This window comes from Populus nigra, chromosome 12 (assembly GCF_951802175.1).
Source record: "Populus nigra chromosome 12, ddPopNigr1.1, whole genome shotgun sequence".
NCBI lineage: Eukaryota > Viridiplantae > Streptophyta > Magnoliopsida > Malpighiales > Salicaceae > Populus > Populus nigra.
The window spans coordinates 2,794,350-2,923,733 of NC_084863.1; the positions used below are offsets into that span (position 1 = coordinate 2,794,350).

Sequence of the window (129,384 nt, forward strand, 5' to 3'; positions counted from 1 at the left end):
ATTGCCACGGTCCACAACCATGGCTCTTACATGCCACGTGGCTATGAAGAGTTGGGTGCTGCTTTAGAATCATTTTACCAAGTGTCGGTGTGCTGCTTTGTACTATCACTTAGTAAAATGATCCTAAAGCAGCACACCAACACTACAGCAAGAGCATGGGTACAAAATTATCCTAAAGCGCTTTAGGATCATTTTGATCAAGGATCAATCCAAGAGTGATCAAGGATCAATCCAAGAGTGATCCTTGATCAAGGATCCTTGGTTGTGGACCGTGGCAATTTTTAGAAAATATAGTCTTAATGCTGCCGCCTCTTCACTTCCTCCGTACATCGTGTTGGTGCAGGTGGCAAGTGGATAGGACTTCTCCTTCTTTCCGCGCCGTTAACGTCAAACTTTATTGACAAGCAGTGGTAGGATCACATGGTTGCTGTTCTCTTTATGTTAAAAAAGTTTGATGTTTCCTGGTCCCAATTTATCATGGGGTATACAACAGGACTAACATTTCATATATTAATTTATTACTTTATTTTATCCAATAATTATGTTGATATTACTGGGAACTTTCTCCTTTAATCATAAAAATCTTTTGTTCATTGTCTTTTAGTCGAGTATTACCTTTTTTAACACTTGTTTACAATTTTAGACCAATTTTGTCCACCAATTATGTTAGTATTCATCGATGGCGCAGGAGTTGAAGTCCCCTACAAAGCTGTTGCTTGCTAACATGGTATTTCCTGGTCCCAATTCTACCGACCATCATTCTAAAACCCCATGTTATTGATAGTACTAACTTGATAAGCTGACACTTGATATAACTGGGGATAGAATTCAGAAAAAAGGCTTGTAACTGACTCAAATATCATTCTAAAACCGAACTTTATTACACATCCCTACGTTAAATATGAAGTTACCTTTCAAAATAAAATAAGATTGACCACTAGAGTGAATAATAGAGAAAATATGACCATATAATAATAGATAGATGCTTTGAAAACAAATATATGTCATTTTAGACATGTGTTTTGTATTTGTTGTTGATGAACTCTTCCTAACCTTCTTGGTTTCCTGACCATAATTATCAAAGCCATTTAGACAGATGGACTTTGTTTTTTAGAGTAATCAATCTTATTCTGACCCTACGTATGTAAAAGATGTTTAACAAGCATATTAACTTTAATTTTAATAGTGAAACCATTTAAGAGAATAAAACCAAATTAGATAAAGTTATAGAGGTGATTTTGTATATGCCTCACATGTGTTTAAAAACAATTCTAGAATTGATGGGGTTAAAGTTCATCCTAGACTTTAGATATGTGAAGTAAATATCCTAAAGTTCTCATAGTGAAGAAATCATCACACATTTTATTGATAAGGATATAAAAGATACATAGGTGCTTGGTCCTTATAGTGTTATATAAGTCTTTGGTTGAGTCAGAGTTTGAGAACGCTGCTGCAAGAGTTGCCACATATGGTTTTCAACATAACGTTAAAAATGAATTCGTTAATGGGGAGGATGGGCATGTTATTACCAGTTATGATGTTTCTAATGAAAAGGTTGAGCACATAAAAGGTTGAAAGCTTTTGATTGGATAATCACGAGATTAGGATGAAAAATTTGAACTCGATGATGAGTTCTTTTCAACCTGAAAACTGATATAGGAGAGTTTTTCCCCCTAACTTATAGCTTTTTGTTAACAAATACCACTTTTGATTTGATCATTAAAAGGAGCTGAAATTTTGTTAAGAAATTTTAGAAATCTTGTTTATAACTTAAGGTTAAAATTTTGTATCTATAAGAGGTCAAAAGAGCCTTCAAATAAGCTCCATAAGTTATTGATTTGGATTTACCATATTTTTCCAGTTAATTTAGGATTCTTTTTTCAATTTAGTTTAAAACTCTTTTTTTTTTCAGATTTTTTTATGATTTTTTTTTCTACTATAAATAAGTTTGTTTAGCTTGTATTTCAGTATACTATTTGAAGAAAAACATCTAGTGATAAAATCTTGAATTAGAGTTTTTGTATGATGACCCTATTCGATATAATTCTATATTGTTTATGTTTGTTATCTTTTTTTATATTGTTTTTGTTTGCATTAGTATATGATTAGAATTTGATATTTTGATAGAACTTAAAAACTATACTAACATAAATATATATCATCTAGTAGTTAAAAACAATGATCAACCCTATATATGCAATTTATTTCTTTTCTTTAATTTTTTTCCCTAGTGATTGCTTTTAGTTACAACTTTATTTATCTTTTTTTCTTTCAATTGTGGATCTTCTCTATTTATTTTTATTCTTGAATGATGTTGTTTGTGATAGATATATATTTTCTAAGGTTTTAAATTTTGGAATTCTTAATTTTGCAAAGTTTTACTTGTCTATGCTCACGATTTAGTTTTTGGTTATAATTTTTTTCCATTGAAAAAAAAGAAAATATCATGTAGCATAATTATAAAAAATATTGACTATTAATCAGTTGATTAATCAAAGATTTATCGCACAATTACTTGTGAGATCAACACAATATGTTTTCTTCTGTCTGTCTCCTCTTGCCTGCTTGGAGCTTTACTCGTTATTGGGTCAAGTTTAATTACAAATTTTGACATAATAAAAGGGTCCTGGACTTCCCTCCACAGCACGTGATAGAACACAATCTATCATATAAAAATTTACTGATGTATTCAAAACTTTTTTTTGTTCGCCCTTCTGTTCCACAGATGTGATTATTATTATTGTCAAAATGATGAATTCACTTGTAAAATCTTATAATTTTATGAGTTAATTTTTATTTAATATGTAAAATTAAATTAAAAAATTAGAAATTAGTAAAATTAAATTTGATTCGAGTAAAATTAATGATTATAAGAAACATAAACGCGATGTAAAATAAATAATTCTATTGATTTAATATGAATAATTGCTAAACTGAGATAGAAGAGGTTGAACGATAGAAGGAAGTTAAACTGCGAATCAACTGTGGATACAAGCTAGTTGGCTGGGAATATTAATATATAATTAGTTTACAGATTGTAGCTTGCACATACCTACCGATCTGGCTGTTAATTTGTCACATTTCAAACCGAGGAAAAAGTTGACTATTTGTTTTGAATTTCCCCCAATTACGAAGCTTCCTGCTGACTGAACTCAAGTCTCTGTTTCTCTTCTTATAAGCAAATTATAACACCATTGGGGTTCATCTTTCTAAACATTTATGACGCTTCCTTCAGAAACAAAAACCCTAAAGACTGTTTACAAACACTTCTCCATTTCAATCTGTTGTTAATTTTTCTTTATTCAAACTTTCCTAAGTAGCCATCGATATCATGGCTATGAGCTCTCGAAAAACAGGAGACAAAATCATTCTTGATCAAGAAAATCTGTTACCAGAGCCAAAACGCATTCAGAGAAGGTGGAAGATGGCTTACACGGTCATCTATTTCATAAGGCTTCTTGTTTCTTTCTCCAAGAAAGATCTTGACAGCCAGACCGAGATCCCGGGCTCCACATCCTATGCTGTTATTGATGTTCATGATGATACGTCCCCATGTGAGAATAAAACTGTTTCTTTGATTAATTCCGATCAGAGAAAAATCATCGATATGGTAAGAAAAAAGAGCCTTGAAATCTTGAATCAATTGGGAGGAGTTTTGCAAGTTGCTATCATTCTTGAAACTGATGTTAAGGCTGGTGTAGGGGAAGTTGATGTTGCTCATAGAAGGGATGTTTTCGGTGAAAATAGCTATAAGAAGTCTCCTTCTAAAAGATTTCTAAGCTATGTTCTTGAAGAATGCAAGGACCCGACCATCATCATTCTTTTGTTCTGTGCTATTATGTCCTTGGGATTCGCTATCAAGCTGCATGGGCTGAGAGATGGGTGGTACGATGGTGGCAGTATTATTCTCTCAACTGTTCATCTTGTTGCTGTCTCTGCTATTAGCAAATTCATGAAATCCAATAAGTTTGAGAAACTATTTCGTGTGAGAAATGATATAAAGGTACAAGTAGTGAGAGACAGGAGGCGACTTGACATTTCTATTTTTGAAGTGGTGGTGGGCGACGTGGTGTATTTGAATAAAGGAGACCAAATACCAGCTGATGGGTTGCTCTTGAATGATTCTTCTTTGAAGGTGGATGAATCAAGCATGAGTAGTGAAATGGACCATGTTGAGGTGAAAGGAAGGGAAAACCCTTTCTTGCTTTCTGGCTCAAAGGTGGCTGATGGCAATGGCTTCATGCTTGTTACGTCTGTTGGAATGAATACGGCATGGGGTGAGATGATGAGTTCTAGATGCCATGATCTGGATGAACAAACTCCATTACGATCTCACCTCGATAAGGTCATTTCTTACATGAGGAAGGTTGGATGGACAGTTGCTTTATTGGTGCTTGTAGTGATGCTGATGAGGTACTTCACACGGAACACTAGAGATGATAGTGGTTATTATGAATACAATGGGAGCAAGACAAAGATTAATGATGTGCTGGATCCAGTTGTGCACATTATTGTTGCAGCTGTGACTATTGTGGTGGTGGCAACTCCTGAAGGTCTCTCTTTGGCTGTAACTCTGACTTATCTATACTTCATGAAGAGAATGATGAAAGAGAGAGTCATGGTTCGTGAACTCTCTTCTTGTGAAAAAATGGGTTCAGCGACAACAATCATCATAGATAAGAAAGACATTCTTACTTTGAATCAGATGGAGGTTGTGGAATTCTTCATTGGAGAAGATATAATCAAAGCTAAACCTTCAAATGGTGAAATAGAATCGAAGGTCCTTGAGTTACTACAAGAAGGGTGTACTTCAATTCTTGAAATTTCTGGTAGTCCAACTGAAAAAGCAATACTTTCCTGGGCTATGTCGCATTTGGGCATAAATATTGGCGAGGAAAAGAAAAAAGTTGAAATAAAACATGTAGGGAACTTCGATCCTGAGAAGAACGGAAGCGGGGTACTATTGGTGAGGAGAAACAATGAGAAGGTAGTTCGTCACAGGAAGGGAGATGCCGAGGTGATACTAGCCATGTGTTCAAACTATTATGTTAGAAATGGGGAGATTAGAGACGTGGATGAGGATGCAAGAAAGCAGTTGAAGGAGATAATTCGGAGAATGGCAGTCAAAAGCCTCTGCTGTATGGCGTTTGCCTGTAAAGAAGTTGAAGACAGTGGACAGGCCTCTGACGAGCTTGAAGCAGCTGGATTCACTTTGCTGGGGCTCGTGGGGCTGAAGGACCGATGCAGAATAGAGATTAGAACGGCGGTAGAATCATGTAAGAAAGCAGTAGAATCATGTAAGAATGCAGGAGTGAAAGTTATATTGGTCACCGGTGACGATGTTCGTACAGCAAGAGCTACAGCCATTGAATGTGGAGTTTTCAGTTGTGATCAAGAGGATGTGGAAAGCGATGCTATAGTCGAAGGAGTCCAATTCAGTAACTACTCGCGGGAGCAGAGAATGGAAAGGATTGGGAAAATCCTTGTGATGGGAAGTTCATCCCCATCTGACAAGCTTGAAATGATACGATGTTTAAAGGAGGAAGGGCATGTGGTAGCAGTAACTGGTGGTGGGACCAACGATGCCCTAGCTTTGAAGGAAGCAGATATTGAGCTCTCCATGGGAATACGAGGGACTGAGGTGGCGAAAGAGGGCTCAAAAATTATCATATTGGATGATAACTTCATTTCCGTGGTGACTATGTTGAGCTGGGGAAGGTGCGTCTACAACAATATTCAGAAGTTCATTCAATTTCATCTTACAATGAACGTTGCAGCCCTTGTCATCAACCTTATCTCAGCTTGTTCTTCTGGTGTATTATCATTGTCAGCATTCCAGATACTCTGGGAAAAGGTTATCATTGATACCCTGGGCCTACTAGCAGTGATCAGTCATGAACAGCCCACCAAAGATCTCATGAGAAAGCCTCCTGTATTTTGGTCCAAGCGACCTATCAACGAAAGCATCTTCAACAACATCCTCATCCAGGTCTTTTATCAGGCAGTTACTCTATCAGCTCTACAATTCAATGTGGGTAAGTCAATTCTGGGTTTGGCGATTAATAACACACTTGTTTTCAATACCTCAGTCATCTGCCAAGTTTTCAATATATTTACTGCGAGGCTGCCTGTGGAGAAGAAGAGCATGTTCATGTGGATTCGCAAGAACAAGCGTTTCTTAGCGGCTGTGCTTGTTGTCACAGTTGCTCAAGGAGTGATAGTGGAGTTATCGAGCAAGGTGACTAACAGCAATGAGAAACTGGATCGGAAGCAGTGGTGTGTGTCCTTAACCATTGCTGCTTCATCTTGGTTGTTTGATCTGCTTGTAAGGCGTATGATTCTTCCTAAAATCAGCTTTCTTGGATCTTGAAAAGTTCCACTTAGGGTTTTCTTTTTTTTTATATATATATATATATATATATATATATATATATATATATATATATATATATATATATATATATATATATATATTCTACTACTGGTCCCTTTAAGCTGTTTTGGCTGTTACTTACTGTACGAAAACGCGGTATGTCTGTCAGAAGACATTATGTTGTAACATCTATTAGATGTAAGACATTCACACTTGGTTAATGTATTATAAGATCTTGTCCGTTAAAAACATAGCAAAAGGGGGAGAGAATCTCATCAACCAAACCATCAAATCTATCAGTGGCTGATCTTTAATAAAATAGCATCCTGATCGAATAAACTCACATCAGCCAATTAATTCACCACTATCGCGGAAAGGTAGGTTAGGAAGCGTAGGATTTCTTAGGAATTGTTTGAGGTGTCAGGAAATCGAGGAAGATAATTTTGTCTCTATAACCTAATTTTTCAACAATTTTTATACAAAAATACATAAAATATCACGGAGACACGAATAAATTCATTTGTTGTCTTATTTTTATTTTATTTTTTACATTTACTTTTTTTTAATTTAACCTTTAAATTCAAAAAAAGTGGTATAATTTATTTTTTATTTTTATTTTCACCATCATTTTATTAATTAAATCTTCTTATATAATTAATTATTTATTATCAATTTCATTCTTTAGCTTATAAATAGTTAAATTATATTGTTCTAAATAATTGTTTAAAAAAAATAAAAAGATTTTTTTATTTAGAATTTGACCAGATTTTATCACAAATTAACTAGAATACAAGTAGATTCAAGTTTTTAAATCGTGTCAATCGTTTTTATATTTTTTAAAAATTCAACCAGTCACAAGTCCTCAATTGATCAATTAAACCCTAATTGATCAATGAAGTTTCAAAGATTGAGCTTAAGTATTCCACATGTTCTTTCCCTATACTTATAATTTAATTATTTCTTTGCTACTTTCCGGCCATAATTGACAGCTTACAGAGCCCACGATTTCAATTATTCCCAACCCAAGTCAGCAAAAGAAATTGATCAACTCTAAGCTAGATATGTACAAACATAAAATATTCTAATTTTCAGCTATATACCCACATAAATTCAAACTAAACACCATTATCACTTTAAACTAACCTTCTTTGATTATTCTGAAGTTCATATTTTATGTCTTTGTTCGCAATAAAATATGAAAATAGTGGACTATGAGCATGTTCATTTTTTATAATGCACGAAGGGTTTAAATTTTATTTAGGATTTATACCCTCTCATGTTCATAATGGTTATATATATATATATATGTCTTACTCTCTCGAGAGCTCGACGTCGAGGCGACCCTTTCTGGTAGCAGGGATTGATGTTAGGGTTTTTGTTTTGTGAAAAAGGGAGTCGCCACCTAGTATTATGGTCACTAGAAAACCTAACTGGTCTTTCAGAGATTCTAAGGCAAGGGACTGGTTGTGTAAATGGAAGGTTTTAGCACCCCTGGTACGCCCTACCTAAAGTAAGCTGCTTGGTGTTTGGTTTGCCTATAATTCCTATGATGTTGATGTTCTCTAATTCTGTCAGTTTCCTAGGATAAGTCTGCTATGATGAACGAACTTGGGTTCAAAGTCTAAGGGAAAGAACCATTGGTCAATATGGATCATACCTTTAGATATGTCTATAGAGTGCCGAAGAGAAACGGTGCAAATATCTTGAAGTCTATGCTTGATTTGAAATAAATTCAGAATTTATGAATTTAGAGACAACTAAAATAGAAATCTAAGGAGATTCAATGTGCTTAATAGCTCATTTTTCCCTTAGTATTTCAAGTGTTCGCGACTCTTAAATCGCAAGGAAGAGAAAAAAAAACTAAGTTAGAAATCTAAGGAAATTCAAGGTGCTTTAAAAGCTCATTTTTTTCTTAGTATTTCATATTTTCAGGACTCATAAACTGTGGAATTAAAATTTAAAATGTCCTCAATTATAATTAAGGCTTCTTTCAAGGATGTGTAATTAAATTCTTCTAAATAAAATTTTAGGCATAAATCTGCCCTTATGTTAAAAATAAACAAGTTGTATTTCTATTGACAATATTTTGAACATTTACCTTTTATAGGTTTATTTACCCTTATATTATTAAGGGATAATGACTTGTTATTCCTAGAAATATATTTTGATATTTACCACTCGGGGTTTCTTTATCCAAATATTTACAGTGAACAAAGACAAATTATTCCCAATAATATTTTGAATATTAACCCCTTTGAAGTTTCTTTATCCGAACATTACTAATGAATAATAATAAATTATTCCTAATAATATTTTAGATATTTACCCCTTTGAGATTTTTTTTATCCAAATATTAATAGTGAATAAAGACGAATTTCCAAAAATAAGATTTTTATATTTTTGGAATATTGGCCAACACCCTTTGAAATTTACAAACATGTTGTAAAATCTAGAAATGCAAGAAAATAATTTTCAAAAATCCATGCGAAAACACCCTTTGAAAATATTTACCTCTTTTATTATGTTTAAAAAATCCGTGCGAAAACACATTTTCGAAACTTCAATTTTTTTTAAATAAAAAAAATTAAAAACATATTAGGGTATTGGCCGTATGCAACACACAAAAACATATTTTTATATTTTTGTTGTCAAAACACAAGCATCACAAAAAAGAAAAAAACAAGCCATACACATTCATTCCAAAATTTGCAAAAGGCCCAAAACACTGATATATATAAAAAATAAATTTCCCAAAGCCAAACTTTACTCACAGAAGATTCAGTCCGTCCATTTAAACCCAAATCCTATAACTAAAAAAATAACAAGTCTGTATGCACAAAAAGACCACAATTCTGAAAACCAAAACCTATAACAGTAACCATGACTCAACACCCATCCTTTTTTCGATCTTTAATACTGCCACACTCGTTAGTCTCATGCAAAAGAAAACGACTTGAGCAACGCCTTTATACTGAAGCAACTACAAAACTACAAACACAAACCAACAACCAGTTAGCTCTTTTTTTCAGAAAAAAACAATCAAAATGAAAACGTGAACCAAAAATCTGCTAAAAGACGCCTTGACTGTAAAGGGACTTCCCTCATGTTTCACTTTCTAGATAGAGCTTTATTTAGGATGCAAACTCAAACTAATGCAATATCCTAAGGCAAAGAGACACTCGGACAAAGAAAGGGAAAGATAATGAAAGCCTTTAAAGCTCACGGTTCCTCACGGCAGGAGAATAAGAAAAGAAACGTAACCTTAACATGAACAAAAAAATCTACACTCCAAGCCATGCATGAACCGTGGGCAAGCATGTGTCCTTTTGTCCAACCAGAAACGAATATCCAGAGCAAAAAGAAGGAACAGGTTTGGAACAGAAAAAACAACAGATGCCAAGTTTGAATATAGCAAGGAAGAAAAAAACTGGAACACTAACCTGCAGATCTTTCTTGTCTAAATGCAGAAGATGAAGTTCAGATAGATGGAAAAGTCTTTGCCTTTCGGCCTCTAAAAACCAAAGAAAGCCTTCCTCTTTTTTCTGTTAGGAGTTTTAAAAGACCCTTAGATTTTGTGAACTCCTGTTTTGCAATGTAAGATAGATGGAGATAGTCTTCCCTCTCATTCTCACCGTTTTTTTTCTGTGTCTCTCACCTCAGCCTTATGCAGGTTCTCTCGGTTTTTTCTTCACTCTTTCTTTACGTCTCTCTCTGCTTTCTCCTCCCTCTGTTTTTGGTCTCTTCTCTCTGTTTTTCTTTTTGTGTTTACTCTCTCCGTCTCCCTCTACTCTCTCTGTTTTTGGCCTCCCTCCCCTGTCTCTTCCTTTTCTCTTTGTCTTTAAACTCTCTCTGTCTCCCTCCACTTTTCTGTTCGTTCTCCCTCTGCGTCCTCCTTTCTTCTTCTTTTTTCCTCCTTTTTCCGCCTTCCTTTCTTTTTTTGCTGCTGCAAAGCCCCTTGGTTTATATAGCCAAACCAAGCTTGAAGACCACCTTAAAATCCTCTTATCCCAGCCGTCTGTGTTTAGGAAAGCAATCCCAGCCCTTAGATGTTGTGAGGCTCCTCTCCCTTTGTCTTCTTTCACAGCTAGCATCGTGGACGTACAAAACCGTTTCCTCGTGATGTGCAGCTGAAAACCGGGCGCAAGTATGAGAGAATAAAAGGCCAACGGAAAGAGCTGGAGAGGAAGGCAGGAAAATCCAGACGGGGTACAGTTGCATCCTAATTAATTCAAAATGGGGCTGTTTTAAAACGGCGCCGTATTGTTTCTTCAGCTGAAGAGAGGAAAAACAATGGGCATTAATGTGTAAATGAATGACGACGTCGTTTGTTGCTGAAAAGAAATAAGGCAGCAGCAGCCACGTAATTCATGGTGGGCCGGTGGCAGATTTTTATTTTCTATTCAACCCCCCGTTTCTTCATACCCTTACGAGAGCAGGTCAAGGCGAAAACATGATATTCAAACGAGAGCAGGATGGCCAATTTCTTCTAATTTCATCTTAAATCCACTCCCTTATTTCAGTCTTTTTTTTCAATTCTGTCCTGCAAACTTAGGGGGCAAAATCCTTCTTGCGGCAGAATTTTTGCGGCAGAATTTTCGCTTTCTCATTAGATATTCAAACGTGAATATCTTGAGCTTCTTATATCAAAATCAAGCGACTCAAAAACCCAAATTCATCTATACATGTAGGACTACAACTTTTATGAAGGATTCAAGATGAGATAAAATCATTTTACAGAACAGAATCAGGCCGCAATCTGGTTAGTAAAAAAAATGATCTCCTGATCTGATTCAAAAACTGACGAATGTTGAGTATCCTGATATGACTAAGAGTATAACCTAAGAATAAAAACCAGCAAAATTGTGATGGAAGCAGAGTTTTTAGTGCAACTCTGGTCAGAATCTTGCTCACGGCAGAATTCTCGTTAGATATTCAAACAAGAATATCTTGAGCTCCTGATATCGAAATCAAGCGATTCGAAAGCCCAAATTCATCTATACGTCCAGGAATACAACTTTGATGAAGGATTCGAAGTGAGATAAAATTATTTTAAAGAACATGAACTGACAGCAATCTGGTTGGTAAAAAGGGGTCTCCTGATCTGATTCAGAAAACTGACAACGCCAAGCATCCCAATTCGATTGAGAGTCTGCCATAAGAATAGTGAGCTCTAGGACCCAATAAGGGTGTAGGTCAATTCTTCAACATGGCATGTGTTGTTACCCATTTTTGGGTTCACATAAAAATGAGAAAATACAAAAAAAATATATCAAAAGAAATCCAAAAATAATAAGAGCAAGAAAAGGATTGCTGGAATGCCGAAAAAATGCCAAAATCGGTTGAGGAGATTCAAAAATGTAAAAGGTTGAAATTTGACAGTGAGAAACCTGTTGATGAGGAAAATTCAAGTTGAGGAAGAAAAGTCCAAAATCAGATGTTTATGGACTCAATTAAATTTTATCAAAGGTTTAATTGAATTTATAGAGGGTTTGATTGCAAGAAAATTGATTTTGTAAGTCAATTTAGTCTTTTATCGGAAGAAATTAAAGTTATGGGGTCCAATTATAATTTTAAAGAGTTGATTTGATCAAATCAGGGGCTTAATTGCATAATTATTGAAGTTTGATGGCCAATTAGGGACTTAATTGAAACAATTCGAGACCAAGGATCAAACCAGAAAAGACGCTAACATTAAGGGATCCAATTACAATTTTGTGGGGTTTTTTATTATAAAACAGCGAAAACTTCAAGGGCCAAATTAGAAGAACCCAAGCGGCGCCGTTTTCACCATTAATGGTCTGACGAGACGTTAGCAGCGATTATGGAAAATATTCTCGATTCAATGGGGCGGGTATCGCGGCTGACATCCCTCGTCACCGTGATGGGCGCGGGCTTACCAAAATTGCTTGCGTCCTCTGGCTATAAAAGCCAGAGGAAGAGCTGCACCAGAAAGGAAGGTAGAGAGAAGAGAGGCTACAGTGAAGAGAAAAAAAAAAAGGGGAGTGAAACAGCTTATGAGAACGTAAGAAAAGTGAGAGAGTGGAGAAATAGTGAGCAAGCATAAGGGAGAGAAGAGGAAGGAGAGAAAGAAGCAAACCGAACGGAAACAGAGGACACGGTGAAGCAGAGAACACAACACCACCATCGTCTTCGTCTTCCCAAAATCAATACTGGTTTGTATTTTTATACTGTAAAGATACAAATCCGGTATTAAAATACCTGGTTTTCGTCAAGACGTAAAAAAAATTTTAAAAAAATAAAAAAAATAAATTTTTTTTGTTTTCATGCATACGGCCAAGTCTCTCAAAAATAAAATAAAAATTTGTATCTTCATACATCAAAAAAAAATATTCAAAAATATGTATTAGCATGCATTTTGGCTTTAATAACCAGTTTATTAAAGTCACGAGAACTAGGCCAATATTTCAAAAATTCAAAAAAATTATTTTGTTTTTTTTAATATCTAGGGTTATGATCTTATACGTAAGACGTATCCCGGATATTAAATTCTTTTGTTGACGTTAGAACGGTTAGGTTTTACCTGATAAGATAAGGATCGCTTTACCGAAGAGGACTTTTCTTAAACCATAGATGGACCAATAACTAGAAAACACGACAAGATCTTAGATTTTATCAGACAATAAAACAATGCAGCTTACCTTAGGTAGGGTGTATTTGGGGTGCTAATACCTTCCCTTTATGCAACCAGTCCTCGTACCCGATCTCTGAGACCAATTAGGGTTTCTAGTGACCAAAATACTAGGTAGCGACTCCCATTTCATTTTTTCACTAATAAAGGACAAGAATTCCTTGTCTCCCCACATTTGCCACATTAGATAAAATTCGAGGGTGGATGTTTTCGCCGTGACGCCGCACACGTGCGACAGCATGAGTGACAAAATATAGCTGTGATGGTCAGATATTGCACGAAACCAAGTCAGAATCAGGGCCTAAGTTGGAACAAAAAAATTACGGCAGCAACAGAACCGGGTTTTCTTAGTGCCACTTCTGAAGGATTTATTCAACCTTAAAGACCATATAAAAAGGAATGAATTTAGCATTTTAAAGACTCCTAATTAGCCTAAGAATCCTGACAATTTCGACAGCAAAGGGGAAGGATAAGGAGAGCAGATGTCAGCTGAAACATGGTCCGAAAAACATTTCTTTCTCCTTTGTTTTTGTCAATCTCCCAGCAACCTTAAACTAAACTCCTGCCTTCAATTTAAAGGGGATATACACCATCTCCATTAGCACGTATGGCTCAAAAAAATGAGTAACAACAATATATATATATATATATATATATATTAAAATTCATAAATGTCTTGTTAATTGTTGATATCATTTTAGCATTTTTATTTTTTATATTTACATTAAAAAAAAGCAAAAATATTTGTTATATCACATGTATCTATTATGGGGTTTTAATGATTTATTTATAAAATTCATATCGAGGTTTGACCCACATTAAAATGATCATTGAAAGGCCAACATTTCAAAACCCTAAAAAACAAATTCTCTTTTAAAATTGCTTTTAAAATATATTCATAATTAGCTATTATCTTAAATATTAATAATTAGTAATATCTCTTAATATCCTTGGTTTTTGAAACATGTCTTCCTATTAAACCTTTAGATATAATATTCATCAATGATACTGTAATGGCAATCATGAGTATTAATTTCTCATTTAGCTTAATATTCATGAATGATATCTAAGTGTCAATTAAGAGTATTAATTTCTTATAAAATTTTGAATGTCTATGCCACTAAATCTCACCTTCAAGTAAATCAACTCAAAATAGTTATTGCTTCGATATCTAAAGAGTGAGGTACAAAAAGTCTCATTAAGCAAAATTTACTATTGTAAGAAAAATGAATCTAAATAGCTTATTATTCATGGATCATTGAACTATAAGCATATGTTTAGCAACAATTTTTTTTAGAATTTGGATTTGGGTTCCATGAGCCCAATAAAAACCCACTTATTTATTTATTAATATAATTTAATAAACTATTAATAGTGATATGTAATGATAAGAAGTAAATAAACAAAGAAATATAGAAGTAAATAAACAAAGAAGTATTAATTCACCAAATAAATTGGAAGTAACAAAAATTAAAAACAGTAAATTAAAAACTTTAAAATGTCAAAACCTATTTTGAACTTAACTCATTGTAGTGAATCTTTGTGAGTAAATCATTGATAGATTAGTCATTACAGACTATTAAAATAAAATGCAATTAGCAAATACAGTTTATCTAATATAGTATAATGTTCTTATATAGATATATGTTTTAACGTGATTGTATATATATATATTTTTTTAGCATACCCAATCCATCATTTTAGATCTTCAAATATTAATTAGAATTTCTGGGGACTATAATCATATGATGAGTTTTTTTACCGTACACATTTTATTTTGACGATAGTGAATCCATGGCACTGAAAATCAGAGGACTCCAAATACTAAGGCAATAAAATAAGCCGGAAACCAAAAGTGGATAAAATCAAAATAATGCAAGAGCGGAAAATCCTTGTAATCTTCCAAATAATACATCAAATCCTCATATTAAGGACCTCAGCATAGAAAAAAAAATCAAACGAAAAATAAACAACAAAAAGACCGATATTATAACTCATTTAAATTATATGGAATCTGCAATGTTTATAAATTTTAGCTTTTGGTTACGTTATTGAGGGCCACTTCAGATTTTAGAGTCTGGGGCACAGAGAGCACAGAGAGTATGTCAGAAGCTCTCTGCTTGTACTCTTTCTCCAAAGCTGCTGTTGCCAAAGATTGCAAGTCTGGACTGCAGGTTGATAACTCATTTAAAGAAGCAGGATGATACAGTGGCATAGGCTTAAATGATCAAGTGGAACTGCAGGTTGAGATAATATAGCTGAAATAAAGAAGGTCCTCACATCAGCACACGCCAAATGATACAGTGGGACTGTAGGTTGAGATAATATCAGCTCTTCATAGCAGAACGCTGCTTGCTTGTACCTAATTCATTAAGGCATGAACTGGTTTAAGCTACTGATAAAGAATAAAACAGCAACACACAAATAATTTGATAGACAGTAGCTTTCCCAACATATAAAGGAAAATTCCTCACATTTGCAAGGAGATGTATATTTCAGCAAGCTCTATCCAGGCATCATGATCAGCCATAAATATAAGGAAGGCAAAGAGGAAAAATAACACAAGACCAAATTAATTCAGTCCTGTGTTAATTAATATAACCAAAACTGGGAAAAAGTAGGGTTTCAAGAACTGCCTCACGTTTCAAGATGCTTATTGAGCAAGTCAATTGCCCCTGTCAAATTGCCTTGTGCCTTTGCCAAAGCTACCCTTCTCCTGTGTACTACCTACGTAAGAAAAATGGCATTGGCCTGATTTGAATATAAGTTCTTCTTCATTAACACCAATAATACTTCACGATTGAGAAAGACAGCACAATGAGGCTTTATAAGGAACTACATTTCAAAAAAAATTGGTTACAAAAGTTTACATGATCAAAAGGATTGTCCTCTGCAAGGCTTGAGTAAGCTTTTTCTGCCTCACTTTATATATAATTTTTTTGTATTTAGGTTAACTTAAGCATTTATAATAAACATATTATTAAAAATTTTAGTTTTTTTTTATGTTTGATTTGAATTACTTTAACATTATATACTTCATGAAGAGAATGATGAAAGAGAAAGTCATGGTTCGTGAACTCTCTGCTTGTGAAAAAATGGGTTCAGCGACAACGATCATCATAGATAAGAAAGACATTCTTACTTTGAATCAGATGGAGGTTGTGGAATTCTTCATTGGAGAAGATATAATCACAGCTAAACCTTCAAATGGTGAAATAGGATCGAAGGTCCTTGAGTTACTACAAGAAGGGGCTGCTTTGAATACAACCGGTACTGTTTACAAACCTCGGTCTACTTCAATTCTTGTAATTTCTGGTAGTCCAACTGAAAACGCAATACTTTCCTGGGCTATGTCGCATTTGGGCATAAATATTGGCGAGGAAAAGAAAAAAGTTGAAATAAAACATGTAGGGAACTTCGATCCTGAGAAGAACGGAAGCGGGGTACTATTGGTGAGGAGAAACAATGTGAAGGTAGTTCATCACTGGAAGGGAGATGCAGAGGTGATACTAGCCATGTGTTCAAACTATTATGTTAGAAATGGGGAGATTAGAGACGTGGATGAGGACGCAAGAAAGCAGTTGAAGGAGATAATTCGTAGTGTGGCAGTCAAAAGCCTTTGCTGCATTGCGTTTGCCTGTAAAGAAGTTGAAGACAGTGGACAGGCCTCTGACGAGCTTGAAGCAGCTGGACTCACTTTGTTGGGGCTCGTGGGGCTGAAGGACCCATGCAGAATAGAGGTTAAAACGGCGGTAGAATCATGTAAGAATGCAGGAGTGAAAGTTATATTGGTCACTGGTGACGATGTTCGTACAGCAAGAGCTACAGCCATTGAATGTGGAGTTTTCAGTTGTGATCAAGAGGATGTGGAAAGCGATGCTAGCTATAGTCGAAGGAGTCCAATTCAGTAACTACTCGCGGGAGCTGAGAATGGAAAGGATTGGGAAAATCCTTGTGATGGGAAGTTCATCCCCATCTGACAAGCTTGAAATGATACGATGTTTAAAGGAGGAAGGGCATGTGGTAGCAGTAACTGGTGGTGGTACCAACGATGCCCTAGCTTTGAAGGAAGCAGATATTGTGCTCTCCATGGGAATACGAGGGACTGAGGTGGCGAAAGAGAGCTCAAAAATTGTCATATTGGATGATAACTTCATTTCCGTGGTGACTATGTTGAGCTGGGGAAGGTGCGTCTACAACAATATTCAGAAGTTCATTCAATTTCAGCTTACAATGAACGTTGCAGCCCTTGTCATCAACCTTATCTCAGCTTGTTCTTCTGGTGTATTATCATTGTCAGCATTCCAGATACTCTGGGAAAAGGTTATCATTGATACCCTGGGCCTACTAGCAGCGATCAGTCATGACCAGCCCACCAAAGATCTCATGAGAAAGCCTCCTGTATGTTGGTCCAAGCGACCTATCAACGAAAGCATCTTCAACAACATCCTCATCCAGGTCTTTTATCAGGCAGTTACTCTATCAGCTCTACAATTCAATGTGGGTAAGTCAATTCTGGGTTTGGCGATTAATAACACACTTGTTTTCAATACCTCAGTCATCTGCCAAGTTTTCAATAAATTTACTGCGAGGCTGCCTGTGGAGAAGAAGAGCTCAGTCATCTGCCAAGTTTTCAATAAATTTACTGCGAGGCTGCCTGTGGAGAAGAAGAGCATGTTCATGTGGATACGCAAGAACAAGCGTTTCTTAGCGGCTGTGCTTGTTGTCACAGTTGCTCAAGGAGTGATAGTGGAGTTATCGAGCAAGGTGACTCACAGCATTGAGAAACTGGATCGGAAGCAGTGGTGTGTGTCCTTAACCATCGCTGCTTCATCTTGGTTGTTTGATCAGCTTGTAAGGCGTATGATTCTTCCTAAAATCAGCTTTCTTGGATCTTGAAAAGTTCCACTTAGGGTTTTCTTTTTATATATATATTTTACTACTGGTCCTTGAAGCTGTTTTGGCTGTTACTTATTGTACGAAAACATGGTTTGTCTGTCTAACATCTATTAGATGTAAGACATTCACACTTGGTTAATGTATTATAAGATCTTGTCCGTTCAAAAAAAGGGAGAGACAATCTAATCAACCATCCATCAAAACTATCAGTGGCTGATCTTTTATAAAATAGCATCCTGATCTTCTCACATCAGCCAATTAATTCACCACTGTCGTGGAAAGGTAGGTTAGTGAAGCGTTGGATTTCTTAGGAAAATGCCACGTGCAGGCTATTTGTGGTCCTGAGTTGTCTTCATCGGCGGCTATTTTTTACTTAACTTGCTTTTCCTTAGAATTGCTATTGTTTGAGGTGTCAGGAAATCGAGGAAGATAATTGCAACCGTTCTTTCGCTGAAATGTAATTGTTTTTGAAAAGTGATTTTTGAATTTCTGTGAACAGAGTCATTTTTTTTTATGGCTGTTAATATTATAAAAAATAAATTAAAAAAAAAGTTTAGTGTTTAGTTATGTTATGAAAAATAAGATAAAAAATAATTTGTTAATATTTTTTGTCAAGTTTATTAAAATAAAAATGAATGAATTTTACAAATTTAAAAGTTGAGTGACAGTGAAAATTTTTTAAAAAACTAATTTTATAAATTATCTCAAATAAAATAAATAAAAATTAAAATAATAGAGATCAAATCTAACAGATAAAAAAGTTGAAAGGTGATAAAATTAAAATAATTATAATTATAATTTCATAAATTATTTCAAATAAAATAAATAACAATCAAAAGAATGAGGACCAAATTTAATAGATAAAAATTTTTAATTAAAAAATGATAAGAAAAAAGCAAATAAAAATCATAAAAACGAGGACCGGAGTTGATATAAAAATCAAATTAAATTAAATTATAAGGGTGAAATTAAAAAAAAAATATAATAATCAAAAGTTTTATGATCAAATTTGATATATTAAGCAAATAAATGATATTTTTATTTTTTTTATTATAAAATGTTTTTTACTAACCAACTTTTCTATTAACAAATAAATATAGAAAAGTTTAAAAAAGTAATTTTCAAAAAATTATTTTTCATTAAACAAACAGAGATCTTAATCCTTGCAACCTATTTTTTCAACAATTTTTATACAAAAACATATAAAATATTACAGATACACGAATAAACTCATTTGTTGCCTTATTTTTATTTTATTTTTGTAATTTACTTTTCTTTTTAATTTAACTTTTAAATTCAATAAATTTGGTATAATTTTTTTTTATTTTTGTTTTCACCCTTATTTTTTTTAATTATATATATATATATATATTATTTTTTTTATAATTAATTATTTGTTATCAATTTCATGGAAAATAGCTAAATAACGTTGTTTCAACAAAATTTCTTAAAAAAAGCCAAAGGGTTTTTTACTTGTGATTTGACCGGATTTTATCATAAATTGACCAGAATACTATATTAGATTCATGAAATTCCAAAGAGTGACCATAAATTTAGATCACTAAGCAAAAACATATTTGATCATGAAGTTCCAAAGATTGAGCTAAGTATTCATCCACTAAGCACATGTTCTTTAATTCCCTGTACTTGTAAACAATTTAATCATTTATTTGCTACTTTCCGGCCATAATTGACACCTGACTACGGAGCCCGCGATTTCAACTATTCCCAACCCAAGTCAGCAAGAGAAATTGATCAACTCTAAGCTATATATATATATATATATATATATACAAACATAAAATTAGTATTCTAATTTTCAGCTATAAACCCACATAATTAATACAAACTAAACACCACTATCACTTTAAACCAACCTTCTTTGATTATTCTGGAGCTCATATTTTATGTCCTTGTTTGCAATAAAATGTGAAAATAGTGTCCTATATATGAGCATGTTCTTAATTTTTTATAATGCTCGAAGTTAGAAATCCTTTCACTCTAGGGTTTAAATTTTATTTAGGATTTCCCCTCTCATATGTTCATAATGGTTAGCTCTCTCTATATATATATATATATCCTTGCATCTATTTTAAAATTCATAAATGTCTTTTACTTATTAATATCATTTTAGCATTTTTATTTTTTATGTTTGCATTTTTTTTTTTTAAAAGCAAAAATATTTGTTATATCACATGCATCTATTTTAGGGTTTTATATTTATTTGTAAAATTCATCACCCACATTAAAAGACCATTGAAAGGCCAACATTCCAAAACCAAATTCTCTCTTCTAAAATTGCTTTGGAAATATAGTTATTTCCAAAACCAAATGATACAGTGGGACTGTAGGTTGAGATAATATCAGCTCTTCATAGCAGAACGCTGCTTGCTTGTACCTAATTCATTAAGGCATGAACTGGTTTAAGCTACTGATAAAGAATAAAACAGCAACACACAAATAATTTGATAGACAGTAGCTTTCCCAACATATAAAGAAAAATTCCTCACATTTGCAAGGAGATGTATATTTCAGCAAGCTCTCTCCAGGCATCATGATCAGCCATAAATCTAAGGAAGGCAAAGAGGAAAAATAACATAAGACCAAATTCAGTCCTGTGTTAATTAATATCACCAAAACTGGGAAAAAGTAGGGTTTCAAGAACTGCCTCACGTTTCAAGATGCTTATTGAGCAAGTCAATTGCCCCTGTCAAATTGCCTCGTGCCTTTGCCAAAGCTACCCTTCTCTTGTGTACTACCTACGTAAGAAAAATGGCATTGGCCTGATTTGAATATAAGTTCTTCTTAATTAACACCAATAATACTTCACGATTGAGAAAGACAGCACAATGAGGCTTTATAAGGAACTACATTTCAAAAAAAAATTGGTTACAAAAATTTACCTGATCAAAAGGATTGTCCTCTAAAAGGCTTGAGTAAGCCTTTTCTGCCTCTCCCCAAGATCCCTTTGCTTCAAGTAACATTGCCTCCAGTCTGCCTGTGATTTATGTGAAAAAAGGAAAAAACCATTCCATCACATGTTAAGATCAAAACAAAAATTTTCCTTGTACTTCCTACAGGGACTCAAACTACAGCTGAAAAATTAAACTGTAGAGAAAACACCTAAAGCCACATGAACGAATGTGTATGGTCATAGTATTAACATTTCGATGTTCCTATTTGAAGTCCAATGACTTGGTATCCTCACTGACGCTAAAGAAAAAACAAACTGCCACCTCACCTTGTAGAACAATTTAAAAAATGAGCAAACTGTGATCTAAGAATTTCTTAATGCAGGAGAGCTATTAAATGATAGGGAACTTGGCCACGTAAGATTATGCATCACATGCAATTGAAAGATCGTTATTAGTTCCCACTTGTAACCACAACAAAGCACACTTGTAACTTGTAAGCCATATGTTATTTTTAACTTACCAACTCTTTTACTCTCTGGAAATTTCTTCTGCAACGCATTTACACAGTCCTGCAAAAGATTGCAGATTACTTATTGCATCAACTCCAAAACAAAGAATCTCTTACCACCCAACTACAGTAACCAGAAAAAGCATACGAGTAAAGTCAAATGAGCTCGAATACAAAACCTATGAATGCAAGACTCAAGTATATAGCACTCATGTTGAAAGGCAATGCAAAAGTGATGAAAGAAGAAAAAAAAGAGAGATATGAATGAAGTTTCAAGGATAAATTGTCCAAAAATCTTTATTCACTCAATTTACATTACACCCAACATTCTAAAATGTTCAGGAGATTACAGTTTTTCATTATAAAGTTTTGGTTCGATCAGAAAAAATAGCATGCCTCACAGTTATGCCTTAAAAATAAACAGTTGAGGAATAGTGAGCACCTAAAATAAAGGCCAAGGAACAAGAAAATTTAATGAATAAGGTGGACTTTCTAAGCACATCCTTGTTATGGGCCAAGGGCTAAGAAAGAATAGAAGCAAAAAATAAAATAAGAAACAAGACAGTGATCCTGGAGCCAAATAAGTACCCACTGCCTACCAACCCTCAGAAAATCAACCATCACCAAAACCTAAAGCTAACACCCGTTTGAAATATCAATTAACTCACAGAAGAACCATAATTTTTGCAAAATATTGCTTCACCAACAATCAGAATGTAGGGATTTGTGCTATATTTAACATCAGAAGAACTGAGAAGTATGGTGGAACATTGATATGAGCTTGATTTCTTTGAACTAATGAAATCTCGAGGCATTAGGACATATCATAGAAATGCACAACCAGCGTCTTTTACAATAGCTCCTACTGTGTGCCTAAGCGAGATTATTAACTATAGAACAATAAAAGGAGTGAGACAAGTTCGATATGAAAAAATCCAAGAACAATGAATATATTAACTATTCTCAATCTACAGAAATTAGTTCGTTAATGATCAGTAGAAACACCTGCTAAAGCACCTAGAGTGAAATTGATTTGAAACTAAAATAAAATATATAAAAAAAACACTAAGCTGAAAATGAAACAATTGATACCTTTGCAACCTCAAGAGATTGGCAGTCCATGGCTGCAACTGCAACCTGTTCATATAGAGTCCATTCTACATCAACAACGAAGTACTAATAAATCAGTATACATTCAACAGCTTAGTGGCTTCAATTCGTAAAACAAGGAGCTTTAAACCATTGAAACAACCAGCATAACGTGTGTGTTTGCAATCCATAACCAGTCAACATCAAGTTTCAAAACCTCAAATCTCAATTATTCAACAAAAAATTTCATAACTCACTAACCAAATTACACAGTCACGGTAATTCTTACTCAAACCCAATTCAAATCAAGCTCCAAACTTTCAAACCCAGAAACAAAACTGAATCCAAAAAGACTCCAAATTTCCAATAATTGAGCAGAACCCAGAGGAGCAAATCAATAAAGAACCCATCAAAAGAGAGAAAGTACACCTTCAGGACCAAGACTGGATCTTTTCTTGGAGTCATTCAAGATCAATAAACCATGCTTTAACACCTTGACAGAACGCCTAACTTTGAGCTTTCTAACCATGCAAAGATACTCCCATGCCCCTCCTCCTCCATTGTCCACTTGACTCTCCAATCTATTCAATTGCGTCTCTTCTGTTTTGGTCACCATATTTACTCTGCTTCTCTCTCCTTCTCTTTGTGCGTTTCTCTGTCAGAGTGTCTGTGGACTCTGTTACAGATATGCTATTTTGAAGAGCATTATATGAATTTTTGAATAATATAAATATAACTTTTTTAATTTACATTCTAAATATAAAAAAAAGTTAATTATAACAGCTAATTGTGGGAAAATTCTTAATTAATTTAATATTAAAATATATAATTAAAAAAATTAATTAAAATTTTACTCAACCCGAATGAGCTTGTGAAATTCATCACAAGAATCATAATTTTATAAAAAATAAAATAAAAATATATATATTTAAAAAAAATTAAAAATATATTATTACAATAAATAGTATTTATAGTATTTTAGCATTGAAGAAATGATATTTTTTTAAAAAATAAAATTTTATTTAACATTTTTTTAAAATATATATTAAAAAATTAAAATAATATTTTTATTTTTATCTCTTTCGTTTACCATGTCCATTGAAGATGCTCTAAACTATGTTTCTTAGACCGGTTTTTTTCTTCTTTTTTTTCTCCTTATTGTTGACCTCTTGGAACGTCATAACTGATGAATAATAAATACTTATATGACAAAAAAAAAAAACCCAAATTAGTCCCCGTTAATGCATGTTTAGTCCCTATACTGTTTAGGTATCGACACATGAAACCTTCTACTACCAAGTTTGTTCAATCAAATTTTCGCACTTCTAAATTTTGGACAGATGTGTTCGTATTCCTTGTAGCTTGATCTGTTTGATTACACTGTTAAGATTTTGTCCAGGATATATGAATAATAAATGACTATCTTAATAGCGGTTGCCTTTTGTTTTATTTTGGACAGAGTTCTTTTCAATTGGCATTGAACAACTCCTGAAAGATACAGTGATCAATACAAATTTCATTCATGGTTATATTCACTACTGTCCAATCCCTCCTGATTTGAGCTCACAGCTTTTACACATTTCCTTAGAGGAATCAATGCAGATTCTGAAGACATCATCAAGGCATCTGCAAATTCCTTAGGAAGGCATGGTTGCATTAACTATTTTGGTTTACAGGTACTTCCTTGATAACCCCTTTGGAAGCCTGCTGAGTTTTAGGCTGACAGTAGTTGCTGATCTTCAACAATTGCTTTACTTGGTTTCCAATGATTTGACTTGTATTGTATTCTTTTCAGCATTTTGGAAGTGGTTCAGTGTCAACGCATTTCCTTGGAGCTGCATTGCTCGGAGGAGAGTGGGAAAGTACTGCAGGAAGCAAGATCCTTGATCCAAGAAAAGGAGATATCCTTTCATTATTTCTATGTTCAGACCATTAACTTTGTGGCTTGTTTCAAAAGACTGTAAAAACATTATTGGGATGATTTAATTTTAGCTATTATTTTTCTTGACTCGGAGCTTTAAATACGTACAAAGAGATGTGATGAGGAAGGCTCCGGAATATTATGAGGAAAGTAATGATACTGAGGGGACCCTAAGGCAACTCCCTCGCCATCTGGTGGCTGAAGGGGCCATAGTAAGTTGCCGGCTGTCGCTGATCCACAGTAAATTTCTTTATCTGACATCCTGATAGTATCAGTGCTTCCATGAAAAGCATTTTTAGTAAATTTTTAATCTTAGACTTGTGATTCTTTCCCCTCTTTGTTTGTATCATCTATTTTCTAGCTATGCAGTCCTCGTATCAGTCATAAGATTTGTACTAAGCATGATTACTTAATTACTTTTCTCACATGCCATTGATGAACATTAATTGTACTTCCTTTTAATATCATGCAGCTTCAATGTTCAAAGAATGTCCTGGGGACTCCTTGCAGGCCCTGAAAGCTATACCTAGGACTATGAGAATGATGCAAGTGATTATTCAACCAGTATTAGAACATAATTTCCTCATTATAACATATAGTAAAACTTATATACAATCACTATAGCTTTTCTTTCCGACTCAATTTTTTTTTTACAATTGAATCCTTTTAAGCTCAAATTGATTATCAATTTGTTAAATTTTATTAAAGATTGGAAAAATTCAACAATAGAGAACCAAAATGAAAAACACGAAAAAATATAATGGCCAATATGATATTAATTATGAGGTGAAGTTTATTTTGGCTTAAAATTTCATTTTTTTAATTTTTGGTTTTTTACGTTATTTTTTTATGTCAATACATGCTTTTCTAGCCTAATTGCATGGAATAAGACATGAAATTATAGTAAAATTATCAAACTAAAAGTTTGAGGATAAGAAAGCAAATGCAATTCCCGTAATTAAAATGATCAAGTTTTGTGTCAAAATATTTTATTTAAAGATGAAAGTTTGGTGTTGATGGTTTTATGTTCTACAAGTGCTAAAAACTAGGTAAGGAAATGAAGTGTCATTTGCTGAAACAAATGATTTGTTCTCTATTTATTTTTTACAAAAGCAATAAAAAATTATCATTGACCACCTTAATAAAACAAAAAAAAAATATTAGGTGTTTGGGCTTGGTCTTCTCCTTGAGTAGGCCCATGGCTTAGATTTTTTTTCTTACTTAAAAAATATTATTAATTCTTTTACTCTTTAATTTGTTTTGATATAATTTTTTAATATTATTATAAATTTTTAGTTGAATTTTAAAATTTTATTTTTTAAATTTATCATGTTTGACAATAATAAATTGTTAATGAAAATTCGATTAAAATTATTTTTTTTATCACAGGTTTGTTTTTGGTCATTTGATTATTATTTTTTAAATCAAAACCAAATTGTCACTGATGATCCGTATTTCTTTTGAATCCAAAAAAAAATAAAATTGATTTGATGCGCTGGAAAAGCATCAAGTTTAATCTAGTTTTCTTCTAAATGGACTGCTCTCTGGGAATAATTAGCAGAAACAGCATATTTTTTATTCTTATGGAAGTACTTTCTGAAGCATCTTGGGCACATCACTCATGGGTGCCTCCATCATCACATCCGATAAACTCATGGATCAATTTACGTCTACACAATCTTTTTAACGACATAAGTGCAACCATTACATGGAAATTATTTCAATAGTTGATGCAGTGTCGCCTCAAAACACATTACCTCTAGTATACAGAAAGACTTCAAGCTGCCTTCAGTTCTCAGCAAATAGGCAGCACACCGCAAGGCCTCTCATTACAAGCAGACTCCTGAATATATCACTGTTTGTTGCTCCAAGTTCGAGGGCGCTGTTTCTTTTAATAGTTGTCTTATTTGTTTTGATCAGGATGGTATCAATTTGACTGAAAGCGTCCATTGTGTCTAGTACGTTACGCAATCCTCTCTCTCTCTCTCTCTCTCTCTCTCTCTACATGCATGCTTACTTTATTCTGATTTGAGTTATGTGTGTTGGTGTTCTTTGCAGGGAATTTTCCATAACCAGTATGGAAGTTATAGGCGTGTTTTTCAGAAGCTACTGGAATTTGAATGGAATGCCCTTTTTTAAAATTAATAAAAAAAGGGCATTCCATTGCTAATCATTCATCGACTGTAGTTCTTTTCCTTTCAGGGAATTCCTTACATATAATGACAGTAATAAACCATTGGCAGACACAGATCTGGATAAAATTTCCGAGGCTAGATCAATGAACAAAATCAAACAAGATGAACAACTCAAGGGAGACGAGGATGAAAATTCATCTGATTGCACAAAACAACCAGTGAACTCTCAAAATGGTACAGGTCTATCAACAGACACTAATGAGGTGGAGGGTGAGAGATCAGAACAAGTCTCTGATTCTAATTCACGGGAAACCCAGATGGTTCTCAAGTTAATCCTCACACTCCCAGCTTAATGTCATGCAACAATGGCCATAAGAGAGCTGCTGAAAACGTCAACATCAGTATGTATTCCTTCGAAAGTCTTCTTTTGACAAAACAAAAATAGTTGGATATATATGTTTTATCCAACCAATTTTATTATGTTTCTAGCTGTCAAACTTTCCTTCTGTTTTTCTACTCGCAGGTATTTCCATGTCATCTAACTAATTATTCGTTATCTTTGCAGTTTGCATACGACAAAACATTGAACCAGTGAGTATGTCTCAAAAGATATGTAGTGTTGAGGATAGATTGTGCTTTCTACGGAGCAGAATTTACCACTTTATGAGAGCACACAAGTTTCGGATGGGATTTCAAATTGTTCTTGGAACAGCACTGGTTTAGTGACCAAACAACCACCTATCTTGCTGTTATGCCTATTGTAAAGTCACCGTGAAGTACTTGAAGATTTTGTCTATGGATTCAATGCTCACACGGGTTAGTTAGCAGACAGTGAAACGACCAAACTCATTGCTAGGAATGTTTATTGTCCTCTGGAAAAAAGGCTGTATTTCTCTGTTGAAATTATATATATATGTATTGTTTTTCCTTGTAAGAAAAAACTAAGTCAATTAAATAATTCTCTCTGTCAAGTTTTCATGGCAGAGCCAAAAAGCTCCTGTAGATGTTGAATGCACAGATTTACAACAATGGACGCTTTTGCTATGATAGCATGATAGCAACTAGCTTGTCTCATGATTCCAAAAATTATTTAGCTGGTATCATGGGCCATCGGATGAACTTTTAGTAGATATTCAGATGGGGCTGCAATCAGAAGAATAGAGGACATAAGAGAACCAAAAAAAATTAGGAAGAGAAGTAAATATTGAAATGAAATTTGACTGCTAACTCACCTCATATGTGACAAGAACTTTGCTGTAGTTGGACTCTTGAGTGCTAGTTGTGATGTTGGCATCATAATAACTGTCCTTTGACCTTGTTGGTCTATAGAGTTTTATAAACCATGGATCTTGGTTTTCATGAACCATGCGTTTTGAGTGTGAAGATGAGCATTGTGGCTGAGCATCTTGGAGGCCATTCAGTCCATCCATCCAAGTAGTTTGCTTGTTTTTAGCTCTGGTGCTTTCTTTAGGTCTCTGCTTCGGTTCGCTTTGTGACCTGACTTTAGCCTTGGAAGATTCTGTGTCGGCCATGTAGCTTGGTAGGGATGAAAATTGATTAGAAAGAGTGTCGACATAGTCTGGCCGTCCGTAAGTGAAGGAAGCTCTTCCCCAGGTTGTTTTGGAAGGGGGCGAACCAGTTGTGGGACTGTTTTGTGCTGTGAAGGAAAACTCCTTGTATTGATGTTCTTGCCTAGAGATTTTTAGTTCCCCAGAGTAGAATCTGGGAATCTCTCTCTCTACTCTGTCTATTAATGAATGATTCATGTAGCCACTTCTGTTCTTCGAAACTCCTCGGATTTCATGAAGATTAACATCAACTGCCTCCTGTGTATGAACACAAGTTAGCATCACAAATCAGATTTTGAAGGATTAGATTGCATGTTTTTCGTTAACCCTGATGGTACAGCAAAGTTATCATATATATTATGCTATGTTGACAGATTTTGGGGTGATGGACATTATCTCATTTCCAAATTAGCTGCATCCTTTAGCTCATCCTAGAAGATACTGTGATTTGGAAGGTACTGCAGACAAAAGTGGGGCTACTTACTCTGTGTCTCGATGATTTTCTTTTCATGGCAAGTTGTTGTGATTCTCCGGCCATCTGAACTCTATGACAACAAGCTCTTGCTTGTATTGTCATGAGTGTATGCATTCGTCGAAGAGTTGCAGTTGTTTGTTTCCTCACCTGGCGACCCCTTACTAATGCTTGTAACTTGACTAATCCCCTCAACGCACACAAAGCTTTCCTGGCCTGTAAAATGAAGCAATTGATACACATATCTCATCCATGAAGAAAGGTTAAAAATCAAGTAGAAAGGAAGTTTGTATGAATACCAGATAAGAACGAAAGACAGCTTGAATCCTGGTGGCAGCTGCATCTTCCACTGCCTTTCTTATTCTATCTGCCGCATGTGTTTGTGCGACAACTTTTTTAATAGCTTCAGCGGTTGGCAAAGCAAATGATGATCTCTGTGCTAAATATGGGGTAGTGATGATCGAGTCAAGAGATCTACGACCCCTGTAAACTCTCTCTTTCTTTGCAGATTTGCCAAAGCTCCATCTCCTCTTATAAGCTGGAGTTGCAGTTGGTGTTGTCTCCTTCTCTGCATGGAAGGAGATGTCGTTCTTCTTTGTTTTCTCCTCCTTTTTTCCTAGCAAGAAGTTTATCATCCACCTGCTTGCCTTTCCCATTGTTCTGCATCACCCCATCGAAGATCCTACTTCAAACCATATTTAACACTGAAAGGAGAAAATGATGAGCAACTACTGAACCTGTCTGTATTTCCAATTGCTTGAGCACGAAGACGGAGGCCATCTTATTTATACCCAATCATAAGGAAGATGATCTTTGCTGACTCATGCATGCATGTTGTATAGAAGTATACATCTTCTTCTTCCTAACCCCGGTCAAGCCGACTTGTGTCATAGTCGATAGGCTAATTGAGGCCTGCAGAAGGTTTTGTGATCAAGCCATTTGCCACGCTCCTAAAGGTTGATGGTAAAGATTCTTCTCCCTTGACGAGGCCTTCGCACCTGTTCAAACTTCTGTCTTTTCTAGGGCAAGTTTTTTCCTCTAAAAACAAGCTTTTTTATTTTTATTTTTTGGTTTTGTTTCTAAATTTACGCAAGTCTACTACATAGTGTTGTGGATGTAAAATACCTTAGTTGACCGAGTCTTTGGTGCTGCTCTAACTTCTCTGGTATAGAGTTTAGCTCCACGCAAAATGGGAATGGTTAAGGTGGTGGGGTTACGACTAATTACTACTTGGAACACGTTTATTAATACATTTTAAAAATATTTAAAAAAATTAAAAATTTACCTTTTTCCTTTCAAATTATTTTTATATTTTATCAATAATTTTGATGTGTTAATGTTAAAAATAAATTTATAAAAATAATAATATTATTTTAATATATTTTCAAGTAAAAAATACTTTAAAAAATAATTATTATTGCAATACCAAACATGTTTAATATTGTAGTAGTTTTTATTGATATTAACTTTAAAAAAAAATAAAAATTTATATTTTTCTTAGACCTAAATTTTTATTACAATTGGAGATGGAATTGTCATCGGAATTAAAGTCAGAGTAAAAGCATCTTTAAGCGCAAGACAAATAGAACAAGAATAGTCCTTTTCTCGACAAAGAAAGTTGAAAATATAAACAACGATAATAAACAAACATCCTTCAACTTTTATTTATTAATACAACTTTTTTTTTTAGCTTTTGTTTTTCAAAAAAATCATTAAACTTAATTGAATAATTTTAATGTAATGATGTTAAAAATTAAAAAAATATTTTAATATATTTTTAATTAAAAAATACTCTACACCACGTGACCACCATATTATCGAATACATAACCTCAACCCCGGACCTCAGCTGAACAAGACTCAACATTATGGATTTAACCAGATATATGAGAACCTTATAATCTTTGATGCACGGAGAGGTGATAAGTGTGTTTGGTCGTTTGTCAAGATTTTTTTAACACCAAGTGACTGTTTGGGTGTATATTTGTTAATACTAAAAACATGGTTCAAATGAGGAAAAAAACTGATAAATTAATTAAACCGAAAAAATTTAAATAAAAAAAAACCAAACTTTAAAAAAAAATCGATTAAAATATTTTAAAAAAAAATTTCAATTCAATTTTATTTAATAAGCGTGAAATAAAAAAAACTTCAACCGAAACGAAACTAAAACTCATTACAAAATCTAAAAAAACCTAAAAAACAATATAATTTTTTATTTTTAATATAAAATAACTGAACTAAACCTGAATCAAAACCAAACTGAAACTGGCCGATTTGGTTTGGTTTGATTTTTTATATAAAATAACTGAACCAAAACCAATTAGTTAGAACTGGTTTTGGTTATATTTTAATTTTATTTTTTTAATATTTTATAATATTTTAATTTATTTATTTTTATAAATGAAACCAAATCGAATAAAAAATAATAACATAGGACTTATATTTTCTAGTCGGTTTTTCTTTTTTGCTTTTGACAAGACCAGGTTAACGGCCCATCCGATCAAATGGAAATTTAAAAGAGCGCAAGTATGAAGTGATTAAGTTAAACACATCTAGTTTACCACAGTTCAGCCATGGAAGTATAGCATACTGAATACAGAGAGGGACACGGCCTTGTTACATCTGTTCATTTGCATAAATAACATATAGTAATGGGGCATCTCAATTGGCTTAAAAATTTTATAACCTATAAAGTTGTCTGCCTAAATATCTATCGTCTCCCCCATAAATCGTTGGCAAAAAGCCAATAGACCTTCTGACTCTAAAGATAGTTGCAGTTACAAAATATAGTACACACGGAAACGGTCGCTGTCAATCTTCTGGTTTGGCAGTATTTTCCTTGAAGCTCTTTGTCAGCCATATGGCAGTTTCCCTGGGGGAGACCTTACCGGGTCCAAATGGCTTTAGCAGCACCCCAAGCTCATCGTACCTTGCTGCTTGCAGCAATCTTGCACTGAACTCTAACAAACCTTCCAGAGCTTCAGCGCGCTGCTGGAGTGATGAGGTGTCAAACCTGCGCTGCCTCGTGTCTGATGAGGTGCGGCTTGATGCCCCAGCAGTGGCATTTTGATTGGAGGAATTGCTTCCGTTCTCTTCATCTACCTGAAACATACCAAGTTCAATTCCTTGCCAGGCCTCAGTGAGATTGGGCCTTGCAGAGGTTCTGTCGCTGAGCTGAACTGTGCATTTATCCTTTGTGATTGAGCAGTCACCATGACGCAAGGAGTTGGATGACCCTCGTGCTGAGGTTGATGACGTTTTCCGGATAGGGAGGAATGGTTCATCATATGAAGCCAGCGGGAATTCAGCCATCCTATCAATTCGAGGAGCATTGACAGAAACATCCGGAGATTTTATCTGGCTAAGGATGCTAATATTAGTCCCACTAGGGGAATTTTGTATCCTGCCTTTTGATGGCAATGGAAAAGATGCTCTGCGAGCTGATGGGTTGGATTTTTCAGTCGGTGTTTTTCGAGTGACAGGAAGCTGAAAAGTTAGTAAAAGGACGTGTGAGATCCAAATTGTAAAACTATCAGAAGTTGTTCATAATTTCTGCATTTGTGTATGTGCGTGCACGTGAGAGAGAGGGGGGGGGGGGGAGAAAGAGATTCACGTGCTTACAGATTCACATTTTCTTGCAGACTCTGTCCGTCTCTTAATAGTGACAGAGGCTTTGGTCGGTGTGAGTTTTGGAGTCTTGGCACTGTTTGAAGGTTTTGAAGCAATTGATCTGCAAATGACTGTTCCTTGGCTGCACTCGATGGATGAATCTGATAACCTTCGATTCAAATAAATCGGTGTATCATGTATCCCTTCAGTAGAACACACAGAATCTTGCTCTGCTACAGAAATACTTGGATTTAATGCCCTATCATTACCAAGTGAATACCTCTTGTCCCTGTGAACTTTGCGAGGATTATCTTCTGGCACTAAAAATCTTGTTTTCTTCATGTAATGGGGTTCAGGCCATTGGAAAGGTAATGTATTCTGTCTAGGGCTACTCATCTTAAGATGAATCTTAAGGACGTAAGGCTGAAGCTGCGGATGCCTGAGCAGCTCTGCAGCCTGTGACAGTGAATATTTTGAGTGAGAACAGAACACATTAACATGCCACATAAATGCAAATGCTCAAATTTCCTTCTATTGCAGTGGTTGACCTATAGGCAACTGTAACACAAAATGCATGGCTGTCATGTACAAACTGGCAAACCTTTTGCTGGCTCCATTTCTACATGCTTTCTGAAAAGTATTTGAGAGTAGCAATCAAGAAAACTTATTCACTCTGATTTACTGCACAATGCAAGGGTAAAACATATTCATAAAGTCCCAGTAATATTATTTTCCTTGTTAGAAAGAAAGAAAGAACCTCCCCCTCTATGTTAGCGTTTGTTGAGTAACCAAACAAGTACATGTAATGCACGAGGGGATCAATGATTACAGCTGCCCTTATGCAGCTTAGGTGAGGGTGAAATGTTGCTGCAAACTTATGGTAAATGTGGTGGGCATTGTGGCATAGCAACCATCCAATCAACAAAGCATACTGCAGCTTGCATGGTGCCTTTGTGGTGTTGTAGATAAGGGTTTAGGAGAAACTAATTATTTTTCCACTTGCCTGGAGATAACACTTCGGTGCACTTTAAAAATTTTCACAGTAATTTATTTTCAGTTCTCTGGCAACATTTGCCTTTAGTAGTTTAGGATGAATCTTGTTATTGGAAGCAAACAAAATGGCACAACAAATCTCACTTCCACAGCAGACCTTGAAACAGTTTCCAACTCTTGGAGATTGTTTCTACGTGCAAAGTAAATTCAAAGAAAGAAAAAAAATGCAGTGAATTTTATGAATCATCTTTATGTTGGCCTATAGTCATGCAGTGTACTGGATTCACATATAATGTAAGATGCAGATTAAAAGAGATCACACGTACACCGGGTCTGAGCTCTGGATTCTTTCGCAGCATGCTTTTAACAAGTCCTCGGCTAAAAACATAAACAGGAACATGATTAGATGATTATAGGAACAGCAATAAAATCTAGCATCTTAAATACAAACAGCGACAACATTGGGAAAACAAATGATGAAGACTTACAAGGCACCAGAATATTTAGTTGGAAGTGGAGCCACAATTGACTTATTTATTTTGTTAATCAGTGCTTGCATATCCTGATCAAAAGATGGAAAATAAAATCCATACAGAGAAATGAACAAAAAATTAGAGCAGAAAATGCAGGAGAAAGCTCAAACAGAAATGGATGGGATGAGAGCCTTCTAATGTTGATCATACTGATCAAACTGCAGACCAAAATGGCTAGTGAACGTGGGACTTATATGGTCTCCAAATGACATAATTGTCATGTTTAGCCGGCCACTATAATGGTGCATAGTTCTTTCTTTCTTTCTCATCTTTTTTTTTTTTTCTTTTTGGTGGGAAGACCAGGGCAGGGGGGAGGGGGCGGGGAGGTAAATCCTCTACCAAAAAGTCTTGGTGAAACTCAAACCAGAGTATAAAATAATCCAAAATGATTGTTTTTCAGCTTTGACAGAAAACATAATATATGCAGCAAACCTTGGGACTGTAATATAAGAACATATACATGATTTTGGGCAGGAAAATAACATATTGATGATGCTAGGTATCACTTGGAGTCCTAGTGCAATGTAAATGCATGAAAGCATGACTTGTTCATCTTTGAAATTCTGCCAAGTATAGAAACAGGATAAAAAAAACTTACAAATGCTTTAAATGCAGGCCTAAGAGAGGTCATTTCATATATACAGCAACCTGGGAGACAAATTTTGAGAAGCACAGGTAGTTGTGAGTAACTGAAAGAGCAATCAAGAACGTGTAAATTCTGCATACACATCAGTACACTGAGCAACTTACCTAAAGACCAGATATCTGACTTAGAACCATAAGGTATGTCAGCAAGAAGCTCAGGACACATATAGCTGGGTGTTCCCACGACCTGAACACATATGAGCAAGTCCCACCAGTGATAAATCACATTCAAGGAAACTGAGATAAAATTGGAAGATTAGCACAGCTTAAGGGCTGCATTACTTACAGAGGAAGCAAGGTCATCTGAAGTTAATATTTTGGCAAGTCCAAAATCACCTGTACCAGGATGGGTTGTCGATTATTCAGAAAAAAGTACACTCCCTTTCATTAAAATCAGAAGGTATCAATCAGATCACTTACCAAGACGAATGTCTTGCTGTTTTGTCAAGAAGATATTGGAGCACTGAACAAATCATGAGGCCTTGTCAGTAAAATGCAGTTTCAATTATTTCCACTGTTTTGAATCTGAGTACACAAAACACATGCCACTAACCTTGACATCACGGTGAAGAATGTGGTTCATATGCAAGTAGTCAAGTGCCATGAGAAGCTGAACAAGCCACTTACAGAGCTTCTGAAACATTCAATAACTAAGAATCAGTTATTCAGTTGCAAAAAGATCCTCCAAATTGAAAAATTGAATTCATAAAAAAATTATATGTTGAGTTTGTAAATGAAAACTACATTTCTGAAAAAGAGAAGGGCCTCCCCCAAGCAAAAAACAAAAGAAAAGAAACAAAGAGAGATAGAAATTTTTTAAAAAAAAAAACCTCTTCAGAGAACAGCATGCCATTAGCTTTCTTTATAGCTTCTGCCCTGTAATAATAAGGAAAAGAAGAAAGAATGCCAAGCATGGCCAAGGTTATTCTAGGCTTCAAGTAAAAGCATGTTAACACCAGTTCCAGCAAGAGTGAAAACTTACATGTCTCCTCCTTCGCAATAACCTATAATAATGCACACATAGCAACCCTGACTCCAAAGCATAAAAAAGAACCAATATTAGCCTATTTATAAAAAAAAATAAAAAAATCAACTACTTGTGTTTTTAGCTCAATCCCTAGATAACTAAAATATTTTTTCCCAACCTAACAGAATGATTCAGAAACCCTATCTCAACTCAACTAAACATCACCTTATCCCAAATAACAAGGAAAAAGCTTTGAATACTAAGTAGAAAAAAACAATATTACGCAAAAGTAGTACACCTTTTGCACGTTGTTGAAAAAATGAAGCTTTTGCTAGATTAAATAAAGCATATTGGAGTTCAGAAATATAAAATGTAAATTTATATGGAGAGTTGACTAAAAAAGGGGTAAGAAATAATGCCAAGTTTCAGGTAATGTCTGTCAATGTCATTCATTAATGATATAACGCAACCATGAAGTTAAATTTCATGTGTTTAACATTATCGTTAAGGATAGCTACTAGATGATGGGAAAAAATAGTTTGCATGCAACAAGTTTAAGGCACGTCCCTGAACGATTTAGTAAAGACTAATAGGACATCAGTCTACGATATCTGATTGCAAAAGCAGCAATCTATAGGAGTTGAGTTAGGAAGAGGATTTTAAAACCTTACAGAAAATATGGAACATTAAACACCAAGATTCTCTAAATCAAAAAATGAACATCTAACCATGTAAAACCATTAGAGATCAGGACAAAATGAAGAAGAGGCAAAGACATTTACTCATAAATAAGTAATAACAACAGGAACAGCATACCTTTTCTACCCAGGAATCTTTGTACTCTACGATAAATGGACTTCGGATCCTAGAAATGAGCTCTTTCTGTATAAAACAGAAAAGGGGTTAGACCTGCAGATCCAGTATAATCTATCAACGGTGAAAGTTAGCTCAACCAGCTCTGCATGCATAGTTGATTACTCCCGGCTATATTACAAAATTGTTCTTTCAGCATTTCTGATGTACAGGTTCAAGCATCCTAATTTTAAAGGGTATTAGCATGTAAAGCTAGTTAATTCAGGGCCTTGATTAACAGTATGATATAAGTATCTTTACATATGCAACAAAGACAGTAGAAACATTTGTTTTTCTCCTCTTTTTTTTCTCTCGAACAACTTTATTAGCAAGTTTTAATTGCACGAACCATGTCAAAGCATAACAGAACATCAGTTAAACAGAAACATAGGAGGATTACAAACATAAACAGAGACAATGTCAGATTTGGTGCTAGATGATGGAGATGAGTCATTCTGCCAAAGTCTTAAAAAAAAAATAGAAAAGAAACATTGACCTCTTGATGTGCAGATCGACGTGACCTGTCAGTCTGCCTGGCAAGCCTGATCTTTTTCAACACATACCTTAAATTGACATAACAATAGAATCAGAGTTGAAATGAAACCAATCACCTGAGTCTATGATATTGCTCACAATTTATCATTGTAATGGTGGGATTTTACAGCAAGTGAAGAAATGCAGGAAGAGCAGAGTGTAAGTTTCATTCTCACTTCTTTTTTTCATGTTTATGCCTCACAAGAAGAGCTGAACCAAAAGAACCCTTCCCTATTTGCTCTAATATTTCATACTGCTCCATCTGAGAGATTGAAATGACTTGCTTCTCTGGATGTAGACAAAAAGAAATCTTCAACGCCATAAAGAGAATGCAATAAGGTAATAACAAGAAAAAGCTACACTGTCTGTAAAGTTACTCCATAAATGCATATACTATAAGCTACCAAAAACTTCTTTACTAACAAAGAAAGGAACTGCGCGAAATTGACCAAAAATAAAATAAAATAAAATAACTGGGAAGGCCCTTGAAAGCTAAGAAATACAAGAATTATGAGAGCATTTTAGGTAAACATGAATAATAAAATCATCCAATACTCTCACAAATGGGGGAAAAAATTTAATTGTATGTTTATTAGCCAAAAAAAGAAGAGGAAATCAAGGGAAATGAAATGAATATTTGTGGGTTTTGTTTTTAGTGGCAAAATGCTTAATTTTTCTATGAACAGATCAAGTAAACTATTTTAATTGTATAAAGCTCAACTATTCATGAAACTATCAATTTCTTACCAGCCCCTAATTGTTGCATAGTTAAGCATCCTAAAGACCATATTTCCTGCCTTTTACCTCATTTTCTGAGTAACCAAACACTCTCATTACCAAAAAAAAAAAAGCAGACAGGGAGAGGGAGGGGGGGGGAGAGAGAGAGACTGTACAAAAAAAATATCTACCTAAAGTACCACATACAAAGACCACAAATTCATCAACTTATCTCCCTGCATTACAAATTAAGAACTTCAAAACTTATCAAGTTAAACAACTAAGATCCCAAGGGAACTTGAGAAGACAAATGCAGCTCCAGGAAATGCAAAGTAGACTAAAAACAGAAGCAGTTTTTACATTGACAAAAAGAAAGTGAATCAAATCTACAGATTCCACAAAGAAAAAGATAAGAAAAGATAGGGAAGGGAGGTACCTGAGTGATGTAAACAGGTAGTAGATCAAAAGAGAAAGAGAGATCACAATGTGAACGAAAGAGAGGGAAACAAGAATGTGGGGTTAGACATTTTCATGGAAAGAAAGAAACTAGGGGGTTCAGATGACAGAAGTACAAGAAGAAGGAGAAGCTGGAGTTGAAGAGGAAGTTGCAGCATTAGCAGCAACAGTGCTTCTTGAGACATTGATGTGTGTGCCTGTGTTTTTTGGAGTGAGAGAGAATGACAAATTTTGATGTGTATATATATATGTATAAAAAAAAGAAAAGAGAAAATAAAGAAAGCAAGAAAAATGTTATTGGACCCCAAGTCCCATGGATTCATAGACTATTTGACATTAAAATGGAGAAAGACATTAGGAAGGAGATTAGGAGTGCTAATTGTTGTATTATATTACTATTTTTTTTCTCTCGCAGAAAGCAACAAAAGTAGAGAGTCTAGGCAACGAAAGCCTAGCCCTAAAGAAAGAAACAAAGCATAGGCTCAGAGAGTTGATGCATCTTTTTGTAGGTGAGGAAGAGACAAAGTAGAGTCACAAATCACATGAAACTCGAAGAAAGCTAACGCTAATTGCTTTAGCTTGAAGCACTAATGGAAGTTTTTTAGAGGGAGCTTAGCATGGGACCCTATCATAAACATGTTAATCAAATCAAATTATCATTGATTCATATTTGACAAATATTCCATGTCAATTTACAAATGTTGGAATTGGATTCTCTCCTTGTGTCCAAATCATAAATTTAGAGCAAACAAAAATAGAAAACTAGGCAATATACTAGATTATCAACTATGTATTAGATAGAGTTGGGAATATTAATTAAGAGATTCTAATTAATCAGAATTATAGAGGGTGAGGAATGACAAGTCAAGATTGATGGGTTATTTTCTTGCTTTCTAGAGGAGTTAGTGTCATGAAAAGGAGTGAAGGAAGGAGGGAGAAGGGGTCATGGGCTAAAACATAATGAGTCAAAAAGACTGAAAAGAAATGAGACTCAAGGTGAGGGACTGTCAGTTAATTTGTCAGCTTTCTTGGGCTCTTTTCATAATTACAAGATTTTCATTTTTTTATATATAATTACAATACAGTGTGGCGTCGTGCTTAGTTTAGATTTTGGTGGTAACTGCTTGAGATTGATTCGTGAAGGGAAGAAGACCAACCGGAGGAAACAGGAGTGGATCCCACAGCCCTATCTCCAATCACGAGGCTAATTATCCGGCGCTTTTTATTCTTCTTAAATGACCAAAATACCCTTCTTCTTCTTTTAAATTCCACCTTCTGCCCACTGGTTCAGTACACCGCCTGTCATGGTCAAGATTACTGTACGTCAGGAATCTGGTTGGTGAGACGATAAGATAAAAGTTATTTTTTAAATTATTTTTATTTTAAAATATATCGTGTAAAGCTTAGAAAATTCAAGGCTTTTTAAAAAAATACTATTGAATTGTAATAGGATATTATTATACTAGATTGTGATTTGAAAAATAAATTTTAAAAAAATAATATTTGTTTGTTTAATATTATGCTAGTTTCTAAAAGGGTTTTTAAATTATTTTTAATTTTAAAAAGTATCAAATTAAAATTATTTATATGTTTTTTATATAGTTTTGATATATTAATATTAAAAATATCATTTTCAATTAAAAAATATTTTTCATCATATTACCAAACATAATTTATAAATTATAGTGTTATAGTAATTAATTTTCAATCGAGAGTTTTTAGGTGGATCGTGCAAAACTATAATTTTTTAATTAACCAAATATTTTTAAAGTTATAATTAAAATATAATACCGTTTTAATTACATCTAGCTATATTATTAAATAAACTCTATTTCTATTTGGTTCAATATCCAAATTACATGTTAATTATATTAACTTGGGACAATTTAAAATAATATAGTTTTAAAATAAAAAAAACAAAAAAAAAACTAAACTTATTTTGGCCGGATCAACTATTGATCTATAAGGATATACCGGTTTAAAAACATTGGTGATGGATGAAGGTATTAATTACTGTGGAAATTGATAGTTTCCTTTCTTCAACGAGGGCAAAAAGATTCTCGAAGTCACAAACTTCTTGGAGAATAAGCTGTTTGAGAATAACTTGATGCAATTTTATTATTTTAAATTTTTTAATAATTCACCTGCTCTTTTACGGTTTGTGTATTTGATCTTGTTGAGGTTACAATGAATCTAATGAGCTGGAAGGCTAATTTTTAATTAAGGTGGTTAATAGATAATATCTAAGACATCTTCTATGAATTTAAAGACCAATATTTAAATAAATATTATTTTAAAAAAATTACACTAATATTTTAGAAAATAATTCTAATACAATAAAAAGCAGAAAAATATTATAGTTTTTTTTATAGCTCCACAAGGCTTATCTCTTCCTGAAAAGATAAGTTAAAATGTAAGTAAAATAACTTTAATTTATCAGAATAAAATATATTTAACTTGTATAGGTATAAAATATTTTTAACTCGTGGTCTAATCATGAAACTTAAGATTCTTTAAAATGAAAAAGAACATGTGTTTGGAGATGATGGATCTGACAGTTTACTAAATTTATATATATTTGAGCTCGGTACTTAGCAAAGCATAAAAATAATAAGTTTGACAGTTTATCAGATCCTTACATGTCAGGGCTCGACTTTGAGCTGAACCTAGAGATTATGAGTTTGATAACTCGCTAAATCTTTATATATTAATATTTAACTGAACCCGAGAGATACGAGGTATTACCTTTTATTTGGTTACTATTTTGAAAGAAAGAAGGTAAAAACTAAAAAAAGTTGTTTCGATCTTAGATGAGATTCTTGGAAAGAATATTTTTTTTATATAAATCTACTAGGCCAAATATCAACAATCTCAAAAGAATAAATGAAACCTGATTAAAAAATCTGTAGAAAATGAAAATTGCAGAGGAAACATGAATAAGTAGACACGCACATTCTTGTAATAATCTGCAGAAAATGAGATTGCCTGTATATAGAAAAGTTTCTCTTTTATATAAAATAAAACAAAATGAGAGGCATAACTTAATTAATAATAAGAATAAATTCTATTAATCATTATCCAAAAAAAATAAATTATATTAATCTGTTAATAGAATAGCAAATAGGAAATAGCAGATGCATGGAGTCCCTCCCCAGTTCAATGCCGACGTGAAAGAAGAGGCCTTCTTTACTCTTCTTCTTCTTCAAGTGGATGGTTGCACCGAAATCTAACCAATGTGCCCACCTTTTTAACTCTGGATCACATGCAATACCATGGTCCCCGGAAGCAAATGCTGCTGGCTTCCACCCCACCTTCATGTCTACCACATTTGACTCTTCCCCATCAAACCAAGTGCATGTTTCATTATGTGTCGGTTCAGCATTCGGCCCAGTGAGTTACAGAAAGATTTCCAAAAAGATCAAATACTTGATGATTTCATCAAACATGATTGAGTTGTGAAAATTTATGGACAGGTATTTTACATCTCCTTTTAAAATTATTTTCTATTTAAAATATATATTAAATTGATATTTTTAAAATATTTCTTTTTAGTTTTGATGTATTGATATCAATAATTAAATATATATATATATAAAAATCATTTTAATATATTTTTAATTGATAAATACTTTTAAAAAATATTATATTCTAAGCATAAAACTCACACTAAGTGGTTTAAACTGCATTTCACTTATGATGCTTTTCATGTGTTTGAAATATAGTTTCGCCCATATTGTTAAACTGAGTTTAAGAACCTAATTGCATTTACTAACCTCATGTTTTAATACAAAAATTTATCTTTTTTATAATTTAAAGGGAATTTAATATTGAAATTTGAGATTTTCTAACCAAATAATTTAGATTCACAAATACTAAGATGGGGAGTAATTAAAAAAATATAAAAAGAAAAAAAATGTGTCCATTTATGGAAGTTTATATATTAAGCAATTCAATATGAACCCTTTAATAAGTTAGAAAAAAATGTGATCGCGTCCTACCAAGCAACTACATTTGTGACTATAATCATCAAACATATATTAGCTGTGTAGTTGACACAGATTAATATTAATAGAAATCTTCCACTTGTGTGCTATAAATTAATCAATTAATTGTACTGTCATTTATAGATTGATCAATTCAATAAGCACTCACAGCTATCTTCATATACAGTAGTGAAGGACCAAGAGTTGATCGAGAGATTTCTTAAAGATATGAAGGGAAAAACCCAATTACCCATTAATGCATAATGGTGCAATTAAATCCAAACTTTTTTAAATTTCGGTGACTTATTTCGTCTCTAATTTCCCCTCTATCCACAGGTAAAGTATCTTCAATGCTGGTTGCTTGCCTGTGTTTCTAAGAATCGACAAAACCTACTAATACTTGATAAAGAAATGGAGCTACATTTGTGGCAGGTACTTTGATCTCACATTAAGCTCACTGGGGCTTGACCTTTTCCCTTTATGGTTGAAGATATAACTACTAGCTAGAGAAAAGTTGAAGAACACACCAAAATATGACCTTTCTCATCATTGTTCCATGCCATGTAAAGGGAACCCGCCCATTGATTGGGATGCGTGGCTCCCCTGAGTAACTACACAAAAGGGTGTCACATCTTCATCTACAACAAAAGAAAATGTTCAGGCTCAACCAACTAACATAAAAGATGATGGATCATCACCCATGAAGTGTGATAAAAATTAATCCAACCTTTATGTGATCTTACTCAATGGAGTGTTATCTCCACAAACTAACCATGGTGATGATCATTGCACACACGCCTCCTTTGACTTTGAGGCAATCCAAAAGGTAAACCACGTCTAAATTAGAACAATAAAGAATTGAAGCTTTGGATGCTTGAAGGGAAGCATGAAATAGAATGGCTGGAAGAGTCGTGTTCTTAACTAAAGGAAGGATAATGGTGGCTTTTCAATGTATTGGCAAGCACGATTATGGTTTAGGGCATGCTCTAGCACCGTGGGTTGGGCACACGTCGATTGTGGATTTCATTTTCTTCTACTAAAATTGAGTCCAATTATAGAAGAGTGTTAAAAGGTGAGATGTCAGGATTACATTTTCAAACGTGTGCAAATTGGTTTTGATGATAGCATGGTTTTTTTTTTCCATTCACAAAGTTGAGTTATACAATTGAAAAAAACAAAACCCTCTCGATAACCTTTGTAATGATAAAAGAGGACCAAAAATACAAAGAAAAAATTCTGACAGAGGAAGTCTTTGTGTAAATATTTTCTCTCTTTTTGTTTTTTCCTTAAGGGGATTTGGGGGGTAACGAAGGTTTTTTGGTGAGATACTGCAGGAGAACATGGTGAAATGGTACGGAAAATGTCTAAAATCAGATAAAGATATAAATATAAGAGGGATATGGAAGATTCAGAGGGTGCCACCCTCAACAAAAGTCCAAACTCACATGACTCGGTCCTTAAACACCACTCAAGTTGTCAAGTTGATGTTCTTACTATAGCAGATGGCTCATAGAATCAAAGGGTCAAACTGTGGTTGGAAGAGAGGAAAAAAGACCTGCATAATTGAAAGGTGAAACGTCGAAGACTTTTGGCAGAAATTGATTTTGATAGGTTTCACCTCGAACCTACATGGCATCGAATGAACAGTAATGTTAGCTTCGAATCCTAACCTAAATACAGTGGTAGCCACAACGGACACTACGATGCAGAATGTTTTTCTATTAAAAAGATATTTTTTCATAATTTCTTTTAATTTGATGTTTTTCATTCAAATACCGGATTGTCACTGTAAAGGAAATTTTGGATAAGAACAATATCAAAAGAAAATCTACCAAATTAATGTTCTACTCATAAAGTAAACATGTGCGCCTTTCAATTGTCAAAAGAAAAAAAAATGGAAATTCTCTGTATAGAATAGCACACAGAACAACTTTATTTCCATTAGTGGATGGGATCAAATATTTTTGTGCCTGTCAAAACTTAAATTCTTGAAGGCATGCACATCATATACATGACTCACACGTTAAATACATCATAAGGGGCAAATCAGATGTGTAGCGGGACTTTGATGCATATGGCTGGCATGTTGGGCAAATTCTTGATGGCAGCTCAATGCAGAAAAAAAAAAATTATGGTAATTATTCTTTCTCCAATCCAACTATATAAAAATCACCCTGCCAATATATATTGGATAAATAAACCTCTAGAACCAAAGTTTTTGGTGATCATAATTAACTGGATGCAGTTGTCATGGTTGTTGCAACGACAGTATGTATATATCTTTGATCTACGCAAGCTGTGATTAATGTGCATGAACACTGAAGGTGCAGAGACTCTTTCTGATTACAATGAATGAACCCAGAGTAGAAACAGAAAAAGGAGCTTGAAAAGTTGAATACTTGGGAGTTTTTAGTATTTTCAACATAGCCAGGCATTGAAGCAATGGGACCTTGCATAACGACATGAAATAGATGGTCACAGAGTATAAAGATCAATTAGTCAGATAGAAAAAATTCAGGAAGGTTTGTAAATTGTAAGCGTCAATAAACCATGATCATAAATTTTGATCTCAACATCTGATTAGCACTCATAAATTCAATTCGAAAAACTAACACACAGCTATCCACCAGTCTAGAGATATTGCAAAGTCTGCAGAGAAACCTCAAGATCCATTTTGAAGATGTGTATTTGGACTCTTTTGTGATTCAATCAATCAATCCATTTCAAGATCCATATTTGTTTCAAGTTCCCAACTTTATTTATGTTAGTTGACGATGTTATAGGATTGTAGTACTTTTCTTGATTTTGTCCTAATTCCAAACTGGGTTTTTCTTGAACACGTTAGACCGAAAGTCTGGAAAGGCAAATTATCTTTGTAGGAAAAAGAATAGATTCTGTTGCAGATTTGCGGTGCTTCGCTTTCATGGCGTCACAGAGACAATTCAATTACAAACAAGAAACCTAAAAGTACAGACTTCATGTGAAAACCTGACTTGGATACGTATCTAAAACGGTGCAGATTTCAGAAATAATAAATATATTCCCAAAGCTATATATTTTCACAGATTGGATCCTTTAGTTAACTTGAAAAAGCTGGTTCCTTGTGGCAATATTATATTTTCAGTGAAAATATGTGAAACCCCATTACCTAACAGGAGGATATACGTACATGCCTCTCCTTCTCCTCTACAAGTTGTATTATATGGTCATCTTGAAAAAGGGTAGTTCGTTTGATGATTAGAATGTCACAAGTAGTTCGAGACATATCATGGAGAATCTTGCAAGACTAAAATTTGAGAAATTAAAATGAGTTCAATATTATTAAACCGGTCTAGCATGTCAACTTGATGATATGTCATATAATTCCGAATTTAGGTTAAGTTTTAAATTAAATTAGATGATAATTAACCTAGTTGATCAACTAATAGGTTAATTATTGATTTTATTAAAATTTAGTTTGATTTTTATTTTATTTTTTAAAAATAATATTATTTTTAACTTTTAAAAAAAAATAAAAAAAATATTATTTTAAATTCACATCTAACCAGTGAACCATATTCCTAAGAAATTATGAATGTAGCCGTATTTAATAACTTTGTTTCACCTTAACCCACGCATGTACAAACTCAAATAGCATGGATTAAACTTCACCCCCAAAGTTTGTCTATAGCCCATCCATGAAGCATAAAAATTACTAGACAGTCCCTTTGTGCTATACCAAGAGTTATTATTTTTTATCCACACACAAAACTAAATATCTAGACATTATTAACTTGTTATTAAAAAGCATTTAATCATGAATTCAAAATATAATGCATGCTAATTTTTTAAAAAAAATATTAAAATGATAATATATTGAAATAATTTCTTTTAAAATATTGAAAGGACAACATAATCGATCAATTTTGGTTAACTTGGATTAACCAGTCAAACTCGCCACCTGTTTCATGAAACCACAATAACCCCAAAATCAAATTAAAATAAATTATGAAATTTAATTATCAATCAAGTCAATATTAAATGATGAAATTGATAAAGGATATATTTAATTAAAAATAAAACAAAAAACTTGAATGAACTAGTATTAATCTAACAAATCTACAATCTAGATTATGCATCGCACTAGATTTAATAAGTTTGTATCAATGAAATCATATTTCATTTAATTATATGATAATTATGCCTATGAGACCTTTTTTATATCAAATAATAATTTTTTTATGAAAAAATAAAAAAAAAATAGGTTAGGCATGTTGTACTGAAATAATAAAGGCATGCTTAAATTTTCTTAAGTTCAATAACAAGATTCAATTTTTATTTAAAGTCACGTATAAAAAAAGACTTTTAAATAAAAAAAAAGAAAGTTTTTTTAAAAAAATCCAAGGAGAAAATGCATTAAATACAAATAAAAAAGCCATATGTTTAGGCCTCCTAGCCAAGGCCTAAAATAAAAGGCTTAAGTATATGGGTCATTCAGTTTAGGCTTGTGTATCTTAGCTTAATTGTTTTTTTTAGTAAATTAGGTAAATAACATGTTATTTACCTAATATTTTTTTAAAAAAAAAAACCGTAAACGACGCGTTGTTTACAACTCAAAGTCTAGCAACAAGGAGATCGCTAGAAAATAAAGCTAAGGCTGTTTTACAACAACAAAAAAGCCTAGTTGTCAACTATTTCTTGATCCAAAAACCCTTAAAAAAAACCCAAAGACCTATGGAACCCATTTATGCCCTTAATCAATTTAGAAACCGATTGGTCCAAAAATAAAAATTAAATTGAAACCTAAAAATTTTCAATCTCATATCTACTCTTAGATAATTTTAAGGTGAAAAAACAACTCAATGAAATTCATCTCATTTAATGGGACATGTTATTATTAAAATCGATTATTTTAATGGTCGAAATTAGTGTCAACTAATATTTTTTCTCTCTACCACAAAAATCTGGTGACATATTCTCTCCTCTCTCAATTTAGAAACTAAAAAATAATAAAAATGAACTTTTGAACCAAGATTGAATTTTTAAAAATAATAAGGTCCAAAATTCTATCAATAGGAAAGTAGGAGGACCAAGGATAACTTTTTACACCAATTTTGAGAAAGTCACCTCGTTTCTTTGCTTTTTTATTTTATTTTAATCCTCTAACTTCCAATCATGCCTTCATCAACAAATCAGAAATTATTAGCCTTCATTTTAGTCATAAAAGGGAAAATCGTTGAAAATAATAGTTTTATAATGAAAAACAAAAAATAAATCAGTGTGTGAATTCATAGTTAAATGTGAAGGGGCACGATACATTTAGCCTAGTAGAACCCTCTTAGACAGCTTAGTATTTTTGTTAATTATGTCAAATATACATGGACATTTTTATATCAGACCTCTTGGTTTTCTAAATTTGATTTCGATAATTATAAAGAAAACCAAGTTTGATGTCTAACAAAATAATAATATGCTATTTTTTTAATTATATAAGATTTAATTTTATGAATCTCTTAATTTTGAAATTTGACATAAACAACTTACTTTTGTCTAAACTAAATAGATTAACATAGTTTTTTTTTGGAAATTTTCTTTTTTACCTACACCAAGCTAGGCTACGGTCTCAGACTCTAAAATGGTTTTTCTCCTTTTGATGAGATGAACTTTTATGGTTTGGCTCAAATATTCAGCTTTCAATACAATGCTCTCTCAAGGCCTACAAACATCAACCATTGTTTTTTTTCCTTATCTTTATATTAGAGGCAAATTATTATTATTATTATTAAAATTACTTATTTGTTGAGTCACTTTAAAATTAATCAAGTTTTATTATTCATTTCTCAGGATTTCAATACCATTACTTTGTCTAGGTACATGTCTAAATAAGGTTCAACAAATCTAGAAAATAATACGAAATTATTTATCTACAATGACTAAATCTAAGTTCTTTATTAGGAGGAGATTCTAAGAGGAAATGAGGTTTTAAATCCAGAAAAGAAATTCTGGAAAATTAGATGAAGAAAAGTATCAAATTTTATCAAAGTAATACAAAATTAATCAACCCCCAACACTCTTTTTCAACCCCATTTTATAAATAATTTTATGAACTAAAAATTGATGAGCTTCCCCACTAATAGTTTTGATTATCCACGATAAACCAGAATTAATCATGAAGGATTTAGGAATTAAATCATATGACTTTTAAACTAAAAAATTTATATATGTATTGTTGAAAGAGTTATGAAAAAGTTGATAAGATTCTTCCTTCCATGACCTAGACAAACCAACTTGCTGGGATAAATAATTATTTATGGACCAAGCTAAAGTTTAATTTTCTGTTGGTAAAAAAATAATTTTTTATAAAGTAAAATATTATTTTACAATAAATCTAGACGAGATCCAAGTAGATCCATGCTAAGCCAACATGCCCATGGGTTTAAGCTCGAAGTCCATTTTGTATCTCTATTTCTATGATTGCTTACTTAAATAAAAAATTATTTTAGTAAATAAATTTAGCAAACATAACTTGGTGAATGCCTTATCTTTTAAAATTAAATATTTTGATCTACATTTTTCTTTTGATTTTTCAAGTTTTATTTTTAGTTATTATTAATGTTTTATTTATTTATTTATTCGCATATATAGTTTTTAATTTATTTAATTACATGTATGTATAATATTTTTAATTTAAATTTAGATTTTTAAACTATAAAAATACATTAAAAAAACTATATATATAGTTTTTTTATAAAAAAATAAAAATACTTGACCTGTTTAAATCTATATAAATACGATAAAAATCCAAACAAATATTTGTTATCATCTCAATGCGTGCCCTGAAGTGAAAGCACCCAATAGTGGGCAAGTCAAAACCTTCTTTAACAAGAAGAAGACAAAAGTCAAATCTTTAATATCACTCTCCGAGTTACCCAGCTTAAAAGGTGCACACACACCCACCCAAGTCAACCAGATGAGATCACTTGATCGTGTTGACTTGAACAATCCAGGTCAGCCATTATGAACCGTCCGATCTAGCAGGGACCCATAAAATGATTCACTGGTAAACGGGTCCAAACTCAGTGATTTGTCTGTATATCAGAACAGCTCAAGCTCTGTCCCTGCATTTTCATGGCTGGCGAAACAGTACATGCCTGCAGCGACACCACCATCTTCACATGTGACGCGCTGCAGGTAAATCCACGAACACAACATATAATAAAAAATTTCTCACATCAAAACAATAAAAAAACATTAAAAAAATTAATTTATTTAAAAAAAACCAAGATTTTTGGAAGCACAGCAGGCCAACCGCGTTCCCCTGCTACAGAGAGAACCCACGAGTGGGCTTGGTGTTAACGGAGACAGAGGAAAGAAGATGATTATTATTATTATTATTATTTATTTTTATTTTTTTCAAAGTTTTTGGAGACATTCACCATAGACATCCACATCTCTGCAAATGTCATATCTGATAAGGTGGTCATGTGGTAGGTCCCATTACACAAACTGAATCATTGTGTCCTGTTTCTGTGTTGTCGCTGTAAGTTTTTTTGGAGTTTAGTAGCAGCTGTGTCTGCATCATAAATTGCATTTCAAAAAAAAACAAATATCATATTACAGCACGGTCATTTATAATTTTTGTGTTTTAAAAATATTTTTAAAAAATTAATTTTTTTTATTTTAAATTAATTTTTTGTATTTTTAAATGATTTTAATATGCTTGTATTAAAAATAGATTTTAAAAAATAAAAAAACATTTTTAAAATATTTTTAAATAAAAACACTTTAAAAAATACAAGTTAATAAACTTTTAATCAGAAAAACATTCTGTTACAAACTTTTGTCAGGATCTTAATTAATGTTTAGGATACACTTGTGCTCCATCAAATCTTGAAATCCTAACCAAGATTCCAAAAATTAAATAATGTTATTAATTAATTCATAGTTCTAAGAATGATTTTTATATTATTTATTAATAAAATTTCTTTCAAATACATGCAAACATATATAAAAGATGCAATGCTCTCCAATTGGATCCTAATCACGTTGGATTTTAAGGATATAAAAAATACTCTATATATAGTGGTCAATTTAATGATGTTCATAATTATTTAATTGCATATTAAAAAAATAAATAATTATTTTAAAGCCTGGGAATATATAGTTCAGATTTAATAGCTTTTCACCACAATGAACTTGATTAAACGTCAGCAATTATATGTTGCTATCCACACGCAATTAATTAATTGGACATTCTAATTATTTTTTTCAAGTGAAAATAGAAATTATAAACACAATATCCATGCATATATCTTTGAATATTCCAGTTGGGTTCGAAAAAGTAATGATTCGCGCTTTCCTTTTCGACTGACTAAAGCTTTGCAAATTGTTTTGGTTTATTTGGCAAGAATATCGAAAAGGCCAGGACAAATGCCATATAAGGAAAACAAACTTCTAAAACTTAAAATTTAGTGCAGAAATTAAATTGAAAATTATTTATATATATATATAGAACAATTATTTTATATCTGAAGAAACAAGAAATTCAGTCCTCAAATTTTTTTTTTCCCTCTCAAATTGTCGGTGCCCACTAAAATACAAATATTCATACATGTCTCTCCTCCAAAATACATCGAAACAATGTCAAATACAAGATACTATCTATTGTTTACAAAATTTAAAACATATCCACTTAAATATTATTATAGTCCTATGTGTTATTACTGCCATTACCACGTAGAGAAGCACAATTAGAATTCAAAATCCAAAGGTGGTACCTGAACCATATTTTTCTCACCATCACCAACATGCAATGTTGAATTACTAGTCCCATTTTGAGATGAACTGCTATCCCTGGTTTCTGGTAAGCTTGACCGGTTTTCCGGGGAAGCCGAGCGGTTGTCCGGTGCTACGAGTGTTCCCTGGTTGTACAAGGTGCTTAATTGGTGAAAGTAAGGACATGTCCTTGAATCGATGGACCTCTTCTTGTTAACATCCTTGGTTTTTCTGAAGTACTTGTTTATGTTCTCCCATTTTTCCTTGCATCTCTTTGCACTCCTCTTGTAACCCGATTCCAACATCCCTTGTGAGATTCTTTCCCATAGTGGAGCCCTTGCTGATCCTTCTTTGTCTTCATTGTTGTTGTAGAGACTGCACCTTAGGTTTATCAAAGCTAACACCTCATCTCTTGGCCATCTCTTGCCAATGTCATCTTTATATGTAGACTTTGCTTGCACTTTATTATGACTTGGCAACGTGTTTGGTGGTCCTAATGTGCTGCTGTGAGAATTGAGAAAATTAGGGTTTTGGGGGGCTGCAGGTACTGCTAGTGTAGATGAATTCGTCGGCACTTGTGGAATGTTTGGGGCAAGAGTTGAGGTAGGGTTTTGCGGTTCTTGATTTTCTGTCCATGAAGTATTGGTTTTGGCTAGAATGGAGGTGGACTTTTGATGGTCTAAAGCTGTAGCGGATGATGTAGCTGTTTTCAGTTGGCTTTCGTTACTGGTCTGACTAACTGGATTAGGGTTTTGTGCCAGCACCAAGGAAGATGAACTGGAAGCATTTGAAGAGTTTGGTACATTAACAGGATCAGGGGCAGTTTTCTCTCCAAGAATTTCAACAGAAGAGTCACTTGATGTGAATTTTTTCAAGAACCTGATTAACGTAGCTTGTCTATCATTTGCAAGAGCTTGTTCATGTGCCCTAAGCTCAAGTTCCTTGTTGATCCTATCCATTTCTAGCTTCTTCCGTGCTTCTTCTTTTGCAACCTTCTCTTCATCTCTCTTAACCATATCTTCAAGAAGTTTATTATGCATCTCTTCTTGTTGAGCCATCATGGTGTTCACAATATCTTCACAAAGACGCTTGAACATCTCAAACTTCTTCTCCCTTTTTCTTTTATTGCTCTTTGATTTTTCAACCAGTGCTAATTTCCCATTATTATCTTGATCAGTTTGGTTTCCTACCGTTTGATCAATTCTCGTTTCTTCTTCCAGGTTCTGTCTCATCTTGTCTTGTTCTTCATCTTCAGTACCTGGCTTGTCTATCTTTTTGTTCTTTTCTCCAGCTGTAACTTCTTGGTGAGGGTTTTGATCTCCATGATAAATCTCTTCTAACTCACTAAAGCTAGCCCTGTAATTCTTGTTGTAACTAATGTTGCTATTGAAGTATCTGCTCTCTTCTTCAAATTTCTCCTTGCACTTCTCAGCACTCCTTTTGAAACCAGTCTCTGCAAGCTTCCTGTACCCATCATAAACGTGTAAAACCAAAACAACCTGTATATCATTAGCATTTATTTTCTTCTTTCCATTAATTATTATTCCCAATTGTATAATATACAAACAAGTTCTTCTTTAAATACTGTACACCTTTCTCTCCTTCTCTCAATAATTAAGTGTGTGGGTGTGTGTGTGTAATGAGATTCGAAATCCCCACACAAGATATATACTGATCATATACTTGAAGAAAGAACTTATCTATAGCATAGCTTCGATTGATCATGATCACATCTTCAAGTACTCTTGGTAAAGATTCACTTAATTCGACCAAATATCTAACTAGCTAGTTAACTTCAATAACAAAATGCTTGTACTAAAACCACGCCAAGTGTTTAATTTGTGACTCAAAGAAAAGAGAGAAAATAGAAGAAACATAAGCAAAAACATCAAAATCTTGATGTATATATATGTATTGTCTTTACCTGGATACATGTTCCCAGGTGAATTCAGGAAACCAGGTCTCCATGCTAGATCTGATCCTCAACAGTGCAAGCACTTCATCATTAGACCACGGATTGACCAATTCCGGCATTGATCTTTCTCTTTCAAACTGTTCCATATTCATAGCCACCAAGTTATTCTCTTGTTTCTCACCATCTTTGTTAGTGGGTGCACCTTGGTGCAATATTGGGTGCAGAAGGTTTGGCTGTAGCGGTACTTGTTGAGAAGAGGTAGTGTAAGGATAAAAACTAGGGAAGTTGGTAGTATTAGAGGATCCCTGGAGAAGAGGAAAAGAGAGACCAGGTGGGGGGAGTGATGTTGTTCTTGAAGCTATGAATTGATGGAATTGTTCTGGGACTCCTTCAAACATTTTTGTGCTTTGTGCTTGTGTTCTCTCTACCCTTCTTTACTCAACTCTATCGCTGTAAATTGGAAAAATTGAAAATGGTATTCACAACACTACAAAAACTAGTTTTCTCTCTCTCATTTATCAAGGACTTTGTCATATCATGGAAGGCTATAGATAGCCCACCACACCCTTTAGGAGGAAAGTGAACTCGCTATCCTACGAGAGAAAATGGCACATTGTGTTTGGAGTAGGAAAGTGCAATACATAGCCATAGCTGAGAATGGGGGTGGTAGGCGAGACAACGATACTTATTATTGTATCTTTAGGTCTTTCAGAATCCTATGCAGTAGCTGATGCTCATGATGGTGTAATTAGCGGCAAGGGGATGGCAGGACACGTGAAAACATGCAGAGACTGGGACCAAATTATTTAAGGAAGGAAGCCATGGGGTATTTTCACATGGTACTGAAGGCTACAGCAGCATTTGCACAGCTTTAGTGAGGCCAGCCCTTCTATTTTTGGGATAAATTGGTGTATTCATGGGGGTATTCACAGTTTGAAGACTGCTCTGTAATTCCATGAATTATTGAAGAGTTTCATCAAGTTTTGAATCAATGAGTGAGGTAATAGAAAATCTTTCGAGAGATATTGACCAGATTCTTCCCTGCCGGGTTTTAAATTTTCTTTTAATGGAGATTTTATAGTGTTAAAACATGGACATTTCTATCTTGTGAGGCCGAGTTGTTTTAATAATTTGTCTTCTCATCACATTCATGCTCCTGAAAACAATAAAAAGCAAGAAGTCCCTTCAGAATAAAGGCTGCTGAGGTCTTAGAAATCTTCCATGTCCAGAAATAAAAGCTGTAGGGCAGCAGCCAGCTCGCTTGATTTCAGTCTTTGGGTCCAGAGCGCAAACCGTGTCCATACTCCACCTGTCCTTGTCCTCAACTGGGCTTTCTTTGCTTTTTACTGTTGAAAGAATCAAATGCTGGGCTTCTGCTTCGTTTCCATCCAACTCACTTGATTCCTGAATCATTATTGTATAGATGAAGATGTTTTTATTTTTATTTTATTTATTTTAGTAAATTATGAGTTTTATTTTTTATTTTTTTGTGTTTTTTTAAGATAAATCTAAAAAATAACTAATAAGATGATACTAATTATTCTCTGACACCATAAAATTTTCTCAACTTCATGGGGAATTCTTTTCTAGAAAATTAAAAATTATAATTCTGCTATAAATGAAAGAATATCCGGTGCTCAGAATTAAATACCCATCACTCCAAGCTTTATTTATTTAAATTAAGATACAGGTATTGATTATCGGTATGTTTTATATAATATAAAAAAATGAAATGAAAATCACATCAATTTTAATATATGAATCATCAATCAACATACTTCATTTTAATTAAATTAAATGAAGTATGAAATGATGGGTGCTTCGGATATTTCTACCATAATTAATAATGTCAATTTATTTCCTTCATTTTCCAAAAGAGAATGCTTTGGCTAGAACTGTGCATCACTGGCGTTTTGAAAGTGCAAGAAAGACTAATGGGTTTTGAGTTTGACTTTTCTCTTTTCCTCTGCTTTTGAATTATTGTATTTGCATGGCTCCCCAAGCATTGGGCTATGCAGTCGCAGTCTTTGCTTTGGCTTTAAAACAATATCAATTTTAGTACTCAACCAAACATAGTCTAACATGCCATTTTTAACTTATTTTTTATGCACTTTAATTATCTTTTAAAAATTTATATTATATTTAATGTGATTTTTATAAATTAATTTAGTTATTTTCTAATATTTAACTCAAGAAATAGTTACAAGTATGTTTGGTTTAAAATTGAGTAAAAAATTTAATTTTTAATAGGTAGATTTAAACTTATATTAAATTTATTTTTAAAAACTTAATTACTTTGAGTCAATTTTATCAAACATGATTTTAATTCAAGGTCATGTTAACTCAATGTTATCATAAATTATTGATGAAAAACAACTTTTAAATAACGATTTAAAATTAAAAATCATAATTTAAAAGTTACACTAAACAAATTCTTAATGTATTTATTGGCTTCATCAAGATTAAAGCACAAATTATTTTATTAAATTAACAAGTCCATCTACAATATTATGGATTGGAAACAAGGATGACGGGCGGCCACGACAAACTTTCACCAAGTAAAATCCAAAATTAAGAATGATGTGAACTGTGAAGAATAGGATTCTTTGATCCTGTGGGCATACATGAGTTGTCTCAAACGTCCACGTGTAATTTATCTATCGGTTTGGAAATGATATAACAGGAAAGCTAAAAAAACACTTACTAGTCACTATAGTCGTAGATCTATAATATATTCTACTTGAAGTGTAATTATCATTTTATCATTCTCATAAAATTAAATGCCTTTGTGCTGGGTTTTTTTTTTAAATTTTCATTGGTCATTAAAAGATTCACAGGGAATATAAGTGCTTTTTTTCCAATTTTTAAGCACAATAAAAAAAATTATGTATTTTATTTTTTAAAGATAATAAAATGACAAGTTTACCTTTTAAATAATAAAAAAAACTATGCATCTTTTGGTCTTTTCCCTCAACCTTTTTTTATTTTCAAGTTTTTTAAGGGCAATTTAATCTTAAACAACAATTAACTGTTATTTAAATAAAAAGGTTGTGGAAGGTATGCTCGACGCCTGAGAGTTTGGACTGCACGTGTTGGCAGCGGTGGAGTGGTTTGTTGCTGGTGTGGTTTTGTTTTCCTCTATTTCTCTCTTTTCTCCCAGGAATTACATCTTGGTTTTTTTTTTGTTAGTATTTTAATTTCAAATCTTATCCTTTTGATTTTTATTTTTTGTTCTTGTTCTTTTTAAAAAAGTTTAATTTATTTTTTGTTCTTGTTTTTTAAATATAATAAAATGATAAGTTTATCTTTTAAATAAAAAAAACTACGCATCTTTTGGACTTTTTGCTGAGTTTTTTTTATTATCAAGTTTTTCAAAGACAATTTAATCTTTTAACAATAATTAATTGTTATTTAAATGAAAAAATTGTGGGTGATATGCCCAACTTTTGGGAGGTACTTGTGCATTTCAGACTGTACATGTTGGTAACGATGGAGTGGTTTGTTGCTGGTGTGATTTTGTTTTTTTTCTATTTCTCTCTCTTCTTCTAAGAATTACACCTTGGTCCTATTTGTTGTAAGTATTTCAACTTCAAATCTTATCCTTTTGATTTTAATTTTTTGTTTTTGTCCTTTTTAAAAATGTTTAATTTATTTTTAATTTCATCATTTAATCTCAATTTGTCATATATTATTTTTTTCAATTCAGTACTTATTCTTTTTATTTTTATTTTTTCTTTGCCTTTTTATAAAGTTTTATTAATTTTTAATTTTATCATTCAATTTAAATTTATGATATATTATATTTTTCAATCTAGTCCCCATTCTTTTGATTTGTTTTTGTCCTTTTTGTTAAAGTTAATTTTCTTTTCAATTTCACTCTCCAATAAAAAAAACTATAGTTGTCCTCTAATTTATTTTTTATTTTAATTTTTATTCTCGTTATTTTTATTACTTTTTTTTCCTGATTTCATCATTTAATGTTTGATTTGTTGGGGATTGGGCTTCATGATTTTTCCATGTATAATGCTTCTGATCTAATAACCCGGGTCACAAATTTGAAAAGCTAAGAGGGATTGACATCCTATTTTTTTGCTTATTTTATTTTTTGATTTCATCGCTCAATATTAGGATTTAAAAAAAAATAGTTTTGTGATTTTCTTTTATTTCTTTTCTATCATATTATCTTGACTTCATGACTTGAAACACGAGTTTAGAGAGTTAAACCAGGCTAGCTCACCCTTTATTATTAAGGTTAAATGTCTATCATGTTAATTTAAGTTGACTCATATTGTTTTTTTTAATTATTTTTTTCTCAATTTTATCTTTTCATATTTAATTGACTAAAAACTAAACAACATCGCTTTCCTGCTTTTGAAAAAGAGTTTTTTTTCAAGTTATGGTGGTTGCTTAAAAAAAATATAATTTTGTATATTTACTATCGTTGCTTATTTTTTTCATCTGATTAAAGTAAAACTAGTTTAGTTGACCATTCGATGTTATAACTTGAATCGTAAAGTTTTCTTTTTTCTTTAAAACACATCAGCAACACTTACTCATCATTTTTTATATAATAAAATTCATGTGGACTCACGGCATAGCGCATGCGCACGTTTAGTTCGCTTGTAAAGATACATTGTGCAAGAATATTTAACTTATAAAACCTATCTATCAAGCACCTGATGATGCCATTGCCCCACGTCGGCTAGGAGACGATGACCTTAGTCACTTATATAGTATAAGGATCACCTCTTCCCCTAAAAGATGTTTTTTCAAGGACAAAACTCATTATATGGCTCTACAGGGACAACACATCTTAAGGGCCTACCACATGCGGGTGTAGGCATATATCATAATTGACATCGTCTATGGAAATGCCAACCATGTTGCGCTACCCAAGCCTCTCGCCCAAGAGGCTATGATGAGGTAACCATCCCACGTCGGCTAGGAAACGATGGTCTTAATTGCTTATATGGCGCAATGGTCACCTTTCTCCCCCAAAGACATCTTTTTAAGGACAAAACTCACTATATGACTCTAGTGAGACTTATCCTGTGCGAGTGTGGGCTCACATCATCATTGACGTTGTCTATGAGAATGCTAGCCATGTTGTGCTACCCAAGCTCCTAGTTTGGGGGGTTATAATGATGTCACTACCCCCATCAGCTAGGAGATGAGAGTTTTAGTAACTTATATAACAGAAGAATCATCTCTCTTTTCAAGAGATGTTTTTTCAAGAACAAAACCTGTTATGTAGCTTTTGATGGGACAATACCTCTTAGAGGCCTATCATATGTGGGTGTGTGAATACATCATCATTAAGGAGATGAAGATCTTAGTCACTTATAAAGCATAAAAGTGACCTTTCTCCCTAAAAGATGTCTTTTCAATGACAAAACTTACTATATGGCTCCGATGAAACAATATCTCTTTGGAGAGTTGCCATGTACGGGTGTGGTCATATATCATTAGCATCTTTAGAGAATTTCTATATATACAAAAATAAAAATAAATAAAAATATCATGATCTAGATAGACACGAAGTAGATTAATGAGAGCAAGCTATCACTTTTTTTCAATTTAATTATACCTTAGTCAAGAATTAATCTATCACATATCTAGGATTTCAAGATCTTCACTTGATAAGTAAAAAAAACAAGGAATTTGGATGGAAGTTTGGTTGAGAATTTAGTTAATATGTTATTGGGAAAATAGTAACAATACAAGGAACCGAAGAAGTGTACTTCTCCCTTTATATTTGTAGAAATAATTAAATTATGTAAAAATAAAATGATATATTTTTCATGTTTGATAAAAAGAGAATTAGAACAAAATATTGTAACAAAAAGAACAAATAAAAACAAAATTAAAAAAAAATCAATAAAATTGAATTCTTATTTGTTAACCAATCAGACTCAAGCCTTGAACAAAGTCATGAACCATCCTGAGTCTTTTAAGTATGCTTATATTTTTTTTCTAAGTACATAACATGTAATTCATGATGAATGACCCATCACTTATGATGGATGGATGATATACAAATTACTCTTAAAGATAATAGATAACATGTTATTTATGAATCAATTTAATATTAAATTATTAATTTTAATCATTTTAAATTGAGTCAAACTAGTTCCATTATACTCAAAGATCTAATTAAAAAATTATATTGATTTATTAATTTATTAATAAAATCCATGAATTTGGTTTGGTTTTGGTAACATTTTCCTTAACCATGTGATTTAAGTGATTATTATGCTGAGTATGAATACAATGACTTTAGTAGAAAGTAACTTGGATAAATTAGAATTATTGATAATCGAAAGATGATACCAAAACTAATTTTAACTGAAACGCAACCTTCTATCTTGTTGCAATTGTATTTTATCATGTATAGTTTGGACAGCATAAAAGCTTATAAAAATTCTTTTAACAATTAATTAATTTTTAAATTTTTATCTTGTTCGAAGATAAATTCACATATATAAATGCACATAAATTTGGTCAATATTATAGATTAATTAATATATCAATAAAAAAAACTCTCAAATAAAACATAAAGAAATGGCCATATAAGTTGGATCGCACAAATCAGTAATATACCATTAGAATCTGAATTTCAATACCCAAAAAAAGAAAAATAAATAAATAAAATCATGGAATTTACAAAATTGCTAGAAATCTCTCCACCGCACCCTAAACCCTTTTTTTTAAGCTGGCCAAGTCAGCCCAAAAATCCTAGAAAACCCTTCTTCCTCGTTAAACCCTAGAAGACTCGAAAAAAATCACCTCCTCCTTCCTTCCTCCAGACCATTCCTTTGACCAAAAAGGAAAGTAAACACAAATCAACAATAACCCTAGACCCTTCTTTCCTCAACCAACTAAAATCCCTCTCCCTCTCGGAAAACCCACGAGAACCCATAAAAGTTCAATCTTTATCTCTCAAGAAAAGCTATAAAGATCCAATCTTTCTCACAAAAACTCCGTAAAAACCCCATCTTTTTTCGAAAAGATCAAAACTTTGATCGCAAAATGAATGACCCAAATGATCACAAGTACAGAAAATACCACCCATATCAAGACCTCTACAATGTTCCAGCTCAAAACCTCTACAACCTTCCAACATCCCCTGAATTTCTCTTCCATGAAGAATCTTTAAACCAACGCCGTTCTTGGAGTGAAAATCTCCAATACTACACAGGCACAGGTTACTTATCTGGAGCTATATTAGGCGGTGCTAAAGGTTCTAGTGAAGGAATCCGTGCCGCGGAGCCCGGAGAGTCATTAAAGTTGAGGGTTAATCGTGTTTTGAATTCTGGTGGTCATGCGGGTAGAAAATTTGGAAACAATTTGGGTGTTTTGGGACTCATGTTTGCGGGGATTGAGAGTGGTTTGATTCATTGGAGAGATACTGATGATTTGGTTAATACTGTGCTTGCTGGTCTTAGTACTGGTGCTATTTATCGTGCTGCAAAAGGGCCTAGGTCTGCTGCTATTGCTGGTGCTATCGGCGGGATTGCTGCGGCTGGTGCAGTTGCTGCGAAGCAGGCTGTTAAGAGATATGTGCCTATTTGAAAATTTTGAAATTTATGGGTTTAGGCATTTATGGGGGATAAATGGTTTTGTGGGGGTTTGGTTGTTTGGTGATATACGGATTAGTTTAATGGATTGGCGCTAATAATTTGTATGACCGTATTTTATAATTCTATTTGTCGACTTGGCATGTGTTCCTGAGCTCGTTCCTGTTTATAGGAAGTTTTGGGCTTCTAACTTGAACTTTTATTGTAAAAAGTTTGTTTTGGTTATTTATTGGCTAGAAATTGAATTCTGTTGCTGTTTTGATGGGGATTAGTAGAGTGTATAATTGAATTATTTTTGGTGAGCGTTGTTGTTTTCCCGTGATCAAGCCTGTTAGTTTGCCTTTACTTTGCTAACATAATCCTGTTTGATGGATTATTTGAACCTGTGAATCTGTGTGTGGTTGTTCAGGTTTTTGGCCTATGTAATGATTTCTCTGTGTGATGCTATTTTATCTTTTTAGGTTTATTCTGTTTGATAATTTCCTGACATAATTTATGATGTAATGTTGTAGTTTTCATTGTTGCACCTTGATCATGGATTGCTTGCCTGTTAGGGCATCGGCTTCCTATATAATGCTAGTTTTCCATGTAAACGTGCTATTTTCCATACTTGTATTCTTTATAGGTTTATTCTGGTGTCCTCTATGGTTGGGATCTGCTGGTGTTTTCAGTGGGAATTGGATGAAAATCTAGGAATTAGCGGGAAGAAAAGATTTGGGAGTAGTGGATAATGTTTCTCCTAAGTTTGAGGTATACTGATCAGTTAGTTCATAACAGCGTTCTCTATACAATATTGTTTAGCAACACATAACTGGGAAATCTCTCTTTGGCTCCAAACTTTTTCTGGAGTTTAAGCTTAAAGATTGTCGATCATTTGGTGGTCAAAAAACTCTTTAGAATCTCTTAGCAATGTATTCAATCTTCTCTTCAGCCTTTTATTATACAGGACTAAAATGGATAATAGCAGATCATGGCCTCTTTTCCTTTTGCATCTAAAGCAAAATTAAATGAGATTTTTATTCCTTTAAGATCAGGGCCTTTTCTCCTTGCATGATATGCCCCTAACTCCTATGCCTTGACCTTTTTTGGGAAAGAGGATGGTGTGGGGTCTAGAATTCCGATGTTGCATTCTGTATCCAGAGAAATATAGTTGCAAATGGTATTCATAGATATCACACTGCCTTTGATGGTTGTAGATTGTCGTTTTTTTTTGAGAATTTTGACTTCAGAAGCACTCTCTTCCTGAAATTGATCAACACGTGTAGAATGGTTAGATGTGTAGCAAAACTAGTGGCTAGTTGCTTATATCTATTATCCAGAGAATCCCATAGTGCAACTTCTTTAAAGCTTCTTTCTCCAAACATGTCTTGAGAATTGAATTATCTGGCTTGCTAAATTCTTAACTCCCAAATCATGTGTTTTTGCTTGTAATTAAATGGCTGCTTTCTCTGTTTTTTTCTTCTTCTGATCTCAGTTCTGTCCTCTTCTTTCAACTCCCATTTTAAATCCTACTTTTTTTTTTAACATAGGGACTTTCTTCCTCGGTTGTGATTATGTGGTAAATTCTTCAATGCATGATTAAGTTCCTTCAAATCTATTTCTCTGACTTCTTTTTTTTTGTTTCATCTTCCTGAGTATCATGTCGTTTCCAGATGTCTGCGGGTAGTGGAGTATGTGGCAACTTTTTTCAATTTTCCTCTGCTTAATTTGTAGTCTTTTCATGTACGCAATTTTGCATCTATGGTGCTGCTTATGTTTCTTATGTTTATTATTGACCTTTTTTTTTTCTAGTCTTGGGTGGTTAGATAGGGGAGTTTAAAGTAAGAAATCTGTTGCATGCATGCACTTAGCTTTTGGACCTTGTCAAGTCTTTTTTATGATATCATGGATTTTGCTGTCAAAATTTGTTTGGAAGATGAAACAGAATTATTTCTGTGAAAGATAGAATGCTAGGAGATGTTCATTTTTTTAAAATCTGTCTTATCAAAGCTAAATCAAGTAAATTTTAGTGTGCTGAGGCAGGGAATAGGATCGAAGATCATGGATTTTGCTTTACACGTTATTTAGCTGAGGTTTCATTATGGAATAGGATCGAAGATCGTGGATTTTGCTTTACACGTTATTTAGCTGAGGCTTCATTATGATATTTACAGATTTTCTGTTGTAAAATTGTGTTACGACTTACGAGGGATGGAAGGTAAGGAGCTGATAAGAGAAAAATATTTTAACGTTGTTGTAACTGCAACAAGTTCACTGATGACATGGGTGATCGTCTGAGTGTCATGTTATTCTGGAATCGAAACAATCTATTTGGGTTCTTGTCATTTGTGCCCCCCTTGACACCTCCTTTCTAACATGCTGATATCTCTATGGGCCTTATGGCGGCAGGTCAGGTTAGGAGGCTCTTGGAGTTTGTGGTTGGTGAAGTTTTCATTTCGAGGATCCGTAGGGAAAACATGGAAAGGGACATACATGGTTTTCTGACAATTTCCTTTCAAGCACCATAGTTTAGGGCAGCTCTCACATTACTTGTTCTCTCTCTTATGATCCTTCAAATATTAACCATTTCTTGTATTCTGACCTGCCTCACTGCGGCTTATAAACACTGCTTTCCAGGGAAAATTTGCCAAGTGAGCCAGAAGAGTCTTACTCTGACATCACGTTGTCAGCCTTGTTGTGCAGCTAGTTCCACGACGTGGGTTTGGCACCCTCTGCTAAACTGGCCTGCAGAGAGATCCTACCAGTGTAGGGATAACTTGGAATGACTCTACCTTGAGTTTCGAGTGTGAGATCTATGCCAGTCACCCTGCAATATCGAGAGAGTTGGTGAACTTCTGTGGCTTCCAAATTCTGACAAAAAAAAAAAGTCCAAAACGTGATGCATGCAGGAAACGTATAAAATTGAAAATAAATTTCTTTTTCAACCCAAGAAGTTGAATTGGGAATAACTCGTTCTAACTCCTAGCTCTTGTTGCTAAAATATTTTAAAAGAAGAAATTCATGGATTTATAATAACTCTATGATTACAAAGCCCTTGACTTCAATGATAATTAAATAAAATTAATTATAAATAATATAGATGAAAGAAATTCACGGATTTATAATAAAACATGCGAGTATATAACTCTATGATTACAAAGCCCTAGACTTCAATGATAAATAAGATTAATAATAAATTATATACTTGTGTAAATCAAGGTCATCTTATTAATAATTTAATTATATATTTGAGAAAAAAAAAGGTAGAGAACAATCGACCACCGTCCAACGTGTGAAACATAAATATATTATATTAACTAAATATTGCTCATGTTAACTTGAAATTAGATAAAAAAATTTAGCAAAATTCCACCAGGAGGACTTTTTGAGTCTTTGACAATGGAGGCTTGGGTTTCTTTTTCTCATGTGTGGCCGAATGTCAAAGCTCATCAAATGCATCAAATTGACTGCAAATACAAGGCACTCGTTTTTTTTAATATATAGTTGATTAGAGCAGAGAACGATTCCAACGCATGCAACAAATCTTTCAAATTAAGGCTTGATATCTGTGTTAATTTAATCCTTGACATGTTCTTTAACCATCAAGAAACCACTTCGAAATTAATTGTAATTTGATTATTTATTATTCGGAGGCATCAATTCTCTGGTTCTAGCATCTCCACTACTTGTTAAGTTTTCACTCGGAGATACATGGCTGTGTCCATGTATCTCCTTTTGATTTTGAAATTATTTTCCAAGAATTACTGAGTGCTAGGATTCTCTTTTGCCGTCATTAAATATCATTTAATTATTATCTTGAAATTAAAAAAAATCATAAAATAACAAGGATAGAAAAAACATGTCTATCTGTATCTTTTATTTTGTAAGGATAAAAACTTATTATAAAATTATTTCAAAGATATATTTATTTTAATCTTTTTAACCAAACATGTTTCAGGGTTTTTTATCTTGAAATATTAATCGAAGACAAAAATATAGAACAAAAATTTGAAAAATAGGCCTAGAACAGTGTAGAGTTAGTTGTCAAGTAACCTCTATTTCTCCAAACCAAATGTTGCCAAAGTCATTTGAATGTGTAGACTAGCAATAAAATGTTTGAGCCTGTGAATGACCCTTTATTTTGGCTGTTTAAGAAATCTGATTATGATCATTCTTTTAATGCATTATTCGTGTTCTTGTTTAAATCTTGTTCTTCATGCATCTCCTCTACCCATTACCAAAGAAAATCAATATTCCGTGTTGGACCCACATTCCATATTCTAGATGTTTTGATTTTAGGTTTTATCAAGAAGGTTGAATGATTATGCAGAATATAATAATAATTGATTTTTAAAGTGTTTTTGGCTTAGGAATATATTAAACTAATATTTTTTATTTATTTTTTTAAAAATTATTTTTGATATATTTAAAAATGTAAAAAACATTAAATTTCTATGAAATGTTGTCCGGAATGATGTTCGGAAGAAATCCAAACTGCTCGGTAGACTATGATTTCTCTCTTTTGATTTTTTTGTCCGCTCGACAGCCTAACCTGCCCTTGCTTTATTTAAGAATGGCCAAACCTAAGCTTGGTTGAGGATAATGTCGTCGTAGAATAGAAAGAAGAAGTAGCAAATTTGAGACCTGTTCAATTTATAATACACTGAACCTTCTGTTACATGACAATCTAGAAGGAAGACAATAAGATTTAATGTTTCTACATTGTTTGATTTATTCAACTATAATAAAAAGACTGACCATAGACAGAAAATAAAATTCAAAGAGAAGAAAAAATCTGAAGAATTGATAAATCTGCAGAATTGATCCTTTCTGCCTACACAGACGCTTCTATCAAGTTAACTTTCTTGTTCTATTGAATAGAGAAAAAAACAAGAAATAACCATCAAAATCTGAAGTGTCTTTATCTTAATTCTATCTGTTTGGATTCCAAGAAAACTTCCAAGTCTTTGTGATCTCTTATAAATACACACCTCATTAAGTACATATAGCACCTCCTTCAGCCTCCACTGCAAATCACTTGTTCTCTCAGAGTTACAAATGGCTTTCTCTAAAGCTCTTCCTTTTGTAACCATGCTTCTTGTGGTGCTACCTATGGTCGCTATGGCAGATATTGATGGCAACCTGACTGCTTTCTATGGTACACAACACTCTCTATCCTGCACTTTCATGCACACACAAGCACGGGTAAAATCTTGGATGTATGATTTGCTCTTTGTGAATTGCAGACAGGTTGTGTAAAGAAGTGGATTGCGGAAAAGGAACATGCGTAGGAGACAAATCATACCCATTGAGCTACAAGTGTGAATGTCAAGCTGGATGGAAGCAAACCCAATACGATGACGATGATGTTGATGATGAACACAAGTTCCTCCCTTGCGTGATTCCAAACTGTAACCTCCTTTTCTTTTTGGCTTTCTTTTCTGAACTTCATTCAGGGACATGATACATGCAAGTAGCAGAACAAGACATGTTCTGATGAATGAAAAAGACAGATTTTGTACGTAATTTTACACATTCAAGTAATCTTGGTTCATTTTCTTGTTTTTTTGCAGGTACTCTGAACTATGGCAGCTGCCAGCCAGCCCCACCTCCAGTTCCACAAAAAGAAGCTCCCCACAACAGCTCCTTCTTCGATCGTAATCACCAAAACCAAAGACCTTTATTCACATAATAAGATTCTAAAAATACTGCAGTCCTGCCTAATATCCTCTCTCTCTCTCTCTTTTCGCCACTAATTCTCTGTCCTGTTGATCATGTAGCTTGCTATTGGATGTACTGTGGAGAAGGTCAATGCACAAAAAATGGAACATATAGACACACGTGTACATGCAAGCCTGGTTTCGATAATCTTCTCAACATCTCTTACTACCCTTGCTACAGTGCATGTAAGAACTTTTACATGAAGTTTTAGCAGTGAATACTGACGGTAGATCAAAGCAACGAACTTTAAAAACTGATCTGTGCTATGGTTTTGGTTGTCAAGGTACTCTCGGATCTGATTGTGCTGACATTATTAATGTCGCAAACTCAACTGGAACTGGATCTGGAACTGGAACCGGTGGAAATCCTGGTGAGAATACAAACCAAATATATCACCCAGTCCTCGTAACATAAAAGATGTTATTTCAGATCTTGATGGCTTCCCATCTATTTTTGTTATCCAGCTAGCACCATTCTTCCAGCAAAGTTCCAGTGGATGATTATTTTGCTCGTCTCTATGCTTATGGCTCTGATGTAGGATGAGAATTGAAGGAGGATCCTGGCTAACCAGCTTTTCAGTTTCGTGATACTTGATTATACTCACTAGTAAATTTCATTTGGTGCATCTTTCGTTTGATCATTCACCAGATTCTTATGTAGAAATTCAGTTTGTATGCGAATGAAAGTCGGAACACAGACCTAGATGGAGGATGAGTGTTGTCTATATAACACTACATGATCCATTTGGTTTTTATGTAGTTGTATTGATTATTTATTTATAAATAACTGAGCTTGTGAAAAATATTTATCTATTCTTCTCTTTGGATTCAAGCTATCCACATAGATATAAAGCAACAAGATCCAAGTAGCTTCTGGGACGAATCCTATTTGTTAAATCGCCATCTAGTTTGATGATTGATAATTCAAATAACATGGCAATAACAAGAACGATGTAGTCTACATAATTTGGCCACAAAACTAAACACCGAGTACAAGTAACAAGCTACACAGTTGCCTTCTGCCAAGTGTGATTTTTCCTATCCGTTTCTGCACAAGACAGGCTTCTGTATTAGGTGCAATAGCAGCACATACCAGTCACTGAAGCATAACCAGCACAATGAGCTGTGTTATAGTCACTGTACTATCTACCTGGGAAAACACGTGGAACTCAATGTGTATTACATTGCATGCAGGAGACTCCAACAAGACATAGGATATTCACTTCATTGTGCCCTGGCTTCCTCTCTAAAGATTCTGAAAGCAGGAATATATAGATAGAATCATATTCAAACTTCTGTAAACCAGCATCATGATTGGACTATAGAGACCTCTCAAATATTATTTATGCGCTTCTGTGAAACCATAACCATCTCGGCATCATTCCCTAATCCCTCTATACAACTATTAGAAGTTAGGGTTTCAAATGTACCCAGTTAGCCTTTTCAGCTTTGTCTCCCGAAATCTTTTCACTCAAGCATCTAGAAGTCCTCCTTTCCATACTCTTCAGGCTTTGAACTAATTGATAGAACTAGACCTGTGCTGTTTGCCAATTTGATGCACCATCAATCCATTACTGTTTTTGAGACTAGAATGCAAAGTATAAATAGTCACTTGAAAGCCAAAACACATCCCCTGTTCCCCTGGAAACTGCTTTTACTAGAGAAACTAAATAAACCTATTGTATCACCTGAGAAACATGTTTATAGTAGACAGACATGCCACTGCTCATGCAGTTGAGACGCCAATTAACCTAGTGGATTCCTTTTCAGCATGGTAGATTAGCATCATTAACAAAGTAAAAGAAAAGATGGAAACCGTCTACGATGTTGCTTGAGCACTTTCCTTTAAAAAACAAAAAACTTCACTGCAGAACAACAAGAGAGAGCAACCCATAAACTAATACTTGGGCACTTTTACTCCAGTTGTCCGCACCAATGCACTTGCTATTGCCAAATTGCCAGTAGAACAGTACAGACCTTCAGATTTCAATGGAGTTGAGTTTCCCATCTTCTCACTCATAGACAACACAGTAAAAGGGGGGGGGGGGGAAGGCATTGATGATTTTTTACATACAAGGGAATGCATTTGCACAAATTAAACCCTGTTGATTATAAATAACAAGACGCGAAGAAACACTATTACAGGTCATCCATTTATTCATCCCAAAATCAAAACAAGGTGGCAATAACCATGAAACCACTTCATTCATTTTGATCATTTCCCATTATTTCACATTTCCATTCCTAAACTAATGAGAAAAGTAACAAGAATATCCAACTAGAGTCCCAACAGCTCAAATTCACGGCAACAAATATAATGAACAACAACAGTGTCAATATAACAAAACCATCATATAACACAAGATTCGAAATTCTCACTTGCTTTTAACCTCAACTCCTGTCTTCCCAGCAATAATAACCGCAGTCGCCATATCCAAAAACAACCCATGTTCCACAACACCTTCAAGCCCCGAAATCTCCTTTCCGGCAGCATATCCATCTTTAATCGGATTCTCAAAATACAAATCAACAATATAATTAAAATTATCGGTCACATAGGGCTTCCCATCTTCACCAACTCTCAATTTAGCCTCAACCCCTTCATCTTTAAACAACTCTTGTAACCTCACCAAATTAAATTTCCAACAAAATTGCACTACTTCAACTGGCATTGCCAGTTTACTTCCACCAAGACCATCAACAAGCTTAGTCTCATCAGCAACAACAACAAACTCATCTGATGCTGCTTCAACCATTTTCTCTCTTAAAAGGGCTCCGCCGCGACCCTTCACTAAATTAAGTAGTGGGTCCACCTCATCAGCCCCGTCAATGGCAAGATCAATGTGAGGGTGGTCATCAAGTATTGAAAGAGGGATGTTAAGGGAACGAGCTTGTTCTTCTGTGCGTTTTGAAGTTGGGACTCCAATGATATTTGTCAGTTCACCGGTTTTTAAGAGCTCGCCGAGCTTGGCTACCACGAAGGCTGCAGTAGAGCCGGTTCCAAGGCCGAGGACCATGCCGGATTTGACATACTCGACGGCTTTGTCGGCTGCGATCTTTTTAAGCTCGTCTTGGGTGAGGACTGGGGCGGATTGGGCTTTAAGGGAGAAGATTTTGGTTGGTGCGCGGAGGTTAAGGGATGGTGTGCGTAAGAAGAGGCGGGAGGAGGAAGGGGCGGTGTTGTGGAGGGAGGAAAGAGAGGAGGAGGAAGGAGGGGAGAGGAAGGATAAGGAGGCCATGGTAGGTGGTGGTGGTAGAGGGATTGGGAAACGAGAGGTTTTTTTTTTTTTTTTATGGGTTTGTTCAATCTTAGTTCAAAGTGGTGTGGTTGTTACAAGTTTGTAGTTTGTTCGTACTCGTGGAAAGAAACGAGGAAAAGACAAAAGACTTATAGCTGTTTTTTTTCTAAGTTGTTGGATGAGATTGTTGGTGAAAAGAAATTTTATTTTTTTTTCTTTCTTTTTTGGTTTTATATAGTTTAATATAGGTATCCGGACTATTTTATACGCATCTCGACTAATTCTACGAACCTTAAAATTAACGACCATGTAAGTCTCCAGGGGTCATCATATGAGCAACCACAAGACTCGAATCTGAAACCACAGAGCGAACAAACCTTTTGATCCCAAGTTTTTAATATTAGACCACCACCTAAATGATTTTTCTTTCTTTTTGTTTTAGTGGTGAGGTGGTTGCTAGCAATAATTTTATGCTATCAAGGGTGTGTTTGATGCTTTGTTGGTTTTGTTGATGTTTTATAAAATTTTGATTTTTTTTAAATTAATATATGTTTAGTATTTTTTATCGTTTTAATATGCTGATATTAAAAAAAATTAATATAAAAATATATTATTTTAATGTATTTTCAAATAAAAAAATACTTGAAAAATAATATCTACTGCTGTTTTAAACACCATAAATTCATAAATTCATGAGAATCAAATTTGATTTTTTTTCTTTCATGAACCTGTATATTTTAGAAATAAATCCAAAAAAATAGCTGACAAGATTGATTAGTTGTTCCCCCACACACAATGGGATTTCCCCTTGCTATTACTTCTTTCTATCTTTACCTTTTGGTTGATGAAGTTCTAAGATTAAATTAGCTATTTTCTATAATTTAATTGTTTTTCTTTTCAACTTTCAGATGTTTATAGGTGAAATTAATTATATTTTTGGAGATGCCATCAAAACAGATGGAGCTATAGCAAAATAGGGGAAGCGAAGGTAGAAGAAAGCATAATACCGTGATAGGTCTAAAAAGAATATATGATGGATCACTACTAGTAACATTGCTTGATAGAGCATGTTCTCTCGTCCGGGTCGGTCTAATTTTTTTCCAACATTAAAAAAATGATACTAAGATAATGTGAGTGTTGCTAAAAAAGCAAAAATAATTTGAAATCTGAATTATTCACTTGATTAATTTTAATAAATTTGGCTAGTCTAAATAACATGGATAAAAAATGCAATGAAAATAATAAAAAAATTGACGAAACAAATTAATCATGTAAAAAAATCATTATTTGAAGAGTGACGATAGCTTTCATATATTGATGCGTGTCACGCATGGTCCAATAGTTTTTTTTAATATTATTTAATATTTTTTGAAATATCAAATTGCATCTATATCTACTTGTTAACTGCCAAAAAAAAACTAGAAGAAAATGATAAGAAAATCCTTGAATGCAAATCTAAGAAGATTTAAATTTAAGAGTAATTTAGTAATTTTATTTTTCAAATTAAATTGAGATTCTGGAAAAAAAAACCCTAGTGGTAAGTGAATTGAATTTTGTTTTTAAGGACCATTTATTAGTTTTACTGTGCAATAAGAATAATATCAGTAAAGAAGAGAGATTTTGGTCTGGTTTGCATGTTAACATTGAATATAAAAATCGCTGTGCTTTTGAAGCCTTCGAGGGAAAGACAGATTTGTTTGGGGAAAGGTAATAATAATATCTAAACCATTCTGAGGTCAACTTGTGGTAAAAGATTGAAATTAAAAAATTTATATTTATATTTTAATTTAAGTTTGAGTTTCATGTTTATTAATATAATAGTTATTAAAAAAGTTTATATAATTATTAATTTTAGAATTTATAAAATTAATTAAAATATAAATAAACTGACTCGAACATCATTTTAATAAATAATAATAATAAAAAGTCCCCTGTGAGTTGAGACACAAGAAAAAAGTGCCCTTTTTTCCTTTGTTAAAGGACAACACGGCACAGTTTGGATCTTTTAAGTAGAGTTTTTAAACCGGCTTATTGGTTCATTTAGTACCGGGTTATTTATATGTTTTAAAAATATTTAAAAATATTTAATTTTTTTTTACTTTTTTATTTTAAATTAATATTTTTTAATATTTTTATATTATTTTAATGTGTTGTTGTTAAAAATATTTTTTTAAAAATAAAAAAAATATTATTTTAATATATTTATAAATAAAAAATACTTTTTAAAAAAACCGCAATTATATTTTTAAATTCACTGACAAATTTTGATAAAATTACTAGATTTTGATTGATAATCAAGTTCACTTTAATTTTTTTTACATAAACAAAACAATTTTTTTATTAAAAAAATAAATAATCAATAAATTACAATTGAATTTTATTAGATCAATAAAATCAATTAACTTGAATTTTTAAATGGATCATTCAAATTTTTTCTTCCCTTTATTTTTTTAAATTCAGTTTAATTTCTACCCTGGATGACCTATAAACCGATCCGGGTTTTGAAACTACTTTTAAAATGTCCTTAAGCTTAAGAGCCCAGACAGACCTAAAGACGCACCAAACAGTGTCGTTTTATTCCGTCAAAACAAATCTATCTTCCTCTGGCAAATATAAATCACTGTCCTAAAGAACAGAGAAAAAGAAACTATTCTTTGTGTTTATTCTGTAAGCAATCCCTCCTTCTTGTCTGCCAAATACCCAAGCAGTACCAAAAAAGAAAAAGAAAAAATGGCTGCAGAGTCAGCTACTGCAATTCCAAGAGGCCAAGTAAGTATTTTTTTTGTTCTCTTTGTTTGATTTTCGAGAAAATTCATGGCATTTCTTGGAATCTGGGAACTGGGTTTATTGAGATTCGCTGATATGGGAATTAAAGTTTGAATCTTTTTGTGAATGAATCAGGTTGATTTATTGGACTTTATTGATTTTTCTGGAGTTGAATGTCTTAACCAAAGCCCAAGCCACTCCCTTTCCAATGCGATCAAGCAGGTAATTTTACCTTTTTGTTTCTTCTTTTAAACAAAATTTGAATGCAACTTCTTTAATTATTTTATTAATTATTATGCCATGATAGAATTAACCTTTTATGTTCTTAGAGTCTTGGTATTGCATGCAAGCATTTAGGGATTGTGTAGTTAGTAACCATCCTCTTCTTGTATGCTAATTTAGTTGAAGTAATGTAAAGAGAATTAGATTTGAATTTAAAAAGAAAAATTATTGGAAACCCATACGGTAGCTCTATGAAGTTTTCTTGAGTGCTCCTTTTGTCTTTAAGTGTTTGGGTTTCATGCAATCAAAGTTTGGGGTCTAATAAGTGTTGTTATGTTAGGCTTTGCTAAAAAAGAATTTCTTGTTACGAAAAACTGGCCCTTTTGTTTCTTTCAACATGAAGTTGATTGAATTATAATTTTTGTACTTTTTTGAATTTTAGGGTTATAGAGAAGATGATGGTTTGAATCTAGAGAGCGATGCGGATGAGCAGTTATTGATCTATGTACCTTTCAATCAAGTTGTTAAACTGCATTCTATTGCCATCAAAGGACCTGAAGAAGAAGGTATTTGTTGTTCTAATCTAAACTTTTCTTCTGAAGTGCATTTCTCTAATGCTTCACCTGCAATCTATGTTTTGCACTGCATTAAAACAGTCCCTATGAAACGGATTGGATGTGCTTGTCTATCATTCTAATGTGAAGGTTTGTTCCTCCAGGTCCAAAGACGGTAAAACTTTTCTCAAACAAGGAGCATATGGGATTTAGGTATTGTTAGTAACGATTAACTGATTTAAGTTTTGAAAGAAATTGCAATATTTCTTATCTTACAATTATTGCATGGTTTGATTATGGCAGTAATGTTAATGACTACCCTCCAAGTGACACTATAGTTTTATCGCCAGATACTCTCAAGGTGGAAATTATTTTCTTGTCCTGCTACTACGAAGTTGATGTTCACGATAAGGAAATAATTGCTGAGAAATATGTTGATATAATCTCTTACATTACCATTATGCTTGGTTTATGCTTTTGCAGGGAAAACCTGTGGTCTTAAAATATGTAAAGTTTCAGAATGTTCGCAGGTATGCTAAAAGTTTTTGCATTTACACACTTGTTTTCTTTCTTGTCATGAAATGTTGCAGCAGTAAATCTTACTTATAAATTTTGATCAGCTTGACAATATTTATCGAGGATAATCAATCAGATTCTGAGATCACGAAAGTTCAAAAGATTGCTTTGTTTGGAACAACGTAAGTTTCTATCTCTACATCTGTGATGTACCTCAGTCAGCAACTAACTTAATCTCTTATCTAGTGAATTAGGCATTACCATATTCTTTGCCTTGTATCTTGGATACATCAGAAGCACCATTCTTACACTGATTGTTGACTGCACAGCATACACCTCTGACTATCTTACATTTTGTGAAACCATGACGTTAATATAATCTAGTGGGCTAGAAGAACTGCCAAAATAGTGAAATTTGGAATTAAAATGTTATGCTCAAATAACACGATTTATCTTTATGTGTTTCTTTTAATTTGATTCAATTGATAGGCTGTGGATTCATATTTTCTAGATGTTTGGTGAAGTTTTGTTTTGCATTATACCTTATGCACTTCAAACACACTTAGAGAACAGAGGGTCATGTCATTTTCTCCTGCTTGATATTTTCTGCTCAGTAGAATGATTTTTTATGAACTGAGAGTTACTTAGAGTTTAGATGACCATTATCATCTTAGTTATTTCTTCTTAATTTGGAGCTACTTCTGAGTATATTGTCTGGGTGTTAAGTTGTTCAAATGCTATCGGTCACGTGCACTGGACATGCTATTCCTTTTGCTTTCATAGCTAGGTCTTGACTGTCAAACAAGCAAATGAGAAGGGTGCATGTCTTCTTTCACCAGCTATTTCTTATGAAATGCCTCATGCCATGGAATGATGTGCTTAGCAATGAAGGAAAGAAACACTTTGGTTGTTTACTTGTGAATAATTTTCCAGATCTCTAGAAACATGTTCTAAGAAACAGCAAAACTAGAGAGAACATATTTACTAATCATTGTTTTATAGGAACACGTGCTCCGTATTTTTTTCAATTTTATAAAAAACTGGAATAACAAAAAATCTTCCTTTTCAAATTCTCTACTTGAGACAACAAGAACCCTTGTTTGGTTTTGTTTTTATTTAATCTCAATCAAATTTTAAAAATCGATCCCAACAATCCCCTTTTAAGTATTGGTTAGTAAACATCTTGTTGGATGAATAATTTTAGAATAAAGATGAAAAGTGATAAGAAGATTTAAAACTCTTTCTAAGTAAACGCAACCTTTAAATTTCACTTTATTCAGCATTGATCCATCCAACCCCAGATGTTTCCCCCTGTTTCAAATGTTACATGCTATAGTCTCCTGCATAAATTTTGTGAGCCTTGTTTTTGTAACAGGGTGGAAACAACAGACATGAAAAGCCTGAAGAAGATTGAGGATCACTAATCCCAGATGTGAGGGAAAAGGAATGAAGTTGCTCTGAAGTATTGCTATTATCTCTGAACTTTCTCTATTTTCCCATTGTTTATCCCATTGACAATTCAAGAATTATCTGCAAGAATGCATCAAATGTTATGTTCCGGAAAGGGCCATGTTGAATCAACGTTGTGATACTCGTCTTTTTAAGCTGTTTCTCTCTAGCCTTTTCCTGCGTTAGTAAAGCATCTCCTTTGATTCTGGATATGTTTGCCGAGTGATTTCTACTTGTTGATAATTTTGTCGCCATCATTTCGAGGCGAGCATTGTTATGAACTTGCAATTACATCCCGTATGCTGGTCGACTAGTGCTTCCTTGTGCCAAGCAAGCATTGCCTAGTTGCTGGGCACACCAGTATCGAGGATCCATGGGAACTTCCATTGATTCAATGCAACTAGACGTTCCTAAGAGTTACTCGCAAGTAATAGGATTAAATTGCAGCTTGGCTCGTGGGTACAAGAACTGGCCTAGCCTGGCATGTTTCCCTGCGGTCATATTTTGATAAATGCAGTTACGGCAGCCATACTGTAGAAATACACACAAACGAGTCATGTGGCTCGCTCATCAGGTCCAATCTCTCCTCCCACTGGAGTGGTGGAAAAAAGCACATGGCACCGCACCCTTTTTTATATTGATAATAAATTGTACACGAACATCCTACATATTTAAACATCGCCTGATTCCGTATGTCTGGGCAAGACAGAAATTTGCTGAAATTGAACCACCAACACTGCCCAGAAATTGGGCGATTATGAATACAGATTGACTAAATACGGTGTACCCATATGGCAAAGCATTGTGTGATTGCTTGCCTCCATGGACAAATATTTACTACCAAGTAGTTATAGAATAGCATCAAAGTCTGGAACAGTGCGTCAGCAACCAATGTGTGGTTGACCATTCCTCTCTTATAAAACTTAATTGCTGCTTGCATACAGATCTATGCTACCCAATTGTAGGCGTGAATTTGATTGACCGTCTCTGGCAGCCAGAAATTGGAATCTGTCATGTTATAACTTGTTAGATCAACGATCATGAGGGACTAAAATGTGGAGTGCATGTAAATTGGTTTGGATCAACAGGATTTACCTGAAAGTGTTGCATGGGACACTATCTGAATTAATCTTAAATGATTTACGCTGAAAACGATCTTTGAACATCTGAGAAGTTTGTTTATCCAGAATACGCCAGCTAGAACCACCATCATCACTACCCTCGACAACCCTGTTAAGAAAACAACCAGAAATCATGGAGCGAATAACATAAATTTGCGACAAACATGTAGTTGTGAGAACTATAAAATAAATGCAGAGAGAAATCGTTCACATGGCGCCAGATGGTTGTTAATAGAATATTACCAGTCCATAGGGTCTCTCTCTGGGGCATCATTAGCTGACATTATATCATATGCCACTAGTTTGTGCATCTGGTTGTCTGATAGTTTATAAACAATCCAGCAACCTACGAGAGGCATTGTTAAAATACATGAGTTATGTTCAACAGGATCATCAACATTAATCCAACATTTGTTTCATGCCAAGTACAAAGAAACAACTGAGAAATGCAAGAAAATTTAACTTAGGCATCTATATTCCAAGCTTGATTTTTCAGATGTGTTCAACAGACCAAATCTGCAATCATGGTTACTCTTGCTTAAAGTCTATGATTGCCAACAAAACACTTGCCATTTTCATATTTTTTCAATTCAACAAGACAACACCAAGCACAGTACATTGAGAGCACAGAATGGAAGGATCTGCATCAAACATTAATAGTTCAACATCACAAGTTTTTCTAATATGATGTATATTACCTCTCGCTCCATCTGGTTCTTCCCATTTAGACGTGTGAAGTCCATCAAATGCTGATGTGGCCTGAAATTGTGTTAAAAGTGGAATGATAAAGGAACTTTTGGGAGATTTCCCACATATGAGCAAAAAAGTAAACTTATGTATGACAATTAGAGAAACCGGATACTACTCACAATTCCAAAAGGAAGTTCCTCGCCACTTGCAAGAACAGAACCTGAATGGATCCTATTCAACTTTATTAGTGGCCAGGAAAGAGAAACTTTGCTTATGTTGTCAAAGTTGTTAAGAACATTGATCAAATCATCCAATGCATCCAACACAACAGGCAGTCCTAAAGAGGTGGTGACAGGGTCAGCAGCCAAACAGATGTCCACTTTTCCATCAGTGTCAATCTCGCTCTTCAATGACAGAGCATTTATTAACTCGTCAAAATATGGCAGCAAATGAAGTATAAAAGGGTTTATGGAAGTTCGCCTGGTTTTATAGGATGAATTCCCTAGTTCCACCAAAATTCCTTTGAATATCTTCAGTATTTCAACAATTCTTGATTTGGGAAGAGAGTGGTCAACACAACGAGAAAGGAGAGGGGAAAATGCATTGTAAGTCTTTGTCACATGCTCATCTACGCATACACGAATGGGACATGAAGTATGACTCAAAGAACAATTATCATGAAAACCAATTTCTGATCTTGCAATGCGCCATTCCTTGTTCCCACTTTGTCTACCAGGCAATGAGACTGAAGAATCATCAGTGGAACATAAATATCTCTCAAGCTCTTCTGATTCAATCTTATCACGGTCTTCAAGTACAGAAAGAATTTCAGTTGTAAAGCTTCTTCTGCATTCTCGAGTCATGCTATGGAGAGTAGCCAACAAATCAGGCTCTCTGGTAATGTTTCGTCGGGATAGAACCTGCAAATTTAGAAATTCTTTTGGTCAAGAACTCAACATAAGAGAACATAACATTGTGCATGAAGAAATGGAAAAACCTCCATGAAAGAATGGCATTTCAATAGTTAAAATTACCTCAACCCACTTCCTTGTGTAACGCTTAGTGACGTCATAAACTCCATCTTTTGCAATAGCAATGACATAGTTCAATTTCTTATTCCACCTACAAGAAAAGAATGAAATCAGATTTATACAAAGTATGTTCAGAGCCAAAATAGACTATTGACGATCCTGAAGCAGGGCAGAAGAAAAATCATTCAGTAGGCACCCATGTGCATATATGTAGATCACATAGATTAAGTAAAAAATTACCCCTTCTCATATAGTAATGGTCTGTCAAACACTCCTTCACAAGGGTCAAGATGCATCCATCTGTATAATAACATCACAGAGTACATGTAAATGACGGTTACCATGACAAAGAGCATGGTTTAGCTTAATTATTACTCTACTGGAATGCTTCTGAAGAAAATAGAAGACATCATTTTTTTTTAATGAAGCTTACCTGCCTAGTAATTCAGAAAAGCACTCGGTCCAAACATGATCAGTGAAATCCAGGATCTGATCAAACACAATATGGGAAAAGGTCATATACTGACTTTCATCATGGCCAAGTTCTTTCATAAAACAAAATTTGAAGCCCCCTCAAATTCTTCCACGTTATTACAGTGCATGAACACAAGCATGCCCATTTGAGGACTTCCAGAAAACAAGAGATTCCTCGATAAAGGGGAACACCTTTTCAAAGTATTTCATTTTAGTTCACATTTCACAAGGTATTGTACGGGAAGCCATGATTTTGAGCCCAAATACATTCCAAGACACAAAAAGTAGTTTAGCTATCTTATAGTCCATTGAAAATGGATCAAGTTTTCACAGAATTTCTTTACTACATTCAGAACACCTTGAAAACAGACAAAGGTAGTGCCCATATATTAAGCTACTTCGGAATTGTAATAATATAGAAAAATAACAGAAAACTTTATTGTTCTTCATAGAACACAGGTAGAACAAAGGTAGTGCCCATATATTAAGCTACTTCGGAATTGTAATAATATAGAAAAATAACAGAAAACTTTATTGTTCTTCACAGAACCCAGGTAGAACAAAGGTAGTGCCCATATATTAATCTACTTTGGATTTGTAATAATATAGAAAAATAACAGAAAACTTTATTGTTCTTCACAGAACCCAGGTAGACTTCTATCATTGCATTCAGTCTTTACATCAGAAAATATTGATCTAACAGAACATAGTCTGTCCAAAGTGAGATTGTGTCATTTGGTGGTTGTATTTGAATTAAAGAAACTGACTTACCAGACGAGATTCATAGCCAAAAGCACGACAATAAAGAGTAAAGCAATTGGCCCATTCCCCACAGCGACCCCTTCGAGTTTCCACGAGCTACATGGTGAAAGAGGAGAAAGAAGAATAAGACAACAGAGAAGGAGATTATGAAATATAAACTTGTCAATTGGCTTAAGTAAAAATACCTTTAATGGATCATTGTAGCGTGGGAAACGGGTAATTCTTGAACAAGAATTGCAGCTGAGATATTCCCATGACAGAAAAAAAAAAGTGGGGGGTGATGAACATGAGAGCATATGCTTCTGTGCAGAGGAGGAAACGAAAACCAAATAATCATGACAAACCAATCTACCTATGACTGCTATTCATCATCAGAACAAAGATGTGTGTTGCACACACTTGTCTGTGATACTACACACACTTCTCTGTTTAGTATCACACATATCAGCTAGCTATTTAGTTTCGATTTTATTCCAGAATCAATAAAGCAGACTGGACCACAAGATCCTCACTAGAACACTATTTACAAACCATGAGCAAGAAGTGGGGGAATCTTTTCAAATAAAAAAACTCGACACTAAAACAGCCATATATCATGTGACCATGTTGATACAGGTAGGGATGGGACCTAGTTTAATTTTCTGGTCAATTATAAACAATGGGCAAGGGGGCAAAAAGAAGAAGAAAGGTCTGGCTAAGGTGCAGACTTTGCCCTTGATATGCAACATCAATTTCAAGAGCTGTACAGTTTAAAATTTTTGAAATTCCCATATATGAATGACTACCATATAAACTGTTATCAATACACACAGCGCTGATCAAGTAAACAGCTGGCTATAAAAGTGAGTAACTTGTCATGAGATCATTTGATACAATAAATATAACTAAGAATAAAATACATGTTCAAGCTTACAAACCAAAGGTATGAAATACAAGACCTGAACTTGGGGAATAGTTGTTAGGGGCTAGGAGGACCAGTGATTAGGAAAAATAAATCAAATAAAACAGGAAGTCTAAATAAATCATGAAGAAACAATATATAAGATTAAAAAGAAAACAAAATAAAATTCCAAAAAATATGAAAAAACCCAAAAATAACGAAAAATATAGACGCCGTGCATACCGGTAAAGTTCAACTCGAGCTGCTCCATATTGAGTTTCTGAAGGAAGCGCAGCATCCATTCCTTGATTAACGGTATCATTGCCACAGCCATCACAAGGAGGTTCATTAACCCACCTACAATATCAGAAGATGACAATCATACATTGGCAACATTTTTAATTCTGCTGGCAACCTGTTGTAAGAAACAAGAAAAGAAAAATTTTCGATTGAAAATTAAACACTAATTATTCTGTTTGTGGTCGGAAAACAAATACATTCACATAACTATTCCATGGAAACATTTTAAAACCTTTAGATGAGGAAAGCATCTCCGGTACTTACTGTGGTTCAAAACCATTTTGGAAAACTTGGAGAGAGAATCAAGATTTCTAGACATAAAAAGCCATTGGCACTTATATGCATTGTGTACATAAGAAGCACCAAACTTAACGATGCAAAAGATTCCAACCAACTTAAAAAAAATATATATAGAGCTTTCTTTGGAAAATAAACAAAAAAGTGTCGAGCAAGAACAGCAACCATCCACTGCTTTCTTACTGCTGAAAGCCTTCTCTTTTATAAGTAAACTTTGTTGCAGAACTTTGAAGCAGAACCACTAAATACTTCCAAAAACTTCATATGTTGGAATCATTGATGCTTGTTTCCTCCTTGCTGAATACATCCTAAACTTCTAGCAAATAAAGGCCATGTCCAAGAAATTAAGATCCTATCAATTTAATCAGACTTTCCTGACATCATAAAGCAAAAAAAGCAAATTCCATGTTTGCTCAAGAGTTTGTTACATCAACGAGGCACCATCCTTTGATGCTACTCATAACATGAGATATCTAGTCCTAAAAATGATCTTCCTATGAAAATAGTGTCATTCTATAAACATAACATATGAAAGAAAACAGTCTATTTACACAAAGTATAGCTCCTTACTCGGAGTACTTACTTGTACGTTGTGCAAGTATTTATTGCTGGGATATGTGACTATTTATTAAGCAGTATTTTGTTAATTTTAAGGGAAAATCCAACGTAAAAACAGCAAAGGAATGAAAAACACCTGAATGATTGTTTGAACCAGAAAAGCAGCTGCAGCAGGAAAGCATGGTCTTGTTCAGTTTTTGATGGTTTAAAGTTCCCCTCCTAAAACAAATTTATAAAATTACCAATTACCATGGCATATTAGCAGAGCAAACTCTAGAGGTGAAATTATTAAAACAACTAAAACCAGTTTGATCAACATGAACCACCTTTCTTATTTATTCCAATTATGACGTGGTTGCAATTCACATTGAAATACAAGAGTAGATAAGAAATTGCAGTTGAAAACAAAAAATATACGAGGATAAAACACGAATTAGCATTGCAAGAAAATCATAAAACTAGCCAAGGTCTCCAAGTCTCCATCCAACAAACTTGTGAATAAAAAACTACAACCACTAATATACTGCTGCCAATAGTTCTACTGAGCATCAAGATAACCACAACAATGCGAGAAATCCTTTAAATATTATTTCCATTGCAGTCGGCCGCCCGCCATGTGTGATGCGTGTGAGATAATGTTTTTGAATATACCATATTTATACCAAACTTCTGTCAAACTTAATTTGTTCTGTTCAACTGTAGTTCAACACAGGTCCAAATAGCTGTTCTAAATTGTTTTAATACTAAGATAGCACAATTAATCAAGTTTACAGCCTATAGATTGTATTTGAGGTATATTTGATTGGATAGTTAATGCGTCTAATAATTAAATGTGAGACAAACTACACTGAGAATTTTATTATGCTAAAAGCTGTCCAAGGGTATTTTAGTGATTTAATCAAACAGTGAAGGGTTTTATGTCAACTAACTGTTTTGAAACCCTAATGCACTTTTATATATAATATTATAGATTAAGAAGTTGATGACATCAAGGTGGGTCTGAGTTCAGGTCCATAAACAATATTCTATAACGGGAAAAAAAACATAAAGAACACAAGTGATCGACAACCAAAATAGTGGGACTGTAGCCAGGGGCGGAAGCAAGGGGAGGGCAAACAGGGGCCTGGGGCCCCCCTGCAATACTTTTTTTTTTTCTGTATTGGGTAATTAGGTAATTAAATAGGAGGAAGTGTTATATTTTTTATTTTAAAAAGGTGGCCCTCCTAAATTAAGTGTGATTTTATTTTTGATTTTCTTTGAATTTACTCTTGACCTACATGGAAAAGAAAAAAATATAAAGGCATTATTTTGTGAAATAAAAAACAGAACCACCAATTTACCCTAATATAAATCCTGCAGCCAATCAAAAACATAAATCGCGAGCAAAATTTTTCTACAAAAAGATTGAAGCAGAGCTACTAATTAATTTATCTTTCATCAAACAAAATAAGGTAACTTAAATTTAAAATATATTTTTGTTTTGTTTTGAGATGTTTGTTAATAATTTGATGAGGTTTTTTTAATAATTCTATCATTTTTGCTCCTTTTTTTTTCTTAGATCTGCTAGTTCTATCAATTGTTTTTTGAATTCTTGTTATATTGATTTTTTTTAATTAATTAGATATATTTTATTGGTTTGTTTTGATTATGCTTGGATTTTTTTTATGTTTTGTTTTTAGCAGAACCGCCAAAATTATCAATTTTTTCTTACAATATATGTTTTGATTTTAGGTTGAACCATGAACAAAATAAAAAGAATTAATTCTTTTTTCAAAAAAAAAAGAAAAAATATTGATAACTCACAGCCTACTGAACGAGCTTTTTTAGCGATGAAGATTGTTAAAACAAGACTTCGCAATCGGATGGAGGATGATTTTCTTGCAAATTATTTGATTGTCTATATAAAAAAAAAATTGTTGAAAGATTCACAATTGATATGATAATCGATGAATTCTATTATATGAAAGAACGACGAGCACAATTAAAATAAATATGTAAGAATCATTCTTTATTATTTTTTGATTTATTTCAAAGTTTATCAAACATAAATAATGTTTTGTTTTAGCTAATGTTTCTTATATACTTTGTATGTTTATATTTGATAGGTATAAAGACCAACAACATTAAAGTGATGGATATACTATGAAGATAAAATTAACTTCATTGCTTTGACTCAATTTGGTATTGCTCCAAACCTTTTACCTTATACAAAGGTTATTATATATTTGTAGTAAGTTATTTGAATAAAACTAAATTATGTAGGTTTTGTTTTACAACTCATGTATAATAAATTAAAACAAATATTATATCTTATTATATTAATTTTGGCCCCCCTAACAAATAATCCTAGCTCCGCCCCTGACTGTAGCTGCATGATTATTATGAGCTTGTTTGGCAGTGTGGTTGCGAGTGCTTTTCAAATAACTTTTCATGCCAAAATGCATGCCAATAATGTTTTTTCATTTTTTAAAAATCATTTTTGATATCAACACATCAAAACGATCCAAAACGTACAAACCATATTAAATTTTAATAAAAAAAAAAATTCAAATTTTTTGGGAACGCGGGTTGAACCGCGTTCCCAAACATGCTCTATATAAAAGAGACTGAGCCTCTACAAGCAACGAGGGGAAAAAAAGATAGAGAACGAAACAAAAACCTCTACAGTCATTGTAACACGTCTATCAAATTCCATTAGCATAATTTTTTTTCCAAGTTGACCTTTTGTTGCTCATTATTCTGCATTTATTCTATAGCCAATGACTCAAATGTTTAGTTTCCTCATCACTATAAAAATTAAAACAAAAACAAAAAGCCATTACCTTTGCCAGAGAAACCAAAGCTTTCTCCTCAAGCTCTTCTCTAGGAACTGTCTTCCGTGCTGCCTCCTGCCTCACTGGGTCTTCATACTATATCAACAACAGGCCAAGTACTAAATAAATACTCTCTTGGAAATTATCCCTATCTAGCGTGCGAGTGATTTAACAATCGATCATAAACAAAACAAAAAAAAATAGATTTTCTTGTTGAATGAACAGATTGAAGAAAACACCTTTTTTAATTTTATTGGGAAGAACAAAATGAAACATTTTGAAACTCAAATCTCTTTTTCAGTAACCAAACAAATGAAGAAAAACAAAAAAGATAAACCTCAAAATTTGAAATTACCATTTGAACTTGACTGATATAGGGCCGTATTTTCTGCCCAAACTCATCACTTTGTTCACTCACTGCAAACTCTTGCAACATAAGCGCTTCCTCCTCTGCCTAAACACAAACAGACCTTATAAACATAATGTTTAAATCACTCTCACAAACCGAAAATTGAAACACAAGCACAAAAAATTATAAAAAAAACCTGTAACATCTGCGCAAGTTCCTCATCCGATTTCATCAAATCGGCAACAGTTAATTCTTTGAGTTCATTCGAAACATGAACGACATCAGAATCATCCGACACGTCATCTCCTCCAAGAATCTACACAACAAACCGTTTTAATACACAAATGCATAACAGCAGCAGCAACAAAATTCTGAATTAATTGCATAAAGAAATAAAAAAATATATATAAGAAAAAAAGACCGGCACATCACGAATTGATTCCTCTTCATTTTGCTGCCCAACAACAGCGGCAATTGATTCTTGTACCTTGACTTCCTTCTCTTCCTCGTTGATTTTTATCAATTTGAGTTTGTTAGAAATGCCAGTGAGATCAGAATCGTCCGATACGACGCGATCATCATCTTCTCCGGTGATCTAAAAAAAAACACCAATAAAAAGAAAAGCACACACACATGCAAGTGTTGATGACGAAGCAAACAAAACAACAAAAACCTGCTGGAGATGAGGAGGGATTGAAGTGAGAGAGAAAAGCTGGATCTTAAGAACCTGCAATATTAGTCATAACAATCAAACAAACACTACTGTTGATAAAAATCGAGAGAATTGTGTTTTAGAGAGTGCGAGACTGACTTCGAGGCCGTCGTCGGTGTCATAATCGACGTCGAAGATGGAGTCGTTGTGGCTGATGATGAATTGGCGAGCTACCATCTTTACTGTTTTTTTTTTTTTCCTCTCTTTTCTCTTTGAGAGAGAGATGAAGAATTAAGAATTTTGTTTCGGTTTATTTAGGCTGCGTTTGTTCCTGGATATTGAGTTTCTAAATTTTGATGTGTGTTTGTTATTAAAAAAATTTATTAATAAAAAAGAAATTTTTGATCAAGAAAAAAAACTTGATGACTTAATTATTTAAAAAATATTTTTTGGATGGAAAATATTTTTTGAAAATTATTAAAAATTTAAAAATTTTATATTATTTGTTGATTATATCAAACTCAAATTTTTAATTATTATATATATTTTGTTTTGAATATTTGTTTTTCAATTTCATTCTTTATAATTTAATTTTTATATTAATTTTGATCTTTATTTTTATAATTATTATTTTTATTATTATTTTTTAATTGAAATTTTTTATTTATCAAATTTAATCATCATTTTTTTAATTGTTAATTATTTTATTTGAAATAATTTATGAAATATTAATTATTATTATTTTAATTTCTTCATCTTTTAATTTTTTTTTATTTTTTTAGATTTGATTTCTATTATTTTGATTATTATTTATTTTATTTGAGATAATTTATAAAATTATATTTTTTTTAATTTTATTATCATTCAACTTTTTAATTTATAAAATTTATTCTTTATTATTTTAATAAATTTAAAAAAAATAAAACATTAAAAAGTTATTTTCCAACTCATTTTCTATAACATGACCAAACATTGAAAAATATTTTTTAATTTATTTTTTATTATAATATCAAATATTAAAAAATAATTTACTTTTCCATAATATATTTTTCAGAATTTATTTTTAAAAAATAAATTATTTTCTAGGGTCTTAATTAATGTGGTTTTTATTTTGCTTATTTCGGAGGGAAGGTATTGGATTCTTTTTTTACCGTACCGGTTCGAAACAAGACTTGCGTCGTATTATTTTAATTTGAATTAAAAATAAATAAAAAAGCAAATTATCATTTTCTTTTGGTATAAAGTATTACCTGTAATGTAAACGCGTGGAAAAACGGGGGATGAATATTGTCCAGCTGTATTGTACTATTGACGCATGGTAAACGTTTTACTATTGAGGCATTATTTACTAATTTTTTGATATAAAAATTTAAGGAGAAAATATGTAAAGTAAATATTATATCATTATACTGTTCATTTTCTTATGTTTTACTATAAAAAAATATTGTTCATTTTTTTTTTTAGTTTTGTTATAAATTTTAGGGGAGAAAAATATTAAACTCTATTAAGTTTATAAATCGGGTTCACCCTACAAAAATTAAAGCATGTGGGATGAACATTGTGCAAACACATTGTCAACTCCTTTACATTTTACTGTTGATTATACTAGTTATTATTTTTTAAAAAGTTTTGTTATAAATTTAAAGGGAAAATATGTGAGGTGAACACTATACAATCATACCATTCACCCTCTCATATTTTACCGTGAAAGATATTATTTTTTTAGGTTTGGGAGAAAATATTAAACTCGATTGAGTACATTATCCGGATTCACCCTACAAGTTTTACTATAAACGACATTGTTTATTTTTTTTGTTTTAAAAAAATATTTTCCTTTTTTTGTTTCTATTTTTAAAAATTAATCTTGATCTTATTTTTATTTATATTTAAATTAATATCGTTTCTCTCTTATATATTATTTAGAAAGTTTATCTGAAATGATGATTATTTTTTAATTATACATTTAACTTTTGAGGAGGTTCTTATGATTAATCTTTATTTTTTTAAATCTTTTATATGGAAAAACTTTATTTTTAAAAAATAAAAAAAACTATTTTCAAATAATATTTCTAATATATACAGCCTTGCATATTATTTTTTTCTCTTTTAATTTATTTGATCAAATTAATAACAAAATTAAACATAACACTATCAATTATGTTTTTCAAGAAAATGCAGAGGAACCTTTTTGAAGATTGCTGAGAGTAGCAAAATTATTTGATTACCTGAGATTCTTGGATACAAATGATACGAGTGGGTTCTAGATGGTGGCTAGAGTTTCAAATGTGATAAAGAGGAGAAGAGTTTTTTTAGTGGAAATTTTGTTATTTTAAAGCAATAAAGATTTTTTACTAATTAAATTAAGTACAATAATAAACTTATAAATAATTTAATATTTTCAGTTGTTTTTGTTATCATGTATATGTATAGTGTTATAAATTTATAAAATACAAGATGCTTCTGTATTTTTTCTAATAATGGATATGAAACATAAAATAAAAAACACTAAAAAAAAATAATTTTATCCTGGTTATTTAATGATATGAATTATTAATAACTTATAAAAGTTAACTAGTTACAACTTCAAACCAATGAATTATTGGTCTAACAGTTAAAATACTGTTATATCCCTATACAATTGAAAATATAAGTTTGATTTTTAGAAAACACACTTATTAAAAAAAACAGTCACGAATCCTGAACGAGACTAGTCTTATCTTTTAAAAAAGATACAAGGATATCAAATAAAAAAAAATTACAACCTCCCTTACATTGCTCAATTTCTACCATAACTGAATTAATAAATTGATTAAATCATAATTAAATTTGATTACATATGATAAATTGTATTAACAAAAAATCTAGAACATTTAGTAAAAATATTTTAGAAAATACCGTGGACATACTCTGTTTCTACTATTTAATGCTACAGTATATCGACAGTTGTACTCTTCCTACAAAGAAAAAATTGAGATGCTATGATTAAGGGTATTATAGTCTTTTCACATAACATACCATACAATCGGAGTTTAGAGAAAAAATATATTCAAATAATTGAATAGAATAAAAAAAAATTTACATAAAATGCGAAATATATGCACATGAACGTATGTGCCTTTAGTAAACCCAAGGGATTTTTATGAAATGCTTGTAAATAAAAAAGAAAATATTATTAAAAAATAGCAAGCAAAATGGGCTGGCTTATCTTCTTCTTAGTTTGAACCATTAGCCTGGCAAGACGGCAAGACCAGTACTCAAGGCCCAACCAGATTTTCAGGCTGGTCTTGCTTACGAATGGACGGTGATTTGGCAGCCTAAGCCTGCCTAGATGACGACACTCGGTAGATATTTTTCAAATATTTGCGCCAGTAATAATTCCAGCGTGAGGAAATATGCATAAATTTAGTACCATTTATAACACTTAGAACTGTTTTTGTATTTTAAAAATATTTTTTAAAAAATTTAAATTTATTTTATGTTTTTTCTTTATTTTAGATTAATATTTTTTTAGTGTTTTCAGATTATTTTGATATACTGATATCAAAAATAATTTTTAAAAATTAAAAATATATTTTTTTAATAATTTTTTAAATAAAAAATATTTTAAAAAACAACCGCAATTACACTTTCAAACACTGTTTACAACTCCTACATTGTCATATTTGTTTAGGGATTAACCTTTAAAAGAGTATGGATAACTATCTATGGATTATAGATTAATTATTTTTATTAATAATGTTTTAACTAATTTGGCCGAGTTCAACAGGGGATGGATAGAATTAATCGTAAATTTTATTAATATTAATATTTTATTTTATTTAACTACAAACTTGGCCTCACTTCGGTTTTGAATCCTAGATTTTCTAATCAACCAGTAGAATCAATTGAGCTTAACATCTATTTGCAATAGTTTCAATTTTATGCTAAAGGAGAACTAACTTAACCTAACGATCAAAACAACACCATCAAAATATGATATTTATAATTGTTTTTATAGAATATAAAAAAATATAATTATTTAATATATAGTTTATGAAACTATGAGAACTGCATACACAATAATTTTTATAAAAGATAAAAATACATGATCCGTGGAAGAACACGGTTCACATAATTAATATATATACTAAAAAAAAACCCTCTTACAATACAGAAATGATATAATTGAGATTCTTTCCAATTTCCTTATACTCTATCAATGTCAAATTTATAATTTTTAAAATTTTTTTTAAGGAAAAAATTTTCTTATATTTTTTCCCTTTTTATTTCCTTCATACTTGATATATTTATTATTTTATACTTGATCTATTTATCACTTTATTATATGTAAATATCAAATTTTTTATTCAAAATTATATTTTTTACTCGATGTAAAAAAAACACAATAATAATATCTACATATTTATTCTTTTGTGTTAGATAAAAAATTTATTTGACCTGCAGTGAGGCAAATTAAATAAAAATGTTAACACTTTATTTATTTATTTATTGACACAAATATTTCTTAACTTATTTAATTAAATACATGTATAAACATGTTAATTTATAGTTAGGATTTTGTTTTTGTAAAAAGACTGGTTGGAAATCTTGTGTATTTTTTTTTTTGTAAAAACAAATTTATCTGATCTGCAGTGAAGCTCGGATAAAATATCTAGTTTATACTCTAAAGATCAAACCATACAAATGAGAATAATGCTTTGTTGTTTTGATAATATTTTATATTTGAAAACTTTAACTAGTTCAACTAACACCATTCCGTACTATCTAGGCATTCTTATCAAGATTGTAGTTGATATATCCATTTATGTTAGTAAAATTCGAAATAAAGATACATGACACATCTAGTACCAAATGTGAAAAGGGGAATCATAAATGTGAGATTTCAACTACTATTAAAGCTTTATACACATTTTAAGAAAATAGGATTTTCATGAAACTCACTTTCATAAATTAATGGTGTCAAAAATTCATGAGTTAGGATGGGACATGGGCACTAAATTATTATTATACAAAACATTAAGTTTAATGGCATCTCCATTGTAGCATTTTTATTGTTTATTCTCTCATAAATTATTGCATTAAAATAACTAATTTTTTAATAAAATTTTAATTTTGTTCTTAATTTTTTTTTTGTATAAGCGAACCTTTTAAGCATAAATTAGCATCCAATTGCATATTGTTTTGAAAGATAGAGTTGAATTAAAAGTTAGAGGACCAAAATTAAAATGACAGATAAAATAGGTGGTGGTTTTAAATTTCATAAAACAAAATATTTTGATCCACTTTATAATTTGTAACTTTACTGTAAAAATATCTCATTTCAAACCTTTTTGGTTTATAGGTGATTAGTCTTATTAGTTTTTAGAAATTCAATTTTGATATCAAAGTTCATTTCTCTTATTTTTTAATCTTTTCTGGGGAAAGTAGAGAAAATAAGGACTGTTGGATTCCAGCATAGAAAGAGAAAATTATCGTTTACACTTATTTTAACCATTAAAATGATTGAAATTGGTGTTAATAAGTTTTATTCGGTGAGAGAAGTCTTATAGTGGTTGTTTTGAGCTCTAAGATTGCCTAAAAAAATAGATCTAAGTCGAGGATGAGAAAATTTACTTAGTTTGATTTTGTCATTTGAGCCTTTTTTTTGGGTTTTTTAGGCCGCTAAATTGGTTTCAACATGTTCTAGGATTTGTTGTTGGGTGTTTTAGGCTTTAATTGAGTTGAAAAATGGGTTTGTTGGGTTAAAAATTCATAGCCCTGATTTTTTAGCCATCACAATGGTGGTTGGAATTTGAGATAAAAAACGATGTGTTGTTTGTCCCTTTAAAAGATAAAAAAGGCCTAGACACTTGGACTTGGGCTTAAAGGCTCATGTAAATGGGTTATTCCTTCTGAAGGTCCAGTGCGCTTGGTCATAGCCCCGTGATGCTGGGTATTCTTTAGATAAATATTTATGAAAAATTAACCTAGTTAATTCTATAACCCGAATTGCAAGTTCAATGAGCTAAGCTACAACATTTAGTCTATTTTTTTTGTTTAATGTTTTTTTCATTCCTCAATTAAAAAAAATGCAATTTCATCATTTTTTTATTGATGGTCTATTTTTTATTTAACTTAAAATTAGAAAAAATACAATTTCACCATTTGTTATCAATGATTTGCTTTTGCTATCTCATTCTCACACATCTATCATATTTTTTTAAAAAATATATTTGATACAAAGAAATCACATGCGCTTTATTGTCATATAAATCTATTAAATAAAAAATAACCTATGAAATAAAAAAAATTAACTTGCATTTAAAGTTTGATTGGTTGAGTCAAGTTAAATTTAAATAGCTATTTATACAAAATGTTAACTTTTAGAAAATGCTAGATCATTGCTTGTGTTATGTTGTAAGTTAAATCAAATTTTTTAATATAAAAAAATATATTCAGATGTTATTAATGTATTTTTAATAGATTTTTTTTAAATAAACGAGGACTGATTTAATATAGCTTAACCAATTTAATAGGTTAAAAAACAACCCAAGTAATTGAAAAAATATAGTTTGATAAAAATAAAATTTAAAATGATATTATTTTTTAATATTAAAATAAAAATATATTAAATTAATTTAGATTAATTTGTATTAATATAATATGAGACTTTGATATCCCCACCAAAGCAAATAAAAAAATAAATTTGTCCTGGCCTGTGGGCTTAATTATAAATGAATTCTTACCATCTGCTGACGAAACTGGCCACCTTGTCTTAAATGTAACCCAACAAAACGGGTTCCTCCTCTTAAATTCTGATGACAGAGCCAAAGCTGTACAATCAATATATATCTTCGCACAAGCAAGCATACTTTAAAGTTATATATATTTTTTTAATGTAATAGGTATAAGTATTAGTGATTCCAATTTACTTTGATTGTTATGTAATTTACTTTAATATTTTTTTTTATTAATATAGATATTTAAGTTAGTTTATATGTATTTTAACTAATCTCACGAATTTTAAAATTAACAATCATTTAAATCTTTAGTGACTTTAAAATTTATTGAACTCAAATTAATAAATTCTAAAAAACAAATTTAAAATGTCGCTATATCTCTCAAAATTTACTTCAATATATTTTAGTTAATTGGGAAGGGTTATCTCTAAAATCCTGTAAATCCAAGACTAAACGGAGCCCCGAAAAGCCATAAAAATAAAACGACTTCTTCAACTCTTTTGCACGCATAGACGTGCATATATACCCACCCAACCAACCACAGATGCGCTGCCTTCTTCTCTCTGAACATCCTGTCCGGGTTTTGTTCTTTGCCTCTTTTAGTGAAAAAATGGTGAAAAAAAATAGTAGGGTTAGTGTCCATTCAATGTTAACGGCAGTATCCAGTCAGCCAGTCGGGTCGGGTAAAACTCATCCATTATCAGTACTTGATCATGCAATGGGTCTCCATACAGTACATGTAGTTTTTTACTACAAGAAAAACCCATTTGGGATTTTTGACGTAGATCCCTTAAGGATTGCTTTGTCAGAGGTTCTTTGTTTGTACCCACAAGTTACGGGTCGGTTGACCCGAGGGGAGTCGGGTAACTGGTTAGTGAAGTGTAATGATGCTGGTGTTAGAGTTTTGAGAGCAAAAGTTGAGGCCACCATGGATGAATGGCTGAGATCAGCTGATGGTTCAGAGGAGAAAGATTTAACGTTTTGGGAGGACATTCCCGAGGAACCTAGTACATGGTCACCCTTCCGAATTCAGGTTTTTTTTTTCCTGTGATTTTCTTGCTTGCTGAAGTTTTCACTTGGGTTGCTCCATTTCCGTGCTATTTCTTATTCGAATCTAAAAACCATATTCTATGTAGAAATTGATGAAGATTGTTTTTAAGGAAAAACAAATCTAAACACTTAGGCATGTACTTGTTGATTTTACTTTTTATAAATATCAAAGTTATTCGATTTGATTAATGATTTGATTTAAAATTTAGTTTATGGATTTACTAGGTTAATTTAAATTAATTATTAAAAAAGTATTATTTTAAAAAAATTATTTGAGTTTTGATCCAGTTGTAAGTTAATTATATTTTATTTAAAAATATGTGATTTGTGTGTTTTTGCTTAGAATATTTTAAAATAATAATATTATTAAAATTTATTTTTAACACTAACCTCTTAAAATGATATAAAAATACACAAAATAAAATATATATTTTAATTTTTTTCAAAAATATTTTAAAACATAAAAAGCAGGCTCTTAATTATTCTGTTGAGTTTACTAATTTAAATAACCAAATCAATATTGGATTAACTTTTTTTTTTATTACTTTAAACCTAAACTAAACCAGATCAGGTATAATAAATATATGACAGTTTTATTCTCAACAACTAACAAATAATGAAAAGAAAATCCGAAGTAGTACTGATCAAAAACAAAGAAGTGGTGTTTTCTAAAACACTATAAACTTGCTTTCCAAATAATCTCCATATGGAGAATTGTGATCCTTGAAATTGCATTTGAGAAGTGTTTTTTAAATTATTTTTTCTTGAAAAATATTAAATTAATATTTTTAAAGTATTTTTTTTATAATTTTAATATAATAATATTAAAAATAAATATATTAAAAAAAATTGTTTTAATATATTTTTAATCAAAAATCACTTTAAAAAAACAAACATTCTATCATAAAAGCTTTTATTTATTTAATTACTTATGACAAAGTGATAAGTATCCCAAAAGTCAGGATAGTGATGTTTGCTAACATAATTGAACGTTGCAGTGAGTAGAAAGGAATTGTCAAAGCCATATTGGGCATATAGATTTTGACAGAAGAGGAACCATCAAATGGTACTATAGACAACAGCTGAGCAAAGTCTCACTGATTTCTATTTAAAGTGTGGGGGCTTGGGCAGCCTTGAAGATAGGTAGGGCTGAACAGAATTCGAATAGATATAAAATCGGCCATGCATTACAATAATGATATCGGCAACTTGGTAGCTGGACGGACGGCCAGTCTTCTTGCTTTGGTAGCCTGTGGGCAGCTAGTTTATATGCATGGCGGTAATCCATTTATTTCTAAAAGTAAACCTGCAACCTCTGCTAAGCTAGGTTATCTTCCTAGTTCTTGTTCAGGTTTAGCATGCTGTCCTCCTTGAAAAATTATTATATGAACCTGGTCCATTTAATTAGCTCATGCATTAATTATTGGTTAATGTAGTCGTAAATTCATACAACGTATGAGTCTGGTTTACATGAACAAGGTTACGTCTGATGTATAGTTTAATTCTCCTATTTTTCACGTTTGATTTCATGTATATGTGCTTACCTCCAACTCTGGAGATGGCTTAAACTAATTTCTCACCTATGGATCTCCAGGTAAATGAATTTGAAGGAGGAGGTGTAGCTTTTGGGCTAAGTTGTACACACATGAATGCAGACCCAACTTCCATAACTATACTCTTCAAATCCTGGATTGAGAGTCACCGCCAGGAGCCCATTGAGCACCCACCCCTGTTCAGCTCAACCACCCTCCATCACCAACAAGTTCCTAATACTAGCACTAAACCAGACAATTACTATGCAACTAAGGGCAATGCAGAAACTCCCTCGGTGAAAATGGTCACAGCCACGTTCAAGTTCTCTGATTCAGCAATCAAGAAATGGCTTGACGAAGTGCATGATCAATGTGCTAAAGCTACTCCTTTTGAATTGCTAGCTGCACTCTTTTGGACACGTGTTGCACATGTAAAGGCTCCAAAAAATGACAACAAACACTCCCTCTCAATTTGCTTGGATTTTAGAAGGCTAGTGCAGCCACCAATTTCTCTTGGTTACTTTGGCAATGCATTGCATTTTTCACTGCTGACACTAGATGAAGAAGAAATGGACTACGGTAAGTTGGGACATGTGGTGGAGCTGGTGCATCGCCATATTTCAGATGTAGGGGAAGAGGAGGTTTGGTCTGTTGTAGATTGGTTTGAATCACAGAAGGAAGAGGGAGGGAAGTATGCAGAACCTTTCAGAATGTATGGTCCTGAGCTAACTTGTGTAAGCATGGAACACATGATAATAGGGCATAAATCGTTGATGTTCTCCGCAAGTTTCAAGAGTGATGAAAAACCAGTTCACGTTTCATGTCATGTTGGAAATGTGAGGGGTGAAGGTCTGATTGTGGTGCTGCCTTCAGTAGAAGAAGGACTTGCAAGGACAGTGATGGTAACCTTGCCAGAGGAGGAGATGCCTAAATTATGCGAGGATCAAGCTATCCAGTGTCTACAACCAACAATGCTGATAGGTGGAAGATACTAAGCTTCGTTTGTTTCAAGATGTTGAGCAAGGATAGTATGGCCTCCGAGTCTGTTGCTTTAATTTTCATGCATAATATATCTATGTGCTAATCTTAAAGGGATGCAGATGCCAAACCCTACCATGTGTTGGGTGGAACAAGAGCTGTTGCTAGCAACTCAAATTGTAGGCTTATATTATATCTGTGTGTTCTGTACTACGTACGTGATCATAAAGCGACGGCCAGAATAACTGTTTCAATTTTCATCCGCATTTGCAGTGTTGATTTCTCTCTCTACCCCCTCAAGTACTGGAAAAAAAAAAGATAAAAAGAGAAAAGTTGCAGGTAAAAATAGTTTTTCAATGAAGTTTGAAATCAGACAGATCCTCCTAGCCAACATTTGATCAAACATCAAACAAACGGCATGTTACAAAAACAACCATACATGTTCTTATTATCCATTGAGTATACCATGTTGCAATGATACAGAAGTTATTGCTCAATTATCCATAAATATTGTAAGATCCCAGTACAGTGGAATTAATGGTTTTAAGTTGAAACCTTGCAATCTTTTGGGGGAGTGTTGGCAAACTTCCATGACGAAAGCCGCATGCCCTCATAGGTTCTATCACCCGCTACGTACCTCTTCAATGGGTGCAACAACAGGAATTTCTCTCAGTTCCTCTTCTGCAGGTTTCACCTTCAAGGAGCCAATGTTCTCATCTAGATTTTTGATCAAAGTGGTCACCTGCCAAAACCTTTTGTTTCTGTATCATTTCGCTATTTAATTGCATTTTACTTGCTAATTGTCAAATTTATCCACTTATCTTTGTGTTAATCACAACCTGTCTTTACAACAAGCAGTTCTTACAGACAAACACGTTTGGCTTTTTAGAATTCTTTGGAAGGATTTTTCAAAATTAAATTGGAATAAACATTACTTATCCAAAGTCCAAACAACCGAAAGGCATTTATTTTTGAAACAATCAGATTGATGTAAAGAAAGGCTGCATTTTCAGTATACTTGGTCCACAACTCGAGGTACTTTCGACCTCCTGTCCACTTAAATTGATTGATTTTTTAGAAACATATAATATAAAGCTAAAAATGCTGTAGCCTGTAGGGAATCTTATATTTCGGTGGGGACCTAAAATATTTGAGTTGACTTGAATCATACGATAACTTTAAGTTTTTGATTTGGTAGGGAATCTTATATTTCGGTGGGGACCTAAAATATTTGAGTTGACTTGAATCATACGATAACTTTAAGTTTTTTTTTTTTTTTTTTTTTTTTGATTATCATGGGTGTCCGGGCCAGTTTGCGCGCACCTCGACTAATCCCACGGGCCCTGAAGTTAACGACCATGTAAGCCTCCAGTGGCCATCATATGAGCAGTCATAGAGTTTGAACCTGAGACCTAAGAGGGAGCAAACCCCTTAGTCCCAAGCTCTTACCATTAGACCACCACCTAGATGGTTGATAACTTTAAGTTTTTGATTTGGTAGGGCAGTAGTTATTGTTTTTTAAAATATATTTTATTTAGAATTAAATTGTTTTTTACTTTCTTTGGTGGAGAAACCATAATTTTAGCTAGACATCCCCACGTTTCCATGTATTTATATAAAGGTTTTTGAATATTTTATAATTTATATAGTGTCTTGTTTAATTTTGTTTTATGAGATATTTTATTTAGAATATAATTTGCTGATAAAATAGTTTTCCCTATAAGTTCCAAGAAAATTTTAACTTATCAACATAATATTATTATTTTTTTCAATATTTGGTTCTTGCATTTAGCAATATCATTCTTAATTCCTTTTTATCACCTTGGTCTTCATGCTAAGTTGATTTTCAACCATTCTTACAAAATATTTGAACACTTTTAAAGCTTTGTTTTTGCTTCGTAATAAATTAACATAATAATATCTTGTACATTCATTAATAATAAAAGTAATTAAATACTTTTTACCATATGTAATTTACATAAACTGATTATAAATCTAGAAGATCGCTAATTCTATTTATGAAATAGATTAAAAGACTGAATCATATATAAAAAATAATATTTATCAATCTTCTTGGCTTTCTGCCCGTAATAGTTAGTCATCGTATTAAGCTTGAATAACCTATTAAATAAATATCGCTAGCTCATGTAAATCTCACTCTTGGTAAGTACAAACTTTTCAGACTCAAAAACCATTCTAAGCCCGGTTTTGCTCAATAATGAGCCAAAAACCCAATTCTTTCAAATATCAGAAGCATTAACCATATTTTTTTAGAGTCAGTTCTCTTGCAGATATCATCTTTACCACTATTTTTTTTTAATTCGAGGAAACATTACTACCTGAAAAATACACTTTGTGGATCCAGATAAATGAGTAAAACCCCGGTTGTTCCAGACTCTTACAAGAGGTGCACGTCCTGACTCGAACTCGAGATCTGCTGTGCAGATCTCAAATTCTTTGCCACCACGCTACACCTCTTGAGGATCATTTTTAACACTACCTATTCATGGTCCAGGATTTTGCACATTGAAGAGCTCGTCTATGAATAACTATTCTCCATCAACACAGCAGCTACATGCTCAAGAAACTATTGATGTCAGAACATACATGAAATGTAGCATTTTTTATTTTTCATATGAATAACACATATGAACATATATCCATCAACAGAATTGTACTTCTACCTTTCCTTTTATTTTTCTACAGAATGCATTTTTTCTTAGTAAGTTCAAATGAGGTGCGTTATATATAATATAATTATGCACCTAAATTGTTTTCATTGTTCAACAATTAGTCAGCTATTGCTTATATAATTCGTGTATACATTATTCAATGGGAAGAATGCAGACAACGGAATTTCAAAAGAAATAGGAGTTTTATATATATTATTTCAATGCTCAGCAGAGGACTTTTTTCTTTCTTTCTATACTAACAGAAGCAAAAGCAAATAATTGCAGAGGATACAGAATTATTGTCAAAACCCAGTTAGTTTTTGCAAGCATTTGTGCTTTCGGAGCATAAAGTTCGTGTCTTTCTAGAAAATTCACATTTCAGACCATAGAAGGCAATCCATACATCTTAGAGTTCTCCATACTACCATCACCATGGTCTCCACAACCATGGGACAAGATCACTAAGTCTCGTGAACTTAATCACTCTCTAATCATATAAATACATTTGCAAGCCAGAACTCGTTGTGTGTGTGTGTGTGTGTTTATTATTTCAGTGCTCAACAGAAGACTTTTTGTTTCTTTCAATACTAACAGAAGCAAAAGCAAAGAATTGCAGAGGATACAGAAGTTGATAAATACAGAGACAAATTTAATGGACTTGAAAATAAACTAGATAAGGTGCCCAGCAACTTCTTTATTTTTAATAACACTACCATTTCTTTTAACAAGTAGCAGATATATATAACCTACATTTCAATAGAGACCCCACTGAACTCAAGACAAATAAAAAACATAAAATTATATATAAGTCTAGCCTTTCCAGCATGATTTCATAAAGATATTTTTTCACCCATATTTATTCATCATATCATACATTGTATAAGCAAGTAAATTGTTTTAAGATTGTTGTCGCACTTTAAAATATTTTGTATGATCTGATGATCTGGTTTTTACAAAACATGAAACATGCATATAAATTAACAACCGAAAGAAAAATCAACTTATAATATTTATCGACAGAAAATAAACTTGAAGAGGTTGATTGAGATAAAGATCAATCCTCTGTCTTAAAACAATTTGTTGACTGTTCTCTAATGTTAGTAGTATGATTGCAATATTGTTTCTCAGGTTTACTTAATATTTTATTCTTGATAGCACAACGAATCAAAATTTATATGTTGCTTTTCATAAGAATTTTAAATGAAAAAACATAAAAGATTGAGTTTTTGAAATGTTGTTTTCTCATCATCAAATCCATTAAATCCATGTCTGAAAGTTAATTTTCACTTAAATTTTAAAACAAAATGATACAATTTTCTGATTTAGAAGTAAACTCCATTTTATAGAATGACAATTTTTTATTCAGGCAAACTTTCCACAAAAGCATTACCGGCCGGCAAAAAAGCCATGACCTAGAGGACTATATGGAACTATTCCAATCCCAAGCTCCCTGCATTCTTAAATACAACAGGACAGCAGTCTACGATAGTGAACAACAAGCAGAATATCTAATCTCAGAATTCTTATGATTGCAAAAACTGTCATTATGAATTCCTTAGTGAAGGGGAATATATTACAAAAACCAATTTCACCAACGACTTGGACTGGATTCAAACCTGCAAAGTGGAACAATCTCTTCCTCAATATCGCGAGTCCAAAGGGTCCACTCCATTTGAAGAACTGTGCTGGGATGAACATCATGTGCTCTCCTTATTGTGTCCGGACTGGCTTCTGATAGCCCAATGTACTTGGTTTTTCCCTCTTCCACCAGTTTTTTAAGTTCACTCATCTATATTCAAGGATTGGAATCACTTTACTGTTTCCTCTATGGGTACTGACGTGTCCACTCGATCGATGCTGATAATACAGATCAATGTAATCCACACCAAGGCGCTTCAAGCTGCCCTCACAACATGAACGAACATACTCAGGGGTACCTTTTCACTGTCATACGAGGTTCCGCTTTCATGATACCAAACATAGTCGCTATCTGAACTCTCTCTCTTGGTAACTGCTTCAAAGCCCGAGAGGTATAAACCTTTTGACGTTAACAATATGAAGCTTTTGCATAAATTATGTTACGGCCTCAATTTACTCGTAGCCATGAAAAAGATATCAGTAAAAACATGCCTCGTAATATTCATTTTGAATCTTTTATGAATAAGAGCGTCCAAGTTTTAAAGCATAATATGAATCATCAACTTGATAACTCACAAGCATAGACATTTACCTTTCCAACAAGAATTTCATTAGCATTGGCTCCAGTCCATATACATCTCCTGTGCCAAAAAAAGTGATTCCCTTTTCGAATGCATCCTTCAATATTCAGATCCTCATTAGAGAGAGGAGAATTGTTAACTCAGTTAGACATTTTTCATCTTTAAAAATAAATCTCAATTATATAAAACATAAAAACAATTATAGATGCTCTTTAAAAATCAAATATAAACAAAAATAATTAAAAAAACAACCACTATTAAAAAAAAATACTAAAAACAAAGAAATCAGAGAAAGAGAAATTAATTTGAATAAAAATTAAGAAATTATTTTAAAAAGACACATTTAACAAAAACCATGATTTTTTTAAAGGAAATTGTTTATTTTTTTTTAAAAAAAGAATAAGAAGAGAAAGAGTCCAAGCTAACCACTGACTTATTTAGAAACGGTCTACATGAATTTAAAAAAAAACTCAATTTAGGTGAATGACAAATATTTTCTAAAAAAAAGTTTTAGATTCTAAACAAAAAAATATGGTTTATATTTTTTAACTAAAAAACTCATTTATAACCCAATTATAACCCTAAACATCTTGAAAAAAACCCATAAATAGACTTAAAAAAAAAACACAAAAAATCAACTGAAACAAAAACTCTTTTATGTTAAAGATCTAATTTTAATTCAAGGTAAAAATACATTTAAATTAAACTCTCATTAAATAAAACATTTTGACATTAATATCAATTATTAATAATAGTTAGAATCGATGACAACTTTGATTCTTTCTCTACTATTAATAATGTTTTTTGACTTTGATGCTCCATCTTTTAATAAATTTAATTCAATTATATATATATATATATATATATATATATATATATATATATATATATAAAGTAATCATACAAAGTAAAAATTTAAAGACCAAAATAAAAAAATAATTTTAAATAATAAATTCATAGTAAAATGTAAGGAAGCGAACAGTGTACATGTGCACAATGTTTATATCACGTCGTTTAAAGTTTTTGTAATAGTAAGCTTGTGGCTGATACAGTTTCTCATCCTCCATACTGGTTCTATATGCTTACACATCGACTACTGTAGTTGCAACACCAGAACAACCTTCAAAGACATTCAGCAGCTTTTATAAATTTTCCAGGAAGTTGTCTACACAAAGGTACCAGAAATGCTGTTGTTAGGTTGTCCAAGATTTGTACAGGAAGTTGTTTACACTAGGGTATAGCACTACATTATTTTGGTACTTTTTCACCATGATAAAACTTGTCCATGATGGAATTTATTTAACAAGCCGAAATAAAACCTAGCAACAACCCTTTGCTCTCACGTACATATCAAGTTCAGACTTGGCTCTTTTTAGGTTGTGGTGTGTCAGCGAACTTCCATGTAAGTTGATACTGGGGAGATCTTACTCCAGCCACTTCATTGATGGGAACAGCATCGGAGATTTCCTTTAAATCTTCTTTTGTCAGCTTAACTTGCAACGATCCAACATTGTCGTACAGATTTTTAATCTTGGTGGTTCCTAGAGAATATTTGAAGAAAAGATTAGCAATCTACAATTTGTGGGATTTGATACCTTAATCAAAATTTTGGAGCTTGAATCAGAGAACTAAACAAAATAAACAAAAGCCGACTCACCAGGGATAGGCACCACATCATCCCCTTGATTGATAACCCAAGCAAGGGCAAGCTGAGCAGGAGTACAACCATGCTTTGCAGCCAGTTTTTCTATTCGAGAATAAAACACCTTGTTCTTCTCGATATTTTCTTCTGAGAACCTTGGATGTGATTTCTAAAACAACGCAAGAAGGCCACATGTTACCAGGCATGTTAATTCAAATAAGCAAAAAGACAGAAATATTAGCACAAAATTAAATTGGGTTAATGATGTTCAAGTTTCCGTAGTTTTCTTTAAGCACAAAAGGAAGTATTAAAAGATTGAATTGCAGTAACTTGATACGGTTTTCTTTTTATCTCATTATGCGAGGGTGTGTGTGGAGCTTCATACCAGTACAGTGTCCGAAGGCAAACTTTCCAGGACTGCTCTGCCACCAAAAAAACCACGACCGATAGGGCTATATGGAACTACTGCAATTCCAAGTTCCCTGCACAAGTTAAACAACTAAAAGGTTAAAAAGGCAACAAATGTAAAAACAAAAATTTAAATTTTACAAATGAATCGAAGAAAAAGATTAGTAACTTAATTAGTGAAGACTTTGATAAGAAGTTTTAAATTAGAGAAAGTGTCCATTATAAATGATCAACTTGAAATGAAAATCCCATTGATATGGATACCTGCAAAGTGGGATTATTTCTTCTTCAATGTCACGAGACCAAAGTGACCATTCCATTTGTACTGCACTAATGGGATGGACTGCATGTGCCCTCTTTATTGTGTCGGGACTTGCTTCGGATAATCCAATATACTTAACTTTTCCCTCTTCCACTAACTTCTTAAGCTCTCCCATCTGCCAACTCAAAGTAATTGGATTAGAAATTAAATAGTGCACGCAGTTAGTTTGAACTATTCCGTAGTGAAAGAAAGGAAAAGAACATACAGTTTCCTCTATTGGAACGGAAGTGTCAGTACGGTGCTGATAGTAGAGATCAATGTACTCCAGATCAAGACGCTTCAGGCTAGCATCGCAACATGCACGGATGTATTCAGGACTGCCATTGATTGCACGATTTTTAAAATCAGAACCGTTTGGAACAATGCCAAATTTTGTAGCCAACTGGATCTTTTCTCTAGGCAAATGCTTCAATGCCTGCAAAATGCAAGTCTTGGCGATAAATAAACAAAGAAAAATACCACCTGATGCTATATCAGAAATTCCTCTTATCCCAACAGCTCTTTTAGGGGAGGAGAGACACATGCCATTTGAAACAAAGGCTCATTGGCCACCTGTTCATTACATATATTAGGCATGATCTTCATATGTTAATTGCTCGCTTCAGCGACATATTTTTTGTTTTGGGAGTCCATTGTTGGACATGCTAGCTTCTCATTTACAAACACTGTTTCAATTGTTCAAATGGTGATGACCGTATACCCTTTTAATCTTTAAGCTTTTCAAGCCATGACCACTCCTTTGCAGGGAATTACTTAACCGGTGATTTGATGAGTGGGGAAAACCTTTTATTGCAAGAAGATAAAAGCACTTCAGTACCCCTGAGTTTGAGAAACTCGAGCATGTCCAAGAATTGATGAAATGATAGTGACACATAGCCCTACAAATGCAATATATTTACGGCCTTCAACAACTAGAACATTTATGAGAAATAATAGCATGAAAAGAAAGTCATATCCATCTAAAGAATTGCATCAGTTCCACGACAATATGACATATATATAGAAAAACAGAAAGGGACTAGCTTCATCAGGAGAGTCCATATATTTTCAATTCTGATGCTGAGGCAAATATAAGGAAAGAAATAAGGTCCAATTGAAGATGGAACTCTGCAGGCAAGAATTTCACTATCTTCAAAACTATAGACCAACCAACTAGTTTGTGATTGCGGCTTGGTTGTTATTATTATTATAAAAAACTAGATACCATATTATACTGGCCAATTCTTTTACATGAGAGCATATTATGGAAGAACCTTAGAAAAAACATTTCGAAACTTACCTTCCCGACCAAGATTTCATTAGTGTGAGGTCCATAAACATCTGCTGTATCAAAAAAAGTAATCCCCTTGCTATAAGCTTCCTTGATGATTGAAATGACAACCTCTTCAGGGAGGGGGGCATTGTACATTCCAGAAAGCCCCATGCATCCAAAGCCCAACTTTGAGACCTAAAAGTCGAAAAATATCACGCAGAAAAATCAAGAGACAATAACACCTTTCCTTTTTTAGCACATACAAAATTTTATCTCCCTACAAAAGGGTTTCTTTTATAGCAACCAATCATTCTCTCATTTTTGCAACATTTCAATCAAGAATCTCTGAGGCCTTGAGGCTATGAATATGATAAGGGTTATGCCTCGAGTCCTTGAATCCCAAATCTGATCCCTAATTTGGCCCTATTTTGTTTTCATCAATATATCAAATCCATAAATGATCTGCTGATAGAATGGTGGGTTAAGAAGAGTACACATGCAAATGATGCTTTTAAGTTTACCAATTGATCAGTGCACTGATTCATAATGATTTTTGCCCATAGTCTTAATCTTCATTATTACTCATTAGCTCAAACTATAACTATTAATTAATCATAAGTATTAAAAACAAACAAGTATTTAATTAATCACAAAGGAGAGGAATATCATATTTCATACAAGGCCATGTAAGTCTTAAAAATTGTACTTTTACAAGACATCTATCTAAAAGAGAAACGGATATTCATAGAGAGAGAGATGAAATGGGGTTTTACCTCTAATCCTTGGTTACCCAGTTTCACTCTAGGAATGATAACTTTCTGCTTCTCGGCCATCGTTTTCAATTCTCCTTCTGTGTTGTTGCTATGGAAGTGAGGCAGTAACGGCAGAGAGAGTAGGAGAGTGAGTGTGTTTAGAGCTCTCGCCAACTCTTTATGTAATTGGGCCGTGGCAAGGTAGATCACTAGATTGCTAGTAGCTGCTGTCAGTTGACTACAAAAGGCAAATACTGACGTATGATCTTATCTATGGATATCAACTGACGCATGATCATATGTCACATTTTGGACAACATTTTATATTAAGTAAAAATCGCTACTATGAAATTATCTATTTATCCTTAAATGGAGAAAAAAATGTATTAAAAGTGAGGGTGCTTTGATCTTTTACGCTTGTTAATTTGTTGTTAGTTATTAAGAGATTATTTGGTGTGTCTATTTTTTTTTTCTTTAAAAAAATAATATTATTTTATTTTTAGAGTCAACAAAATATATTGAGATTTTTTTAATTTTTTATAAATTTTTAAATAATAAAAATATTTCTTTATTCCAAGTTTAAAAAATTATTAAGATGTTGGATAAGGATATTTTTAGTTTTTTCATTAATCATGTACAATTAAAATTAAAATATGTTTTTGACCTTGCAAAAAATAAAAAAATAAGGTTTGTATTTAAAGGTGTTTTTGTATTTTCACACTAATTTTTAGAGTTATTATTAGGGTTATAAGAGATATTTTGGTATTTTTTACATTATCTTTTTAATTTTTAAATAAAAAAGCTGGTGGTGCGTGCTCAACAAACATTAGTGAGTAAGTGGCGTATGTGCTATTCAGATAACGCGTGTAACGTCATATGATGACCAAACCTGACCTTTCATTATCTCTATGGATGTGCCACCATATCTTCTTCCATATGGTGCAACGTGCGATGATGTATGGTAGTCGGATTATCATCAAAGATTATTTTTTTTCTCTCTTTTGCCGGTAAAGTGCACAATTATCCTCTTTTGATTTTTCAATTTACTCTCGTTCTTTTGATTTATTTTATTTTTTATTAAAGTTATTTTTCATTTCAATTTAACCCTTCAATTAAAAATTTTTGTTTGCCCTGATTAATTTTTTTTTCACCCTTATTTTTTTATATCTTTTTGTATGATTGATTTTTTTTCATTGTTTCTTTTTTCTATATTTGATTTGTTTAGGATTCATCTTCTTGTGATCTTATAGTTTTGCATTAGTTTTTTAAAATATTAATTTTTGTAATTTTCTTTAATTTCTTTTCTATGAATTTATCTCGGTCTCATTATCTAGGTCTTGGGTTTTGCATGCCTTTTTATAATATAAGTTTTTTTTTATAATTGTTTTGTTTGTGTTTGATTTTTCAAGATATTATTCTAATTCATCTATATTTTTTTTGTTTTATACAAATAAACTTTATTTTTCAAAATAAAAAATATTTTTTTTAAAAAAATAATATTTCTTATACGTTCGGCTTTGCATAAATATTTTTTAGGGTATGAGTTTATTCAACCAGTTTCATTTGTATTTATCTTTGAGGTTACATGGTTTTTACGATGTGAATTTATTTTCTATTAATTTAAATAAACAAATTCAGTGAATATAGTCGGACAAACATCTCATTTTGTGTGATTGAATATCTTGATCTACATTCATCTCTTATTTTCTTTTATTTCTCTTTTGGTTATTGCTTACAATTTTTTTCTGTTTATTTATATAGATGATTATCGATTTATTTAATTAGATATTTATATAGACTTTTCAATTTATACTTTAACTTTTTTTATGTGAAAAAACACATCAAAATACCTTACATACCTGATATATTTTGGAAAAATATGTATAACTCGCAGTAGAGTACATGTTAGATAGCTAGTGCTTTTATATATTTTTAAGGAATTTTTTCTTTGTAATTTTTTCAAATAATATTCTACAGTGGTGTTTGAAAGTAAGGTAATAATTATTTTTCAAAATATTTTTTATTTAAAAATGAATTTAAACTATTTTTTTATTTTAAAAAATTATTTTTAACATAGTATATGAAAACAATTCAAAAACTTAAAACATAATCAATTTTAAACAAAATAATTTAAATTTTCATAAAATATTGTTTGCAATGTAATGTCAATTGGCGTAGCCAATGTTTTTTCTTTTCTTTTTAGCAAGTTGTGGTACGAACCCCAGCCTTGTGAAATAGTTAATTCATCGAAAATGTTAAGTTGTCAATTATAAATCAATTTACAATAATAATTTAATATATATGTGTATGAAGAATGAAAATCAAATAATTAGCACAAAAGTACGTGATATATAAAATAAATAATAAATTAAAGTGAAAATACTTTAACCATTTAAAACTAAATTACTTGATTTAATAATTGAGACTGTGTTATGCTGCAAAATTTTAATCTAAGAACAAATACTTGAAGGAATAATAAAAAAAGAAGAATCAAAGAGCTGGGAAATTTAACGAGAGAGTCCATTTCTTTCCTCATAAACTTGTTGCGGGCTAATTTTATTAAGATACAGTCAGGATTAGGGGTGTTCACGATTCGGTTTAGACTCAAAAAATCAACCGAACTGAATTTTAGTATTTTTGGTGAATATCAACTGGACCGGACCGGAAACCGGTTCAAACCGAACCGGTCCAGTTAAATCTGGTTTTTTTTGGAAAAAACCGGGAAACCTAATCCCTTAATATATAGGGTTTTTTTTTTTGTTTTTTTCGGTTCGGTTTGAACTGATTTTTTTGGAATAAATGCTACTGCCCATCAAAGGAGGTAGCTCAGATGGCTGCACTAGATGGGCTGGAAGATTCTCAAATCCGTGTTTTTAGCTTGCCCATCCGACCGTCTTTTGCCTTGCAGTTCTTTCGAAGGTGCACAATTGTGATCGCACATTTGCATTCACACATGCTCTACTACGATGATTTGCTCAACTGACTACTTCTTTTGTTTCTTGTTATGTAGGATGAGTTAAGAGAAGAGCTTGAACTGGATCCTGATTTGCCTGCAGTTTTACTAATGGGAGGTGGTGAAGGTATGGGGCCTGTTAAGAAAACAACATTTATCTTGCTGTTAACAAACCTAATCTGGTAAAGATGAAGATGAAGATTGAATAGACTTAGAATAAACTTTCAAACCCACTAAACAAAGAATCAAAGATGAAGATGAAATTTACCTTGCTGTCGTTGCTAAAATGAAGACGCCTGAAAGATGGAGATGGTTTATGGGAAAGATGAAGATGGAGACGATTTCTGGGAAAGATGAAGATGGAATAGACTCAGAATATGCTTTCAAACCCACGAAACAAAGAATCAAATAAGATGGAATTTACCTTGTTGTCGTTGCTTCTTAAATGAAGAAGGTTTCTAGGAAAGGAAGATTGAAGATTGAGAATTTTCTGTTGGAAGTGGGAAGGAAGGAGACGGCTCTATGAGAACTGAGATGAGAATGAGATGTTAGGGTTAGGGAGGGAGGCCGATTAGGTTAACTTAACTATTTATACTGCCTTTTTTTTAATTGTTCAATGGGTCCGGTTCGGTTTGGCCCGGTTTCTGGGTCAAAACCGAAACCGAACCGGACCTGTTAACATTTATGGTTTTTTAAATCGGTTTAATCGGTTTTTAATTTCGGTTCGGTTTTTTCGGTTAATTTTTCTTCCATTTTATCGGTTTTCTCGGTTAATCGGTTATTTTGAACACCCCTAGTCAGGATTATCCTAGATAGCAAGAGCACCATTGTCTTATAGAGACTTACAAGCTTTTTGGCCCGCTCGACGGTTGGTTCATTTGTTTTTTCAACCTAAAAAAAATGTTAAGACATTTGGAGGTCAAGAATTTAATGCATATTAATCAAAATATTTTTAAAATATTTACATGATAATATATTGGATTATATTTTTTTAATAAAAATATTAAAAGGATGATAAATTGAATTTATACAAATTAATAATAGTTAACTTGTAAAACTCGTGATACAAAGTGTGAGATTATTATAAAACTATGTAACCTATATTGAAATAAATTAAAAAACCTAATGATAATGAATCAAATATCAAAGAATGAAATCATGAAAAGTAAATTAAAAAAAAGAATTCCTAGTAAACTTATAATGGTGATCAGCAAAACGCCGCCGATCGAGCTAATTTTTTTCAAACATCAAAAGAACAAAGTTAAGGCAGTGTTAGGATTTCTAAAACAATAAAAGAAATTCAAGACTGAGGTTATTGATTTGATTGAATTTAACAAATCTAGTTAATTTAAACATAAAAATACAACTTTAATTTAATAACATTAAACACTAAACAAACTCAAGTAGGTCTTATAAATCTATGAATTTTTTTTTTAAATCATAATTCATGAAATCTTACATTCAAGTTTAATAAAAAATCTAATTACCAACTAGTTTAATATTAAAAAATAAAATAAAAAATTCAATCTATAATGCTTGTAAATGCATTTTCGTATATATTATCGGCAACTCAAATAAGAGTTATTATCCTTTCTTAAGGCAAAGAAAGAAGACTTGAATGGATCATGATAAAAACGAAGTCCATCAATGGTTTCATCTCCTAGCTTGACTGAGCTAGAAAATAAAGCTGAAATATTTGAAAGCATAAAAACCCATGTGTGGCTCCTCCTCGATCGAGGTATCATACGCCCTGTTGGTATGGTGTTGAATTTGAATGGTAGATGCCCATTATTGACCTAAAGTCAGATTGATAGCCATTGATACTCTCTTTAATTAGCACAGGAGGCACGCTTTAGATTCAAGCTCAATCACAAGTTGTTAATTTTATATGTATTTGGACCGTAAAGTAAATACAGGTAACACCTTTATCACAAGTAAATTAATAGTTTAACTGATAATAATCGTAGTAAATAATTAATTAGAAAAAAAATATGATAGTAAATAATCTTGTATTAATGGGTTTTTTCTTGTGATTTGGCTCTTAAAAGTAAAAATTTATTCTGAATCACAGTAATATATCCACGATTAAAAAAAAAAAAAACATAAAAGCTTACCTTCATAGATAGTTTACAATGCAAGGCTCAATAAGAAGATGGAAAACAAGGAGTCCATCTTCTTATTGGAATGTCTTCTTCTCCTCTGCCATTTTTTTTTAGCTGTAGTGTTCTTTTGCGAAACGTTTCATGTCAGTGGAGGTGGTGGGGTGAGTTGGGATGGAGCTCAGGGGACCATTTTGGGTATACAAAACTCAAAACGACATCATGGCTGGTGGTTTGGTCTCAACTTTGTAGAAAGGATTGACTGATATTTGACTATGGAAGGTCAAAGACAAAAGAAAAACAATAGCATTTGCACCACCCGGGAATCGAACCCGGGTCTGTACCGTGGCAGGGTACTATTCTACCACTAGACCACTGGTGCCTTGTTGAAATACCGGCGAAGTAATTATAAATGTATTATTTAATAAAATACTTGGCTCATATTAAAATTCTAGGATAGTTTCCTAAAATGTGTTAGATTAATTTATGAAACCATTTGTTTTTGTGCATGAAAAACTTTGTTTGGATACATTTCAAAAATATATTTGATTTTAAAAATATTAAATTTATATTTTTTTAATATTTTTTATGTTTTGACATGCTAATATAAAAATACAATATTATTTTAATATATTTTCAAACAAAAAATATTTTTAAAAATTAGTATGCATTGCAATATCAAACATACACTTAATTTCATTTAGTGAAATTGTAGAAGATTAGTAAGTGTTTATTCTTTCATTAAATCTAAATCAATGAATTCAAATTGAATGATCATTATTTAGTATATGATATAAATGAAAACAATTTAACTAATTAATATTTTGTTTCTCTTACTTAATTTAAATAATTGAATTTAAAATTAATGATAAAAATTAGGATATAAATTTTTATTTTCTTAGCCATATTGTTAGTTACGTTGTGGTAAGTTTGTTGCCATTTATATGTAAACTAATTATTTAACCCGTGTTTTGCTACGGGCTGATTATTTTTTTTTTCAATAAAAAAATGGATATGCAGGCATTTGCAACACATTGTTTTTGCATAAATAGTATTAAGAATAAGTTAAAAACTTATGTATGCATTTAATTAAATAAATCGAGAACTATCTATATTAATAAATAAATAAATCATTAATAATAAATAAATACGTATTTGGAAAAGTCAAGAGATGGATGCAAATCAAGATATTTGATCTTGTAACACAGTCTATTCACCTCGTTATGTTCAATAACTCTATTTATTAAAATTAATTGTTTTTTATTTAATAGAATAATAATAAAAATAGATACACATACAAAATTAATTGAATAAAATTAAAGGAAAAACAATATTTCGCAAGGTTGCACTTATTACAAATACTATCCAAAAATAAATATTTTTTATCTTTTAAAATAAATTTCAATTATATAAAACATAAAAAAAATTATAGATGAATTAGAATAATCTCTTTAAAAATTAAATATATATATATATATATATATATATGAATAATTAAAAAACAATTACTATTAAAAAAAACTAAATACTAAAAACAAAGAAATGAGAGAAAGGGGAATTAATTTCAATATAAATTAAGAAATTATATAAAAAAACACATTTAACAAAAACCATGATTTTTTTAAAAGGAATTTTTTTTTAAAAAAAGAGAAAGAGTACATGTTAGCGTTTGGTTTATTTAGAAAAGACTTGCGTGAATGCTTTTTTTTTTTAAAAAAAAAACTCAATTTAGATGGACGATAAATATTTTCTAAAAAAAAATTTATAAACAATGTATTATTTGATATTTCTTAGATTCTGGCCACTATAGTGGGCAGAAAAATAGGATCTATATTAGTTTTTACCAAAAAACTCATTTTCAACTTAATTTTGACTCTAAACACCTTGAAAAACCTATAAATAGGCTTAAAAAACCAAAAAAATAACATGAAAACCTGAAAATTAACTAAAACAAAAACTCCTCTTGAGTTTAGATCGAGTTTTTGAGGGTATTTCAAGGTGAAAAAACATTTAAGTTGAACTCCCTCATCAAATGAAATATTTTGACACCAAAATCAATCATTTTGATGATCAAAATTAATATCAATTTTCTTTTTCTTTTTCTATCTCTAAAAACCAGCATCCTCTCTCTCCTCTCTCAAAATATGAATTAAAACGTAAGAAAAATAAATTTTATACCAAAATTTAATTGAAAAACTATTTTGGAATTAAATAAATATAATTTGTAAAGTTTGAAAATTGAACTTCATGTTTTGTAATCACTTTGAAGCATCACTCATTTGTAGTATTTTTTTCACTTTGATCCTTCATCTTCCAATTTTGTTTTTAATCAACAAATTTAATTTAATTGTTCTTTAATTGTGCCAAAAAAAGATGTAATTGTACAAAATAAAAGTTTAAGGATAAAAATGAAAAATAATTTTAAAGAGTAAGTTCATAATAAAATATGAAAATGGAAACGGTGTGCGTGTGCACAATATTTATACCACAACATTTAGAGTCTGTGTAATAGTACTAGAACATTTGAGCAACCTCTATCATATATGACATAGAGATTCAAGTTTCTCATCCTCCATACTCCATACTGGTTCTACAATATGTTTACTACATCGACTCTTGTAGCTGCTACACCAGAGCAACCTTCAAAGACTTTCAGCAGCTTTTAATTATAAATTTTCCAGGAAGTTGTCTACACAAAGGTACCAGAAATGCTGTTTTTAGGTTGTCCAAGATTTGCACAAGAAGTTGTTTAGGGTATGGGACTACATTATTTTTGTTGCTTTTTCACCATGATAAAACTTGTCCAAGATGGAATTTATTTAACAAGCCGAAATAAAACCTAGCAGCAACCCTTTGCTCTCACGTACATATCAAGTTCAGACTTGGCTACTTTTAGGTTGTGGTGTGTCAGCGAACTTCCATGTAAATTGGAACAGCGCATTTCTTACTCCAGCCACTTCATTGATGGGAACAGCATCGGAGATTTCCTTTAAATCTTCTTTTGTCAGCTTAACTTGCAATGATCCAATATTGTCATACAGATTTTTAATCTTAGTGGTTCCTAGAGATATTTGAAGAAAAGATTAGCAATCTACAATTTATGGAATTTGATACCTTAATCAAAATTTTGTAGCTTTAATCAGAGAACTAAACATAAACAAACAAAAGCCGACTCACCAGGGATAGGCACCACATCATCCCCTTGATTGAGAACCCAAGCAAGGGCAAGCTGAGCAGGAGTACAGCCATGCTTTGCAGCCAGTTTTTCTATTCGAGTATAAAACACCTTGTTCTTCTCGATATTTTCTTCCGTGAACCTCGGATAAATTTTCTAAAACAACGCCAACAGGCCACAAGTTACCAAGCATGTTAGGTCAAATAAGCAACGACACAAAAGTATGAGCACAAAAATAAATTGGGTTAATGGTGTTCAAGTTTCAGTTGTTTTCTTAAAGCACGAAGGGCAGTATTTAAAGATTGAATTGCAGCAACTAGATACGGTTTTCTTTTTATCTCATTACGTGACGTGTGCATGGAGCTTCATACCAGCACAGACTCCGAAGGCAAACTTTCCACGACTGCTCTGCCACCAAAAAAACCGCGACCGATAGGGCTATATGGAACTACTGCAATTCCAAGTTCCCTGCACAAGTTAAACAACTAATGTAAAAACATTTCTTCTTCAATTTAAATTTAAATTTTACAAATGAATCGAAGAAAAAGAATAATAACTTAATTCGTGAAGACCTTGATAAGAAGTTTTAAATTACAGAAAGTGTCCGTTATATATGATCAGCTTGAAATGAAAATCCCATTGATATGGATACCTGCAAAGTGGGATTATTTCTTCTTCAATGTCACGAGACCAAAGTGACCATTCCATTTGTACTGCACTAATGGGATGGACTGCATGTGCCCTCTTTATTGTGTCGGGACTTGCTTCGGATAATCCAATATACTTAACTTTTCCCTCTTCCACTAACTTCTTAAGCTCTCCCATCTGCCAACTCAAAGTAATTGGATTAGAAATTAAATAGTGCACGCAGTTAGTTTGAACTGTTACGTAGTGAAAGAAAGGAAAAGAACATACAGTTTCCTCTATTGGAACGGAAGTGTCGACACGGTGCTGATAGTAGAGATCAATGTACTCCAGATCAAGACGCTTCAGGCTAGCATCGCAACATGCACGGATGTATTCAGGACTGCCATTGATTGCAGGATTCTTGATATCAGAACTGTTTCGAACAACGCCAAATTTTGTAGCCAACTGGATCTTTTCTCTAGGCAAATGCTTCAATGCCTGCACAATGCAAGTCTTGGCGATAAATAAACAAAGAAAAATACCACCTGATGCTATATCAGAAATTCCTCTTATCCCAACAGCTCTTTTAGGGGAGGAGAGACACATGCCATTTGAAACAAAGGCTCATTGGCCACCTGTTCATTACATTTATGAGGCATGATCTTCATATGTTAATTGCTCGCTTCAGCGACATATTTTTTGTTTTGGGCGTCCATTGTTGGACATGCTAGCTTCTCATTTACAAACACTGTTTCAATTCTTCAAATGGTGATGACCGTATACCCTTTTAATCTTTAAGCTTTTCAAGCCATGACCACTCCTTTGCAGGGAATTACTTAACCGGTGATTTGATGAGTGGGGAAAACCTTTTATTGCAAGAAGATAAAAGCACTTCAGTACCCCTGAGTTTGAGAAACTCGAGCATGTCCAAGAATTGATGAAATGATAGTGACACATAGCCCTACAAATGCAATATATTTACGGCCTTCAACAACTAGAACATTTATGAGAAATAATAGCATGAAAAGAAAGTCATATCCATCTACAGAATTGCATCAGTTCCATGCCAAAACGACATATAAATAGAAAAACAGAAAGGGACTAGCTTCATTAGGAGAGTCCATATATTTTCAATTCTGATGCTGAGGCAAATATAAGGAAAGAAATAAGGTCCAATTGAAGATGGAACTCTGCAGGCAAGAATTTCACTATCTTCAAAACTATATACCAGCCAACTAGTTTGTGATTGCGGCTTGGTTGTTATTATTATTATAATAAACTAGATACCATATTATACTGGACAATTCTTTTACATGAGAGCACATTATGCAAGAACCTTAGAAAAAACATTTCGAAACTTACCTTCCCAACCAAGATTTCATTAGTGTGAGGTCCATAAACATCTGCTGTATCAAAAAAAGTAATCCCCTTGCTATAAGCTTCCTTGATGATTGAAATACCAACCTCTTCAGGGAGCGGGGCATTGTACATTCCAGAAAGCCCCATGCATCCAAAGCCCAACTTTGAGACCTAAAAGTCGAAAAATATCACGCAGAAAAATCAAGAGACAATAACACCTTTCCTTTCTTAGCACATACAAAATTTTATCTCCCTACAAAAGGGTTTCTTTTATAGTAACCAATCATTCTCCCATTTTTGCAACATTTCACTCAAGAATCTCTGAGGCGTTGAGGCTATGAATATGATAAGTCATAAAAATTGTACTTTTAGAAGACATCTATCTGATAGAGAAAATTATATTCATAGAGAGAAAGATTGAAAGGTGAAAAGGGGTTTTACCTCTAATCCTTGGTTACCCAGTTTCACTCTTGGAATGATAACTTTCTGCTCCTCGGCCATCGTTTTCAATTGTTCTCCTTTTGTGTTGTTGCGGCAGAGAGAGCAGGGGAGTGAGTGTGTCAAGAGCTCTCGCCAACTGTTTATGTAATAGAGCCGTGGCAAGGTAGATTTTATCTAATAAATAAATTTTATCTAATAGCTGCTGTCAGTTGACTACAAAAGGCAAATACTGACGCATGATCTTATGTATGGATATCAACTGACGCATGATCATATGTCACTGGAGAAGACAGCAATCAATTCTCCTTTCCATTTTGGATAACAATAGTTACATGAACTGCGTGATATTGCGAGTTTTTTTTTTTTCATAGAAAATATCAAAAGAAAAAAAAGTTAAGAATTAAAAGTGTTAGGTTTTTCTGTGAAGCTATACTCAAGTGTCTTGGGTTTGACTGCAATGTCTGATTCAAGAGTAATATTTATAATATTAATAATAACATTAAACTTGTATGATCCAAATTTAAGTGGATATGACTGCAATACCAAATTCTATAGTCTTGGATGTGAGTGTGGTTGCAACGTCGTGTCATAAAAGTGTGATAATTAAATAGATTAATTAAAAATAAAAAAAAACAAAGTAAAAAAACCAACAGGAAGAAAAAAAACCAATGAAGAAAAGGAAAAAAAATATGAATTAACCGGGTTAACCCTTTAAACCAGGTTAACCCGTCAAACCTTGGATTCATGTCGTGAAAGTTTCATAACTAAATAGGAAAAAAAAAATTAACGGGTTAACCCAGAATTAACTGGGCTAACCCGTCAAACCAGGTTAACCCGTCAAACCCGGGATTCGTGTCATGAATGTTTGATAACTAAATAGAAAAAAATTTAACATTAACAAACTAAATTAAACGAAAAAATTAATTGAAAAGGAAAAAAAACAAAAAAAAAACAAAATGCATCAGCATTTTCACTGTGGACTACACTGTGAAGAAAAAGAAAAAAAATCTGAATTAACTGGATTAATCCTTCAAACCAGGTTAACCCGTCAAACCTAGGATTCGCGTCATGAAAGTTTGATAATTAAATAGAAAAAAAAATTGACGGGTTAACCCAGAATTAATTGGGTTAACCAGTCAAACCCGAGATACATGTCATGAAAGTCTGATAATTAAATAAAAAGAAATTTAACATTAACAAACTAAACTAAACTAAAACAATTAATTAAAAAGAAAAAAAATTAAAAAAATTTCGGATTAACTCGTCAAACCAGGTTAACCCGTCAAACTCAGGATTTGTGTCATGAAAGTCTGATAACTAAATAAACAAAATTAACATTAACAAACTAAATTAAACGAAAAAAATTCACTAAAAGAAAAAAAACAAAAAAAAGCAAAAAAAAAAAAACCCAAGAAAAAAAACAAAGAAAAATGCAAAAAAAAAACCGAAGGACATAAAAAATGAAATAAAAATAAAAATAAAAATGGGAAAAAAATGAAAAAAAAAGACAGCTCAGCCTTTGGACTGTTGACTGCACTGTGCAATCCAAAACCAGGTCAACCCGTTAAACTAAATAGTAAAAATTCAATATTAACAAATTAAACAAAAAAAATTAATTAAAATGAATAAAAGTAAAAAAAAAATTCAAGTTAACTCGTCAAATTAGGTTAACCCGTTAAACCTGGGATCCATGTCCTGAGAGTCTTATAACTCGAAAGACATTAAAAATGAAATTTAACATTAAAAAAAATTCATTAAAAGAAAAAAAAACAAAGGAAAAAAAACTCGAAAGACATTAAAAATGAAAAAAAAATTAAAAAAAACTAAAGACATAAGTGTAAAAAAAACAAAAAAAAGAAGAAGAAGGCATCAGTGTTTTACTGTGGACTGCACTGTACAATCCACAGTAAAACACTGATGCGTTTTAGTATATTTTACAATTCATCGGTTAGAAACGAACTATCGGTTTTTTTTTCTTAAAGTATGTTTTATTTTAAAATATTAAAATTTTTAAAATTTATTTTTGATATTATTATATTAAAATGATTTAAAAATATATATATTTTTTTTTTCAAAAATACTTTTGAAATACAAAAATAAACAAACCTTTTAATGCTGAATGAGTCTGACTGAAAAAATATAAAGAGAAAAAAAAATAAAATTAAAAATATTTGGTTGTCTACAGTGCAATGAGTCCATGTCCACAATGATATTTTTTAAAATATATATTTTTTTAAAAATTTTATTGAGATAATATTTTTTTAATTTTTATATCATCACATCAAAATAATACAAAAATATCAAAAAATATTAATTTGATGTAAAGAAAAAAATAAATAAAATTTCATTTTTTTAATACTATTTTTGAAACGCAAAAACAAACATATTTTAATAATGAAATTCAACTCAATCTGAAATGAAAAAAAATTATCTCATCTAATTTTTTTACAATATAAAAAAAAGTCACATAAATTTATTTTCTTATTACAGTATGAAAAAAAATCAATAAGAGAAAAAAAATTAAAAAAAAAATAAAAAAATCTTAAAGTCAAATCAATTTATTTCATCTTTATAGTGTGAAAAAATATCAATAAAAGAAAAGGAAAAAATTTAAAGAGAAAAAAAAATTGAAAATATCTTAAAAGAAAAAAAATTAAAGGAAAAGAAATTTATTATCAATATACTGTGCGCTGCTTTATTATACACTATTTATGGTATTATTATAAAAAATATTTTATTTGAAGATGATTATAGTATAAATATATTATGTACATTTAACCCAACTCAAATATTTTTATATTTTAAAAAAATTATCATTAACCCACTGTGGAGTGCGGTTCATATGCTATTTATTAACTTATTACGCAATGATTATTTTTAAGAGTCAAGTGGTAAATAGTAAATTAGAGGAAAGTGTATGATTATTAAGAATCTCGTGTTGCCGGGTTTTCTCTCATGATTTTACTCTTAAAAATGACTGCCTATCCATAAATCACAGTAATATGTCCACAATAAAAAAAAAACATAAAAGCTTAACTTCATAGATAGTTTACAATGCAAGGCTCCGTAAGAAGGTGGAAAACATGGAGAGAACTTGGTTCAAATATAGAATCTATTAGACGAGGTAACCGTGCTCTGCTGCGGGTTGTTGATAATTTGTCCTGGAATTCGGTTGATGTCGATTAAAGTAAGAATTTAACAGTGCAAACTGTAATCAAATGAGTTAAAAAGGAAGAGTATAGCAGTTATAAGAGGTAAACGATAGTAAGCATTGCATTCAAGACTTGGCAGAGGCTGCCACAACGATCCATGCCAAAAAAAACAAAAACAGAAGTAAAGAACAAAAGATAATGCTGGTCTTCTGCAGTCAAAGACTTCGCTGTTTACATGGGGCAAGCTAAAAGCTGAAGACAATTAACGCAGGCTTGTCTTGGAAATTCAAAAAGCTGGATAATTAAGAACAAACAACAAAGTAAAAAGCTAAAAAGCATTCTTGCATGAGGTAATAGAAGATGTAGCAAAGTAAGTAGGACAGGGCCAGCAGTTTAAACAAAAGAAAAACACACGCATGGTCGAAGGGCCTGAATGCACAAAGGACTAGAAAGCAGTATATCTGCTAGAAAGTAACGGTGAAAGTAGGTATTAGAGCAATGAAGGTAATTAGAAGAGTGAGACTTGCTTGTAAATTTGATGAACACATGTTAGCCTAGAGAAAGCAAAACCAATGAAAAAAAGAGAGAGTATAAACAGAGGGGTCTTTGTTAGATACAGAAGAGTCTAAGCATGGGATAACTGGACAATTCCTGCACGAGGAGCAACAGCAGTAGGGAAAACTGATGTAAAATCTTAATAGATATAAAAATATATTGGCTTGTAGCATAGCATGTACTAAAAATACCAGTTGTGTTCTTGAGAATTGGTCTCCTGACCCTTAGACGTGTATCATCCAAGGTATATTAAGGTATATTAGCATGACGTACTTCTTCTATTTGCTCATTTTCTTAATTTTTTAAGTTTAAATCTTGAGACCAGTTTCCAGAGGCGAATTTATTGTTTCTTTTAAATACAATGTGAAATTGATGTCGTTGTGGTTGAAAAACAAAAAAGTCTTTTCTATTGTGTATATTTCTCTCCTTCTGGTTTCTGCTTTAAATCTCGAAAAAAAGTTTAAATGCGCTTTTGGGCTCATAAGAAGAAACTCAATGGATCTGGGGCTGGCCATGGCTGAGCACGAGAGTAATTAAATTGGACTGAGCCCGAGAAGCTTTATAGAACAAAGAGAACGAACACTTTCACCCTCCAATTTCTCCGAAAAAAACCTTGCCATTTGCACACGAGGTGGTAGCTAGAGTCTGTAAATAGCTCTAAAAAAAGGGCATTCATTGCTGGTTCGAGTGTCTATTTGGTAAAGAAATGTATGAAATAGTTTGTTTCAAATATAATTATCATTTATCCTCACAAATAATACCAAAATGAGAAAATAGCCATGAATGCAAGCATCTCTCAACAACGCAATCTATTAGTGCAAGTCATTTCGTTAGCAAACATAGAAATCACTGTGAGCATGGGAATAAAGGTAAGCAAACTGGAAGCCACAAGCTTCCAACAATGTAAGAATTAATTTTTTTTGTTATTTATCAAGAAAAAATGTCACTTAAGAGTCCACTCATGTCTCTGATTAAAAACATATCAATGGCAATAATAATAATAATAATAATAATAATAATAATAATAATAAACCCTGAAAGAGACCACTAAGGTGCACACAATTGGATATGTAAACCATTAATTAATAAAAGAGCACTTCCACTAATCATTGCCCTTCTTTGATTAGAAAAAGATGAAGATTTAGTTTCAGAGAAAATTGCTTCTTTGGGAAGTCATCAATTTGATTCTTAATGCCTGTGATCATCAATATAGCATCCCAAAAACAAAAGAAAAAAAAAAAGATTAACTCTCAAATATGGCTCGCAAATTGCAACCAAACTAACTGTGCAATATTGGCCAACATGAAGGAACAATTTCCCTGCTCGTGCTGTTAATTGTTATGCAATGTGCACGATTAAACAATAAGCACAAATTGCTTCTCTGGGACTCCAAAAATTTCAGGATTGGATTTTATCTTAAGGCAAAACCGATGGTTTGATTTAATTTGTCTTTGTTCGGGATTGAGGTGGTTAGTTTGTTTTTAATATTTTGGTTCGTTTTAATATGTTTTAATATATTAAAGTTAGATTTTTTTTTAAAAAATATTATTTTAATGTATTTTTATATAAAAAATCTTTAAAAAAGAAACGAAATTCTTATATATGTTTTTATATGCTTCTATTCGAGTACAAGCATAGCTCAGCATGGCGCCAGAGTACATGTATTACAATGCTGTGAAAATCATTGTCTGGCTATTGCCTCATGATAGTTACATACATTATGTACACACATTAAGGAAAAAATCATAATAAAATAAAAGATAACAACTATCATTACCACTGTAATGATAGTTGGGTCATATAATGATATGCTTTTACAGGTCTTTTTCCTGATTGAATATATATGCTCTTAATTCAGAGAGGTTAAAGAACAACAGTATATATTCTCTTAATTGACATTTAATCATTCACTATCTAATATGGGAGAAATGATCATCTTATAATCAATTTAAGAACTATAATCATGTGCAAGACCTGAGTTATTAATTAACAGTGATCAGGATTACTTATTAATGTAATTATTCTCACATATTTTGGCCTTGGCTATTAAGGGATGTAAATATGTTATATTTTGTGTTTAGTATTATGATACATGTATTTTTTAAAAATATTTTTTATTTATAAATGTATTAAAAATAATTTTTTTCAGTTTTTTTAAATATTTTTTTTTATATCAATACATCAAAACTATAAAAAACATTTAAAAAATATTAATTTCATAATTTTTCAAGTAAAAATACATTTTCAAAAAACACCAAAACACAATTATAAACACAAAACAAACTGTGCTAATGTGGAATTCCTTGATAATCTCTAGTGTTACATGATCAAATATATATACATACCGTGGCAAATATAAAAACTGACCATGTCAAATCAAGTAAAAGAGTACAGGTGAGATGTTTTACATGTTCAAAGAGAAAGTCTTCCTGGGACTACCAAAGGGTTTAATTAGGTGAGATGGAAAACGATGAGGAGGCCGTGACGTTTTCTTGTATAGTGAGGCCATGGCAGGGTATGATTAGCTGTACTGATCTAAGATCTTGTATGTTCCCAGTTCTTTGTAAACCTTGAAGAAGAAGAGAAAAGGTGGCTTTAAACAAATGGCACCACTACTCCAACAATTATGTGCGATAATGGATACCAAATGGTCGGCTATAAGATGTGTCTGAAAAAGCCACAAATAACGCCTCAACCCGCACAACACAACAATTAAGCAAAATCTTTTAGCCTCATCAGAAAACAGAAAGCAACGCTATCGATCTACACATTAAATTGAGGGTATCGTACATGATTAACAATAGTTAATCAGGGTTTAGGACCAAGAGCCACCGGTAATCGGTTGATTAGTGGGAGCATGCATGTACAATTAGTGTAAGGCAAATTTCCCAGCATATAATCCCATGTCTTCCACCTTCTAAACAAGTTGATTAAGGGAATAAATTAAAGGGTGAAAAGGAGGAGAGAGTCCAAATCACAACCATCTCTCATCAAAGTGTAGGCAATTTTTTTCTAATTTTCCTAAGTTGGATGGATCACTTTACAGACTAATGTCCCATATGTTACCTCCTAAGTGGTATATAATTAAGTTGTTCAAAGTATTTGCCTCCAATGTGTGATTAGCACCAATAAAAAAGCAGGTCCCGTAAGCATATAAAATATGGGTTATTCCCTTGTTTGCAAGTGAAAAATAAACATGTTACCATCATTTAACAAACTAAAGGCACATTAATGAAGTAAATTATGCACTACCCATCAAGAGAAAAGAGCGATTTTGATTGGCTAAGGTGCCTTTTTCTTGTTTGCCTTTCTTTTTCTTTATGTGCCAACCTTGTTCAATAGCTATGAAGCCATGCAAACTGGTCCCCTGTGTGCTACTTGCGTTTCATTCTCTTTGTGGTTCATGGTTGATGCTTACCTTACAACACCCCCACAGAGAGAAAGAGAAAGAGAAAGAGAAAGAGAAAGAGAGAGGCGCCATGGATGAAAGGGTCATCCATATAAAGTTATGAAAGCCTACTAGGAAATTTAGAAATTATCACTTGCCTATTTGCTTGTGGTGGCCGAGGCGTGACAATATTCAAGTTTTTTTTTTCTTTTGGGACCACCCTATCATTTTTTCTTCTTCCTGAGTTCTGCTTTTCAATTTTCCTACTAGCTAGATCGAGCTTTGCTGTTTCTTTTTTCTGTTTTCTTTACAGTCCTTAACAGCATAAAATTACCAAAATTACTAGGCTAAGCACATCAACTTTGCTATTCCTTTTGAATTTATTATTTTCAATAAGACAAGGTAAATTATATTCTTAGCTACATTTAATGTTGCTCGTCATTTTCATCTACGATTTTTTTTCCAATTATATATGTATATCACCGAGTTAGTTTCTACGCCAATATTTGAAATTAGTTTTTAGATATATAGATTTGAGTGTTGTATCTAAGATTTGAATACAAAAAAACTGCAGAGGAAAAAAAGACCTTTATCCTTGAAATTAGAGAAAAAAAATTTGTCTTATATATGATGGTTCATGGCATGCTGGATTCCTGGTCACATAAAAGTCACAATTAAATAAATTAATAATGGGATTGGAAACAGCCAAAATATATGACCGGAGGAGGTAGAAATATTATAACTCCTCTATAAATAATATTCCTCCCTGGTTACACCCTCCCATATCTTTCCCCATCTATGAAACCTTCAACCAGAAGAAAGAATAAGAAGATGGAGAGGCAACTTCAAGCCCTAGACAAGTGCATCACAGCGAGTCAAATACCGATAGCTTTTAATTATGCACCGCTATTAGTTGAAGCTGCCAGCATGATCTGAGCTTTCCTTAATTTTCCTATACGGGAAAGACTAGATCATGTGGCAGTTTCACCTATTGATGGTAGTATGGAAAACCCTAATCAGAACCCTAATTTCCTCCAGTGATCTATCTTTGCGAACCCCATTAGGGTTCTTCCTTGGAGAAGAAAACACTAGATGAGGTATGTCTTCTTTTTCCTGTTTGATTTTCACTGATCTGTGTATGTGTTCCCTTATTGTTCTTTTTCCCACCACCAGCTGCTCTCTTATATATGATGGGATGTTTTTTTTTTGTAGTATCTTGAACTTGTTATTGTGCCGTACTGCTGTGTTGTGTTCTTCTTATTCATGTCAAAATCTGTTAAAGAATAGCAAGATGTGAGTAACTGACAAGATTTTTGTCTTAACATGGTTGGTGCTTTTTGAAATCTATCTTCCCGTGCCTTGAAAACAGTGTGCCTTTTCATATTGGAAGAGAGCGTCTTTATATTTCTCCTTTACAGTTCATGTCAATTTCTGTGTTGTTGGTCATGCATATCGATCCCTTTGCATATCACTAAGAACCTAATTTCAGCTATGATTTCATTTTTACTGCAGACTATATTCAAATATAGATTAATACACACCACTAATTTAGCTGTTTTTTTTCTATTATGTTTTTTTTCCTACTCCTCTTATATATTTGTAACACACTTATTTTTTTTTAATTTCCTGTATTAATCATTCAACTTTTTAGAGTTCATTTTTTTAAATAATTACTTTTTAATTAATACACTCTATTGTTATTAAAAAAAAACATCATGCATGTTCAATCTCCCATCTAGACAATCTTATTTTATTTGTTGAGTCTTGGGACTGGATACATTATGTTTTATGCCATGGATCATCTTGAAATTAAATATAACCAAATACAACTTAGTACAAAATATGTGGGATGATAATGCTCGCATATACGGATTGATGTCTACTTGTCAAATTGAGACTGATTGCTTGGAAGATCACATATATAGCTAGCTGATATATATCGATATGGAGAATAAAATTCTCCCTGTAGTGTGTGTGGGTGGTGGAGAGTATGGGGTGTGTTTTGTTCTGGAGTCAGCAAATTATAATCATGAAAATGGGTAGCAATAGCATGACTGCAGATGCGTGAAATATAGGACCAGTCCATATAATGGTGCACTTTTGGACATAAATTAATGCAACTTGATCAGAAATGAATAGAGCCTCAGATCTAGTAGAGGATAACATAAATTTCCTACTTTTATGTTTTTCTTAGGAAAAAAAACCAAACATATTAGAGTAGGACCTTGAAATACACACCCCCTATGGAATAATATGATCATTAGTGCTCCAGGGGATCTCCCGTTGGAATGCAAGCCAATATCCCATTTTGGATTCTCAAACTCCCTCTAGTAAAAGATAAAAAAAAAGAACCAATTTTTATTTATTGTGTAGATATATGTGATGGATGTATATATAATTGTAATATAAATTTGTATCAAATGCATGTGGTTACAAGTAATTAGAACGTACAAGCTGCGACGTGCTCTATAAACCATTAATTCTATGTGGTTTAGGTCTTAATTGCAATCATTATCATCTAACCGACCTTTATCTAAATCTCAAGGTCAAACTAGATGACAAATTCTAATAAATTTAGGTCGAATTAGATGAAAGAACACGTATGGTTTATTCCTTTCTTGTATCGGCCTCTCATTTTCTTGGTTAAGTCCATATTTTCTATACTTTTTCCTTTTTTTTTCTCCAGAAAAACATCAATTATATGTGGTGATTATTGATGTCCTAATTTGTTGTTCTTGCCTAAGATAAGTTTTGCCCTTTTTTTCTTGTTGGGTTTGAGTTCGATGAAGCTCAAGTTTCTTAGAGGAAGTTAGAATATGGTCAATTTTCTCTACGCCATGAACTCCATGGCACTGCCTCACATGTGAGACTAATTTTTTTCCTCCATCTGTTTGGATCTCTCTTACGTGTATAGATATATAATGCATGTCTGTCTTGTGAGATTTTTTCTTGTAGCAATTTAGGGGAAGAGCATAAGTTTGCTGATTAATTTGACTGTCTCTTAATTACTTATTCACTTTCGTTTGTTTTTTAATCTTACTTCATTTTTTAAAAGAAAAACTTTGTTTAATTATAAGATCCTTAATTACACTTATTATGCATTGAAAAGTCTATTAAATTGTGCAAATTAATTCATGATATCCTTTATCTCTGTAGATGATCCCTTTTCCCTTTACTCATGATCATGTAGATGTGTCTAGCTAGTACTATTTTAAATTCTATATTCGACCTTAATTATTTAAATGTTTTAGTTTTTTTGTTTGAGCGATTCTCATTGGATGTGGAAGGCTTTTACACAAGGGGCATGCTAATAAAGTATACAGATAGCTCAAGCATTGGATTAAGTGACGGCCATTTAATCTCTAGTAGTGCAGATCCATTTACAAAAGTATGGTGATCACAACATATGCAGAAGGAGCCTGCTTGTGAGTTGCACGACATTAATGCTCAATATAATTTAATTTATGGTGTTTCTCTTTACTTTGGTTGTTGTAGGATGTTACATGTTTTGTCTTTGTCTAGAAGCTCGATCTGGATTGGCTCCATGAAACCTTTCTAAGATTCCCAAAGACAGTACCCACGACAAAGAAACGTCACCAATCGGCCTCTCATGTATTTTCTTTGTCTTCATCATAATTTCAGGTACTGGAAGACAAGGTTTCTGGGTTCCTTGATAGAGTTCGTACAAGACATTAATGGGACTCTCACATGAAGTCTACCAACCCTAGTAGGCATATATCTTCTTGACTCTGGCATTGTTGTTCAGTTACTTACAATTACTCATTGGTCTGTACTTGGAACATAAATATTTAGGCTGCCAAAAGAATTTCAACGCCATGGTTTGAACTTTGAAGTCAGAAGCCATAGCATAAGCTGATAATTAGCACTGACTTCTTCATTTCAGGGATTTGATCACTACTTAAGTTAGGGTACTGACCCTTTTTGGCATTAATGTATCAGTTAGCACCCAGAAAAGTAAAGTGGGTGATTCACTGTTTTCTAAAAAAAAAATAAAATTGATGCTCTGGAATGGAATCTCGGTGTAAGATCTTATACATAGAAATTAGGCTGGTCAGCTCCTCTTCTTTACAATATCGATCCCACAAGGGTTTATACAGAGCGCTGAGGAAGACGTGATCTCAAGTACTATATTTGGATTGCTTATGGATGGATTTCTGTTTCTTTGTGGATCACTACGATGGAACCTTTTCTTGAAAAAAAAACAAGATAGGTCTTCATTGATTAAATTAAAAACCGTAGAGGATGAGTTACTGTGGCTCAAAGAAACCCACAGACAACTAGCTATATATTGGTACATAACTCATGTGAATTATGCAACTTAACGCTTCTTAACAATTTATAGATGAAAATATTAGAACAAGTGGATAGTTTCGCATGTTTATCCTCGGCGACTGCTATTTAATTTTGTTCCATTTATCGTATTTTTTATAAAATCTGTGCAGTAGCAGCAGAAGGCAATACATGCATTTATCTTTTTTATTTATTTTTGGCGTTTCTATATATTTGACCACTCATATTTTAGTGTCATCGATTGTGTTTCCCAACATTACAAGAAATTGCGACAATGACAGCACTTCCTAATTGTTTCATGTACTGCAAAAAAGTAAAGAATGATGACAGTCAGAAAATTAATTAGTGCAAATAACGAAACGATAATCTGCTCTTTCCAATTAATTAATTTATTTTAAGTTTTAATACTTCGTATATGCATACATCGAAGAAGAAGACTCATTTTTCTACACAAGAACAACAAAAGAACACTCATTTTAAGCTGCCCTTTTGTATATATCTTTTTGCCAATTAATCTATTATTTGCCAATTGGTGTCCTGTTAATTAATGCAATCTAAGGTTCATTATATATTTCTGCAGTAAACTCACTCTACAAGGTAAATAACGATAGCCACACCAGCATTCACCAGTAACCACCGGCCACCTCCGTTCAACCACATTTTGTGTATAAATAGACACCTAGCTTATGGTTATAGTCTGCGAAAAATATATGAAGAAAGAGAAAGAAACGGTGAGAGTTTGAGATTTTTTATAAGATTATGTTTTCTAAAATAATAAAAGAACTTATTTTATCTTTTCTGAGTGTTTCTAACCCACCATCAGTTGATTCTCCTACAACATATATAACATTCGTTGTATATATAGTTCAAGATTCAATAGTTCTCTGATGAAGATCCATTGATTATTTAGCACCAAATTTAAATCAGAGATACTAAACTATGTTTAATTGTGCTCAACTTAAGGTTTGGACTGCAAACTAGCTACAGGGGTGCCATGTCACTAGAGAAGCACTATGGTGCAAACTCTTTACGGGTTTTTTTGGCCCATAAAAGTGATTGCTAGGTAAAATTAGCCCAGCTCAGCAAAAAGTCTGGAAAGCTTAACATCAGCCCAGTTTAGATTAGGCTTGTGGCCCAATGTGATAACACAGGGCAATTTTCCCAGCCCACCAAAGCCCAGGACTTATGGCATAAACTCCTCAGGAGAATCAACCACTCTGATACAACTCATATTGAATTTCCACGTTAATTTAAATAAAAGAGAAAAAATAAAAAATAAATATTTTTCAATTTATCTCATACTTGCTCCACGAACATCATTAAAATTCCATGGCAACCAAATTCATTAAATCTCTTTCTCCAAAATTCATATCTTGTTTTACCTTTTTGTTTTTTTAATTAAAGTAATTTTTATCAACCTGAATTATTACTTTTTGTATTTTTATTTTAAATGGATATTGTTTTCAGAAAAAAATGAAAAAAAAGGACCGTTTGGGAAATACATGAACATACGAGATAAAATTATAGTTTGTTTTTAGAGCTCAATGACAAATTGGAAAAAAAAACCCAATATTTAAAACAATTTGACTGATTTACTCTTTAAAAAGATTTTTAGTAAATAATTTCGAAACTATCAGTTTTTTTTTCCTTAAAAAAGAATCTCAATAATTATGAATTTTAAGCAAGTTGAATTTTGATCAAAATATAAAGTTGAGGGCCACCGGCGGTGTGGTGAAGGAATTGCTAAAACCTCTGCCACTGATATTTATGAATTTTAAGCAATTTGAATTTTGATCAAAATATAAAGTTGAGGGCCACCGGCGGTCTGGTGAAGGAATTGCTAAAACCTCTGCCACTGTCCTTACAGTGCTCAAGAAGACATTGCCCCTCCTAAACCGTACACAGATGAAGTTTGGAGCTTTGTCAATCTTTGATGGGTCCCATCTCAAAATGGGGTTAAGACTTGGGAGACATTCATCTCCTAACCAGCAAGAGCTTGTGGTGGTGGGGCAATCCTGTCAACACAACAAGGTACTCTTTACTTCCTGTTTAATTCTGTTTCTTTTTTTCTTTTTCTTTTTACTGTTTCAAGTGTCATTTTCTGTGCCCACACAACTCTATAACACCTTGCTCTTTCCATTTGCCGTTGCTTCAAAATAAAACCAAAGAAACAAGAAAGAAAAAGATTTTAAATTGAATAATAAACATGGGAATTTTGCGTAAGTAGAGTTTGGTAGTGGTATTTGTTTTGCTTGTTCTGATAACATATGAAGATGACCAGAAATGTGAAATGGGATACTGTATGGCATTAGCTTTCCTATTTGATTTCAATGGCGTTCTACTTTTTTATTACTATGTTTGAAGGGGCAATTCAAGAAGTGATTTTGATATGGCTATGAGGGTTCAATGAAGAGGATCACAGGAATTTCTAGTTTTCATTTTGCTTGGCTTGTGCTCTGTCATCAATATCGACAACATTTTTGTGTTTGGAATATTTTACTTCATGTTTGTATTAATATGTTTGTTGAGCTAACTGCGTATGGGAATTGGATAATGTTTTCCAATGGAGGTCATGGTAAAGCAGTTTTCCCCACAAGTTCGTTAGTAAAATGTGCATAGAATAGCATATCGAGACAGCATTGTGTATTCAATTGTATGAGAAACAATGTACAAATGAAAAGAACAAGAGCATAGTCTGAAAATAAGGACTGTTTGACTCCAAATTCCCATGTACCCTTATAACTTGAAATCAAAATGACAAGTTACAGAGGCCCATACATAGGAACATTCATGAGGTTTTAACTCCTCGAAGCTGTAGTGATGGAGTGAAATTCACCATCATTCCGAAATTGCTCTGTTTTATCATGTCTTTTGGTGGATGGAGACACCTTGTTATAAAATGCATCTGGTGATTGGTATTGTGCCAAGCCATCAAACTTAGCAGTAAATTTCGAAATGAGAGTTCATGGTGAGGCATATGCCAGCAGATAGATTTATTTTAAATCAAGTGTCTGGACTCCTATAGAAAATAAATTCTTGAGCATGAGGGATGTTTAAACTGAAAAGTTGTAATATTGATAGATACTAAAATTAACAAATATGCTTAAAGATATAGTATATCTGATATACTGTCTTAGAATGAGGCCATGTTGACATTTATTTTTTCATGCATTCACCTAGAATATTTTTATGATGTCCTCCACTGCAGAACATAATATTTTTCAGATCTGAAGTTTCTATTGTTGTTTTCCTTGTTTAATATGCTATGGCAATTGGTTTCCTTTATGGTCTGTTTTCTGCTGTGGCTCCATTTATTTTGGAGAGAGATTCTGTGTAGCAT

The 129,384-nt window shown here is 32.6% G+C and overlaps 13 protein-coding genes, 2 long non-coding RNA genes, 1 other non-coding gene and 1 pseudogene across 25 annotated transcripts; 7 read left to right on the forward strand and 10 right to left on the reverse strand.

Moving 5' to 3' along the window:
* Positions 1-3,331: 3,331 nt before the first annotated feature.
* LOC133669882 (putative calcium-transporting ATPase 13, plasma membrane-type) lies at positions 3,332-6,370 on the forward strand. Its single transcript, XM_062090210.1, has one exon. It carries the CDS (start codon positions 3,332-3,334, stop codon positions 6,368-6,370), a length of 3,039 nt encoding a protein of 1,012 aa, XP_061946194.1.
* Positions 6,371-16,060: 9,690 nt separating this feature from the next.
* Positions 16,061-17,921, forward strand: LOC133669884 (putative calcium-transporting ATPase 13, plasma membrane-type; annotated as a pseudogene).
* Positions 17,922-20,159: 2,238 nt separating this feature from the next.
* LOC133669575 (uncharacterized) lies at positions 20,160-23,144 on the reverse strand. 2 transcript variants are annotated; one of them, XM_062089771.1, is made up of 7 exons: positions 22,863-23,144; positions 22,437-22,501; positions 21,357-21,405; positions 20,825-20,919; positions 20,595-20,680; positions 20,432-20,491; positions 20,160-20,319 (listed from the first exon to the last, which is right to left on the reverse strand). In XM_062089771.1, exons 1-7 carry the CDS (start codon positions 23,047-23,049, stop codon positions 20,214-20,216), a joined length of 648 nt encoding a protein of 215 aa, XP_061945755.1. In that variant the 5' UTR covers positions 23,050-23,144; the 3' UTR covers positions 20,160-20,213. The 2 variants fall into 2 exon arrangements, with proteins under 2 accessions (XP_061945755.1, XP_061945757.1); XM_062089773.1 differs by having other exon boundaries at positions 22,437-22,481; positions 22,863-23,034.
* Positions 23,145-27,611: 4,467 nt separating this feature from the next.
* LOC133669885 (protein IQ-DOMAIN 18-like) lies at positions 27,612-29,185 on the reverse strand. The gene is made up of 4 exons (XM_062090213.1): positions 28,829-29,185; positions 28,680-28,745; positions 27,722-28,315; positions 27,612-27,632 (listed from the first exon to the last, which is right to left on the reverse strand). Exons 1-4 carry the CDS (start codon positions 29,183-29,185, stop codon positions 27,612-27,614), a joined length of 1,038 nt encoding a protein of 345 aa, XP_061946197.1.
* A 1,883-nt stretch (positions 29,186-31,068) lies between these two features.
* On the reverse strand, positions 31,069-38,082 carry LOC133670086 (serine/threonine-protein kinase Nek2-like). Of its 3 annotated transcripts, XM_062090525.1 has the most exons (16): positions 37,412-37,515; positions 36,841-36,952; positions 36,627-36,693; positions 36,095-36,160; positions 35,294-35,340; positions 35,142-35,187; positions 34,865-34,945; positions 34,732-34,774; positions 34,598-34,647; positions 34,417-34,498; positions 34,265-34,314; positions 33,622-33,695; positions 33,460-33,511; positions 32,421-32,596; positions 32,153-32,309; positions 31,069-32,017 (listed from the first exon to the last, which is right to left on the reverse strand). In XM_062090525.1, the coding sequence occupies exons 1-16, from the start codon at positions 37,428-37,430 to the stop codon at positions 31,343-31,345; spliced, it is 1,797 nt and encodes a 598-aa protein (XP_061946509.1). In that variant the 5' UTR covers positions 37,431-37,515; the 3' UTR covers positions 31,069-31,342. The 3 variants fall into 3 exon arrangements, with proteins under 3 accessions (XP_061946509.1, XP_061946508.1, XP_061946507.1); XM_062090524.1 differs by lacking the exon at positions 37,412-37,515 and adding an exon at positions 37,818-38,082 and having other exon boundaries at positions 32,153-32,596; XM_062090523.1 differs by having other exon boundaries at positions 32,153-32,596; positions 37,412-37,513.
* Positions 38,083-50,306: 12,224 nt separating this feature from the next.
* Positions 50,307-53,122, reverse strand: LOC133668992 (trihelix transcription factor GTL2-like). Its single transcript, XM_062089010.1, has 2 exons — positions 52,499-53,122; positions 50,307-52,038 (listed from the first exon to the last, which is right to left on the reverse strand). The coding sequence occupies exons 1-2, from the start codon at positions 52,885-52,887 to the stop codon at positions 50,550-50,552; spliced, it is 1,878 nt and encodes a 625-aa protein (XP_061944994.1). The 5' UTR covers positions 52,888-53,122; the 3' UTR covers positions 50,307-50,549.
* A 6,055-nt stretch (positions 53,123-59,177) lies between these two features.
* Positions 59,178-60,314, forward strand: LOC133669445 (mitochondrial import inner membrane translocase subunit TIM23-3-like). The gene has a single exon (XM_062089586.1). It carries the CDS (start codon positions 59,519-59,521, stop codon positions 60,059-60,061), a length of 543 nt encoding a protein of 180 aa, XP_061945570.1. The 5' UTR covers positions 59,178-59,518; the 3' UTR covers positions 60,062-60,314.
* A 4,525-nt stretch (positions 60,315-64,839) lies between these two features.
* LOC133669762 (uncharacterized) lies at positions 64,840-66,578 on the forward strand. Its single transcript, XM_062090032.1, has 6 exons — positions 64,840-65,203; positions 65,292-65,456; positions 65,619-65,702; positions 65,826-65,951; positions 66,050-66,136; positions 66,231-66,578. Exons 1-6 carry the CDS (start codon positions 65,104-65,106, stop codon positions 66,302-66,304), a joined length of 636 nt encoding a protein of 211 aa, XP_061946016.1. The 5' UTR covers positions 64,840-65,103; the 3' UTR covers positions 66,305-66,578.
* A 1,272-nt stretch (positions 66,579-67,850) lies between these two features.
* On the reverse strand, positions 67,851-69,086 carry LOC133669761 (probable ribose-5-phosphate isomerase 3, chloroplastic). Its single transcript, XM_062090031.1, has one exon. The coding sequence runs from the start codon at positions 69,002-69,004 to the stop codon at positions 68,141-68,143; it is 864 nt and encodes a 287-aa protein (XP_061946015.1). The 5' UTR covers positions 69,005-69,086; the 3' UTR covers positions 67,851-68,140.
* A 2,470-nt stretch (positions 69,087-71,556) lies between these two features.
* Positions 71,557-74,723, forward strand: LOC133669297 (PITH domain-containing protein At3g04780). Its single transcript, XM_062089383.1, has 8 exons — positions 71,557-71,773; positions 71,906-71,992; positions 72,435-72,558; positions 72,711-72,759; positions 72,850-72,907; positions 73,030-73,076; positions 73,167-73,244; positions 74,438-74,723. Exons 1-8 carry the CDS (start codon positions 71,735-71,737, stop codon positions 74,484-74,486), a joined length of 531 nt encoding a protein of 176 aa, XP_061945367.1. The 5' UTR covers positions 71,557-71,734; the 3' UTR covers positions 74,487-74,723.
* Positions 74,724-75,112: 389 nt separating this feature from the next.
* On the reverse strand, positions 75,113-84,779 carry LOC133669296 (peptide-N(4)-(N-acetyl-beta-glucosaminyl)asparagine amidase). 3 transcript variants are annotated; one of them, XM_062089382.1, is made up of 18 exons: positions 84,598-84,779; positions 84,460-84,513; positions 84,274-84,381; positions 83,983-84,102; positions 83,793-83,891; positions 83,447-83,533; positions 80,761-80,843; positions 79,713-79,826; positions 78,775-78,829; positions 78,599-78,685; positions 77,787-77,842; positions 77,594-77,653; positions 77,357-77,444; positions 76,502-77,242; positions 76,331-76,391; positions 75,876-75,978; positions 75,607-75,741; positions 75,113-75,519 (listed from the first exon to the last, which is right to left on the reverse strand). In XM_062089382.1, the coding sequence occupies exons 1-18, from the start codon at positions 84,673-84,675 to the stop codon at positions 75,435-75,437; spliced, it is 2,214 nt and encodes a 737-aa protein (XP_061945366.1). In that variant the 5' UTR covers positions 84,676-84,779; the 3' UTR covers positions 75,113-75,434. The 3 variants fall into 3 exon arrangements, with proteins under 3 accessions (XP_061945366.1, XP_061945365.1, XP_061945364.1); XM_062089381.1 differs by having other exon boundaries at positions 84,214-84,381; positions 84,598-84,772; XM_062089380.1 differs by having other exon boundaries at positions 84,208-84,381; positions 84,598-84,772.
* A 6,919-nt stretch (positions 84,780-91,698) lies between these two features.
* On the forward strand, positions 91,699-94,977 carry LOC133669647 (protein ECERIFERUM 26-like). Of its 2 annotated transcripts, none has more exons than XM_062089866.1 (2): positions 91,699-92,190; positions 93,802-94,977. In XM_062089866.1, the coding sequence occupies exons 1-2, from the start codon at positions 91,702-91,704 to the stop codon at positions 94,732-94,734; spliced, it is 1,422 nt and encodes a 473-aa protein (XP_061945850.1). In that variant the 5' UTR covers positions 91,699-91,701; the 3' UTR covers positions 94,735-94,977. The 2 variants fall into 2 exon arrangements, with proteins under 2 accessions (XP_061945850.1, XP_061945851.1); XM_062089867.1 differs by lacking the exon at positions 91,699-92,190 and adding an exon at positions 93,391-93,486.
* Positions 94,978-100,725: 5,748 nt separating this feature from the next.
* Positions 100,726-104,252, reverse strand: LOC133670277 (perakine reductase-like). Of its 2 annotated transcripts, XM_062090809.1 has the most exons (7): positions 104,006-104,243; positions 103,260-103,427; positions 102,186-102,395; positions 101,923-102,095; positions 101,636-101,732; positions 101,266-101,419; positions 100,726-101,149 (listed from the first exon to the last, which is right to left on the reverse strand). In XM_062090809.1, the coding sequence occupies exons 1-7, from the start codon at positions 104,063-104,065 to the stop codon at positions 100,965-100,967; spliced, it is 1,047 nt and encodes a 348-aa protein (XP_061946793.1). In that variant the 5' UTR covers positions 104,066-104,243; the 3' UTR covers positions 100,726-100,964. The 2 variants fall into 2 exon arrangements, with proteins under 2 accessions (XP_061946793.1, XP_061946792.1); XM_062090808.1 differs by having other exon boundaries at positions 101,923-102,395; positions 104,006-104,252.
* Positions 104,253-106,483: 2,231 nt separating this feature from the next.
* On the reverse strand, positions 106,484-107,503 carry LOC133670279 (uncharacterized). The gene is made up of 3 exons (XR_009834027.1): positions 107,362-107,503; positions 107,206-107,281; positions 106,484-107,073 (listed from the first exon to the last, which is right to left on the reverse strand). It is a non-coding gene; the product is annotated as an uncharacterized LOC133670279 (long non-coding RNA).
* A 1,844-nt stretch (positions 107,504-109,347) lies between these two features.
* TRNAG-GCC (transfer RNA glycine (anticodon GCC)) lies at positions 109,348-109,418 on the reverse strand. The gene has a single exon. It is a non-coding gene; the product is annotated as a tRNA-Gly (tRNA).
* Positions 109,419-111,483: 2,065 nt separating this feature from the next.
* Positions 111,484-114,796, reverse strand: LOC133669621 (probable aldo-keto reductase 1). 3 transcript variants are annotated; one of them, XM_062089828.1, is made up of 7 exons: positions 114,639-114,796; positions 114,303-114,368; positions 113,127-113,336; positions 112,864-113,036; positions 112,583-112,679; positions 112,214-112,367; positions 111,484-112,097 (listed from the first exon to the last, which is right to left on the reverse strand). In XM_062089828.1, the coding sequence occupies exons 1-7, from the start codon at positions 114,696-114,698 to the stop codon at positions 111,913-111,915; spliced, it is 945 nt and encodes a 314-aa protein (XP_061945812.1). In that variant the 5' UTR covers positions 114,699-114,796; the 3' UTR covers positions 111,484-111,912. The 3 variants fall into 3 exon arrangements, with proteins under 3 accessions (XP_061945812.1, XP_061945811.1, XP_061945810.1); XM_062089827.1 differs by having other exon boundaries at positions 114,201-114,368; XM_062089826.1 differs by having other exon boundaries at positions 112,864-113,336; positions 114,201-114,368.
* A 7,695-nt stretch (positions 114,797-122,491) lies between these two features.
* On the forward strand, positions 122,492-125,636 carry LOC133669656 (uncharacterized). The gene is made up of 2 exons (XR_009833934.1): positions 122,492-125,158; positions 125,376-125,636. It is a non-coding gene; the product is annotated as an uncharacterized LOC133669656 (long non-coding RNA).
* The last annotated feature ends 3,748 nt before the right edge of the window (positions 125,637-129,384 follow it).

Coding starts and splice junctions, on each gene's coding strand:
- LOC133669882 (XM_062090210.1), top strand. CDS start 3,332: ATGGCTATGAGCTCTCGAAAAACAGGAGACAAAATCATTCTTGATCAA.
- LOC133669575 (XM_062089771.1), bottom strand. CDS start 23,049: ATGGTGACCAAAACAGAAGAGACGCAATTGAATAGATTGGAGAGTCAA. Junction 20,492..20,594: donor CTCAATAAGCATCTTGAAAC/GTGAGGCAGTTC, acceptor TGCCTTCCTTAG/ATTTATGGCTGATCATGATG. Junction 20,320..20,431: donor ATATACATCTCCTTGCAAAT/GTGAGGAATTTT, acceptor TTAATGAATTAG/GTACAAGCAAGCAGCGTTCT.
- LOC133669885 (XM_062090213.1), bottom strand. CDS start 29,185: ATGGGAAAGGCAAGCAGGTGGATGATAAACTTCTTGCTAGGAAAAAAG. Junction 28,746..28,828: donor CTGTCTTTCGTTCTTATCTG/GTATTCATACAA, acceptor TTCATTTTACAG/GCCAGGAAAGCTTTGTGTGC. Junction 27,633..27,721: donor AAGTTCTTGTCACATATGAG/GTGAGTTAGCAG, acceptor TTCTGATTGCAG/CCCCATCTGAATATCTACTA.
- LOC133670086 (XM_062090523.1), bottom strand. Junction 36,161..36,626: donor GTCGATCTGCACATCAAGAG/GTCAATGTTTCT, acceptor TGTTTTATACAG/AAAGAGCTCATTTCTAGGAT. Junction 34,775..34,864: donor TTCTTCACCGTGATGTCAAG/GTTAGTGGCATG, acceptor TGATTTGTTCAG/TGCTCCAATATCTTCTTGAC.
- LOC133668992 (XM_062089010.1), bottom strand. CDS start 52,887: ATGTTTGAAGGAGTCCCAGAACAATTCCATCAATTCATAGCTTCAAGA. Junction 52,039..52,498: donor ACCTGGGAACATGTATCCAG/GTAAAGACAATA, acceptor TGATGGGTACAG/GAAGCTTGCAGAGACTGGTT.
- LOC133669445 (XM_062089586.1), top strand. CDS start 59,519: ATGAATGACCCAAATGATCACAAGTACAGAAAATACCACCCATATCAA.
- LOC133669762 (XM_062090032.1), top strand. CDS start 65,104: ATGGCTTTCTCTAAAGCTCTTCCTTTTGTAACCATGCTTCTTGTGGTG. Junction 65,703..65,825: donor CAACAGCTCCTTCTTCGATC/GTAATCACCAAA, acceptor TTGATCATGTAG/CTTGCTATTGGATGTACTGT. Junction 65,952..66,049: donor CTACCCTTGCTACAGTGCAT/GTAAGAACTTTT, acceptor TTGGTTGTCAAG/GTACTCTCGGATCTGATTGT.
- LOC133669761 (XM_062090031.1), bottom strand. CDS start 69,004: ATGGCCTCCTTATCCTTCCTCTCCCCTCCTTCCTCCTCCTCTCTTTCC.
- LOC133669297 (XM_062089383.1), top strand. CDS start 71,735: ATGGCTGCAGAGTCAGCTACTGCAATTCCAAGAGGCCAA. Junction 71,774..71,905: donor CTGCAATTCCAAGAGGCCAA/GTAAGTATTTTT, acceptor TGAATGAATCAG/GTTGATTTATTGGACTTTAT. Junction 72,559..72,710: donor CAAAGGACCTGAAGAAGAAG/GTATTTGTTGTT, acceptor TTGTTCCTCCAG/GTCCAAAGACGGTAAAACTT.
- LOC133669296 (XM_062089380.1), bottom strand. CDS start 84,675: ATGGTAGCTCGCCAATTCATCATCAGCCACAACGACTCCATCTTCGAC. Junction 78,830..79,712: donor GCTCGAGTTGAACTTTACCG/GTATGCACGGCG, acceptor GGAATATCTCAG/CTGCAATTCTTGTTCAAGAA. Junction 76,392..76,501: donor AGGAACTTCCTTTTGGAATT/GTGAGTAGTATC, acceptor ACACAATTTCAG/GCCACATCAGCATTTGATGG.
- LOC133669647 (XM_062089866.1), top strand. CDS start 91,702: ATGCGCTGCCTTCTTCTCTCTGAACATCCTGTCCGGGTTTTGTTCTTT. Junction 92,191..93,801: donor GGTCACCCTTCCGAATTCAG/GTTTTTTTTTTC, acceptor ATGGATCTCCAG/GTAAATGAATTTGAAGGAGG.
- LOC133670277 (XM_062090808.1), bottom strand. CDS start 104,065: ATGGCCGAGAAGCAGAAAGTTATCATTCCTAGAGTGAAACTGGGTAAC. Junction 103,428..104,005: donor TGGGTAACCAAGGATTAGAG/GTAAAACCCCAT, acceptor TTCGACTTTTAG/GTCTCAAAGTTGGGCTTTGG. Junction 102,396..103,259: donor ATGAAATCTTGGTCGGGAAG/GTAAGTTTCGAA, acceptor TGCATTTTGCAG/GCATTGAAGCATTTGCCTAG.
- LOC133669621 (XM_062089826.1), bottom strand. CDS start 114,698: ATGGCCGAGGAGCAGAAAGTTATCATTCCAAGAGTGAAACTGGGTAAC. Junction 113,337..114,200: donor ATGAAATCTTGGTTGGGAAG/GTAAGTTTCGAA, acceptor TGCATTGTGCAG/GCATTGAAGCATTTGCCTAG. Junction 112,368..112,582: donor TGCCTTCGGAGTCTGTGCTG/GTATGAAGCTCC, acceptor GCGTTGTTTTAG/AAAATTTATCCGAGGTTCAC.